General features: G+C 44.7%; 3 protein-coding genes and 2 pseudogenes across 6 annotated transcripts in view; 3 read left to right on the forward strand and 2 right to left on the reverse strand.

Annotated features, from left to right (window-relative positions):
- Nucleotides 1-3,676, forward strand: part of UCMA (upper zone of growth plate and cartilage matrix associated) — a 13,565-nt gene extending 9,889 nt beyond the window's left edge. Inside the window, exon 5 of the mRNA XM_033208693.1 lies at nucleotides 3,242-3,676. Within this exon, the coding sequence (XP_033064584.1) occupies nucleotides 3,242-3,339 (98 nt within the window). The 3' untranslated portion in view covers nucleotides 3,340-3,676. The remainder of the gene's footprint in view (nucleotides 1-3,241) is intronic.
- Nucleotides 3,677-13,066: 9,390 nt separating this feature from the next.
- MCM10 (minichromosome maintenance 10 replication initiation factor) lies at nucleotides 13,067-67,020 on the reverse strand. Of its 2 annotated transcripts, none has more exons than XM_033208312.1 (20): nucleotides 66,972-67,020; nucleotides 63,457-63,541; nucleotides 56,469-56,810; nucleotides 54,937-55,041; nucleotides 54,337-54,477; nucleotides 51,431-51,602; nucleotides 45,993-46,158; nucleotides 43,481-43,648; nucleotides 40,218-40,334; nucleotides 37,107-37,306; nucleotides 34,479-34,579; nucleotides 33,526-33,636; nucleotides 33,321-33,438; nucleotides 30,337-30,565; nucleotides 27,765-27,909; nucleotides 26,709-26,827; nucleotides 23,552-23,665; nucleotides 20,696-20,841; nucleotides 15,049-15,091; nucleotides 13,067-14,955 (listed from the first exon to the last, which is right to left on the reverse strand). In XM_033208312.1, exons 2-20 carry the CDS (start codon nucleotides 63,461-63,463, stop codon nucleotides 14,872-14,874), a joined length of 2,628 nt encoding a protein of 875 aa, XP_033064203.1. In that variant the 5' UTR covers nucleotides 63,464-63,541; nucleotides 66,972-67,020; the 3' UTR covers nucleotides 13,067-14,871. The 2 variants fall into 2 exon arrangements, with proteins under 2 accessions (XP_033064203.1, XP_033064204.1); XM_033208313.1 differs by having other exon boundaries at nucleotides 14,284-14,955; nucleotides 54,337-54,474.
- A 2,900-nt stretch (nucleotides 67,021-69,920) lies between these two features.
- Nucleotides 69,921-73,671, forward strand: LOC117082795 (annotated as a pseudogene).
- A 912-nt stretch (nucleotides 73,672-74,583) lies between these two features.
- On the reverse strand, nucleotides 74,584-112,620 carry OPTN (optineurin). Of its 3 annotated transcripts, none has more exons than XM_033208315.1 (15): nucleotides 112,389-112,620; nucleotides 104,682-104,833; nucleotides 104,022-104,198; nucleotides 102,838-103,040; nucleotides 100,690-100,872; nucleotides 97,805-97,878; nucleotides 95,455-95,589; nucleotides 91,625-91,727; nucleotides 89,706-89,821; nucleotides 87,940-88,089; nucleotides 87,470-87,563; nucleotides 85,866-86,024; nucleotides 81,326-81,456; nucleotides 79,932-80,011; nucleotides 74,584-76,136 (listed from the first exon to the last, which is right to left on the reverse strand). In XM_033208315.1, the coding sequence occupies exons 3-15, from the start codon at nucleotides 104,185-104,187 to the stop codon at nucleotides 76,015-76,017; spliced, it is 1,716 nt and encodes a 571-aa protein (XP_033064206.1). In that variant the 5' UTR covers nucleotides 104,188-104,198; nucleotides 104,682-104,833; nucleotides 112,389-112,620; the 3' UTR covers nucleotides 74,584-76,014. The 3 variants fall into 3 exon arrangements, with proteins under 3 accessions (XP_033064206.1, XP_033064207.1, XP_033064205.1); XM_033208316.1 differs by lacking the exon at nucleotides 112,389-112,620 and adding an exon at nucleotides 110,769-110,872; XM_033208314.1 differs by lacking the exon at nucleotides 104,682-104,833 and having other exon boundaries at nucleotides 112,389-112,619.
- On the forward strand, nucleotides 107,940-108,134 carry LOC117081966 (annotated as a pseudogene).
- Nucleotides 112,621-143,830: the final 31,210 nt, after the last annotated feature.

Below are 143,830 nucleotides of genomic sequence, written 5' to 3' on the forward strand. Positions count from 1 at the left end.
CCTGCTCACTGGGCCCGGCACCCAACTGGGCCAAGATGAGACTAGGCCTGAGCACGCGGCTCTCACGGTGCTAAAGACCAAAGCAACATTCTCATTCCTCATAAGGACTTCCCATCCTTCCAACATCTTTGACAAATGCATTTTAAAAATGTGGTAAAGGCCGGGCGCGGTGGCTCAAGCCTGTAATCCCAGCACTTTGGGAGGCCGAGACGGGCAGATCACGAGGTCAGGAGATCGAGACCATCCTGGCGAACACGGTGAAACCCCGTCTCTACTAAAAATACAAAAACTAGCCAGGCGAGGTGGCGGGCGCCTGTAGTCCCAGCTACTCGGGAGGCTGAGGCAGGAGAATGGTGTAAACCCGGGAGGCAGAGCTTGCAGTGAGCTGAGATCCGGCCACTGCACTCCAGTCCGGGCGACAGAGCGAGACTCCGCCTCAAAAAAAATAAAAAATAAAAAAAAATGTGGTAAAACACACATAACATAAAACTTGCCATTTAAACTCTTTCTCTTTCTTTCTTTCTCTCTCTCTTTCCTTCCTTCCTTCTCTTTCCTTCCTTCCTTCCTTCTCTTTCTTTCTTTCTCTCTTTCTTTTCTTTCCTCTCTTTCTTTTCTTTCCTCTCTTTCTTCCCTTCCTTCCTTCCTCTCTTTCTTCCCTTCCTTCCTTCCTCCCTCTTTCTCCCTTCCTCCCTCTTTCTCTCCCTCCCTTCTTTCCTTTCTTTTTTAGATGTGTTTTGCTCTTTTGCCCAGGTTGGAGTGCAGTGGCGTGATCATAGCTCACTGCAGCCTCAACCTCCTGGGGTCAAGCGATCCTCTCACATCAGCCTCCCAAGTAGCTGGGACTATAGGCATGCGCCATCACACCTGGTTATTTTTTTTTATTTTTTGTAGAGACAATGTCTTGCTACACTGCTCAGGCTGGTCTCAAACTCCTGGCTTCAAGCGGTCCTACCAGCTTGGCCTCCCAAAGTGCTGGGATTACAGGTGTGAGCCACCACGCTGAGCATAAACTATTTTTAAGCATATGATTCAGCAGCATTTAGTACATTCACTGTGCAACAATCATTGCTATTTCCAAACCTTTGCATGGCCTCAAACAGAAACTCTGCATCCATTAAGCAATAACTTGCCATTCCTCCCTCCTGGCAGCCTCTGGTAACCTCTCTCTCTCTCTCTTTTTTTTTCCTGTTTCTGTAAATTTGCCCAATCTAGGCCAGGTGCAGTGGCTTATGCCTGTAATCCCAGCACTTTAGGAGGCCAAGGCAGGTGTATCACTTGAGGTCAGAAGTTTGAGACCAGCCTGGCCATCAGGGTGAAACCCCGGCTCTACTAAAAATACGAAAATTAGCCGGGCATGGTGGCATGTGCCTGTAATCCCAGCTACTCGAGGTTGAGGCAGGAGAATCACTTGGAACCCAGGAGGCGGAGGTTGCAGTGAGCCGAGACCATGCCACTGCACTCCAGCCTGGGCGACAGAGCTAGAGTCAAAACAAAAGCAAAAACAAAAACTTGCCCATTCTAGATATGTCATCTAAGTGGAATCACAATATTCATCTGCTTGCATCGGGGCTTATTTCACTTAACAGATTTTTTTTTTTTTTTTTTTGAGACAGAGTCTCAACTCTGTTGCCCAGGCTGGAGTGCAGTGGCCATATCTCCGCTTACTGCAAGCTCTGCCTCCCGGGTTCACGCCATTCTCCTGCCTCAGCCTCCTGAGTAACTGGGACTACAGGCACCCGCCACCACACCCAGCTAGTTTTTTGTATTTTTTTAGTAGAGACGGGGTTTCACCGTGTTAGCCAGGATGGTCTCGATCTCCTGACCTCGAAATCCGCCCGTCTCGGCCTCCCAAAGTGCTCGGATTACAGGCTTGAGCCACCGCGCCCGGCCAACAGAATATTTTTAAGGTTTGTCCATGTTGTAGCATGTGCCAGAACTTCATTCCTTTTACACACACACATTTTGTTTCTCCATTTCTTTGTTGATGGACACTGGGGCTTTTTCCACCTCTTGGCTATTGCGAGTAGTGCTGCTATGAACATTCACGTACAAGTATCCGTTTGTGTCCCTGTTTTCAATTCTTTTGGGCATATTCTTTTTTCTTTTTTTTCTTTTCTTTCCCTCCCTCCCTCCCTCCTTCCCTCCCTTCCTTCCTCCCTTCCTCCCTCCTTCCTTCCTTCTTCCCTTCCCTTCCCTCTTTTTCTTTTTTTGAGACAGGATCTCACTGTCACCCAGGTTGAAGTGCAGTGGCATGATCTCACCTCACTGCATCCTCCACCTCCCAGGTTCAAGTGATTCTCATACTTCAGCCTCCCGAGTAGCTGGGATTACAGGTGTGTGTCACCACACCTGGCTAATTTTTGTATTTTTTAGTAGAGACGGGGTTTCACCATGTTTGCCAGGTTAGTCTTGAATTCCCGACCTCAGGTTATCCGCCGGCCTCGGCCTCGCAAAGTGCTGGGATTACAGGTATGAGCCACCCCACCCAGCCACTCCCAGCACTTTGGGAGGCTCAGGCAGGAGGGTTGCTTGAGACTAGGAGTTGGAGACCAGCCTGGACAACACAGTGAAATTCCATCTCTACAAAAAAATTAAAAAATTAGCCAGGCATGGTGGCACAGGAGGCTGAAGTGGGGATCGCCTGAGCCCTGGGAGGTTGAGGCCGTGGTGAGTCATGATCATGCCACTGCACTCCAGCCTGGGTGACAGACTGAGACGCTATCTCCAAACAAAACAAGAAAGAAAGAAAAAAAAGAAAATTAATTCAGAACAGCGTGGAGGAAAAAACTCCAAGTCGACAATGATTTCCTTCATGTTTTCAAAATGGTTTGTAGTCCCTTATTTTTCTTACATGCCCTTCCAGTAGTCCATTCCTGCTACTGTGCTGTTAATTTTTCATCCTGTGTCTTGGTTGTTACGTCTTTGAAACAGGGTTGCATACGCCTCTGCCCTCCTATACTGGCTGTGCAGGCAGAAGAGCCTGAGGTGCCCAGCCCTGGTCTCCACCTGCCTGTGACCTTTGCCCACCTGCGCCTGACCTCTATACAGGGCCCTGACCTCTATACAGGGCCTCTATACAGGCCATGCTCTGGATCCCACCAGCCCTGGCCTTCTCTCACCAGGCTCACCAGCACTCTCAGTGCAGGTCACCACAGGACAGGGGTTTGGCTGACGGCTGCTGGGCTCAGTGGCGGGTCAGAGTCCTCCTGTCCTAACAGGTGGCTTTGTCTTTCCTCCCCAGAGCAGGAAGAGAGGAGCCGGGAGGCTGTGGAGCAGTGGCGCCAGTGGCACTATGACGGCCTGCACCCATCCTATCTCTACAGTCGCCACCACATCTGATCCCATCGTGAAGCCAGCCAAGATGAAGCTTGTAGCACACATTGGCATCCCCGTGTTCCAGCAATCTTTCCCACGCAAACTGGCCCGTCAGAGGGTCTTGGCCTGGGGTCTGCAGTGGCCGGCAGCCCTGGAAAAGACACATGCCTTTCCTTCCAGTGTATGAAAGTGCTCTGATTTTCACCTCTTTGCAGACCATCTTCTGAGGTGAGCAACTGCCTGCAGGGCCTCCTAGCACCAAACCTACAGTGGCTTCCCCTGGCTTCGTTCACAAGCAAAAGAATCACAGTCAAGAATCACATATTTGCTTACGGCTTACAAATAAAAATGCTGAATCAACCGTGTGTATCATCATCTCAAATCTCCAGCCGAGGAGGGTCATGCTGTCTCCCCGAGCGACGATGTGATTCTCGCTGAACTGGGTGTTTGAAAGCTTGAACTTGAGCAGCATTGCTCACTCTTCTCAATATGTCTCATATGCCACTGAATATGCTAGAGTTGACTCACCCAGTCCTCTATCAGTGTCATCGATTTCTGGACATGAAATGCTGGGTTATAATTTTTTTTTTTTTTTGAGACAGGGTCTCACTCTGTCACCCAGGCTGCAGTGCAGTGGCAAGATCATGGCTCACTGCAGCCCCGACCTTCCAGGCTTAGGTAATCCTCCCACTTCATTCTCCCAAGTATCTGGGACTACAGGCACGTACCACCATGCCCAGCTAGTTTTTGTATTTTCAGGAGAGACGGGGTTTTGCCATGTTGTCCAGGCTGATCTTGAACACTTGAGCTCAAGCAATCCACTCACCTTGGCCTTCCAAAGTGCTGGATTACAGGCGAGCCACTGCACCCAGCCGACTTCTACCTATTTTAAACTGGCTAAATCGAATTTCTCTTTGAAGAGGTTGTGTGCTTCCTATCACTGGGCATCTTTGTCGATCCTTTCTGAAAGCAAATAAATTAAGACCAGAAAAGTCCTGGGTAGGGGACGGGGGGGCGGGGATATTTGAAATATACACTATTCATGGTGTCTTTTCAGACGGCAAATCTCGCCTCCAGCTCCATTACATTTAACCAAGTTAGACTTAACCAGGTGCCTAGTGCAGACCCTAGCTATGTGATCATGTACTCCCCACCCACCCCAATGCCTTCGGGCTTGGCTAAACAGAAAGGCTGTTTAGGAACCTGCAGCTCTCCACAAACCTCCTTGAAAGTGTCACGCAGCTTTCAGTAAAGCAATGTTCTAGCAGTGGAAGAGACAGGTATAACAGAAAAACTTTAAGGCCAGGTATGGTGGGTCATACCTGTAATCCCGGTGCTTTGGGAAGCTGAGGCAGGAGGATTGCTTGAGGCCAGGAGTTTGAGGGTGCAGTGAGCTATGACCAGGCCACTGCACTCCAGCCTGTTGGACAGTGACACCTTATCTAAAAAAAAAAGAAAAAATGAAATTTGATAACAACATGTGTCTATCTCTAGATTAGTTACCAAGTGGATGGTGAGCCTGCTAACTGGGGTTGGTAGTGTGGCAGCAGTGCAAGCTTAACCACTGCTAGCTCAGATCCTGAGTCAGGTGTGCAGGCTGTTCAGCCAGCGATACTGGGGAGGTTGCACTGTATTTGTACATAACTGACCTTCTGGTTGGATGCCAAGTTGGGCCCTGTAGTAGGTAGCCTCTGCTTACAAGGTTTTTTTTTTTTTTTTTAATTAATGACTTAAAAAAATACTCGGTGCACAACAGAAAAAAAGGCAAAGTGTTGCTCTGTCACTTCCATGGAGAAACGAGGAGCCCCAGTCTGGTTCATATTGGTCAGGAAAACACACCCCAATGCTTTCTGGCAAGAGGGCAGTTCCCCTTTGCTGCATGGTAGTGATTAGGTGGATGTCAACCGATAAACTGACTCACAGCCACACCATGCACTATCTGCCTGTCGTGCGTCCACAGAAAGGAATGCAGGCGTTTTCAGATGTCAAAAACCAAGAATGACTTGCTTCAAAAAAGCAAAACAGCCTGTCCTGGCCTCTTCCTTGGTCATGCTTAGCATGGTGGCTCTAGATACTGAACTCTGGCAGAAAGGAGCTGAATAAGAATTCCATTACCTTGTTCTACCCCCATCCTTAACAAGGGCTCCATTATACTTCAGGGTTTTCAAATTCGGTCCAGAATTCCTTCACCAAGTGCCAGCTGCGGTCACTTCCTTGGGCGGGAGAAGCGTAACAGCGGTAACACGACCTGGGATCTGGACAGCCACAGTTCACAGGAAATGAGGAACAGGGCGGTTTGCATTTCTGGAGACTGGCCTTGTCAAAAGTGTGGCCTTTGGGGCTTCTTTTGCTTGGGCTTCTCTGTTCTTTCATTACTTTCCCGTAGTTCTTAGTGGGTTCCAGCTAAGTGGTTGAAAACAAATTTGTCAAAGGATAAATCTGTCATTCATTTTTATTCACCAATTTTGCATATGTTGGAATTTCATTTTCCTGGTGCATGCTAAAGGTACAAGGAAAAAACAATGTTTTTGTGTGTTCCAGGAGAGATTTTACAATTTATTATAATGTGTCTTTGTTTATTTAGATTTTTTAGAAGGAGCTGGTAAGTTTTGTGAGCCACAGAATGAGTAAAACTTTTTTTAACTTATTATGTGGTTTTTATCAGTTATATTGAGTTGGGTTATTTTATTTCTAATTCATTTTCTGCCAATTATGTTCTAATTCTCTGGGAAGTTTTTCATAATTTAAAAGTTCAGGCTGGGCGTGGTGAGCCACACCTGTAATCCCAGTACTTTGGGAGGCCGAGGTGGGAGTGTTGCTTGAGTCCAGGAGTTTGAGACCGGCCTGGGCAATGTAGTGAGATCTCATCTCTACAAAAAAAAATTAAAAATTAGTCGGGCATGGTGGCACATGCCTGTAGTTCCAGCTACTCGGGAGACTGAGGTGAGAGGATTGCTTGAGCCCAGCAGGTTAAGGGTATAGTGAGCTATATGACAACACTGCACTTCAGACTGGGCAAGAGAGTAACACTCTGTCTCTAAAAAAATGTCTCTAGCCTTTAAGGGATTTCTCTAAAAACAAATTGGTTAAATATAAATGTTCTAGTCTACAACTGAGAATTCTGATATACTCTGTGATCTTATAATGTTTAGAATTATAAATGTTTAAAAATGTTTTCTTCACTTTTCACATTATCTTGGCTTTTTAAAATTAAAAACAGTCTAACAGGTAATGCACACCCATGGTTTAACATTTTTAAAGAACAGAAAGGAATACAGTAGAAAGGTAGTCCCTCCTGTGTCTTCAGAAAGAAACCATCATCACCATTGTCTTGAGTTTCCTTCGCGTGATCCGTACACATCTAAGTATATAAACTTTTTTCCATTTGTATTATTTATTTATTTTTCTGGCAGGAACATTGTGCTGACCATTTTTATTTTTTTTATTATCCTTGAAGTTCTAGGGTCCTTATTTTTGACCAGTGATATGTTTTTGGGCAGGAGTGCAAGCTCAGCCTGCTGCTAGCTCAGATCCTGAGTCAACCCTGAAGGCTGTTCAGCCAGTGACGCCGGGGAGGTTGCACTGTATTCACACAAAACCAAAACTGTCCTGGTTGGAAGCCATGCCCGGTTTAATGCCACTTGGTTTACCTATTTTTTTTTTTTTTTTTTGAGATGGAGTCTTGCTCTGTTGCCCAGGCTGGGGTGCAGTGGCACAATCTTGGCTCACCACAAGCTCCCCCTCCCGGGTTCACACCATTCTCCTGCCTCAGCCTCCCGAGTAGCTGGGACTACGGGCGTCCACCACCTCGCCCGGCTAATTTTTTTGTATTTTTAGTAGAGACGAGGTTTCACCGTGTTAGCCAGGATGGTCTCGATCACCTGACCTTGTGATCTGCCCGCCTTGCCCTCCCAAAGTGCTGGGATTACAGGCATGAGCCACTGCGCCCGGCCTGGTTTACCTATTAAACCAACTTTCTACCACGAATAAAAACCTGTATAGTTAATTTATAGTTAAGCAGTTTTTGAAAAGCTTTCCAAAAAAGAAAAAGAAAAAAAAGAAAAAAAACCCTTCCTATAGGAATGGCAATGGAAATGTTTGAAGGGGACGTGTCTGAAAAGAACCCTGATTTCACACGCAAACAAAGGTGAACATTTTTCTAGATGTCTCATTAGTTTAGACGCTAATAATACTTTCGAGTCTCAAATAACACACTAGTGAGTCTGGATCATTTAGTGTGTAAACCCCCAAGTTAAAGACTTGCAGAAATAAAAATGATAATCCCATTCCTCCGAGGCACTGAGGTCTGGAGTACTAGCTTACGATTTTATTAGCTCATGTTCTAAATTATAATTTTTCATGCACTCAGTAGAGAATGGAAGGGCACTGAGGGACAAGATATTCTATATTTATATTTTGTATTGTATTCCTCTGTCCTTTAAACATTTTAAACCATGTGTATTCAAACTATTTTTAATTACAAAAGTCAAGATAATATGGAAAGTGGCAAAACTTTTTAAAAAAGTGTTAGTACATTGTAAGATGACAGAGTATATCAAAGTCATCAGTTGTAGACTAGGGCATTCATATTTAATAAATTTCCTTATGGACAAATCCCTTAACTGCTAGAGACAGAACTTTTAAACTAAAGTGATTTACACAATTAGAATGGTATCCTGAAATCATTATTGAAAAAAATAGTACAGCATGTCCTTTAGAAAGTCACTGCAGATGTGGCCGGGGTGTGGTGGCTCACACCTGTAATCCCAACACTCTGGGAGGCCGAGGCAGGTGGATCACTTGAGGTCAGGAGTTCCAGACCAGTCTGGCTAACATGGTGAAATACAGTCTCCACTAAAAACACAAAAATTAGCCGGGAGTGTCAGTAGGTGTCTGTAATCCCAGCTACTTGGGAGGCTGAGGCAGGAGAATCACTTGAACCTGGGAGGCAGAGGTTGCAGTGAGCCAAAGTCACACCACTGCACTCCATCCTGGGTGACAGAACAAGACTCCATCAAAAAGAAAAAGAAAAGAAAAAAATAAGTAATAAAAATAAGACCTGAAAGTCGAAATGACTTCTCGATCCATGGGTTGCAGAATGGAGGCTGTGTTAGCAGGCATGAAAACATTCATCTCTTTGTACGTCTCTGTCAGAGCTCTTCGATGACCAGGTGTATGTCAACAAGCTGTGATATTTTGAAAGGAATCTTTTTCTGAGCAAGAGGTCTCTACAGTGGGCTTAATGTATTCCATAAACCAGATGTGCTCCAATCCGGGCTTTACTTTTCCATTTATAGAGCACAGAGTAGATTTAGCATAAATCTTCTTACGGGTTCTAGGATTTGGGGAATAGTAAATGAGCATTGACTTCAATTTATAGTCACCAGTGGTCTTAGTCTCTAACAGGAGAGTCAGCCTGTCCTTTGAAAACAGGCATTGGCTTCTTTTTAGCTATCAAAGTCCTAGATGGCATCTTCTTCGAACAGAAGGCTGTTTTGTATACATTAAAAATCTGTTTAGTGGGCCGGGCGTGGTGGCTCACACCTGTAATCCGAGCACTTTGGGAGGCCGAGGCAGGCGGAACACCTGAGGTCAGGAGTTTGAGACCAGCCTGGCCAACATGGTGAAACTCTATCTCTACTAAAAACACAAAAGATTAGCTGGGCATGGTGGTGTGCACCTGTAGTCCCAGCCACTTGGGAGGCTGAGGCAGGAGAATCGCTTGAGCCTGGGAGGCAGGGGTTGCAGTGAGCTGAGATTGCACCACTCAGCGTTCTAGCCTGGGTGACAGAACAAGACTCAGTCTCAAAAAAAAAAAAAAAGTTTACTTAGTCACCGTGATCAATAATCTTAGATAGATCTTCGGAATAATTTGCTGCAGCTTCCACATTGCACTTGCTGTTCACCTTGCACTTTTATATTATGGAGACAGCATCTTCATCAAATCTCATGAACCAGCCTCTGCGAGCTTCCAACTTTTCTTCTGCAGCTTCTTCACCTCTCAGCCTTCACAGAATTGAAGAAAGTTAGGGCCTTATCTTCCACTCCAATCACTAATAAAACTTTCTCCATATTAGCAATAAGACTTTTTCACGTTCTGATCATTTGTGTGTTCACTAGAGTAGCACTTTAAATTTCCTTTAAGAACTCTTCCTTTGCACACACACCTTGGCTAACTGGTGCAAGAGGTGTGTCTTTAAGGCTATCTCAGCTTTCAACATGCCTTCCTGACCAAGCCTAATCACTTTCAGATTTTGATTTAAAGTGAGAGATGCAGGACTCTTTCATTTGAACACCTAGAGGCCATTGTAGGGTTACTAATTGGACTAATTTCAATATTGTTGTGTCTCAGGCAATAGGGAGACTTGACGAGGGGAGAGAAATGGGGGAATGGTTGGTCGATGGAACAGTCAGCACATACATTTATCGATTCAGTTTGCCACTTACATGGGCACAGTTCCTGGCACCCCAAAACAATTACAATAGTAACATCAAAGATCATTGATCACAGATCACCATAACAGATATAATAATAATGAAAAAGTTTGAAACATTGTGACAATTACCAATATGTGACAGCTACACAATGAGAGCACATGTTGCTGGGAAAATGGTGCCAATAGGCTTGCTTGATGCAGGTTAAAAATCGCAGTACCTGCACAGTCCAAGAAAAGGAGATATTCCTATTCCCAAAATACAGAAAAACCTGTTAGTTTACCAAAAAAGATATCAAATGGTCAATAGCACATGAAAAGATACTCGATACTATTAGTCATCAGGGAAATGCAAATCAAAATCATGAGATTCTACTACACATCTATCTGTAGGACATCGGTCAGAGTTGTGACAGAAACTACAGGGAAAGAAACAGGCTTTCCGAAAGGTCAGAAGGCTCTGCAAAGCTTCAGGGGAGAATAGCTGAAGGCAACTGTTCTCTAACCCTGAGGCAGAGGGCAAGGAGTAGGTACAAGGGAGTGTAGGGGAATTTATCTTAAACAGGCTTGTTTACTTATGTTGACGACCTTTGATCAGGGGCACAACGTTCCTTGAAAGGGGAACAGTAAATGTTAATTACCTGCAGACTGTGTTTGCTCCAGGCTTTCTGCATTATGTCTGCACTGAATAAAGGCAAACAGGTCCAGCTTCTCACTGCTGCACTTTGGCCCCTAGAGCCTGGCAGCCCTCTAGCTGCTTTTACACTGCATACCTGTGTCTGAGTACTCCTTTCATCTGTCGCTCGGCCAGGGACTGTGGGACAGACCCAGCATCAGAATGGCTAAAATGAAAAAGGTATTGGTGGGGAAGTTAGGTAAATGGAACTCTCGTATATTACTAGTTAGTGTGGAAAATGGTACAATCATGCTGGAAAATAGCTTGGCAGTTTCTTACAAAGCTAAGATATACTGAACACATAACCTAGAAATTCCATTCCTAGATATTTACCCAAGAGAAACAAAAACATATCCACGGAAAGATTTACACCTGAATATTTATAGCAGCTTTATTCAGGACACCCCCAAACTGGAAATCCAACCCAAATACTAAGAGGTGAATAAATTCTGGGGCATATGCATACAATACAATAAACCATGGATCCATGCAACATGAATTGCAAATACTATGCTCAGTGAAAGAAGACAAAGTGTGTCCTGTATGACTCTGTGTATATGAAACTCTTGGAAAGACAAATCTACACGATAGTGATAGAAAATAGATGAGCGATTGGCTGGGGCTTGGGCTGGGAAGAGGCAGAGACCTTTTGGAATGATGACAATGTCTTGTATCTTGTGGTGTGGCCATGCAGATGTACACATTTGTCTAAGTGTAGCCAACTGCACGCCTAAGATATGTGCCTTTTACTGTATGAAATTTATACTTTGGTACAGTCGATTTTAAAAATACCACTATACACGTCTGTAATCCCAGCTACTAGCGGGGATGAGGCAGGAGGACTGCTTGAACCTGGGAGGCAGAGGTTGCAAGTGAACCGAGACTGTGCCACTGCACTCCAGCCCGGGTAACACAGCAAGGCTCTGAAAAAAACAAAAAACAAAAACAAAACAAAACAAAAACCCACTATAGAAGTCTTGGTCAAGCAACGTTCCCACAGACTTGGTTCCAATTCTGTTTCAGGTCTTATTTCCAAATTACTTAACCAACTTACAGGTGTGCACCACCACGCCCGGCTAATTTTTGTATGTTTAGTAGAGACGGGGCTTCACCACGTTGGTCAGGCTGGTCTCCAATTCCTGACCTCAGGTGATCCACCTGCCTCGACCTCCTACAATGCTGGGATTACAGGCGTGAGCCACTGCGCCCGGCCAGATTTCACCCACCGTTCTTGAGAGCTGTGTTAGTTCCAGATCTCTAGCCATGGGATCAGAGAAACCTATTTTACACCTAATGGATTGCTACTAGAGATATACTTATGCAAACAGATTTGTGCTCCAGATTTTCTAAAATGTCCTTAGGTATAATTTCACCTGCTACAAACCTCAAGCTTTACTTCTGTCTTGGTCAGCTTTTACACAGAAACCCACTCCATGCAATCTCTTCCTGTCAACTTTGTTACCCACCAGTCCCCTGAAGCTTTGAATGTCAAAGTTCCCTTTGGGGAAAATTCCACACCCATTACTCAGAAGTTCCTCATTTGCTATTCAGGATGGTTGGTATCTGAAATCCTTCAGATTTCCTTTTGATGTTTGGAAAGGGAAAATTTATTTTAACAAAACTCAAGACAAAGATGATTTTCTTTAAAAAGCCATTTATTTCCTCTAAAGAGAAAAAGGCACAGTAAAAAGAAAAAAAAAATCTATTGTGAAGATTATAAAATTTAGATCAATGAGGTTCTCCTCGAAGGACACGGCTGCTTTTGTTTGCCAGTTCAGATCACTGTGTACTTACCTGCTCCAGCGGCTTGTGATTACACATTTAACCCCTATGTTACCAAGGACAGGTTAAGAAAAATAAAACACATGTTGGATTTGCATGAAAGCATTTCACAAAGGTTGATAAGGAAGGTAGGATTAGACCGGGCACAGTGGCTCATGCCTATAATCCCAGCACTTTGGGAGACCGAGGCAGGTGGATGACTTAAGGCCAGGAGTTTAAGACCAGCCTGGGCAACATGGTGAAAACGCTTCTCTATTAAAAATACAAAAATTGGTCAGGCACGGTGGCTCATACCTGTAATCCCAGCACTTTGGGAGACTGAGGCGGGTGGATCACTGAGGTCAGGAGTTCAAGACCAGCCTGACCAACATGGAGAAACCCTGTCTCTACTAAAAATACAAAATTAGCTGGGGTGGTGGCACGTGCCTGCAATCCCAGCTACTTGGGAGGCTGAGGCAGGAGAATTGCTTGAACCCGGGAGGTGGAGGTTGCGGTGAGCCAAGATTGTACCATTGCACTCCAGCCTGGGCAAAAAGAGCAAAACTGTGTCTCAAAAAAAAAAAAAAAAAAAATTAGCCAGGCGTGGTGGTGCACACCTGTGGTCCCATCTACTTGGCAGGCTGAAGTGGGAGGATTGCTTGAGCCCGCGCGGTGGAGGTTGCAGTGAGCCAAGATTGCGTCACTGCACTCCAGCCTGGGTGATAGAGCAAGACTCTGTCTCAAAAATATAAGTAAAATAAAATAACAAGTTTCTCTACTCTATCCTACCAACCGCTTCTCATCCCCGAATATGTTAAGAAAGCACATGCACAGAGTACCTCAAAGCAAAGTCCCCCAAGATTGAGCAAAACTAAGAAGTGACAATTATATTTTAAATTTATTTTAAAAGTTAAAATCAAATTGTAAAAAGGCATCCAGATACTGCTCACCCTCAGCCTTTACAAGCACATTATACAACTTATAAAACAATATACAAGTGAATACTGACTGCAGTGATACCCTCTGTTCAAACAAGACCATAGTTTTTCCCATAAGAACGGGATTGCTCAGACATCAACCTGGTGTTCAAGTTCTGTGTAGTTGTGACCTATTTCATACACACAGCTGTTTTAAGTTAATGAGATAAATAAATCTACCCTAAATGAGTCATTAAAAACATCAGTTTCAAGTGCTTTCTGGTTCTTATTAATAAATACTTTATTCTTTTCTTTGTTAGAAAAAATTACAAAGAAAAGCAACCTTCTATAAAGCAGAAGTCTACTCCTAAAAGAACAGTTATTAGGACGTACCCTTAGGAGGAACACGAGTTAGATACAGCACCTTCCACCCAATCAGAGCAGAGTTTTATGAAATCTAAGGCATGTAAATTTTATTTCTGGCTTTTGAAAACCCAAATCAACCATCTCCCACAACAACCTCCCAAAAGCGTTATGTCCCTAACATAATAACATCTTAGGGGAAACCTAAATTACTTTTAGCTAGAACTCAAGCTTCAATAAAATAATTCAACCAATTTACCCAATCTCTAGCTGGTGTCAACATTCACTTAGGTCAGATGATATTTGGAAAAACAGGTTGCCCAGACCGAAGAATCTCCTGAATGAAACCTTTGCTGTGGTAATTTGCACAGGGTTTTTCACCTTTCATTCTCTTTTTTTTTTTGAAACAGAGGTGGGCGGATTGCTAGTGCTCAGGAGTTTGAGACCAGCCTGAGCAACATGGCAAAACTCCATCTCTACAAAAAATACAAAAATTAGCTGGGCTTAGTCACGCCCGCCCGCCTGTAGTCCTAGCTATTTGGGAGACTGAGGTGGGAGGATCACTTGAGCCCAGGGAAGCCAAGGCTGCAGTGAGCCGTGATCGCACTACTGCCCTCCAACCTGGGTGACAGAGCGAGACCCTGTCTTAAATAAAAAAATTTTAAAAAGTAAAATGAGATTTTACATATTTCTATTACAGGGCTCCACAATAATGCAAGAGCAGAGAGCTTTCTGTCTCTCTCTGTATGTAAATTGAAATGCAACTTGGTTCACTGACTTGATCAATTTCAAGGAGTAAAACAGAGATAACAGAATGGAATGAAGAAATCTGGCTTTTAATCTGTACATCAAGACTATATTAAAGGCAGTGACCATAATTATCTAGATGGGGAAAAGTTTTATTATTTGTAGAAATCCAGTGCTAAAAAATACATTTCAGGATCACTTAGTCCAATCTTCCTGATTTTACAGATGAGAAAACTGAAGCCCAGAATTTAAGCAACTTACCTGGAGTGAGAGTTAAGCTACATTAATTCTTTTGCCTCTGGGTGTTCATATAAACACTAGAATTTTATTATGACAAAGAAGTGAACACTCTATAATCAAAAGATACAGAAGCACAGCTCTCTGTTTACCTTCCAGATTTGGGGCATGAAGTAATGCAATCATCCACGCTGAGCTTAGAAAAGACAATGATATCTTGGTTTTCCACTTAAATGTCAACGTTAAATGTGGTGTCACACCAACCCAATGGCAGAAAGTAAGGAGGCAAAGCTTACGGGCTTAACAAGCATTTGTTTTTGACGGCGTCAGTCAGGAACCAATGGACGATACAGAGCCAATCCTTTGCTTTCCAGAGTCACAGGAGGCCAGGAAGGCTGTGGGAAAATGTCTGAAGTTCGGGTTACTTAAGGCTATTCAGAAATTTGGCATGTTCCTCTCCTCTTGGTAACAGAGTTTCTCCTCCTATCTTTGGACCAGTCTTTTCCTAGAAAAATGAAAATATTTTAATAGGAGATGGTTCAACATTATTAGCATGGGTCACTAAAAGGAGTCAAAAATTAGTAGGCAAATGGCATACCTTTAGCATTCCGTCCCGTTCCCATTTGTAGAGGCCACAGTTACTGAAACAGACAAGATGGCTTGACTCAGCAGGGTGGTGTAGGCCCACACACGTAAAGACGACGATGCTCACTGCACCTGGGGAGAGGGGCCCCCCATTCAAGGAGAAGCTGTTCGAGGTGACATTTGTATTGTATGCCAAATGTGACTAAAACTAAACTTGCAATGACTTGGGAAGTGGTCTGTAGGTCCTTACAAAGCTAGAGCCTTCAGAGATGGAGTTTCAAATGATGGTACCACAGAGATCCATGCGCTGCAGGTAATGAACGCACCCTTGGTTTTTACAGCTGATGGGGGTTGGGATGAGACTCAGATTTACGGAGCTGGCCCTCTGGTGCAGGATAATCTATGTTTGGCCCCTTCCTCCTCTTTTTTTGAAGCAGAAAGGTTGAGCTAAGAAAGGAAAAGTCTTCTTTCTAGTCTGGATCATCCTTCTCCCTTTCTCTTTGTAACCCAAAAGCCTTTACTCACTGTCTTTTCTTTTCTTTTTTTGTAGATGGGGTTTTGCCACGTTGCCCATGCTGGCCTCAAACTCCTGGGCACAAGTGATCTGCCTGTCTCAGCCTCCCAAAGTGCTGCAATTACAGGTGTGGCCACCACGCCCAGCCTCTTTACTTTCTTTTTATTCAAAGGGCCCAGGGACTGTTGTTTTGTTTTTATTTTTTTTAGAGACAGGGTTCACTCTGTGGCCCAGGCTGGAGTGCAGTAGTACGATCACAGCACACTGCAGCAGCCTTGATCTTCAGGGATCACGTGATCCTCCTGCCTCAGCCTATTGAGTAGCTGGGACCAAAGGTGTGCACCACCATGCCCAGCTAATTTTTAAATTTCTGTAGAGATGGGGAGTCTCACTATGTTGCCCAGGCTGGTCTCGAACTCCTGGGCTCAAGTGTTCCATCTGCCTCAGCCTCCCAAAGTGCTGGGATTACAGGCATGAGCCACCAAGTCCAGCCCTTCTTGCTCTTATTTTTTTTTTTTTTTGAGACGGAGTCTCGCTCTGTCGCCCAGGCTGGAGTGCAGTGGCCGGATCTCAGCTCACTGCAAGCTCCGCCTCCCGGGTTTACGCCCTTCTCCTGCCTCAGCCTCCCGAGTAGCTGGGACTACAGGCGCCCACCACCTCGCCCGGCTAGTTTTTTGTATTTTTTAGTAAAGACAGGGTTTCACCATGTGAGCCAGGATGGTCTCGATCTCCTGACCTCGTGATCCGCCCGTCTCGGCGTCCCAAAGTGCTGGGATTACAGGTTTGAGCCACGGTGCCCGGCCTTGCTCTTATTTTTAACATGGTGGGTGACTTCCACCCTGAGAAGGGATGTGAACACTATGGTGAAAACTTATTTCCTACGAAGTTTACTCTGGGGAGAAGAGAGAGAAAGAGAGAAGACATATAATAAAGCCAAGGAAGTATGTCTGCCAGCTCCCTTGGATTTTAGAGGGTTGGGGTGGGGTGCGGATGCTCTGCCTGTCTCCCCTTCCCCTTACCTAGCTTAAGAGTCTACTCGTATCAGTCTGTTCTCATGCTGCTAATAAAGACATACCCAAGACTGGGTAATTTATAAAGAAAAGAAGTTTAATGGACTCACTTCCACGTGGCTGGGGAGGCCTCACAATCATGGTGGAAGACGAAGGAAGAGCAAAGGCATGTCTTACATGGCAGCAGGCAAGACAGCGTGCGCAGGGGAACTCTCCTTTATAAAACCATCCTATCTCATGAGACTTATTTGTTGTCATGAGAACAGCCCGGGAAAGACCTGCCCCATGATTCAATTACCTCCCACTGAGTCCCTCTCACAACTTGTGGGAATTATGGGAGCTACAATTCAAGATGAGATTTGGGGTGGGGACACAACCAAACCATATCACAATTCCTGCCCTGAAAGGTGGCATGTCAGTGGCCATAGCCCTTACAGCCTCCCAACCATCACCTTCCACCTCCAGAGACTGGTTCAGTATCAATGGAGAGAACTCCGGTACTCTATCAGTAGATCAATGATAAAATTGTGAGAAAAAAAAAAATCACTATTCTAGTCAGGAGTCAGCAAACTACAATCCCAATCCAGCACATCGCTAGTTTTTATAAATAAAGTTTTATTTGAACACAGCGGTGCCCAGTTGCCTGTGTATTATCTATGGATGCTTTCAGGCTACACCAGCAGAGCTGTGTGGCCGACAAAGCCTAATATGTTCACCACTGACATTTTATAGGCAATGTGTGCTGACTTCTGTTCTAGATCAAGAACTAGCCAAGCATGGTGGCTCATGCCTGTAATCCTAGCACTTTGGGCAGCTGAGCCCACCAGAGCCCAGGAGTTCGAAACCAGCCTGGACAACAGAGTGAGACACTGTCTCTATAAAAAAAGTAAATTAAAAAAATTAGCTGGGTGTGGTGGTGCACACCTGTAGTCCCAGCTACTCAGGAGTCAAAAGCAGGAGGATCGCTTGAGCCCATGAGTTCAAGGCTGCAATGGGCTATGATCATGGCACTGCACTCCAGTCCACATGACACAGTGAGACCCTGTCTCAAAAAAAGAAGAGAAAAAAAAAAAAAAAAAAAGCAACTGACAAAAAGTCCAGAAAAAGCGTAGTTCTTACAATCACAGTGCCATCTGGAGGCTGAAAGGCATCGTGCCCTTCCATTTGTGCCTTGTACTTAATGAACAGACTTTTTTTGATTTTTCTAATGTTTTCCGTAAGCGCTTACTATAATGACATTTTTAGTCATCTATTTTGGAAAGAAGTCAAGTATCAACATATAAATAACTACTTAAAAATTATAATCTAGATTGTGAAAAATTGGCAAGCCACCTCCTGGTAAAGTGATGAACTGGCCCGGGTTCCTGGCTCCCTCCCTAGGATCTCTGGATCGACCCGGGAGAACCTGAAGTGAGAGTGAAGTATGAACTCCAGGAAGTAAACAACAAATGAAAATAAGCAAGCACACAAAAAGGCAGTGATACTATCCCAGTGAGAGCTCTTGACAGGAATAAGAACTCACTGAGGTGAAAGCACTGAGGTGGTGAGGCCAGGGGACACGTGTGGGGAGGGCCTAGGGTGCCCGCGGGTGAAATGTGATGGGTGTTGCCATGGGCACGGTCATCAGTTAGGAACAGCAGACGCGATGAACACAGACACATCCTACAAACACAGAGCCGAGTGAGAAACGAAATCCAATGAGACATATAATTCTGTACCACCTATGTGAAATAAATACGGCTGCATAGCAAGCAGTACACGTTCACAAGAAAACTAACAAGAGGATCACAGCAACCATCTGAAAATGGCTGAGGATGGTGTGAAGGGATGGGATGGAGGGAGAAGGGGTAAGAAGAGAACATGAATGAGCCGGGGAGGGCACTGGATGGACCCGCGATGGCGGCGTGCCGCACCAGGGAGGGTTTCTTAACCCAGCTCCGGAGGTGCCACCGTCATATTCTACGTGAATGATGTCCCTTGACTGTCAAACACGGCAGCTCTGCCTCTGTATCTGACGTTGTCCCAAAAAGTAAAAAGAGAAACAAAAGATCCTTACAACACACACAGTCAGCCCTCCACACCTGTGGGTTCAACCACCGCATCTGTGGGTCAAAAGTATTCGGAAAAACACTCATCCTCAGAGATATCATCTTACACCAGTCAGAATGGCTATTATTAAAAAGGCAAAAAATAACCGAATGCTGGCGTGGATGTGGTGAAAAGGGAGCGCTCACACTGGTGGGAATACAAATTAGCACAACCTCGTACAGAAAACATATGAAGAGTTCTCAAAAAACTAAAAATAAAACTACCATTCAGTCCAGCAATTCCACTACTGGGTATCTACCCAAAGGAAAAGAAATTGGTATACTGATTTCTGCTCATGTATGTTTATCACAGCGCTAGTCACAACAGCAAAGACATGGAATCAACCGAAATGTCATCAAGAGATGACTGGATAAAGAAAATGTGGTACATATACACCATGGAATACTGCTCAGCCATAACAAAGAATGAAGTCATGTTTTTTACAGCAACATGGATGCTGGAGCATGTTGGCAACATTTTTCACTTAGGATAATGTTGCCATTATCCTAAGTGAAAAAACTCAGAAACAGAAAGTCAAATACTGCATGTACCCACTTACAAATGGGAGCTAACATGTGTATGCAAAGACACAGAAGGTGGAAAAATAGACACTGAAGGGTGGAGGGGGTGAGGGAGGAGAAATTACCTAACGGGTACAATGTACATTATTTCAGGGATGGCTACACTAAAAGCCCCGACTTTACCACTACACAAACTATCCAGGTAACAAAATTGCACCTGTGCCCCTTAAATTTATACAAGTTGAAAAACAAAATAGGCCGGGCGCGGTGGCTCAAGCCTGTAATCCCAGCACTTGGGAGGCCGAGACGGGCGGATCATGAGGTCAGGAGATCGAGACCCTCCTGGCTAATACAGTGAAACCCCGTCTCTACTAAAAAAAATACAAAAACTAGCCGGCGAGGTGGCGGGCGCCTGTAGTCCCAGCTACTCGGGAGGCTGAGGCAGGAGAATGGCGTAAACCCGGGAGGCGGAGCTTGCAGTGAGCTGAGATCCGGCCACTGCACTCCAGCCTGGGCGACAGAGCGAGACTCCGCCTCAAAAAAAAAAAAAAAAAAAAAAAAAAAAAAAAAAAAAAAAAGAAAAACAAAATATACATATATATGAAGCACAATAAAAAATAATACAATAAAAAAATATAACAACTATTTGCCGCATTACATTGTATTAGGTAATTTTTTTTTTTTTTTTTTTTGAGACAGAGTCTCACTCTATTGCTCAGGCTGGAGTGCAGTGGAGGGATCTGTGCTCACTGCAAGCTCTGCCTCCCAGGTTCATGCCATTCTCCTGCCTCAGCCTCCCGAGTAGCTGCGACTACAGGTGCCCACCACTAGGCCTGGCTAATTTTTTTTGTATTTTCAGTAGAGACAGGGTTTCACCGTGTCAGCCAGGATAGTCTCGATCTCCTGACCTTGTGAGCTGCCCACCTCAACCTCCCAGTGCTGGGATTACAGGCGTGAGCCACCGCACGTGGCTGTGTTAGGTATTATAAGTAATCTAGAGATGATTTAAAGTATATGAAAAGATATGTGCACATTATATGCAAATACAACACTATTTTATATCAGAGACTTGAGCATCCACAGATTTTGGTATCCTGCGGGGAGAGTGCTGTCCTGGGACCAATGCCCCTTGGATACTGAAGAACAGCAGCCCTCACAAGCTAAAGACATATAAAATGATCAAATAACTCTTTGGAGAGAGGAAAAAAATGTTATGTGCATCCTAGCCCCCAAGACACACATACATGTTCACCACCCCCCCTATGATTCTTCACTTATTTATTCAGCAAACACTTCTGAGGACCCCCTATGGGCCAGGCACTACATTAGGTGTTGGGGACAGCAGTGAAAGGGCAGGGTCCCTTCCTTCCAGGGATTTCAGTTAACAACTTGAGTCCCAAGGGTAGCCTGGAGCTATAGGAAGGCATGGAATGATTATCCAGTGTTCCAAGGGAACAGAATCACAGACTCTGGAAAAAGAGATGAAAATCCCCAAGTGGGACAAAGAGCTCCAGGTGATTCTCATACCTGCAGTGCTTGTTCGGGAGTCTGTCCAGGGAGATGCTTCTGTTTCCACAGGGACACTTGAAAAACCTCTTCACGCCGTCATGCCAGTGGTATTCATGCTGCTCACTGACGCAGGTCTCCAGCAGCTTGAAGTGGGTGTAGGCGCACTGCACAGAGCAACAAAAAACCCACACCGCTGGTGAAGAGCTTTTGAGGACAAATGCTCAGCTGCAGTCAGGGCAATCTGCTCCATGATCACCTGGTCTCTCATCACCACCTGGGCCCTTGCTAGGGGACTGGGCCACCTTCGCCTCTTGCTACAGGGACCCGTGTGATTGCCTGACTCCCTCACACTGATACCACTGTTTCTCATATTTGGCCCAATTTCTGATCAGGCACAAAGTACACAATAACTTTCTGTTATTGCGTAACATGTTCCATGATGACAATAGCAAGGGCAGGAGAGGAAAAGTACTGCAAACCCCTAAATAGCTTCGGTCAGTCTGTGCTAGAGTCATTACGGCCCTTTGCTTATACAGGATGCAGAGGCTTGGGATCTATTTAGAAAGACTAATCAGCAGCTCTTTCATTTTCTTCTATGATCTATAAAAAGGATATAGGCTTATTCTTACTCCCTATTTCATTAACAGCAAAGCCAAGACAGAGAGATTAAGGAATTCCCTTTTAATTTCGATCCTCAAAAGGACCGACGAGAATGAGAAATGGTGGGTGAGCAGCAAACCATGTGCGGGAGAGAGCGATGTAACTTCTGGGAATTACACTGAGTTTGATCAGTAACTCGAGACTTGGGCAAGCTCAGAAAGTGCAGAGCAGAGTGGTGAGCCCGAGGCTGGCATGACAATGGCCCCCTAAAGATATGCACAGCCTACTCCCCAAAACTGTGAGTGTGTGCTGGTCCAGGGTGAAGGGGAATCAAGGCTGCAGGTGAAATTCAGGCTGCTAATGGATAGGGAGATTGTCCTGGATGATCTGGGTGGGCCCAATGGAATCACAAGGACCCTTAAACATGGAAGAGGTGCTCAGGGCTGGAATGTGAGAGCTCAACCCACTGCTGCTGGCTGTGCTGAGGAAGTGAGGACAGGCGAGGATGCAGCAACTCAGAAGCTGGGCAAGATGATTCTCCCTTACAGCAGCCCCATCTGCAGGAAACCCGGCCCTGGCTACACCCTGATTTTAGACCAGCAAGACCCACACAGACTTCTGACCCACACAAGAGATAATAAATGTGCACTGTGAGGCCAGGCACGGTGGCTCATGCTGGTAATCCCAGCACTTTGGGAGGCCGAGGCAGGCAGATCATCTGAGGTCAGGAGTTCCAGACCAGCCTGTCCAACATGGTGAAACCCCATTTCTACTAAAAATACAAAAATTAGCCGGGTAGTGTTGTGTGTGCCCATAACCCCAGCAACTCGGAAGGCTGACACACGAGAATCGCTTGAACGAGAGGCAGAGGTTGCAGTGAGCCGAGATTGTGCCACTGCACTCCAAGCTGGGTGACAGAGTAAAACTATCTCAAAATAAATAAATAAATACATAAATAAATAAATAATAAAATAACAAAAAATATGCATTGTGTTAGGCCACCTCATCTGTGATCATCTGTTACGGCGGCAACGGGAGACAACCCACCAGCTCTGCTGCAGGTCCACCGCTGTGTCGCAGTAAGAGCTGCCATCTGAGGTGAAATGCAATGGTGGGTGTGTGCTTCCTGTCTTCTCAAAACTATGTTTAAAAGAATCATCTTTACTTATGCTCCAAGAGAGAAACTTTCTCAAGGAAGTCCTACTTTTGGTGGTAGCTGATTTGGAGCTGACCCTCAAATACACAGGAGAGCTACACTGTTAAAAGGAGTAAGACAGAGAAAAGTGCACTTGGTAAGTTACGCCCCTGCCACCTCTTCTGCAGGTTTATTAAGTAGGCCGATGTGCCATGCAGGGATCGTGGGAACAAATGGTAATGGAAGGAACAGTGTTCACCAAGAGCTTTCTTCTTTCTTTTTGAGATAGGATCTCGCTCTGTTGCCCAGGCTAGGGTGCAGTGGTGTGATCACAGCTCACTGCAGCTTTGAATTCCTGGGCTCAAGTGATCTTCCTGCCTCAGCCTCCCAAATAGCTGGAGTCACAGGTGTGTACCACCACACCTGGCTAATTTTTTATTTTTTGTTGAGATGGGGTCTCACAATGTTGCCCAGGTTGGTCTCAAACTCCTGGCCTCAAGTGGGATCTGGGGCCCTATCTCATGATGTGTCAGTTAATTAGGCTGGAAAGCAAAGGGAGCAGGTGGCCCAGGACCGGGCTTGGCCTCCCAAAGTGCTGCGATTCCAGGCGTGAGCCATCGCACCCAACCCTTTCTTCCCATTTTAAATCAATGTTGAGGAATAGAGGACTTAGAATTTTCTAACAGATTTATGATAAAAATTCTGCAAACATTGATGATGATATAATCCACACTCTGGCTTGAGACTCAACAGAGCAGGTTCAGCCAGGAGTAGGAAAGCAGTGGTGGATCATAACATGAGAGGCCAAGGGGTTCAACCATGGTCCCAAGGCCTGAGAATGCTGAGTGAGGATATGCCAGAACCTGAGAAACAGCAGTCAGAGCCACGTGGACCCAGTGGTCCAGGGGAAGAGATGGGGGCTCTGGTCAAATGAGAGAAGAATTCCCTTTGCAGAGCACAGCAGCCAGGTCAGGCACGAAGCCCGGTCCTGGGCCACCTGCGCCCTTTGCTTTCCAGCCTAATTAACTGACACATCACGAGATATAGGGCCCCAGATCCCACAGGTTCTCCATGTGCTGCTGAGTCACAACAGCACCACACAGGGCCCATGGCTTGCTGCAGCCCCCGCCTTCACCCACCGTCTTGCATGTCACAACACGGCATTTCACTTCTCTGATGTTTCTCATCTTTTCTTCCATTTGTTCTTTTTTCACCAGTGGCTCAAAGTAGCGCTCCTGCAGCTCAGCCTCGGCCTGGAATGACAGGGCATACGGAAGACCTGGCATTAAATCCAGTATGTGCTCAGGCAGCGCAGTAAGAGTAACTTCATGATTATTCAAATGACACAACTGATAATAATCAAAACAGAACAGAACCGAAGAGGCAGGCTAAGTGTGAGAGGGCTCTGGACAGTGCCTCAATGAGCTGCAAAGCAAAAGATGACGATGCATAGAAATGACCTCATAATATGCAAAAACAAAGGGACATGAGAGCATTTGGTGATTTTTATTTTTATTTTATTTTATTTTTGAGATGGAGTCTCACTGTCACCTAGGCTAGAGTGTAGTGGTGCAACCTCTACCGTACTGCAACCTCCACCTCCTGGGTTCAAGTGATTCTCTTGCACCAGCCTCCTAAGTAGCGGGGACTACAGGTGCCCACCACGATGCCCAGCTAAATTTTTGGATTTTCAGTAGAGATGGGGTTTCGCCCTGTTGGCCAGGCTGGTTTCAAACTCCTGACCTCAGGTGATCCACCTGCCTTGGCCTGCCAAAGAGCTAGGATTACAGGCGTGAGCACCTGGCCCATTTGGTGATTTTTAAAGCACCAAATACAAATAAACACTCCTAACGTGACAGTATTATTATGTCAAGTGTGTGCCCAAAGGCAGTTATTTCTACAGTTCGAATACAGACTCCACATATACAATGTACTCCAGGCCCCAACTGGTGAGTTTCCTGGGTGCACGGAACATCAGGGAACAGCCCTGAGGGCAGAGATCCTTGTGGCAGAATGTGGGTGCAGTGATGGGGTTAGCGTTGCTCCACAGGCAGGAGGGCCCGGGGCCTCGGGTGCCACAGAGGCGAGGAGCTCAACTCTGCAGGCTGCCGAGTCAGCTCTGGCATGTCTCCTGAGTGTCAAGTCCAGTGAAAAGACATGATGCAGAATTGTCTCGTTAGTTATTTGTTAATCAAAGCAAGAGCAGATCATTCGGAATAGTGATACTGAATGGGGATATTTTCAAAACTGGTGGGAGCACTTTCCTTGTTATTGCAATGATTGCTACTTCTGCGGCTAGCAGGGACCAGGGGTGCTGCACTGTCTGCAATGCATGCAACAGTCACTGACACAACCAAGGATTGCTTCTCCTCCTGCCTGGCTTCTGTGTGCTCTATGAGACATCTGTGTGGATGCGGAACCTGATTAAAACCCTAGAATTTAACAGCTTTCTACATAACCCTACAATATTCGTGCATGGTTTTAACCTATGTTGACTACTCCAAGAGTAAAACTAGCTTCCTGTGTATACTGAGGGACAATGGTACTTTGGTTTCTCAGGATTATTTACTTAAAAACACACACACACACACCATCCAGCCTGGGCAACACAGATAAACCCTGTCTGTAAAAAAAAAAATTAATTAAAAAAAATTAGCCAGTTGGCCGGGCGTGGTGGCTTACGCCCGTAATCCCAGCACTTTGGGAGGCTGAGGCGGGTGGATCACCAGGTCAAGAGATTGAGGCCATCCTGGCCAACATGGTGACACCCCGTCTCTATTAAAAATATAAAAATTAGCCGGGCGTGGTGGCGGGCGCCCGTAGTCCCAGCTACTCGGGAGGCTGAGGCAGAAGAATCGCCTGAGCCCGGGAGACAGATGTTGCAGTGAGCCGAGATCACGCCATTGCACTCCAGCCTGGTGACAGAGTGAAACGCTGTCTCAAAAAAAAAAAAAAAAAAAGAAAAAGCCAGTCATGGTGATGCACCTGTAGTACCAGCTACTTGCCAGGCTAAGGCAGGAGCATCCCTTGAGCCCAGGAGTTTGAGGCTGCAGTGAGCCCTGATAGTGCCACTGCACTCCAGCCTGGGGGACAGAACAAGACCTTGTCTCAAAAAAACAAAACCTTCCCAGCTCCCCGCCAAAAGTACCTTATCTAGTCCTAGCTATTCAGGAGGCCGAGGTATGAGAATTGCTTGAGCCCAGGAGTTTAAGACCAGACTGGGGAACATACAGAGACCCTGTCTGAACACCCGTCCAACCCCTGAAGCAAAAACCCTACATTATCAAAGAGATGGGTCCGTGCTATTGACCAAGACACAAACCTATGTGAGTCTCCATTTCTGGCTCATTTACACTGATAAGCCCAAGCCTCTGACGACTTTATTATTTCCCCTAAGCTAGTTCTGCCCCTGCATTTACGAATCCATAATGAAATCTGTATCTTTATCATAAATATTTTCATTTTTTCTTCTTTGCATTAGGATATTTATTGCTTTTTCGAAATGACTAACATAGGTAATTCATATTATCTATGAATTTCATTTCAAGATAAGGAAGCAATACAAAATACTTGTTATTAAAAAGGGTCCTTGGGCGTGATGGGGTTAACTCTTGATTTAGAGTATTTGAAATGCCAATATAAAAATACTGGAATGGGAAAACTCTCTTTGCATATTGCAAGGCAGAAAATAGCAGCAGTGTAGAGCCATTTAAACATAATTCACAGCCATAACCAAATGCAAACATTTTTACAATATTTAGATCTATTTAAGTCATGTTAAATCAAATTATATTCTTCAGTAAAGAGACAAGGACAAAGCTAAAATCTATTAGAAACTCTCCTGTTCTTCAAACAAACTGATATATACCTACCTCTAGATTTACGTAAAAAACAGATTCTTGGCTGGGCACAGGCATGGTGGCTCACACCTGTAATTCCAGCACTTTGGGAGGCCAAGGAGGGAGGATCACTTGAGGTCAGGAGTTAGAGATCAGCCTGGCCAACATGGTGAAACTCTGCCTCTACTAAAAATACAAAAATCTGCTTGGTGTGCTGGCAGGTGCCTGTAATCCCAGCTACTCGGGAGGCTGAGGCACGAGAATCACTTGAATCTGGGAGGCAGAGGTTGCAGTGAGCTGAGATGGCACCACTGCACTCCAGCCAGGGCCACAGAATGAGACTCCATCTCAGAAAAACAAAACAAAACAAACAACAGATTCTTGGTCCTACAGCTAAGCGCCTTGGCTTTGAAGGACACCGGACATCAACACTATCCTTGAGCTTTTGGGCTCTTACCCCTTTCAGGATGCCTGTGTGTTTTGATTTTGCTTTTAGGATTTTCTGAAACTCCTCAGATTCCAGGTAGGCAAGTTGTTCTCTCCTTTTTTTCCTGGCAGGCTCCATTTCATCATCAGCTGGGGCACAAGGAAACAAACATCAGCAGTGACCAAGAAATTTCACAAAGCCAGCGTGCCTCATCGACTCCACTCCCTTTCACTCCCTCTTCCTCTGCCTACCAGCCCTTCAAACTTGATCTACCCCAGCTGGTCCCAGCAGGGAAAAGTTCTCAGAGGTGCGCCAAGAAGCTAAGTAAGCCTAGAATGTGGGGTGGTGGCAGATTTGACCACTAAATTAGAATCTCTTTCACCTTCAAATAGGCAGCTGACTATGATAACAGATAACAACAACGTTAAATAATGTTGACAATTACCTTAAAATGATATTGCCAACTTCAGAATTTTAAAAATAAAGATATGGCAATTTAAACAAAGGAATTCTAGTTCTGTCAAAGCAAATTTTTATGCTAATATATATGTACAAAGATCCAATGAACAATCCTATTCCCAAGTATTCAAATTGTGCCAAATTTTATTCCAATTTAATGTGATTATAAAAGAATCAGTTCCAGCTCACGTATGTAATCCCAGCACTTTGGGAGGCCAAGGCGGGCGGATCACGAGGTCAAGAGATTGAGACCATCTTGGCCAACATGGTGAAACCCCATCTATACTAAAAATACAAAAAATTAGCTGGGCGTGGTGGCATGCGCTGATAGTCCCAGCTACTTGTGAGGCTGAGACAGGAGGATCGCTTGAACCCAGGAGGCGGAGGCTGCAGTGAGCCGAGACTGCACCACTGCACTTCAGCCTGGCAACAGAGCAAGGTTCTATCTCAAAAAAAAAAAAAAAAAAAAAAAAAAATTCAGTTCCACCCGTATAAATTCTATTTAGGTATTCTATACAGGAGGAAATGGAAGTAATTACTTGACACCTGGGTGCTGGTTTTGGTTTAGAACATATTTCCCTTAGAAACAGTTTCTCTTTCGCACTGTTAACTGTGAAACTGCAGTACCTTGAGAAGAAAACATGGTGTTTTTCTCTACACGTTCCTTCACCTCCAGGATGTCCTGAGGGTCCTTTTGCTTCTTCTTAATGCTGTTTGGGTTGGTTTTTGTAAGAATCTGGCCTTTTGCCCTTAATTTGGTGATAGCAGCTAACTAGAAAAAAAGAGATGAGAGAGAGGTAAAGATCTGAAAGATGACAGAGGCACTTAGAGACCTGGACCCCTGTTTTGTTATTAACCAGTGAATTCTGGCTGTTCTGACAGAAATTGGCAGAACATATCTTAATGTTACTTAGTATTATTAACAGAATTACTAGAATATGATAGCATGGGAGACAGGTCTATATGTTGACGAATAAAGTCTTAGTTTATTTAAATATAACAAGTTTGACATCAGCGAGACTGCAGGCTTCCAGATCCATAAAGGAACCACATCACCATTTTGGAAGTTTTCGAATCAGAATTAAGATAAAATTCCATCCAGCTCTGCCATGGACTACCTTGTAACCCAATGAAAATTACTTAACTTCTCATGTATAAAGTGGAAATGGGGCTTGGCATGGTGGCCTATTGTAAACCCAGCACTTCGGGAGGCTGAGGCAGGTGGATTTCTTGAGACCAGCCTGTGCAACATACTGAGACTTCACCTCTACAAGAAATACAAAAATTAGCTGGGCATGGTAGTGCATGCCTGTAGTCCCAGATACTCAGGGGACTGAGGTGGGAGGATCACCTGAGCCTGGGGAGGTGGAAGTTTCAGTGAGCTGGGACTACACCTCTGTACACCGGCCTGGGAAACACAGTGAGACCCTGTCTCAAAACAAACACACACAAAAAAGAGAAGGAAATGATGATATAGCATTGACCTACCTTTGAAGGTCATAGTTGTATGGATGAAATAAGATAATATCTGTAAAGTATGAATCTTTACACAGTAAATACATTCCTGGCCAGGTGCAGTGGCTCATGCCTGTAATTTCAGCACTTTGGGAGACTAAGCCTAAGGCAGGTGGATCATTCGAGGTCAGGAGTTCGAAACCAGCCTGGCCAACATGGTGAAACCCTGTCTCTGCTAAAAATACAAAAATTAGTTGGGTGTGGTGTGGTGGTGGGCACCTGTAATCCCAGCTATTCAGGAGGCTGAGGCAGGAGAATTGATTGAACCCAGGAGGTGGAGGCTGCAAGTGAGGCAAGACCGCACCACTGCACCCCAGCCTGGGTGACAGAGCAAGACTCCGTCTCAAATAAATAAATAAATAAATAAACAAATAAATCAACGGCACACACATATCACAGGTGCGGAGTAATAGAGACTTGTGCCATGGTTATTATAGGTGACAGAGCAAGACTCCGTCTCAAATAAATAAATAAATAAATAAACAAGTAAATATACGGCACACACATATCACAGGTGCGGAGTAATAGAGACTTGGGCCATGGTTATTATAGGTATTCCTGCTATTATTATAGGTAAGGTTTTGGCATACAGCTAGCCTTTGTCCCTCATTTGGCTGCAGCTGCTAACTACAGGGAAGAGAGAAGCTTGATCAGGGTACTCAGGAAACAGGCACTTGGGGCTCTGGGTGCCTTACCCCTACTTCAGCCACAGCAGCTCAGCTTTCACCTGTCATGGGACTGGACTTTTATGTAAGATTTCTTTTAAAGAAGGATTCTTGATGCCTGTAGTCCCAGCACTTTGGGAAGCTGAGGTGGGATTGCTTGAGTCCAGGAGTATAAGACCAGCCTGGGCAACAAAGGGATGCCCCTATCTCTACAAAAAATACAAATATTAGCCAAGGCTTGGTGGCATGTGCCTGCAGTCCCAGCTACTACTTGGGAGGCTGAGGCAGGTGGAGCAATCGATCCTGGGAGGTTGAGGCTGCAGTGAACCATGATTGTTCCACTGCACTCCAGCCTGGGTGACAGGGGGAGACCGTGTCTCAAAAAAATAAATAAATAAAATGGCCAGGCATGGTGGCTCACACCTATAATCCTAGCACTTTGGGAGGTCGAGGCAAGTGGATCCTTTGAGGTCAGGAGTTCGAGACCAGCCTGGCCAACATGGTGAAACCATGTCTCTACTAAAAATACAAAAAGTAGCCGGGCATGGTCATAGGCGCCTGTAATACCAGCTACTCAGAAGGCTGAGGCAGGAGAATCACTTGAATCTAGGAGGCAGAGGTCAGTGAGCCAAGATCATGCCACTGCACTCCAGCCTAGGCGACAGAATGAGACTCCATCCAATAAATAAACAAATAAATAAATAAAACATAAAAAATGGATTCCTTAAACCACCATTTTACAGTCTCGCCTCAACAATTCCAAGAATTTTTTTCCTCCCGTCAGTGCCTCTGGTTATAAAACACTATCTTCCTCTAGGTTACCTCTTGTAGCCTGACGAGAAAAAGTGTTGAGATAACAGATCTAACTTTCTTTTAATATTATATTGACACTACCATGTTTTCAAATTATGCTGACTCTAATGATCACGATCAACAAACAGCTATTAGGTGTCTGTCTTCCTCCAGCTCTGCCCTAAAGAATGCAAACTCAAGTGTTAAAGGGAAGAGATGCCAGTTACCTTTTTGGCTTCTGCTAAAGCACTCAGTTTTGGTCTTGGTGGTGGTGACTCATCATAAAAGAGAACATCATCTCCTTCCAAGAGGCCTCGCCCCAGCTTGGGCGTCATTGTGGGCGGGGCTCCCTCCAGCCTGGGGAACTCGGATCCTGTCTGTGGAGGCTGAGCAGGGGTTTGTCTTGATGAGGATGGCACAGCTGGGCTCTTGACTTCACTTGAGCTCTGCAGAAATCTTTAAAGAACATACAGTCAAAATATGCAAACAGGGTTTACGAAAATAAAAACTCTGGAACTTCAGGTGGACTGGGAGGTGGCAGGCAGGCCACCAGCTGGGAGCTAGTTGTTAGCAAAATAATGTCCCCTTCTTGGCTGGTAATTCAAATTTGCACACAATAAGAACAATATTAGCTTTACTAACTCCGCCATTATTTGTTTTCTTTGAATAAGCTGTAATTGTCCTAACACTTTAGAACTGATTAGTGTATTTATCAATCGGTTGTCCAGGGGATGCCATCCACAGTGCACATAGCTGAAGATGCGGTGTGAACTATATTCCCACCCCTACCGTCAGCTCTAGGGCCTGTAAGAACTCATTGCATCTCCCTGCATCTTCGTTTATGCTACTGGGAAGAGACAATACACGTGAGACATTTGGAAGTCATTAACGAAAAGCACTGTAACTTAGAGATTATTTTACAGCCCTTTTTTTTTTTTTTTTTTTTTGAGACAGAGTCTCGCTCTGTTGCCCAGGCTGGAGTGCAGTGGCATGATCTTGGCTCACTGCAACCTCTGCCTCCCGAGTTCAAGTGATTCTCGTGCCTCAGCCTACCAAGTGTTGGGATTACAGGCGTGAGCCATCACGCCTGGCAACAAATAGTTTTAAGAGCTATTTTACTTTTATTTTTGGAGACAGGGTCTTGCTCTGTCATCCAGACTGGAGTGAACTGGCATGATGGCGGCTCGCTGCCTCTCTGCTTCCCAGGCTCAGGTGATCCTCCCACCTCAGCCTCCCGAGTATCGGGGACCACAGTGTGCACCACCCTGCCCAGGTAATTTTTGTATTTTTTGTAGAGACAGGATTTCACCATGTTGCTCAGATTGGTCTTGAACTCCTGGGCTCAGGCAATCTGCCTGCCTCAGCCTCCCAAAGTGCTAGGATTATAGATATGAGCCACTGAGTCAGCCTTGTAAGAGATATTTAAAAACAAACAACAAACCTCAGAAATCATCTAGTCCAAACTTATCATCTGATCAATGAAGAAACTGACGCCTAGGATCACATTACTCACAAGGGCCAGACTCAAGACGGGAGCCAGCCCATCCCAGAGCAGTACTCTTCCCAACCTGACACCCACTCTTGCAAGCTCCAGGCTGTGTTTGCAAACTGCCTATCAAATCCTGTGCAAAGATTAGGTTTCCTTGGCCAACAAAACTCTGAAAATTTTCATTATGCAATGCTTCAAACTGATGGGCACTCTCTATTTCCCACGAGGCCCCCAACTCTGTACGTATTTCTATGCCCACGTATATCATTTATGTCACCTGTAGGCGCACGATGAGTAGCTCTATAGATATCCCACCAGCACCTCAAACTAATCTGCCTGAGAACAAACCCATTCTCTTACTTTCCCAGAATTCCTTCTTGTCTTATCATTGACTCCCTTTCGTGGATGTTGCCTTTCAGCAGCCCCGATTCGGGATGGCAAAAGGTTCAGCACCAGAGCACATGTGTGAGCCCAAAACTCGGCCCCAGCATAAAGTAGCTCTCTGACCTCCAGGCACACTATTAGTAAAACAAGGCTGAGAAGCCCCTGGAGGCTCAGATGCTGTGTTTATGGAGTACGTATGAAGTGCCTGTGAACCGCAGCTCTCATCAGTATTCAGATGACCTGAGTTCAGGAATCATTCATTTGTTCACCTACCATATGCATTTCCACTTGATTTTCTTTTTTATTATTGGCTGAAGCCAAGTAACACATTTGCACTTGCTTTTGCCTCTAAAATGACTCTCTATTTTTAGTGCTTCATTTTTATCATGTATCCAAAGAACTGTACTCTACTCACTGGCTCTGCCTGTCATAAAAAACTGAATTGTGGCAAAAGCCAGAAATGGCAGCCAGGCAAATCACTTGCATCCAGGAGTCTGAGACCAGCCTGGGCAAAATGGCAAAACCCAGTCTCTAGAAAAAAACACGAAAATTAGCCAGGCATAGTGGCACATGCCTGTAGTCCCAACTACTTGTGAGGCCAAGGCAGGAGGATCATTGGAGCCTGGGACATGGAGGTTGCAATGAGTCGGGACTGCAGCATTGCACTTCAGCTTCGGTGACAGAGTGAAAACCTGTCTCAAAGAAAGAGAGAGAGAAAATGACAGCCAGCAGGTGAACCTACGCTCTCCCCCTTCACAAAAACCCTCTTTACGTACATGTCACCTCTTTCCCTTTTCCATGGTGATAACGACTCTAACCTGTACCATTTGGTGTTGGGAGTCACCAATGTAAGAAATAACACAGCCTTAAATGCTATTCAGGCCGGGCGCGGTGGCTCAAGCCTGTAATCCCAGCACTTTGGGAGGCCAAGGCGGGCGGATCACGAGGTCAGGAGATCGAGACCATCCTGGCTAACATGGTAAAACCCCGTCTCTACTAAAAAATACAAAAAACTAGCCGGGCGAGGTGGCGGGCGCCTGTAGTCCCAGCTACTTGCGAGGCTGAGGCAGGAGAATGGCGTGAACCCAGGAGGCAGAGCTTGCAGTGAGCTGAGATCCGGGCCACTGCACTCCAGCCCGGGCCACAGAGCGAGACTCCGTCTCAAAAAAAAAAAAAAAAAAAAAAGCTATTCAGGTTATGGGAAAACTATTTTAAACTTTCAGAGTTAAAACACAGCCAACCGAAACCTGAAGTCACATTCTAGAAACCGATGAAGATGTTCTGAGGACGCCTGAGATGGATGACCCAAACAGGGAATATTAAATCTGCTCCTCTTACCGCTTCTGTATTTCTTCTGATTTCCTTCTCCTCATCTCCAGCATACGCTGCTTCTGTTGCTTCAAGAGTGCTGAGGCCGAGATGGACTGGATGGCAGGTTTCGGGATCCCCATGATGCCTGGAACAGAAGCCCACAGACTGAGGGGGTGCCCTGGGCAGCTGAGGGAACACAGGGACACACGTGCGGCCGCGCAGCTGATGGTACCTGAAGCCGTGGTTTTGGCTAAATGCTGTTTTAAGTTCCTGGCTCCACACGTCGGCAGGTCCATCAGTTCCTTGAACTCCTCAGAGCAAGACAGGCTCCTCTGGGGTATTCCTGTGCCAGGTCAACACCAGCTTTAGAGGATTCACATTCAGATAGTTTGAGGTCATATGACATACCACTTTCTAAACTCTGCACTCGTAATTTTAGTCACATGTAAACGAAGAAGACAGAATACCAAGAGGAAAGAAAAGAATCCTTAACCTCCATCACTGGACTCATAGGATGGCAGGTATCCTCAGTATATTTTATTTCTAGTAATGATTAGAATACTAAGCCCTTAAAACCGGGGGTGATACCCTGTTTCTGGAATACGCACTAAGGATAAGGGTCCCTGACCACGGTTTATGACCATAAGCCCAGGGTGGGGGCTGCATTCTCTGATCAAGACTTGTTTTTATTTTTATTTTATTAAAAATTGTTTTGTTTTTATGACCAAGACCCATTTTAACAAAAGATACCCAGTAAGTTTGGCCAGGAAGGTAATGCTGCTGATTCTAATGCTGGATGTAAAGAGGTGGACCCAGACACACCAAGAAATTCTAAAAAGCATACCGAGGTAAGACACAGCTAAAACCAATGTGCTGTTTTTTGCCTTAAGGTCCTGCAAACCAGGCTTGATTTCTTTAGGTTAGACCACACAACTCACTACGTACAGGTGATGAGCGGATTCTTCTTACTTAAGAGTATCAGCTGTATCCATTTTCAACCCTAAAGACTGCTTGCTTGCTTATTTATTTATTTACGTGCATGAATAAGTTCTTAGTGGTGATTTCTGAGATTCTGGTGCACCCATCACTGGAGCAGTGTACGCTGTACCCAACGTGTGGTCTCTTATCCCTAAGACTGCATAACTAAACTGGAGAAAGAAATTTCTTATGGAAAAACAAAATTACCGAGTTTTTGCTGTGTTTCCTGGATGATCAGGTTTGTGCCCTTAACGACCAGATGACTCAGAGTGGTTTGAATCTTCTTCTTAGGGGCCACAGCTGCTGCACTGCAATGACAAGTCACCCCAAAAGGAGAATCACTAAAGCCCTAACGCTCTGATGAGGTAAAGAAGGCATCGATATCATCGTTTATGACACACACTGTCAACATTTCTCAAAACACCATCTAAGAAGGCTTTCTTTTTCTTTTTTTTTTCTTTTGAGATGGAGTCTCGCTCTGCCACCCAGGCTGGAGTGCAGTGGCCGGATCTCGGCTCACTGCAAGCTCTGCCTCCCAGGTTTACGCCATTCTCCTGCCTCAGCCTCCCAAGTAGCTGGGACTCCAGGCGCCCGCCACCATACTTGGCTAATTTTTTGTATTTTTTAGTAGACACGGGGTTTCGCCGTGTTACCTAGGATGGTCTCGATCTCCTGACCTCGTGATCCACCCGTCTTGGCCTCCCAAAGTGCTGGGATTACAGGCTTGAGCCACCGCACCCGGCCTAAGAAGGCTTTCTTAATGTCCCGGCCCAAGAGCATAACCGGTTTATGCACTGTGTCACAGACAAAAAGCTAGAGGCCCTCTGCTTGAGGTCATTCTGGAACGAAATTTGGCAAAAGAAATAAAAAACAAAACAAAACAAAAAAAACCCCAATGCTTTGATCTAGCAGTCTGGATATTTATCTTTAAATAATTAAGGATTATGCAAAAATGTAGAATATGAACAACAGGTTTGTTTATAATGTGAAACATTGGAAACACCATTAGTGTTCACCCATAGGGAACTGTTTAAATGAATTAAGGCAGAGTATGTAAAAGAACACTATGTAGCCACTAAAAATACATAAGACAAGAAAAACATTAATTATTTTACGCTGGAAAAAAAGTGGATACAAAGAATAGGGACAATATGATCTCATTTTATATTACTAAAAATTTATACATATGAAAAAACAAAACACAACACCTAGGACTATATATACCAAGGAACTAACAATTTGGGGTCTTTTTCGAGACAAGATCTCACTCTGTTGTCTAGCCTGGAGTGCAGTGGAGCAATCATGACTCACTGCAGCCTCAACTTCCCCAGGCCCAAGCAATTCTCCCATCTCAGCCTCCCAAACAGCTGGGACTACAGGCATGTGCCACCATGCCCAGCTAATTTTTTTTGCATTTTGTGGAGATGGGGTTTTGTCATGTTGCTCAGGCTGGTCTCAAATTCCTGGGCTTAAGCAATCCTGCCTTGGCCTCCCAGAGTGCTGGGATTACAGATGTAAGCAACTGTGTCTGACCTAGAACTAACAGTTTTTCAGGTGGTAGGATTATAGTTGGTTTTTATTTTCTCCATTGGTTGAATTGTATGTTCTTTTAAAAGACTAATATACATGTATTGCTTTTAGCAGATTGGAAAAATTCAGAAATCATTTTAAATCTCAAAAACATGCTTACTGTTAAAAAAGAAACAGGAAGTGAGTCCTCTTGCCCCATTCCTGTTGGATTGGGACCAAAAATCTATGTTTTATTCTTGGATCAACTGTAGCTGCCTCGTGCCAAGTCCTCAGATATGCTTTATATAATGTGGTGACGAGGCCACTGATTACAAGCTTGTCCAAACCATAGCCCGCGGGCCACACGCAGCCCAGGATGGCTTTGAATGTGGCCCAACACACATTCATAAACTTTCTTAAAACATTAAGAGACTTTTCTTTTTTTTTTAGCTTATCAGCTATCATTAGTATATTTTATGTGTAGTCCAAGATAATTCTTCTTCTAAAGGGGCCCAGGGAAGCCAAAAGATTGGACACCCTTGGATTACAGCATCAGGGACTCTAGGGACTCTGACTCCCCAGGCAAGGGGCCATGGATGCCTGCCCAGCATCGCCCCACTCCCCGTGTGGGGCTTCATAGTATATTCACTCACTGAATGAAATCTGGGTTCCACAAGGTCTGTAGCCTCAAACGGTCGCAGGAGAAATAATTAGAAGGGTGTGAACACTGTAATTAACACATTTTTAATGGCCCTGACAAAGGTGCCCTATTCACATTAGAAGTCAAAGAGGGGCTGGGAGCAGTAGCTCACGCCTGTAATCCCACCACTTTGGGAGGCCAAGGCAGGCAGATCACCTGAGGTCAGGATTTCGAGACCAGCCTGGCCAACGTGGTGAAACCCTGTCTGTACTAAAAATGCAAAAATTAGCTGGGCGTGGTGGCACGCGCCTGTAGTCCCAGTTACTCAGGAGGCTGAGGCAGAAGAATCACCTGAACCTGGGAGATGGAGGTTGCAGTGAGCTGAGACTGCACCACTGCACTCCAGCCTGGGTGATAGAGTAAGATTCCATCTCAAAAAAAAAAAAAAAAGTTGAACAGAAGAGTGGGCTCTCTTAAAGTTCAACACAACATAAGTCAATCTCTCTCTCTCCTGGAAGTTTTTATCTCTACCTGGGAATAAAAGCGGTCTTTAACCAACTTGTTTCAGGCAATGAGTTATGAAAGATAAAAAGTATCCTATGACGGTTACAGGAAGGTACAACCAGTAGGTTTAGTCTTTGATAAGCAAAATCCTCTGCCCAAAAGAAGCCCCGAGAACATCTTACATTGAAGCTGCATATGAGGCAGAAGAAACTCCTCCATAGTAAAAGCCATCTTGGCACAGCCGTTCTTTGAGGCTGGTGCCTCTGCGGGCAAACTTCTTTGGAATTCGTCCTCCAGAGAAGGTGGACTGCAAGTCAGCACGCTTTGCGCTGAGCTTCTTGTACTGAGCCTGGACATGGTACTGACAGTACTCGCAGTCGCGCTGCAAAAGGCAGAGCAGTGGCATCAGGATAAGGGTGACAGGCCAGGAAACAGCAGTGAGCAGACACAGTTCCTTCTCCCCACTTCCCGGAACATGACGCATGCAGTCCTCCCTGCCGACCTCCACGACCATTCCCAACGTGGAAGGGGTGCTCAGTCCCCGAGGGGAAGAAGTTCTTCCCTTCGAGTCCCCTGAAAGCACTGTTCTGATGAAATTCCCCTTGCCCTCTTTCTACAAAGGAAATCAGCTTCTAGGATCAACCTCGAAAACAAGTTAGGTGAAAGAAGTCAGATACACAAGGTCCCATGTTGTAGAAGTCCTTTTACAGAAGAGGCAAATCCACAGGGACAGAAAGCAGAGCAGACATCACCAGGAGATGGAGAGAGTGGGGATGGCAGTGATGACTTTAGGGTGCCAGTGTTTTCACAGGGTGATGGAATTCTGAAAGCAGGGAGCTGGTGGTTACACAACTAAATACCATTGAATTATATACATTTTTAAAATGGTTAACTGTATATTGTTAATTTTGCCCCAGTAAAAAATAATTTAAAAACAAAATCAGCTCTCAGCGAGGTTTTTCTAGCTGTTTCTCTGGTTGATCCTCGGAAAAGTGCTATCCTTTCAGTGAGAGAAACAAAGAGAGATGGTGCAGCATTGTTCTACTGAGTGAACAGTAGTTATGGTGACAATGGAATTTTTTTTTTTTTTTTTTTGAGACAGGGTCTCGCTCTGTCACCCAGACTGGAGTGCAGTGGCGTGATCTTGGCTCACTGCAACCTCTGCCTCCCGGGTTCAAGTAATTCTTGTGCCTCAGCCTCCCAAGTAGCTGAGATTACAGGCATGCACCACCACGCCCAGCTAAGTTTTGTATTTTTACTAGAGACGGGGTTTTACCATGTTGGCCAGGCTGGTCTTGAACTCCTGGCCTCAAGTGATCTGCCCACTTCGGCCACCCAAAGTGCCAGGATTACAGGCATGAGCCACTGCCCCTGTCCAGACAATGGATTTTTAAGAATCTAGTTCTCAAGGGGAGATTCGTTAGGTACTTCACTCTGAAACCGCGTTTTCCAATCGTCTCCCACCTTCTTCTTTCCTGCCTACCAATTCATTTAATAGGAAGGAATAAGTGAATAAAAAAAGCTGAAACCAAAACCTGTCATGTAATCCTTTCAAAGAACTCTAAGTACCTCTTCACATCTACTACAATGGCTATAACAAAAAAGAAATACAGTAACAGTTGCTGATGAGGACCGGGAGGAACTGGAAAGTTCATCCATTGCTGGTGGGAATGTAAAACCGTGGGGCCACTTGGGAAACCAGTCTGGCAGTTCCTCCAAAATCTAGACAGTTACCATACTGACCCAGCAATCCCACTCCCAGGTATATGCCCGAGGGAGTGGAAAACATACATCCACATAAAGACTTGTATGTGAGTGTGTTAGCAGCGTTATTCGTAATAGCTAAATGTGGCAACAACCCAAGTGTCCATCAACCAATGAAAGAATAAAACAACGTGGTATATCCACACAATGGAATATTATTTACCCACAAAAAGGAATAAAGTGTCGATAAATGCTACGGCATAGATCAATTGTGAGAAAAATTATGCTAAGCAAAAGAAGCCAGACAGAAAAGGCCACATATTGTGATTCCATTATATGAAATGTCTAGAAGAGGCAAATCCGGCCGGGCGCGGTGGCTCAAGCCTGTAATCCCAGCACTTTGGGAGGCCGAGGCGGGCGGATCACGAGGTCAGGAGATCGAGATCGAGACCATCCTGGCTAACACGGTGAAACCCCGTCTCTACTAAAAAATACAAAAAACTAGCCGGGCGAGGTGGCGGGCGCCTGTAGTCCCAGCTACTCCGGAGGCTGAGGCAGGAGAATGGCGGGAACCCGGGAGGCGGAGCTTGCAGTGAGCTGAGATGCGGCCACTGCACTCCAGCCCGGGCGACAGAGCGAGACTCCGTCTCAAAAAAAAAAAAAAAAAAAAAGAAGAGGCAAATCCATAGAGACAGCAAGTAGGTTAGTGCTTACCAGGGGCTGGGGGAGAGGAGACTGGGAGTGATTGCTAGTGGGTACTGGGTTTCTTTCCGGGGCAATGAAAGGGTTCTGAAATTACACAGTGGTGATGGTTGCACAACTGTGTGAATGTATTAGAAATTACTGAATTGTTTACTTTATTTATATTCTTTTTTGGAGACAGAATCTCACTCTATCACCCAGGGCTGAAGTATAATGGTGCGATCTCGGCTCACTGAAACCTCTGCCTCCTGGGTTCAAGTGATTCTCTTGCCTCAGCCTCCCAAGTAGCTGGGACTACAGGCACCCACCACCAAGCCCGGCTAATTTTTGTATTTTCAGTAGAGATGGGGTTTCTCCATGTTGGCCAGGCTGGTCTCGAACTCCCGACCTCAGATGATCTGTCCACCTCTGCCTCCCAAAGTGCCTAGATTACAGGCCTGAGCCACCGCACCTGGCCTGAATTGCTTACTTTAAAAGGGTGAATTGTATGGTATGTGAATTATACCTAAATGAAGCTATTATTTTCTTTAAAAGCCCTAAGAAAAGGTATAATGGAGTTAAAATATAGGCTAAAATATAATTTTCATTGTATTTCATCATGTTTGCTCTGTGGAACTATAAGAACTGAAGGCAAACAAAAATTCTGTCTTAAACCTCTTGGTCAGATAGAAGATCACTTTCCTAAGAGGTGAAATCTCCCCACCCTTCCCCTGTCCTCACTTTTTTAAACTGGCAATTATTAACCACACATTAAATTTTCTCATTTTGACTCTTCCTTTAAGTGGGACACTCAGTTCCAAACTGGTCATCACAGCTAAAGTACCTACAGTTTATTCCTAACCGTTCTTTTCTTTAGCAGAAACCATCCTAACAAGGCTGAAACCAACCAAATTCACGGTCTGCGTGCACGGCTCTCCGTTCTTCTTCTTGGCTTTACAGGTTCCCAGGTCAAGAGCTTCACCCATAATTAAGACCTTCTGAGGATGATCGATAGACAAACACACCTGTAAGAAAAAGGTGGGGCAGGAGTTAAAGGCAGACAAAATTATGGCCTTTTATTAGCAGGAACAGAAAAAAGAATGGGTGGTGCTGATTTAAGAAGGTTACTGCGGGGTGCAGTGGCTCATGCCTACAATTCTAGCACTCTGGGAGGCCGAGGAGGGTGGATCGCTTGAGGCTAAGAGTTTGAGACTAGCCTAGGCAATGTGGCAAAGCCCTGTCTCCACAAAAAAACACAAAAATTAGCCAGGCGTGGTGGTGCGTGCGTGTAGTCCCAGTTACTTGGGGGGCTGAAGTGGGAGGATCACTACAGCCTGGGAAGTTGAGGCTGCAGTGAGCTGTGATCGCACCACTGCACTCCAGCCTGGGCAACAGAGTGAGTCCCTGTCTCAAAAAGGAGAGAGGTTTTACTGGTCCAAAGGAATCTGAAGCCAGTGCTCTATCACTGTTTTAGGAACAAGGAGAGAGGTTTTACTAGTCTAAAGGAATCTGAAGTCAGTGCTCTATCACTGTTTTAGGAACGGGGTGCAGAAGGCACCTTCAGTTCTCTTCCCATTTTCCATCCTTTCTTTCATCTTTGCGAATGGAATCCTGATTTTGTCTGGGCTGGCCGAGTTCTCAGCCTCAGGTAATAGATCCTGTTTCCTGTTTTCCCAGCACTCCTTAGAGCTAGCATTAGCTATGTGATGAGTTCCAGATGCTCAGACGTAAACAGGAGTTGGTAGGGAAGCTTTTGCCTTCCTGAAAAAATGAGTTAGGAGGCTGGCTCCTCCTTCCTCCTCACTTCTCGCCTTGAATGGAGATGACTGGAGGGAGACAAGTTCCTGAAGGGCCTCACTGAACTCAGCTCTTTCCCTTCTTGTTTGCAATTCTCTTCTTGGAGAGATTGTACCAAGCGGGACTGTCCCAAATAGCTCGGGCTTTGTCCTCACCCCTCCTAGGACAAGATCTCCTACAACACTTGAGCTCAATAAGCCAAGTGGCCTCCAGGTTATAAAACCTGGATCAGGGTGCTTTCACAATCCCTCCACTGCAGGGTGAAGAGCGCTATGAGCAGACAGGACTCTGCCTGCCTGGGGTGCCTTTCCTGAGCCTTGGTGGACTGGCTCAGCCTAGATCCTAGGCTTCTGTGGACTCCTGCTGCCTAATGTGCTTCACCCAACTTGTATACGTGTTTTGTCTCCCGGGTGCATACTCCCGCAGGTGGGCTTGTGCAAAGCTGCGGGTAGCTTGGTTTGTGCTGAACCACTGGCAGCTGGGTTTGTACAAAGCTTCCAGCCAGACCTGGGAACCCCAGATCTAGAAATAGTAGAAATTGGGAAGGTGTTTAGAGCTCTCCCATGGGATTGGTAAACAGTGCACGGTGTTCCTCTCCAAGAAACTGGTACCCCTTCACGGTATGCCACTTCACAGTAATGGCTAGAGTTTCAAAGGCATCTTGTGACCAGGAGAGAAAGGCTGAGATTCACAGAGATGTCACTCTTAAATCACTATAGTGTCTACATCTGGATTTTTTTTTAATATATGTAAGAAAAATAAGTCCCACTGTTTATTGTTGAAAAGAAACTGTACTTAAGTTTGTTTGTTATTTGCAGCCAAACACATTCCTAACTAATAGAGGAAGATTTGTTGCCATTCTCTGGTGAAAGCAAGCAATGAGATAACATTTTTCTCACTTCTCTTGAAAATAATAATCTGACTACAATAGAGAAAAGCTCCGTGCTGGGTCAGAGTAGAGAACTGCCAGCTGCTATTCACACTGTGTCTAGATTTGAGATTTCCTAGAGAAGCAGTGGATGGTGCCAAAACTCTAGTATTTGAGAAGATGAAAATTCACTTTGATTTTAAACTGCAGCTATGGTTGTCATAGTCAATGAAGCAAAATTCCCTCAATTATAAAACACTGCTTTCTTGATGCCACCATAAAAATTTATATAAGGAGTCATGCTGGGCATGGCGGCTCACACTTGTAATCCTAGCAGTTTGGGAGGCCGAGGCAGGTGGATCACTTGGGTCCAGGGGTTCGAGACAAGCCTGGGCAACATACTGACACCCTGTCCCTAAAAAAAAACACAAAAATAGGCTGGGCATGGTGGCTCATGGATGTAATCCCAGCACTTTGGGAGGCCAAGGTGGGTGGCTCATCTGAGGTCAGGAGTTCGAAACCAGCCTGGCCAACATGGTAAACCCTCGTCTCTACTAAAATTACAAAAAAATTAGCTGGGCATGGTGGTGCATGCCTGTAATCCCGCTACTTGGGAGGCTGAGGGAGAAGAATCACTTGAACCTGGGAGGCAGAGGTTGAAGTGAGCCAAGATTGTTCCATTGCACTCCAGCCTGGGCAACAAGAGTGAAACTCCATCACACACACAAACACACACAAACCCCACAAAAATTAGCAGAGCATGGTGGTGCACACCTGTAGTTCCAGCTACCCAGGAGGCAGAGGTGGAAGTATCACTCACGCCCAGGAGATGGAGGTTGCAGTGAGTCAAGAATATATCACCGTACTCCGGCCTGGGCAACAGAGCAAGACTCACTCTCAAAAAAAAAAAAAAAAAAAAAAAAGTATGAATCTAAGGAAACCTGAGTATAATAGTTAAAAAAACCTCCAGGAACTTTGTAACTAGTTTGAAAAGACAGAATAAAGGTAATTGTTACAAATACTTTAAAATAGGTGGAAATTCAGAATACTGGTGGGTAATGAATGAACAAAAAATGAAAAGCCAGATTCACAGAGACACAATCACATAAAAGCATGACTTATTTTCTGGAGGTAGACTAATACAAACTTTTTTCTTTTCTTTTTTTTTTGAGATGGGGTCTTACTTTGTTACCTAGATTGGCATGCAGTGGCACAATTAGGGCTCACCACAGCCTCAACATCCCACTGCAGCCTCCTGAATAGCTGGAACTACAGTTGTGCGCCCCCACTCACAGTTAACTTTTACATGTTTTGTGGAGATGGGGGGTCTCACGTGTTGCCTAGGCTGGTCTTGAACTCCTGGGCTCAAGTGATCCTCCCGTTTTGGCCTCCCGAAGTGTTAGGATTACAGGTGTGAGCCACTGTGTGCAGCCTCAAACGTCTTTGATAAAACTCAGTTAACTTGTGAAGACAATCATCGCCCAAATCCCAGAAACAGGCCCTTACCTCCTCTGAACCATCCTTGGGCTTCATGGGGTTGGCATTGAGGATCCCTATGACAGTCCCCTGCTCCGTCTTCCAGAGCGCTTTGTGAACTTCTCCAAATAAGAACAAGGACACGCATTGTGTCAGGTCACGAAGATCATTCAGTTTCCAGATGCTGAAGGTTTTTCCCTGGAACAAAGAGTCATTTTTATTTTTTTTATAATTTTTGACCTGTAGGTTATGCTCATTTATGGTTCAAGAATTTTACAATGGAAAACTATATGCATATAATCCATTAAATCCAAGTTTTGTTGTTACTCGAATACGTACCGTCGGCATGTGTGATAACTAAAAATTAACCCATCCTCTAGGCTTTCGCATTCTATTACCCTTCTCATGTTAGAGATACAGGTGAAAGAAAGCAAGCCGGTGGCAAACTTGTTAGCAGAGTCTCTAATTATCTTGGGTCTAAGCAGAGGGAGTGGGATAGCACTGCCTTTCTAATGATGCAGAGATATATGCGCACATCATTAAAAGGACAGTGGAAGGTATGACACTACCATTTAATAACTTACTGATATGAATCAATATTATGTAAATTGAGTAAATCTATTCTATATCATTGATTAATTATATGATGATGATTAGTTTTAGAGACAGGGTCTTGTTCTGTCACCCAGGCTGGAGGGCAGTGGTGCAATCATGTCCCGTTGCTCACTCCAACTCCTGGGCTCAGAGGGATCCTCCACCCTCAGCCTCCTCGGCAGCTGGGACTACAGGCACGTGCTACCAGCCCCAGCTAATTTTTCGTTTGTTTTTTTCTTTTCATAGGGATGAGGTCTCACTATGTTGCCCAGGCTTGTCATGAATTCCTGGGCTCAAGTAATCCTCCCACCCCATCCTCTCAAAGCGTTGGGGTTACAGATGTGAGCCACCAAGCCTGGCCTAAGTCTGTTATTAATATAATAAAGAAGTTTCCTCTCTAGGCTATTAAATCTTTGCTTAGCTTACCAGAAAAACAAAAGCATCATTTCATGAAAACTGGTTGAGTTTAACCTTAACGTTTCAGAAGTATTACTAAGTATCTGAAGAAATACAACTCAAAATGCTGACTGATTATAACGTGAAAAACCTCCACTTTTTCAGATGTTTTTAAAACCAGAATACTTTGAATAATCTTGACTTGCACTATCTCACAGAGGCATCTGGGCTGGATATGGTTATGGGCTACAGTATGGAATCTCCTGCCCAGACTCTGAGCACTAGAATCCATCTTCCATGGATTTGTGCAATGCCTGTCTCGGAATAGTTCAGATAAATTCTCGTGTCTATTATTATCAGGTAATTACAGCCACTTATGAAGTAACTAATAATTTAATCAAAGGGAAACCAGACCTGTCCACATTTACCTTAATAGTAATAGGGCTAGTGTAGGACCGGGTAATCTTTAATTTTTTTAAATTTTTTTAAGTTTCAGGGTACATGTGCAGGATGTGCAGGTTTGTTACATAGGTCAATGTGTGTCATGGTGGTTTGCTGCACCTGTCAACCCACCACCTAGGTATGAAGCCCGGCATGCATTAGCTCTTTTCCGTAATGCTCTCCCCTGCCCTGCCCTCCCCCAGTAGGCCCCAGTGTTGTTCCCCTCCTTGTGTCCGTGTGATCTCATTGTTCAGCTCCCACTTATAAGTGAGAACATGCAGTGTTTGGTTTTCTGTTCCTCCGTTAGTGTGCTGAGGATAATGGCTTAGGACCAGGTACTCTTAAAATTCAACTCCATGTCAGCTCTCACAAAAACCAAAGATTGGCCAAGATCTAAATTAGAGAATCACATCATGATTGAGCATGAGCAATCACAGTATTTTAGAGACAGGAGAGATTTTCAATCTAATCAAAGCCAATTCCTTCATTTTTATAGATAAGGAGATGGAAGCCGCCAAAGAAAAATTAACGGCCAACCTAAGGTAATGCCACTAGTTAAGGGCACAGGCTTAGAAGCCAGGCTATCTGACCTGCCAGGTCACAGAATAACTTTCCCATTTATGACTCAGTCAAAAGTGATTTTGAAACTTGTTAGATCTTTGGTGATAACGATCAAATTAAATAGATCATACAACACCGACACAGGCCAGCATTTTCAGCACTTCTGTGGTTGACGTCTTACATCTAAAGGGACCTCCAAAGAATCTGTGAACTCAACCTCTCTGGTTACTTGTCCCTCTCCTCCATGGGAGAGATTACAGTGTCCCAGGGACAACCACATGTGTCACCAAAAACAATGACAGGTGAAATGCAGTGAGAATGATTTGGACAATGGAAAGCCCAAGAAACCTGTACCAGCAGGTCTTATGTAAATAGAGCATCCTTTGCATATACCCGCCGGATACCAGCTCCATGATGTGTGGCGGTTCTGGAACTTACTATACTTATTTCTAAATGAAACACCAACAGATTCCAGTTAACAAATTCAGGACATCAAGTTCCCACTGTTAGTTTGCAGTAAAACAGCTAAGAAATCAATACAATGGCTCACACTGTTCCCACTCTGTGGCGTAACCTTCTTTAATATAACCCCAAATGTCACCCAGTCTATTTCTTCCAGCTTCTCTCTGGCCATCTTTTCCTTGATCTGAGACAGTCTGATCAGTTTTCGGCCGGTCATTTTCTTGTTCATTTCTGTGGAGGATACTCGAGGTCGCCTGCGTTAAGAAACTAATGATTAGTAATTATGATTCTAATAAATTATCTGGCATCTTAGCAGGTGGTAAGGGAGTGTGATGGTCAGAAACCTCTACAGTTCCTGTTCTCGGGAAGCTTAGTAATATAGTAGGACCCAGGTATCCATTTTTTCAGCAAATATATATATATTTTTTCAGGCACCCGCCATCACACCCGGCTAATGTTTGTATTTTTAGTAGAGATGGGGTTTTGTCATGTTGGCCAGGCTGGTCTCAAACTCCTGGCCTCAAGCGATCTGCTCGCCTTGGTCTCCCAAAGTGTGGGGATTACAGGTGTAAGCCACCGCGCCTAGCCTCTAAGATAATTTTTAAAGCTAGGTTTGCCTTTCTTTGGATATAGATCTAGGACTTATATAGAATACAAGAAAGATAACAAATCCTTTAAGCTCTTAAATTATGTAAATTTTAATATTCTTCTGAAAACAATCCTTTTTTACTTTATTATAAAACCATGAATTGATATTCATAAATAAGACACTTAAATTTCATCAATTATGCAAGAATTTCACAGGTTCTACTATTCTAATTAAATTTTTTTAAAAGACAACATTTTGACATATAGTAAAGGCTTTTGAATGTAGCTTCAATTAATATATTCTTGTTCCTAGTGACTGGTCAAAAAACTTAGGGTTATTCACATTTGTTTCGTCTTTGATTGCATTACCTATTTGCAGATGAGAAAAGACACTCAGAGAAAAACATGCTTCTTCACTATTTCATGAGTCTTCTGGAACAGAAAGTCCCAGAGCTAAGTTTGAACAATGAAGAATATTCAGGAAGCAAAACATTGACTTCAGTGGAAAAATTCTTTCCTTTGTCTGATTTCTGTGATTGTGGTGTGATAAGTTCCCCCCTCACCCCAAGTTACTTAAGGGTGTTATGTCAGCTGCCTGAACCCTGAAGGCCAGGTAGTGGGCCACAGCCATGGTGCCCAGCCGAAGAGCAGATGTCCCTGAGAACCCAACCATTCTGGAGCACATCTGGGAACACACCAAGAAAAGAGTCTCATCACACATACACCGTAGGCAAACAGCTTACAGGAGTCCTAACTAGAGCAATTCGATGAGAAAGAAAGAAAGGGCATCCGAACGAGAAAAGAAGTCAAATTATCCCTGTTTGCAGATGATAGGATCTTATATTTGGAAAAACCTAAAGACTCCACCAAAAAACTATTAGCACTGATAAACAAATTCAATAAAGTTGCAGGATACAAAATCGATATTCAAAACTCAGTAGCATCTCTATATGCCAACAACCAACAATCTGAAAAAGAAATCAAGAAAGTAATCCCATTTACACCTGCTCCAAATGAAACACCTAGGAACACACTTAACCAAAGAAGTGAAAGATCTCTACAATAAAAACTAAAAAACGTTGATGCAAGAAATTAAAGAGGATCCAAATATGGATCCAAATATGGAATATGGAATCCTTAAAGAGGATCCAAATATGGAAAAATAGCCCATGTTCACAGATTGAAAGAATCAAGGTTGTTCAAATGTACATACTATCCAAAGCAATCTAGAGCGTCAATGCAATCCCCATCAAAGTTCCAATGACAGTCTTCATAGAAATAGAAAAAACAGTCCTAAAGGTATACAGAACCACAAAAGACCCCAAATAGCCAAAGCAATCCCGAGCAAAAAGAACAAAACTGGAGGAATCACATTACCTGACTTCAAATTATACTAAAGCTATAGTAACCAAAACAGCATGGTACTGGCATAGAGAACCCAGAAATGAATCCATAAACCTGCAATGAACTCATTTTCAACAAAGGTGCAAAGAACATACACTGGGGAAAGGACAGTCTCTTCAACAAATGGTGCGGTGAAAACTGGATATCCGTATGCAGGAGAATGAAACTAGACTTCTATCTCTCGCCATCTACAAAAATCAAATCAAAATGTACTCAAGAGGCTGGGCACGGTGGCTCATGCCTGTAATCCCAGCACTTTGGGAGGCCGAGGCAGGTGGATCACCTGAGGTCAGGAGTTTGAGACCAGGCTGGCTAGCATGGCAGTTTCTACTAAAAATACAAAAATTAGCCAGGCATTGTGGTGTGTGCTTGTAGTCTGAGCTACTCAGGAGGCTGAGGCAGGAGAATCACTTGAACCCAGGAGGCAGAGGTTGCAGTGAGCTGAGGTCACGACACCGTACTCCAGCCAGGGCAACAGAGCAAGACTGTCTCAAAAAAAAAAAATTAAAGACTTAAATCTAAGTCTTGAAACTATGAGATTACTAAAATAAAACATTGGGGAAACTCTCTAGGACATTGGTCTTGGCTAAGATTTGTTGAATAGTAACTCACAAGCACAGGTAACCAAAGCAAAAATAGACAAACGAGCAGATCTCCCAAACAATCTTGCTGCCATCCAGGAGTGCCTTACATGTACGTCTGAGTCATTCTTTCACTTTGGATCCTTCCCAGTTTTGAGGAAACCCTTTTGTTTTTTTTTTTTTTGAGATAGCGTCTTGCTCTGTTGTCCAGGATGGAACGCAGTGGCACAATCTTGGCCCATTGCAGCCTGGACCTCCCCACTCAGCCTCCTAAGCAGCTGGAACTAGAGGCGCATGTCACCACACCAGGCTAAATTTTGTTTCTGTAGAGATGGGGTTTTGCCCTGTTGCCCAGGCTGGTTTCAAGCTCCTGAGCTCAAGCACTCTACCCCCCTCAGCCTCCCAAAGTGCTGGGAATACAGGTGTGAGTCACCATGCCCAGCTAGGGAAAGATTCTTCTATACAGCCCAGGGTTTCTTCCATAACAACGAGTTAATAGATTATTAAGGGAAAAAAAAAAGGCTCCAAAATCTAAAACTTTCTAAGCACAAACATGACACTCAAAGGAAACACTGTAGCATTTCGGATTTTGGATTTTAGATTTGGGATTCTTAACCAGCAATTGTATATAATGTAAATATTCCAGAATCCAAAATCCAAAACAGTTCTGGTCCCAAGCATTTTGGATAAGGGATCCTCAACCTGTGTCAGAGAATGTCTATGAATATGTCCTTTAGAGTATTTTTAGGGCCTGAGGTTCATGTACAACAATGACAAAGAGACTCAAACAATTCTGTAATCCCTTAAATTTAAAAGCCACTCAGAAGCTTTTGCTGAGTAGTTTAAGTCTCTTTTATCTCACTTTTGATTCACATGTGCAATAAACGCCCACCAGCAGCAACATGGTTCAATACCCATACGGAGCTTCAAGTGGGCCATGGCTGGGGCAGGCAGTAGCATCTCAGGAAGGGGAAATTCTCTACCTTAAGAAGGAACCCTGCTGCCCCCTCAATGACAACCACAGCTTCTACTGCTGTATTCCATTTCTCAGACTTGAGTCTCAGATGTAATTAAGATATAAATACATTCTTCAGTTTTGGAGAATACCAAGTCTTTACAAGACACTTCTTTTTTGTTTGTAGAAACAGGGTCTTGCTCTGTTGCCCAGGCTGCAGTGCAGTGGTATGATCATAGCTCACTGCAGTCTTGCAGTCTTGAACTCCTGGGCTCACGTGATCTTCCTGCCTCAGCACTCCCCCTACCCCACAAGTAGCTAGGACTACAGGTGCATGCCACTGCGTCCAGCTAATTTACTTTTTGCAGAGATGAAGTTTCACTGTGTTGCACCAGCTAGTCTCGAGCTTCTGACTTCCACCAATCCTCCTGCCTTGGCCTCCCAAAGTGCTAGGATTGCAGGTGTCAGCTACCACACCCAGCCTTATAATACACTTTTATTGTATGTTGGCAACACTCGTTCTTCTCTGCCTAATAATATATACTTTAAGAGCTTAGCAGTTTTAGTTGTTGGCTGATGTTTAGACTGACAAGGTTTAAGAGTTTTAGAGGGTTTCATTTGGTTCCTCAAATGGACTGTGCTAAAAGCAATCCAGTCTCACTGTAAGGACTACTGTTGTGCTCTGGGATTATCCAGATGTAATGATGGAGATGCAATGGAGTAGTGATACAGAGTACAGATAATTAAAACAATAAAAATAAAGTAAAAAAACATAAAAGTCCAGGATTTGAATATAGCTTTTAATTTTTTTTTTTTTTTTTTTGAGACGGAGTCTCGCTGTGTCACCCAGGCTAGAGTGCAGTGGCCGGATCTCAGCACAATGCAAGCTCCACCTCCTGGGTTCACGCCATTCTCCTGCCTCAGCCTCCCCAGTAGCTGGGACTACAGGCGCCCGCCACTTCACCCAGCTAGTTTTTTTGCATTTTTTAGTAGAGACGGGGTTTCACTGTGTTAGCCAGGATGGTCTCGATCTCCTGACCTCGTGATCCGCCCATCTCGGCCTCCCAAAGTGCTGGGATTACAGGCTTGAGCCACCGCGCCCGGCCTATAGCTTTTAATTGAATTGAGCTTGGAATATATTCCTATTTTAACAGGCTATCTTAAATTTCTCCCCATAGGGCCGGGCGCGGTGGCTCAAGCCTGTAATCCCAGCACTTTGGGAGGCTGAGGCAGGTGGATCTCCTGAGGTCAGGAGTTCTAGACCAGCCTGGTCAACATGGCGAAACCCCATCTCAACTAAAAATACAAAAAAAAAATTAACCAGGCATGGTGGCAGGCGCCTGTAATCCCAGTTACTTGGGGGGCCAAGGCAGGAGAATTGCTTGAACCGGGGAGGCGGAGGTTGCAGTGAGCTGAGATCGCGCTACTGCACTCCAGCCTGGGGGACAAAAGCGAGACTTTGTCTCAAAAAAAAAAGTTAAAAAAGAAAAACAGCATAGCTATTTTTCTTAACATCAATTATAAGAATCAATAGAAACAGAAAAAATGATCCTAAAATTTATACGGAACCACAAAAGACCCAGAGGAGCCAAAGCAATCCAGTAATTGCTCAATTGCATAAATATTATCCTGGTTAAACTCTCTGTGTAGTTAAAAATAGTCTAAATTATACCCAAAAGAGATGGAGAAAAATTTTAAAAGTCTGTTTCCATCTGTCAGTGTCTGATTAAATATACTACCATTTGTCCATTTCTTTTTATAGATACATATTCTTTGTTGATTATATACACAAGAAAAAGTCTTTCTTAAACATTTTATATGCAACTGTACTTAAGTCAAACCCAGGGCTACTGCTAGTCTTACGGTGGTGTTTTGTATAGTTCAAAAGCTGCCGGTGTTTTGTGGATCCTGATGTACAAACACAGTACTTCTAAAAGACACCGAGAGGCACAAAAAGCTATGCAGTGGCACATATGAATAGATGGTACAGCTACTGACCTGAGCCGCAGGCCGGAGAAGGCTTCCACACAGACGGGTTGAGCTGCTTCCCCAGAGCTTCCTGGGGTCCCCACCATTTGACCTCTAGTTATCCCACTAGGATGGTTCCGAGAAATAGTCTGGAGTGGTTGGGAGGGGGCACTTGCCATCCTTGAAGATGAGCTTTTGGGCTCTAGAAAATTAACACAAATGAAAAGGCAACCACACAGATAATTACAAAATTTATTTGTACAGATTTGTTCCTTTGAGACAGGCACTCACTGTGTCACCCAGTGCAGTGGCGTGATCTGGGATCACTGCAACCTTCATCTCCTGGATTTAAGCGATTTCTGAGTAGCTGGGACCACAGGTATGTACCACCATGTCCGGCTAGTTTTTGTATTTTTTGTAGAGACGGGTTTTACAATGTTGCTCAGGCTGGTCTTGAACTCCCGAGCCCAAGCAATCTACCTAGGCCTCCCAAAGTGCCAGGATTATAAGCGTGAGCCACTGCACATAAGCACAGGCTGAATTGTTCTTTTTTTTTGAGATGGAGTTTCACTCTTGTTGCCCAGGCTGGAATGCAGTGGCACGATCTCGGCTCACCACAACCTCCGCCTCCCGGGTTTAAGCGATTCTCCTGCCTCAGCCTCCCAAGTAGCTGGGATTACAGGCATGCGCCACCATGCCCAGCTAATTCTGTATTTTTAGTAGCGACAGGGTTTCTCCTTGTTGGTCATGCTGGTCTCGAATTCCCGACCTCAGGTGATCCTCCCACCTCGGCCTCACAAAGTGCTGGGATTACAGGCGTGAGTCATTGCACCTGGCCAGGATTGTTCCTTTTTTAAAGCAACACATGCGATAATCAAATCCTGAGAGCAAAGCATGCCCACAATACCATTTCTCAGCCTTACAGTCAACAGCACTTTCTCTGATAACAACGTTCTACATTGGTGCTGTCCAATACAGTGGTAGCTACCAGACGTAGGTGGCCATCAGTCACTTAAATGTGACCCCGTGCTTTTAAGGAAATACATTTCTCATTAAATTTAATCTAATTTAAACTTAAATGTCCACATATGGCTAGTGGCTACTGTCCTACACAGTGCCACTCTAAAATACTGTTTCTCTATGCAGTGATGTTTACTGAGTATTCATCAAAATACAGAGCACTGGGGCAGATTCTCAAAGGGAGGAAAAGACCTCCTTCCGAATGAATAATTAGTGGAGATCCGTGTACAGTTCAAATTCTACTTTAAGAAAATCCAGGCCAGACGTGATGGCTCACACCTGTAATCCCAGCACTTTGGGAAGCTAAGGAGGGCAGATCACTTCAGGTCAAGAGTTCAAGACCAGCCTGGCCATCATGATGAAACCCTGTCTCTACTAAAAATACAAAATTAGCTGGGTGTGGTGGCGTGTGCTACTCGGGAGGCTGAGGCAGGAGAATTGCTTGAATCCAGGAGGCGGAGGTTGTAGTGAGCCCAGATTATGCCACTGCACTCCAACCTGGGTGACAACATGAGACTCTGTCTCAAAAATAAAAAAAAAATAAATAAATAATAAAAAATCCAAAGCTAGCTCCCCTTTTCTTCTTTCTTGTTTCATTTCATTCCATTCCATTTTATTTGTGGGGCCAAGGTGAGTTAGGGGTCTGGTATTCTATTCACTATTGCTTCATTAAATATCCCTGATGGAGTTACTGTTCATATTTTAGAAGTGTTTGATCATTCTCCAGAAGGTCAGACACTTGGGTATTTTCCTTAATACAATATCTCTCTTTCGTAAGATTGTTGTTTGCCCTCAAAGGGACTTTGGACCCCTGCTCTCCCACTAGGGGCCAGGGTGAACCTAGGACTTTAGAACCTAGAAGCCAGGCCCATTCCCCACCCCTCAAAACCAAACTTTGGACATTACGTCATGCAACACCTTAGTAATGCCAAAGGTCCTGAGGGGATGGATGCTACTCCTGAATGGATATCTGAATATATAACTTGCTGTCAGATTAATATGAACACTCAGGCAAAAGTCGTTCTCTACTACTGTGGCACAGACCCGTGCTACTCAAAGGGGCCTTTCCAAACACATGCAGCCAATGAAACGCTGTGTCCTCCAACCCAGGTTCTATCAGGACCACCCTGTCTTATGTCTCCTGGCAATACAAGAAAACCAATACATAGGGCAGAAATCCTTTTCATTGTTGCTTTGTGCATATACATGTGTGTGCTGAAATAGGACGGTATTTGAACACCATCCTATACTCCTGGCAAAGAAGTCGTTTCTAAAAAACAGCCCTTTTGGTTTAATACAACCTGGCTTCAAATAAAACTTGACCATTTTCTAAGGAAATAACTTCACAAGCCTAAAGAATGAGAACCTGACCAGTGGTTTTCCTTATGACAATCCTGGCAAAACTATGAGACTACAGAGTTAACAAAAAAATTCAACCTGTTAAGTACTTAGTAAATAGCTACTCTGTACCTAAGGATTTTCTTTTTTCTCACACAGGGTCTTACTCTGTGGAAGAGGATGGAGTGCAGTGGCGTGATGACAGCTCACTCTAGCCTCAAACTCCTGGGCTCAAATGATCCCCCCACCTCAGCCTCTCAGGTAGCTGAGACTACAGGCAAGCACCACACCTGGCTAATTTTTTTATTTACTGTAGAGATAGGGTCTTGCTATACAACCCAGGCTGGTCTCAGACTCCTAGGATCAAGCAATCCTCCCGCCTCGTGCCTTGGCCCTAAGGATTTTCTAGGCACTTTGAGATCTAGAGGAAGAACACAAAACAGATCATGTGGCTCCCATTCCCAAGAAACTGACTTTCTTTCTCAACGGGGAGATAAGACAGACCAAAAGACACAAACACCCACACACACACAAACACATACAACAGTGCCAAGATATTGAGGCCTCAAGTACCACACCTGGAGGTGAAGCCTTTGGTGTCCGGGCCACTCGCTTGGTTCTTGGTAGCGCAGGGACATCAAGCTCCGCAGAAAAGCATGTTGACTCCTGAATTCTCTGAACCCTCTTCTCCTTAAGAGGCGGCCGTGGAGACTTCTCTACTTCATTAAAAGTAAAGTAAGTGAGTAAAAACCCATTCAGAAAGAGGTTCAAAGGGCTGTTTGAACCGGAGTTGGATGCAGAAACAATGTGATAATTTCTTTTTTTTTTTTTTTTTTTGAGACAGAGTCTCCCTCTGTCGCCCAGGCTGGGGTGCAGTGGCCGGATCTCAGCTCACTGCAAGCTCTGCCTCCCGGGTTCCCGCCATTCTCCTGCCTTAGCCTCCCGAGTAGCTGGGACTACAGGCGCCCGCCACCTCACCCGGCTAGTTTTTTGTATTTTTTAGTAGAGACGGGGTTTCACCGTGTTAGCCAGGATGGTCTCGATCTCCTGACCTCGTGATCCGCCCGTCTCGGCCTCCCAAAGTGCTAGGATTACAGGTTTGAACCACCCCGCCCGGCCACGTGATAATTTCTTAATAACAGAAATGCACATGATTGCCAGAATGACAGTCTTCTTACCAGGAGATTTTTGCAGACGTGCTGGGCTTGCTGTCTGTTTAATTGTTGTTACTTTTAGCTGTTCTTGTAAGGACTTCATTTGCTCTTGCAAATTCCTTAATTCCTCTAGGAAATGAAAATATGCTAATTTAAGACCCAGGCATGAGAAAACATTCTACACGACAAAAATGCTGGCAATATTTTTGTTGTCCACTCCCTGCCCCAACACCTTGAGACCCACGATATAATCACATACCCAAAGCTCATGATTAACTTTTGTACTTCAAAGAGGTCCCTTAGAGAAATACATATTTTATTTAAAGTAATGAAGCACCCAATAGTAAAACTAGTTATAAATCTATACTATTAAGAGATGTCAGATATAAATCCACAGTTAACAAGTTTTTAGGACTTGAGAAATAATTATAGGCCAGGCATGGTGGCTCGTGCCTGTAAGCACAGCATTTTGGGAGGCTGAGGCAGGAGGATTGCGTGAGCCCAGGAGTTTGAGACCAGCATGGGCAACATAGGGAGATCCTGTATGTACAAAAACTGAAAAACTAAACAAACAAACAAAAATTAGCTGGGCATGGTGGTGCACGCCTATGGTCCCAGTTACTAGGGAGGCTGTGGCAGGAAGATCACTTGAGCCTGGGAGATGGAGGCTACAGTGAGCCAAGATTGCACCATTGCACTCCAGCCTGGGTGACAGAGCAAGATTCTGTCTAAAAAAAAAAAAAAATTCTATTTATTTCATAAATTGGATATCATAATTAATATGATAAATGCTGGCTTCTGTATTAGAAGAAACAGCCAACCACTGAATTTTATTATAGCTTAAAGATGTATGAGATGCCAGGAATAAGAAAAGAACATGTGTCGTCGGCCGGGCGCGGTGGCTCAAGCCTGTAATCCCAGCACTTTGGGAGGCCGAGGCGGGCGGATCACGAGGTCAGGAGATCGAGACCATCCTGGCTAACACGGTGAAACCCCGTCTCTACTAAAACATAAAAAAAACTAGCCGGGCGAGGTGGCGGGTGCCTGTCGTCCCAGCTACTTGGGAGGCTGAGGCAGGAGAATGGCGTGAACCCAGGAGACGGAGCTTGCAGTGAGCCAGGATCCAGCTACTACACTCCAGCCTGGGCGACAGAGCGAGACTCCGTCTCAAAAAAAAAAAAAAGAAAAGAACATGTGTCAAAGCTTCTGTTCAGGAATGCTCTGCTCAAATAGATACGTGGCAGCTTTACAGCCCTGTCTCTGGCTCCACATTCCACATAAATACCAAAGTACTACTATTCCATAAGAAACATGAAAAGTTTCAGAGGCATTCCGTACAGGATCCATTGCAGCTGGCTGACACTGACAGAGTCTGTAGTTTGTGCTGAAATGCTGGCCTTAAACATTTCATCTATCAACTGGTATAATTTTCTTTCTTTTTTGACAGTCATTTATCTCTACCCTGGAATCAGCAGCTATTTTGATGACAACTATCAGATTGGTGGTCTTCATCCAACTTATCCGAAAGAAATAAGGAAGGCAAGTAGTTAGAGCACCTTGCAACTCTTCATTTGTTTTCTCTCGACTGGGGGCAGGAGCAGGGAGGACCCTGTGTTCAGCTGACTGTGATGCAGGAATTTCTTCTTCATCTGTGAAGTCCTCCATATCTCCAAAGACAGTGGCCAAATTTTCCTTTTCATCTTTGGTCTTTCCTGTTTCTCCATCATCAGCTTCTTCTGTATAAGATTCACCGTCGCCGTCGGCATCAAAGAGCTCATCAAATGCGTCCGGCTCACCATTTTCCTGGGTCAAGAAGTTACTTTCTTCTGAATTACAATCCAAGGCTGACTCATTTTCCTCCAGCAATGCGGTCAGCAGAGACAGATTGTCTTCCTCGTCTAGGGGAAAAGAAGAGAAAGGACAGAGAATAAGCACAGCTGATTCCAAACATTCAACTTTAACAAGACAATTTAAATAACCCCACAGGAGGTAAGAGAAACTACCTAATGGGTACAATGCTCATTATCTGGGTGATGGGTTCAATCGTACGCCAAACTTCGCATCACACTATACACCTCTGTATCAAACCTGAATCTAAAATGAAAGCTGAAACTGGAAAAAACAAACAAAACAACAACAAACCCTACAGATGCACCATTTTGCCTAGTCCTTGTTCTTGTCTCTATCTTTCCTGTCCCCAGGTGCTTCTTAGGGGACACTGGGCTAAGAAGGGGCCAAAACTGCTGAGTAGAGTGGGCCAGCCACAGGGCTAAATGTCCTTATGCATTCTACTTCAATCAATGAGACAACTTCCCACACACCAACTTCCATGAAATTCAACCAAGGGAATAATTTTAAAACACCAAACATAGATTTAGGCTTTAGATGTATATAATTCCTGACCTTTAAGTTATTTGAGATTAAAAAAAAGATACAAACTATATAAAAAATACTAAGATCCCATCACTCAGAATTAGCCATCATTAACATTTTGTTGTTTGCTTCTTGCCTTTAACATTAAATAACACCTTCTAGATGAAGTCTGTCATGCCAAATCTTATCCCAACCCCTGACCACTGCCCCAGTTCCCATTGTAATCACTTTCATAATTTCCAGGCATCATTCCAGTCCATTTTTATGCTTTTACATAAATATATAGGCAGTCACAGTCAATATATATTACATGGTTTAAAAAATATTTACATAAATATTCCACACTGCATTACTCTGCATTCTGGGTTCATTCAACCTTGCTTGTAAGATTAACCCAAATCAAAACATATAGTTCTAGCCAGGCGCGGTGGCTCATGCCTGTAATCCCAGCACTTTGGGAGGCCAAGGCAGGAGGATCACCTGAGATCAGGAGCTCAAGACCAGCCTGGCCAAGAAAGTGAAACCCCGTCTCTACTAATAATACAAAAATTAGCCAGGCTTGGTGGCCCATGCCTGTAATCCGAGCTGTTCAGGAGGCTGAGGCAGGAGAACTGATGGAACCTGGGAGGTGGAGGTTGCAGTGAGCTGAGATCATGCCACTGCACTCCAGCCTGGGTATAGGGCGAGCCCATCTGAAAAACAAACAAAAACCCCCATATAGTTCTAGTTTATTTCTTTTCGTTGCTCTATTGTATCGTATAGTAAGACTGTGTTACACCTTATTCCATTTTCCAAAAAAGGACAATATGGGCTATTTCTAAATTTCCCCCACTACTAAATACGCTGTAATTGTGTATCCGTCTTCTTGCACATGTGTTTCTTGGGAATATCTATCAGAAATGGAATTGCTGCATTGCTGGGTACCCGCGTTTTCCAATTTTGCTAGATGGTGCCAGGTTGTTTTCAAAGTGGATGCACTCTTGAAATGTCATCATTCATCTGGGGTAATACCAGAGGTTCGTTGCCTCACGCAGAGGAAATCATGGATGCTGACACCCAAGAAGTGAGGTTAAGTGCAGAGGTTTAAAAGGCAAAAGAAAGAGAAGCGTTCTCAGCAGCAGAGAGGAGTCCCAGAAAAATTGGTTGCCCCTTCCATGGCGAAAGGCATGGGGTTTCATAGATGGGCTTGAGGATGCAGGGTCGGATTTACAGAGGACATGAAAGATTGGCTGGACTAGGTATGCATAGGGTGGAAAACCCGGCCACCCCACCCTAATCTTCTATTATGCAGGTGGTTCTCTACCTGGCCAGCGCCATGTTGCCTGTTTCTTTACCGTCCACGTGGTTGACAAAGGGACCACCATGTTGAACATGCCTGGCCCCCGGGAGCCTTTTCCTATTGGCACAGCTGCGGGTATTCACCCGTGCAAATTACTAGCTTGCTTTCCTATGTCTGCAGTTTGATTTTTCAGGCTGCCCTTTGTTAGAAATTACTTGGGGGCTGCTTTTTGTTAAAAGGGAAATTCTGCTGAGGACTCTGTTGCCCTTACTATCTCCCTAAATAATTGCTGTCTCCCGTATCACTCTCACTAGTGCTGTACACAAGGGCCTCTTCTCCCCACCACCTCATCAATATCTGATGTGTCATTTAAATTTTTTTTGCCAGTCTGATGGACGATGTAAAAAGACATCTCACTGTTTTGATTTGCATTTCTTGGATTACTACTGGTGAGGTTAAGAATTGCTTACGTTTATTTGCCAATCAGATTTCTTCTTTCTTGATTTGTCTATTTTCTTTGCTCTTCCCCCCCACCCCCAAATTGGGCACTAGTTGTTTATAAAATCAGAGGTATTTAATGGAAAAATATTCAGGGTATCTGACCTACTCTCCTTGTCTGAAATTCAGGGGCTAGAGTCTGAGAGGGTGAGGGCTTGTTCAGGATCACACGGAGAAACAGATCAGTGCAGGAGCTGGGTCAATAAGGAATCTTTAGATCAACAAACCAATGTCCTTTCCACCACTCTACAATCCTTTACCAGAAGGAAAGAGCCAGTAGCCCAACTTCAGGCCTAGAATCTGATGACAGGGCCTAATGCTCAGAGTAAGAGGTTGTATAAGGATTAGCTTGAGTTGCTTAGTCCACAAATACTCCAAGACTGCACAGTGCAAGAGAGAAGAGATCACCCTGTGCTCTAGGTGAGAGTGCCACACGCCTCCAAGGAAGCAAAGAGGCCTCCATCATCTCTTGTTCCCATCTGCCAAAGAGGGCACACCCCAAGAAGAGGCTCTGGCTCACCCCACTGGGGGGCACAGGTGGAAAATGCTGCCTGGGGACCCCATACCTTTCACTTTGAACCCATCTTCTTTCACAAGAGAACCAGGGCTAATCCCATGGTGACTCACAACCCCGTTTACCTGTCACCATCAAAAATCATGTCTTCCCTGTATTACGCTGACTCAATCTCCCAGCCTCTTTGTTCTCAAACCCCTGGGACGTGAAATCTACTACCAGCACGTTTCCCGGATCCCCGGTGGCTCTTACAACAGAAATCTGGCTACCCCTGGAACCCTCTTGAATGGAAAGCGTTTAATAGTTCACACCTCACATGGCAATGTCTAGAATAGTGTTCGGCACGTATTAGGCATGCAGTAATTATTTGTTGATCAACTTCAGGGTCCTGATGTCTTCTTTATCACTGTCACTTTGGAACGATTCACTCTTCTTCCAGATCACAGCTCTCTGAAGTTCATGACACCAGATTCTGGCATCAAGAACCCCTCACGGCACTGTCATGCGCTGATCATCGTGTGTGTATCATGCAATGCCCCCCGGTCCTCCCTCCATCTCTACTGCTCTCCCCCTCCTGGAGCACTTCAACCTCCACAAGAATGGTCCAGCCCACATCTTGGTCGCTGGGTTTCTCATCCACCGCCCATCTTAGCTACCCACTCCCATAGTGACTCCAACTCATCACAGCAAAGCACAACTGACCTCTGAGCGTCCCTCTGCGATCCCACTTCCCATCCTTTCAGCCTGCTCACTCTAGTATTCACACCCAGCAGCTCTTCAGCTTCATCCACATGTCTAATCCATCAGCCTATCTACAATGTGTTTCCTGTCCATCACCCCCTGCCCCTGATGCCCTCCCTGTGGATCCATGTTCAACACCATCATCACTGCCTTCTAAAGACTCAATTCCCTGGCTGGTGAATGGTTCTGGTGAAAGACTCGCTACCAGGCTGACTGGTCTTTTTTGTTTATTTATTATTTTTTCAAGACAAGGTCACCCAGGCTGGAGTGCAGTGTCACAATCTTAGCTCACTGTAGCTTCAAATTCCTGGGCTCAAGCGATCCTCTTGCCTTAGCCTCCCAAGCAGCAGGGACTAGAGGTGCACACCACCATGCCCAGCTTATTAAATTTTTTTTCTGGAGAGATGGGGGTCTTGCCATGTTGCCCAGGCTGGTCTTGAACTCCTGGCCTCAAGTGATGCTCCTGCCTCAGCCTCCTAAAGTGCTGGGACTACAGGCGTGATCAACAAGACCCTGAGCTAACTTTAAATTTTTGCACACCCATAACAAACAGGCGTTCAGCACTGCTTAAAGATTCCCACACTTCCCCAATCCATTCGCTTTCCCAGGCTCTGATCACTTCACACTGTCTCTCCTCAAACCTCCTATGCCCACTCCCCACTCTTTACTCTTAGCTGATGATCTTGTTCAGAGTAGATAATCAAATAACCTTTTTATTTTTATTTTTTTTTGAGACAGAGTTTTGCTCTTGTTGCCCAGGCTGTAGTGCAATGGCGTGATCTCGGCTCACTGCAATCTCCACTTCCTGGGTTCAAGTGATTCTCCTGCCTCAGCCTCCCGAGTAGCTGGGATTACAGGCATGCGCCAACACGCCTGGCTAATTTTGTATTTTTAGTAAAGACAGAGGTTTCTCCATGTTAATCAGGCCGGTCTCGAACTCCCGACCTCAGGCGATCCACCTGCCTTGGCCTCTCAAAGTGCTGGGATTATAGGCGTGAGCCACAGAGCCCAGCCCTTGGCTCTATTTTACAGAAAAAATAGATGCAATCAGACTTCCTCATCCTTCACTCCCAACTCTGAAGAAGTTATCTTCTCTGCTTTCCCTCCTAGGACTAAGTATCTCGTGCTATTCAGCCAATTATTCCACTTCCACTCTTACACCGGGTCCCACTCCTCAGCTTCTCAAAGACTTCATTCTACAATTACCACCTGTCTGGCTCCTGCATCCCCAATTTCTCCCTCTCCTTGGAAGCACTCCTGTCAGCATACAAAGACATTGCAGTGTCTCCCATCTACTAACTACCCGTTTATTGTTTTGTTATCTTGCTCCCTCCACTAAAATATAAGCAGGAACATTGTTCAACAGTATATCCCAAGTACCATACACTTTCCGATTTCTTCTACACCGGCCAAATTGTGAAGCCATGCCAATCAAATGAGATGTTCTTACTAAATATTATGATTTCTTTTTCCTCTTTTTTTTTTGGAGACGGGGTCCTGCTCTGTCATCCAGGCTGGAGGTGCAGTGGTAGGATCTCGACTCAATGCAACCTCTGCCTCCCAGATTCAAGCGATCCTCCAGCCTCGGCCTCCTGAGTAGCAGGGATTACAGGCACATGCCACCACACCAGGTTAATTTCTGTAGTTTTAGTAGAAATGGGATTTCACTATGCTAGCCAGGCTGGTCTCGAACTCCTGACCTCAGGTAATCCACTCACCTTGGCCTCGCAAAGTGCTGGGATTACAGGCATGAGCCACCACTCCCGGCCTAAACATTATGATTTTTTTTTTCTTGACCTATACTGTTTCCAGATAGAGACTATGATTTCTTAGAGAACATGTATCCATTCACCTCTTATTTTCATGTCAATCTCATAGCAGAAAATGATGCTTTGTATTATATAACCTGCCCTGTAGGCAATTTGCCAATTTTAAGAAACAGGAAACTACCACGATAGCATCGGGCAATGAGTTTCACATAAGGAATAACCCTTATCCGAGGGTTTATTTTCTGTGGTTTTGATTTTCCACGGTCACTGTGGTTGAGGACAGTACAATGGGTATTTTGAGAGTGCAAAAGATACTTTAGAGAGAGACCAGATTCACATAACTTTTATTACAGTATATTGTCATAATGGTTCCATTTGAGTATTGTTATTGTTATGGCCTAATTCATAAGCTATACTTTATCACAGGTATGTATGTAGGGGAGAAAACGCAGCATGCCTAGGGGTTCGTACCATCCTCGGTTGCAGGCATCCGCTGGGAGTGTTGAAACACACCTCTCGGGGGGATGACGGGGGCCACTGTGCATCACAGTGTGAGGAGTTTCAAGTTTTTTTTAAAAGGGCAAAGTGTCATACGTTTGAATTTTAAAAAATCCAGTTTCAGATTATGAGTTCGATTATGCAACTAGATCTCTTCACAACCAGCACAATCATTTTAATTTTTTAAAAATAGAAATGAGGTCTCACTCTATTGCCCAGGCTGGTCTTGAACTCCTGGGGCTCAAGCAATCCTCCCGCCCCGGCCTCCCAAAGTGCTGAGATGATAAGCGTGAGCCACTGCACCCAGCCCAGCACAATCATTTTAGATGATTGCTAATTAGTGCAACACCTCTTTTCTAGGTAAACATTTTGTATACACCCCTTGCAAAATGAACAAAATTAGAAAGGATTATATTAATAAAAACTTAAGTCAGAGCTACACTAAAATCACTTCAACAGATTTCATTATCAAATGTAAATTCTGAAGTCAGACCACCTGGTTTAAAGCCTTGCTCTGCCAGCTTGAACTGTGACAAGTTACTAAACATCCCTGTTTTCCTGCCTATAAAATATGTTTGCCTGAGGACTGAATCAGTTCATTTCCATAAGAATCTTGGAGCAGTGCCTGGCCCAATGTACACCTACCAGCTATTGTAATTATGAAAGACAATCACTGTTGCCAGAAGAAATCTCATCTGATAAAGTAACATTCAGTGACCTCTGTGAGACAGGAGATTGCTTCAGAACCTCTAAGACAACACCTGAGGGCTGGGGAGCATTTTCACCATTACACAAGTAGAATAAATAACAAGTCCATGGACAAAAGGGTAGTTTTCCTTGAAACAGAGAAACAGAAAATTGCCAGGCCTTACCATCCATGCTGTCAAGAGGACAGTTACGACAGGAAACTTCAACGGAGGCTCAGGTGCCCAGGAGATGAGCAATGTAGAATCTTGGCTGTGTGAAATCAACATTAGAAACGTCACTTTCAATTCTTCTGTTTCGCTCACAACGCACACCTCCACCAAACCCAGAATCCTACCACTCCTCTGGGCTCTAACCTCAGAAATCATCCAGAATCTGACCACTTCTCGCCTCCTCTCTCCACACCGCCAATGCCATCTCCCTCGCTGGATGTAACCAGCTCACTTTTACTTGTCTTTAAACTAAGGTTACAGAAATTCATTGAGATGCAGAGCAGTTTGTATCACACTGGATTACATGGATGAGATAAATTATGAGGAAGAACTATTGGGGTTGGCTGGGCATGGTGGCTCAACGCCTGTAATACCAGCCCTTTGGGAAGCTAAGATGGGCGCATCACTTGAGGCCAGAAGTTTGAGACCTGCCTGGTCACATAGCAAGACCTGGTCTCTTTTTAAAAAATGACACACACACACGAATTATTGGGGTCGATCTAAATCAGGCTATTCTCTCATTTTATTCACTGTAACACACCTGACATCTGCATTATCCACGGCAGCTTACTGTGTGATTCTGCTTAGTTGCAGCCTTATTGACAATCATGATTTTGATTCAATACTGTCAGCAAAGCACAGAGAAACAGCATAGCTAATTAAGACAGAGTTGTTATCACTGTGTGCACTTCTCTTTTCATTTAAGATGATTTTTTAAACTGCAAGAAAAAAAGTATAAAATTTTCTAGGCTCTTATTTAACTTAAATGTGCTCTTTGGCAAGTTCAATGTCAAAGAACTAATTACAGTGATTACAGTGCTTTCTTTTCTTTTTTTTAGACAGGATCTTGCTGTCACTGGGGCTGGAGTGCAGTGGTGCCATCGGCTCACTACAACCTCCGCCTTTGAGGCTCCAGCGATTCTCCTGCCTCAGCCTCCCAAGTTGCTGGGATTATAAGTGTGTGCTACCACACCCGGCTAATTTTTGAGTTTTTTGTAGAGACAGGGTTTTGCCATGTTGCCCAGGCTGGTCTTGAACCCCTGACGTCAAGTGATTCGACTGCCTTTACCTCCCAAAGGCGCTTTTTTTTTTTTTTTGAGACAGAGTCTCTGTCACCCAGGCTGGAGGGCAATAGCGCAATCTCGGCTCACTGCAAACTCCGCCTCCCGGGTTCACGCCATTCCCCTGCCTCAGCCTCCCGAGTAGCCAGGACTACAGGCGCCAGCCACCAGGCCAGGCTCATTTTTTCTATTTTTAGTAGAGACGGGGTTTCACCGTTTAAGCCAGGATAATCTCGATCTCCTGACCTTGTGATCCGCCCGCCTCGGCCTCCCAAAGTGCTAGGATAACAGGCGTGAGCCACCGCCCCCGGCCTTTTTTTTTCTTTTTTTTTTTTTTTTTGAGGCAGAGTCTCGCTCTGCCGCCCAGGCTGGAGTGCAGTGGCCGGATCTCAGCTCACTGCAAGCTCTGCCTCCTGGGTTTACGCCATTCTCCTGCCTCAGCCTCCCGAGTAGCTGGGACTACAGGCGCCCGCCACTTCACCCGGCTAGTTTTTTGTATTGTTTAATAGAGACGGGGTTTCACCGTATTAGCCAGGATGGTCTCGATCTCCTGACCTCGTGATCCGCCCGTCTCGGCCTCCCAAAGTGCTGGGATTACAGGCTTGAGCCACCGCGCCCGGCCTTTTTTTTTCTTTTTTTTTTTTTTTTTGAGGCAGAGTCTCGCTCTGCCGCCCAGGCTGGAGTGCAGTGGCCGGATCTCAGCTCACTGCAAGCTCTGCCTCCTGGGTTTACGCCATTCTCCTGCCTCAGCCTCCGAGTAGCTGGGACTACAGGCGCCCGCCACTTCACCCGGCTAGTTTTTTGTATTGTTTAATAGAGACGGGGTTTCACCGTATTAGCCAGGATGGTCTCGATCTCCTGACCTCGTGATCCGCCCGTCTCGGCCTCCCAAAGTGCTGGGATTACAGGCTTGAGCCACCGCGCCCGGCCTTTTTCTTTTTTCTTTTTTTGAGATGTTGTCTCATGCTGTCGCCCAGGCTGGAGTGCAGTGGCGCGATCTCGGCTCACTGCAAGCTCCGCCTCCAGAGTTCAAGTGATTCTCCTGCCTCAGCCTCCCGGGTAGCTGGGATTACAGGCGCCAGCCAGTACATCCAGCTAATTTTTTGTATTTTTAGTAGAGACATGGTTTCACCGTCTTGGCCAGACTAGTCTCAGTGATTCGCCCGCCTGGGCCTCCCAAAGTGCTGAGATGACAGGCGTGAGCCACCACGGCTGGTCGCTTTTAAAAAATTCATTCAACAAACATTTCCACGGCCCCCTCATGTGCCACACACTGGGCTATCTACTGGGGAATCTATTGGACAGTAAGCTTCCTGAGGGTTAGGAGCAAACTGTCTTGTTCAAGTCTATAACCTGCCTCGCCTTTCCCCAAAATGAAACTGTGCACCCTCCCTCGCCCTCAAATCCAGGGCCACTGACAAGTACTGTGGTTCCATCTCCAAAACACTGCTCAAATCTACCACTTCTCTCCAACTTCACTGCCAGAACCATAGGCCAAGCTACCATCAAGCTTTCACCCGATGACTGTGTTAGCTTTCTATGCTGGTCTCTTTGTACCCCTGCAATCTAGTCTCCATACAACAGCCACAGTAACCTTCCCTTTCCTTAGTAACCTTTTAGGAACATAAATCAGTTCATGGGGATCCCTTCGTTGAAATTCTTTAATGATTTTCCATTGCCCTTAGAACAAAATCTGCAAAGCCCGCGAGGCAATGATTCATATTCTCTCTCCCTTTCCAAGCTTTCTACTCCCTCACCTTTTCCACAATCCACCACGTCCAACTCTACCTACCCAGACACCCAAAACAATGCTCCAGCCGGGCCAGCCCGCTTCCACTTTCTGGAACACACTAAGTTGCTTTGAGGTCTCAGGCTTTGTTGGAAGAAAGCTCCCCCCAGGCCCTTCTCGCCCTTCGGTCTCCACTTATTCATCTTTCTGAGACCTTCTGGACGACCCTGAGTCGTCCACTGTCGTGCATTTGTTTATTGCCTGCTCGTCCCTTTAAACTGTAAGCGCCGTGAAGGCAGAGGAAATGTGATCCCAGTCCTGCACACCATCCGCGTTCAACAATCATTAGCAAATCATGAATACGAGAAATCAATGAATGAATGAATGAATGAATAAAAGAAAGCCCAGGCGGCAAGCACTTGGCAAGCACTTAAAAGGTTGCTTTTAAAAAGAAGAACCCGGTTCCTTAGTAGACGGCCGGCAACTCCCAGCCCCCGGCCCGGCCATGCCAGCCCCGCGCGGTCCCGCGCTGCCGCCAAATCCAGATCGCGCCCACCCGAGCTCCCAAGACCCCGCGCCTCTCGCCCTCAGATCCCTTGCAACCCGCGCACAGACGTGCGAGGCGGCCCCGGCCCCGCCGCCCAAGGATCACCCGCATGCCTGGGGCCGGCGCTCCTCACCCGGTACCGGGAGGCCTTCTTGGTACACAGACTAACCCGCCAAAATTCCAACCGGATTCCGCCCCTGCCTTGACGTCACACGCACGCGGCTGTGGGGCCGCACTGATTGGCTACGTCAGCGAACCCCGGGCCCTCGCGCAGAGCAATCGGATTGGTTTACGTCATTAGGCGCCCTCTTTGTTGGGGGCAAGGGAACTTCCTGTCGGTAGAAGCCAGACTCCTTTAGGTAAAATAGAGTATCTGGCGCCCCCTGGTGCCTGGAAGTTTAAGTCGTCCCACCCAGTATTTTTCCTGTGGTCCACAGGTCCCACTCCTGACGCTCTGGGACCGACTGTTCCTTTGTCAGCCTTGTGTCCATTCGAAATGTTTGGGCTCAGGACCAAACAGATCCGGTCCACTTTTACCCTGTCTGACCTTGGGGAAGTGACTTATCTCTCTCAGTTTCCCCTTCACCATCTGTGCAGTGAGGGAAAGGGTAGATGACATCTTTTACACTGAAACCACCATTTCCCGAGTATTTCCTGGTCCATAGATTTTTGGGACTTCTAAGGGGCGTCAGGGCTGAAGAGAACTTATCAGCAGACCATATCTTTCACAGACTTTTTTGCAGTAAAATTCAGATCTCTTTATGTATTTACATTCTAAAAAATAGTGTTTGTATATAATAATAAGAACATAGTTTCTAAATGCAGAATAACATTTAGCTTTTACATAATTTCAAGGGATTGATAGCAGAAGAGACTTTGACGGACCAAATGACCACTTTGAGTCTTCCCACCTCCCGTTTTCCTCCTTGCAGACACTATTCAGGCACTGCAGTTCCCCCACTAATAATCCTTTTGGTGTAAGATCGTATCTCTATCCACTATCTACTTTCATTGTCAGAACAATTAAAATCGACTTTAGGAAGACTGAAGATAAACAGTCCTGATGCCATCTACTTTGACTTTTTTCCTGTGTCCTCATGGAGTATTACTGCTCCATTTATGAGCGCAGCCCTATTATTTATGCCTATATTATTTAAGCCTATATTGGCTCAGGAATAGGAATAAAACCATTTCTGAGAGCTGCTAGTGTTAAAAATTCATAGTAATAGAGGAACTCTAGCAATCAAGTTGAAAAAGTGTGTTTAAATGCATCACTACATCTAGTTATTTTTAAAAAGCTTCGTCATAGATTTATTCTTAGCCATTATGCAGAAATTCCTTGACCAGTTCTGATCAGTACTCCGAAGTTCTTTTCTTCACCTTGACTTTCCAGGTCCTCTTTGCATCCAGTTCCATGCAAGGAGTCAGAAACAGAATCAATCTAAACCCGCAAACCTTCCTTAAATGAGGAATCAAGCACTTCTTATTGGAATTAGTATAGTGGTGACATTGAGAAACGAAGTGGAGGTAATTTTGAGAAACAATTATGCAAAGAGATTTTTAAAAATCCATTGAATGTGGCTTTTCCACGCCAATAGCGCTCACACAAACATTATGAACCCGCTGGACTTTCTCTAAGAAGTGTGGCAAGCACCAACCCCACAAAGTGACACAGTTCACGAAGGACAAGGATTCTCTGTATGCCCAGGGAAAGCGGTGTTATGACAGGAAGCAGAGTGGCCATCGTGGGCTAACTAACAGTGGCCATCGTGGGCTAACTACAGAAGATTGTGCTAAGGCTTGAGTGCGTTGAGCCCAGCTGCAGCTCTAAGAGAATGCTGGCTATTAAAAGATGCAAGCATTTTGAACTGGGAGGAAATAAGAAGAGAAATGGCCAAGTGATCCAGTTCTAAGTATCATGTTTTCTTTTATTATGAAGACAATAAAATCTTGAGTTTATATTTTAAAAACATCTATTGAATGTGGAGATATTAGTGAGAAGGGAGCAGAGAGGGAATGGGGAGACAGGTTTAGGATGACTGTTTCTGATTTATACAATAGGGTACTTTTTGAGGTTGTGCACTGAAGTAGGAGACAGGAAGAATGGAACAGGTTTAGGGAGAAGATAGATTTAGTTTTCTATTTCAGAATGAGAAAGGCACGGTAGCGAACCCCCAGCTTGATCTCCAGATCTGGGGTTCTAAGGAGAGGTCTGTACTCTCCTTAGAATACAAACGAAGGCCAAAAAAGAACAGCTCTGACAGGCATCAACATCTACCTAAAATGAAATCTAAAGAAAAGAGCCCATATTGCAGTGGTCCTTAACCTTTTTTTGGGCGGTAGAGGGTGTTTATCATAGAGCCCTCTAATATAGTAAAAGTGGGCCGGACACGGTGGCTCATGTCTGTAATCCCAGAACTTTGGGAGGCCGAAGCGGGCAGATTACCTGAGATCAGGAGTTTGAGACCAGCCTGGCCAACATGGTGAAAACCCATCTCTACTAAAAAATACAAAAATGAGCCAGACGTAGTGGCGCATGCCTGTGATCCCAGCTACTCGGGAGGCTGAGGCAGAAGAATCGCTTGAACCCGGGGTGGGAGGTTGCAGTGAGCCGAGATTGGCCATTGCACTCCAGCCTGGGCAACAAGAGCAAAACTCTCTCAAAAAAACAAAAAACAATAACAACAAAAAAGAGACCAAGCCGAGTCCCTCCTGCTCCCTCTAGGAGTCAGAATAGCGGCGAGGGAAACCTGGAGCAGTCCCGGAGCCTGAGCTACTGACAGGAGAGGAGAGGGCGGCGGCGGCGGTGGGAGGAGGATGGCGCCAGGTGCTGGCGCGGAGGCTGCGGAGGCGACGCCAGCGGTCCCTGCGGCGGCAGCAGCAGCAGCGGCGGCGGCGGAAGGAGCCTCCGGGTTGGTTGAACTATGGTTGCGGAACCCACGGAACACGAAGGGCAGACTGTCTAATAAACCCTTTAGGATCCTTGCTGTGTAGTTCTTACAGAATGTACAGTCCGTGTGTCCGGCTGCCCACGGTCTTTCCCACTTCCAGTGGCAGGCACTGAAGTCAGGTCTAATGGCTCTGTTCTCATAGAAATGAATGAAAAGAGGCACCTGGATCCAGGGTTGAAGCTTCCTAACGGCCTCTGGGATTATACTCTGGGGAACCCGCAGACCCAATGTCCGAGTGACTGAGGAAAATGGGTGCTAATGCATCTCATTATCTTCATTCACGTTCCCCGAGGGTAGGGGGAAATTCACAGGCCCAATAGACTTTGATAGGGACGTCATCCTTTTCTCAGCAAGGCTGTGGTTGCAAACCAAAATTGTATAGCCTTGACTGTGGCAAAGAGAAACCACAAGATAAAAAAAAAAAAAAAAAAAAAAAAAAAAAAGAGGACTTCTGGCCCTGCCACTTTAATTAAGCGTCGAAAATCTGATACGTCTGCCGATCATGCCAAGCAGATGCAAGAACTCCTCTCTGAGTGGGATGTTAGAGATGTCAATGCTTTAATGGAGGAATATGAGGGAACGCCAGCATTAAAGGAGCTTTCTCTACAAGCCAGTTTGGCTAGGCCGGAAACCCAGACATTGCAGAAAGATATGAATGATCTTTAGGAGTGTAAGTATCATACTGATGTAGATTTCATATTTCAAGAAATTTGTTATCCTGTTCATTGTGCCATTTTGGCAGCAAGGTGTCCATTTTTTAAAATGCTGCTTTCTTCCTCACCTGAGTATGGGGCAGAGATAATAATGGACATCAATACAGCTGGTATTGATATGCCCATGTTTTCTGCTTTGTTATACTACCTTTATACGGGAGAGTTTGGAATGGAGGACTCAGGGTTTCAAAATGTTGATATCCTTGTTCAGCTTAGTGAAGAATTCCCTTGATGTAGATATGCATGGACTCTTTGATTACATGTGTTCTTATGATGTCGTCCTTAGTTTTTCTTCAGACTCTGAACTGGTTGAAGCTTTTGGTGGAAATCAGAACTGTTTAGATGAAGAGCTCAAAGCCCACAAGGCTGTTATTTCTGCATGGTCCCCATTTTTTCAAAATTTATTACAAAGGAGAATACGAACTGTTGAAGAAATCACAGACAGAACTTTGAGGACTCCCACAAGAATTATATTAGATGAGTCCATTATACCAAAAAAAATACGCAAAAGTGGTATTACACTGTATGTATACCGACATGGTGGACCTCTCTGTTTTGCACTGTAGCCCCTCTGTGGGGAGTCTCAGTGAAGTTCAGGCTCTTGTTGCAGAGAAGTCAAACATGACCAGGGCAGAAGAAGCCATGGAGCTTTACCACATAGCACCATTCTTGGAATTTAACATGCTTGCACAAGGTATGAAGTTCTGGTTTTTCATTTTGATTTCTAGAATTACATATTTATCTTCCAAACTGAAAGCACAACTAGAACAGTCTATGATTTCAGTGTTTGGGATGTTACAGGGTCAGTTTTTTGAACCTTCAGGTATGACATCTGAGACAGATTGAGCATCAGTATCAATGTGGTTCTTTATTTACTATTAAAATCAAGCATTCAATACTACAAAAAAAATACATATATATAAAATGAAAGTGATGAGGGTTTTTTCCTCCTAGAAAAATGCACATGCATACACTCAAGTTTATGTACGCCCTTTCAAGGGATACGGGTGTTCTCCTGAAGCCCATCTACAGACTCCTCTCCAAATTAAGAACTTCTGGTGCAAAACGCCAGAACCCTGGGGAGCACAAACATTTGAGGGTTAAGCAGCTGAGGCAAAGAAGAGAAGCCAAAGACAGGAACCCAGTGGGAGCAGTCAGGGTAGATCAGAAAGCAGAATTGGCCCTAGCCTGAGGCAAGAGGGCACCCTGGCCCGGGCCTGCCCTTCGCAGGGCCCAGCTCTCCTCCTCTTCCAGCTGCACCCCTCCCCTCGGGATGACCAGTCCCAGGGTCAAGGGGATGTATCCATCTGAAACCTGGGCAGCTCCATGTGGTCAAAGCTCTAGGTCCTGGGACCCTGGGATGTTTTACCCAGACAGCCCTAAGCCGGCTTCAGAGACCTGTGTGGGCCTCTCTCTCTGGTTGTCATTCCAAGAAGTGGCCATTCTGTGTGGTTGGAGGGTTGAGTGAGGGAAGGGAGCTTGGACAGCAGTCTGGGGTATCCCTACAATTGGGAGAGAGGCCAGCAAAGGCCGCACAGAACTCAGTCTTGGTGTTACAGGAAAGGGGTCCCGATCCAGACCCCAACAAATGGTTCTTGGATCTTACAAAAGAAATAATTCAGGGTGAGTCCTCAGAGTAAAGTGAAAGCAAGTTTATTAAGAAAACAAAGGAATAGGCAGGGCGCTGTGGCTCATGCCTGTAATCCCAGCACTTTGGGAGTCCAAGGCGGGTGGATCACGAGGTTAGAAGTTCAAGAACAGCCTTGCCAAGGTGGTGAAACCCCATCTCTACTAAAAATACAAAAATTAGCCAGGTGCGGTGGCGGGTGCCTATAATCCCAGCTACTCAGGAGGCTGAGGCAGGAGAATCGCTTGAACCCAGTAGGCAGAGGTTCCAGTGAGCCAAGATCGCGCCACTGCACTCTAGCCAGGGCGACAGAGCAAGACTCTGTCTCAAAAATGAAAAGAATCGATATTCCATAGACAGAGCAGCCCCGAAGGCTGCTGATTGCTGATTTTTATGGTTATTTATTGATGATATGCTAAATAAGGACTGGACAATTCCTGTCTCCCCTTTTTAGACCATATAGGATAACTTCCTGATGTTGCCACGGCATTTGTAAAGTGTCCTGGTGCTGGTGGTACTGTAGCAGTGAGGACGACCAGAGGTCACTCTCGTTGCCATCTTGGTTTTGGTGGGTTTTGGCCGGCTTCTTTACTGCAACCTGTTTTATCCGTAAGGTCTTTATGACCTGTATCTTGTGCTGACCTCCCATCTCACCCTGTGACTTAGAATGCTTTCACCATCTGGGAATGCAGCCCACTAGGTCTCAGCCTTATTGTACCCAGCTCCCATTCAAGATGGAGTTGCTCTGGTTCACACACCTTTGACACTGGTAGGAAGAGACATCCACACTGAGTCATTTCAAAATCAAAAAGCAACTTGTCACGAACAAGGGATCCTTCATAAAACAGTGGATTTCATAGCAGAAACCTTGCCAGATGGCCAGAAGGGAGTGAGATAATATATTCACAGTGCAGAAGGAGACAAACTGCCAAGTAACACATACTATGTCCAGTCAAACTGTCCTTCAAAAATGAAAGAGAAATAAAGACCTTCCTAGGCAAATAAAGCTCAGGGAGTTCATCACCGCTTGATTTATCTTCAAGGGGAGAAAGGGATTCCTCTCACACCAATAATCCTAGCACTTTGGGAGGCTGAGGCGGGAGGACTGCTTGAGCCTAGAAATTTGAGACCAGCTTGAGAAGCATTGTGAGACCCCACTTCTACAAAAAAAATTCTTTTAAAAAATAGCCTGTGGTGCCCGCTACTCAGGAGGCTGACGGTTTATAAGAAATCCATTATTGTAGCAGCAAATAGCCCGGCCACTGGGCTAGGGGCACCCATGCTGCCTCTCTGTGATGTGGATTGGGTTAATGAAGACGCTTGGTTTCAAATACCTTATACCACCCTCGAGCAGAGTCCCCATGGCTCTTCTACCTTATGTTTCCCAGGCTAACACAAGAGTGTCGGCAAATGGAACGGTGCTCAGCAGGTGGAGGCACAGGACCAGGGGCCTGGGGGGGCAGCAAGGGGAAAACGAGTGGTAAAGGCCTGGTTTCCCAGGTGCTTTTGCCTGAAACCTTCATCCAGGAAGTTATGCTTTGAATGAGGGAGCTATGTTAAATGAAATAAGTCAGTTACAGAAGAAAAATACTATGTAATTCCACTTATAGGAGGTATGTAAAGTAGTGAAACTCATAGAAGCAGAAAGGAGAGTGGTGGTTGCCAGGGATTGGGGAGGGGAGAATGGGGGCTGCAGTTCAATGGGTGGAGAGTTTCATTCATGCAGGATGAAAAAGTTCTAGAGATCTGCTGAACAACAACGTGCACACAGTTAACAATACCATCCAGGATAGTCATAAACTTGTTAAGAGTGTAATCTTCAACTATGTATTTTTACCACACACAGACACAAAATTCCGAGGAGGTATAGTTAACTGGTCACATGGAACAGAGGCTTTGAAGGGATAGCAGACTAAATAAATGAGATAAGATGTGCACAGAGTTTATAAGCCATTTACCAAGCTGGAAACAACAGCCTTAATTTAAACTGTCTACATGAAATTGCCTTCATTTGTAATTCTTCCAACTATTAAACAAACGATTTGGTCACAAGCTTAGTAAGTCCATTCATTTTAGTATTTCAGAGCTGGATTGGCTGGATATTTTGACTTGAACAAAGTAAAAGGATTATGTCCAACAACTTTAAATGTGAAACCATTTGGTTTCCTTCTCTATTTAGGAGACTATAGAAATATATTTCCTCCAGTATAATATGATAAGGGAAAAAATTTACATTAGAAACCAATACAAAGAAAAGTAAAAATGTCAGAGTTACTTTAGAAATGTCTTTAACAAATATTCTCCCTGAGGTGTGATAGGGGACTCGTTTAATTGAAATTGCTGTTGAATTTGTATCATGTGTTCTCTTGGCATGAAGATATAATGAACTATTTTGATTCTTATTGATGTGTGTGTGTGTAGTCAAGTTTGTCTAGGAGAGATTCTTAGGACAAATTTAAACAAAAGAGATCTTTTAATTTTCTCTTAAATGCTTTAGTATCTCAATGCATAAATACACTGTTTACTTTTACAGCCGGTCCAGTGTTATTCACTCTTGGCATACTGTAGACTTACAAAACAAGGCAAATCCCTACCTATTCACCTTCTCAGCAAGGATGACTTCTAATTCAAACAGCACATAATGGGCTCTAGTAAAGGGATTTGCTCATATTCATAGAACTAACGAAAGATACGTGACTAAGTATTCAGCTTAAATGAAGCCAAATGAGTTTAATACAGAAAATATACATATGATGATATTAATCATATATAAACAATGTAAAAGATTCATAAACAAAATTTTATTTTGCAATCACTAATTCTTGTGATTATGAAGATATAACCTAACCTAGGAAGAAAATAGGCAGCTGTTCTTTTTAGAAATTAATTATCTACTGTACAAGCCCATACGCCTGCAGGTACAATGAAAGAATGAAGGTAACTTCTTTACACTGTGAATGGGTAAAGAGATCCAGTGAGGCCAATGTTATCTATTTCATCGATGCCAATATTTTTTCACTTATTGTGATATTAAGTAAAGGCTCACAGTGCCTATGTGAAAACTTCGGTACAATTATTATGGCTGCAATAAAACTACAACATACACACATAACCTCCAATAGATCCATTTTAAATGAAGAAACATAACAATATAGTTCATTTTTAAAAATGCTTCAAAAACATTTTTCTTGATGTAATCTGTGGTCACCTTCATTGTTCCTGCATCCCTAAAAGGTTCTTAAAATTAATCAGTGAGGTTTCTTCCATCTAACTACATGAACTTTGTCGCATGATGTCACATGCTAGCTAACTGCATGAGCAGTGCAGCTGCTGGCATCAACCAAACATAAAAAATGCTAAAGTTATTAGCAGAAGAGTGGTGGTAGGTAAGGATTTCACTTTGCAAGTTGATGGAACTCCACCAAAGGTGTTCTATGTAGAACAGGTACGTTTTCTTTTTTTTTTTCTTTGAGATGGAGTCGCGCTCTGTCACCCAGGCTGGTGTGCAGTGTCGTCGTCTCAGCTCACTGCAACCTCCACCTCCTGGGTTCAAGCGATTCTCCTGCCTCAACCTCCCGAGTAGCTGGGACTACAGGCGTGCACCACCACGCTCGGCTAATTTTTGTAATTTTGGCAGAGACAGAGTTTCACCATGTTGGCCAGGCTGGTCTCAAACTCCTGACCCCAAGTGATCTACCCCATCTCGGTCTCCCAAAGTGCTGGGATTAAAGGCATGAGCCAGCGCACCCGGACTGTTTTCTTTCTTTTAAAACAATAATAATGAGGTAAAATATTTGAGTGAAAAACAAGTAACACAGAAGGACAACTCTTCGAGGAAAAAATCTGACGTTTACCAACAGTTTTGGGGAGGTGACACATCAACACCTAAATGATGCAGTCCATCACATGAATCTGTAGCGTGTCTATGTCAGGCAGAACCTCTCCACACTTGGGGCAGGAATGAATCGGAATATTCCGCTGCTGCTGCCAGTCCCTGTCCTCAGCTCCTGTGAGTAAGCAGGAAATGAAATATCATTCCATTAGTTCCATTTTGCAGGCAGTTTTGTTTGTTTCACTTGAAGAACAGACGGTGAGTTTTAATATCAGTTCAACTTTGTATTCAATATGTAGTGGGACATGAGCCCAGGTGTTTGGTCTCTAACTGAAGTCATCATGATGCATATAGAGAGAAAAATCTCTCCAAATGATACCTGCTTCCCTATTATTTTAGGATTTCTTTTTTTTTTTTCTTCAAGACAAGAGTCTTGCTGTCATCCAGGCTGGAGTGCAGTGGCATGATCTTGGCTCACTGCAATCTCTGCCTCCCAGGTTCAAGTGATCCTCCTGCCTTGGCCTCCTGAGTAGCCGGAATTACAGGTGTGCGCCACCATGCCCAGCTAATGTTTGTATTTTTAGTAGAGATGGGGTTTTGCCATGTTGGCCAGACTGGTCTTGAACTCCTGACCTCATGATCCGCCCACCTCGGCCTCCCAAAGTGCTAGGATTACTGGCGTGAGCCACTGTGCCTGGCCTGTTTTAGGATTTTTTTTCTTTTCTTTTCTTTTCTTTTTTTTCTTGACAGATGGAGTCTTACTCTGTCTCCCAGGCTAGAGTGCAGTGGCACAATCATAGCTCACTGCAACCTCTAACTCCTGGGATCCAGTGACCCTCCTGCCTCAGCTTCCTGAATAGCTGGGACTACAGGCACATGCCACCACAGCAGGCTAGTTTTTAAAATTTTTGTAGGGATGGGATCTTACTATGTTGCCCAGGCTGGTTCTGAACTCCTGGCCTCAACTGATCCTCCCATCTCAGTCTCCCATGTACCAGGATTACAGGTGTATTGGTGCATTCTTTTAGGATTTAAACTGCATTCCAGTTTCAAGGTATGTGAAAATACATGGTTTCAGTTCTAGGTACAGGACAATGCATGTTCTAGTAAATACTAGGATATCTGAAAGAAGAAAAGGGATAAATGAGGATATAAGCAAAAGAGGGAGGGAGGCCGGGCGCGGTGGCTCAAGCCTGTAATCCCAGCACTTTGGGAGGCCGAGACGGGCGGATCACGAGGTCAGGAGATCGAGACCATCCTGGCTAACACGGTGAAATCCCCTCTCTACTAAAAAATACAAAAAACTAGCTGGGCGAGGTGGCGGGCGCCTGTAGTCCCAGCTACATGGGAGGCTGAGGCAGGAGAATGGCGTAAACCCGGGAGGCGGAGCTTGCAGTGAGCTGAGATCCGGCCACTGCACTCCAGTCCGGGCGACAGAACAAGACTCCATCTCAAAAAAAAAAAAGAGGGAGGGAATGAGGAGAAAGAAATCCACAGAGCCCAGGAGAGGTCTCCTAGAACAGAGTGTACCTTCCCAGAAGCAGAGGCAATCATCTCATTTGTTCAGCAGACACTTTTGAGTCCTCTGGGATGTATAGAGACACTGCTGTGTGCTGGGAGACAGACGTGGTGAAGAAGCCAGGCAGCAGATGTGGCAGCAGTGGCGTGGCAAGGTGTTAGGCACGAGTGTTAGCCAGGTGAGTGTTAGGTGCAAGGGCGTCCATGGGAGAAAGGGAAGGGCCCCTAGTTTAGATCTTGGTGCAGAAAGTCCTCCTAGATGAGACCGATTAACTTGAGAGGGGCCTTGAGAATGAACAGGAGTTATCTACGTAAAGTTACAAGGAGGAGTGACGGAACAATGCACCCTGTCATTTCCCCAAGTTTTGGAGTAGTACTGAGGTTCAAGCCTCAATCAGAGCATGTCTGAAATAAGCCCTGACTCTAGCTAGGTCCTGGATCCATACAAACTGCAGGAAATTATTTCTGGTTCCCAGGCATCTCTCTGTTCTGATCTTTCTGGACCAATGCAAACCATCTTGGTTTTTTGGTTTCAGCCTGGACTTTGGTTTGACCTTCAAAATGTTTGTTTTTGGAGGCAACCTTTATTTGCTTCTAAGTACATTACTTGGATGTAGTAACATGTATGAATATTTGAGATTGTGTTCAGCAGCCTTAAGAAGCATTTCTGAAGTTATATGTATTAATCATAAAGCGTGATTTCTAAAGCAGGGAGCTTTCTAATCACCCCACTGCCACAGAAGAGGGGTCAGGATCCGGGGCTGCCTCTGCTGTCTGACTCCCAGCATAAGCAGAGCCTCTTGCACATCCCGAAGGGCTCAAAAGTGTCTGCTGAATAAATGAGACCACTGCCTCTGCTTCTGAGAAGGTAACGTTCTGTTCTAGGATACCTCTCCGGGGCGGGTGGATCACCTGAGGTCAGGAGTTTGAGACCAGCCTGGCCAACATGGCGAAACCCTGTCTCAACTGAAAATACAAAATTAGCCGGGCGTGGTGGCTCATGCCTGTAATCCCAGCACTTTGGGAGGCCGACATGGGCAGATCACCTGGGGTCAGGAGTTTGAGACCAGCCTGGCCAACATGGTGAAACCCTGTCTCTACTAAAAATACCAAAATTAGTCAGGTGTGGTGGCGTGCACCTGTAATCCCAGTTACTTGGGAGGCTGAGGCAGGAAAATCACTAGAATCCGGGAGGTGGAGGTTGCAGTGATCCATGATGATGCTGCACTCCAGCCTGGGCAAGAGAGTAGGACCCTGTCTCAAAATAAAAATAGAAATAAAAATAAAGTACTTAAATATCTACCTAGAACACAAAAACACCTATAAAACAGCAGATTGGGGCCAGGCACGGTGGCTCAAGCCTGTAGTCCCAGCACTTTGGGAGGCTGAGACGGGCGGATCACGAGGTCAGGAGATTGAGACCATCCTGGCTAACACGGTGAAACCCCGTCTCTACTAAAAAATACAAAAAACTAGCCGGGCGAGGTGGCGGGCGCCTGTAGTCCCAGCTACTCGGGAGGCTGAGGCAGGAGAATGGCATAAACCTGGGAGGCGGAGCTTGCAGTGAGCTGAGATCCGGCCACTGCACTCCAGCCTGGGCGACAGACCCAGACTCCGTCTCAAAAAAAAACAACAGCAGATTGGTACCAACATAGAGGAATAAAGTACTTTGGAAGTTCAAAATGGAAACAGTTCACGGAGATGGAGTTTGAAATAGATTTTAAAGATGGGGTAAGAAGTCACCAGAAAGAGACGGGAGGAAGACAGGAATACGCATAAGAAAAGGGTGTCTATGTGAAGGGCACTAATACAAGCAAATACAGGCTCTTGGGACACGTTCAAGGGGATGATTCAGTCTGGCTAATATCTGTAAGAGAACAGAGGGAGACACGGTTTAAAAGTGTGGCTGCAGGCCGGGCACAGCGGCTCGCGCCTGTAATCCCGGTACTTTGGGAGGCCGAGGCAGGCAGATCAGTTGAGGTCAGGAATTCGAGACCAGCCTGGCCAACACGGTGAAACCCCATCTCTATTAAAAATACAAAAATTAGCAGGGTGTGGCAGCGCACACCTGTAATTCCAGCCACTCAGGAGGCTGAGGAAGGAGAATTGCTTGAACCCAGGAAGCAGAGGTTGCAGTGAGCTGAGATCTCGCGACTGCACTCCAGCCTGGACAACACAGCGAGATTCTGTCTCAAAAAAAAAAAAAAAAAAAAAAAAAAGAAAAAGAAAAAGTGTGGCTGTGCCAGGCACCCTCTGGCAGGGTGAAGGGTCTGGTCGGGATTTGGTGGGTAATGGATGGAGACAGGAGAGCTGTGGAAATTAGACTCACGGGTGCTGTATTTTTGGTGCCTTGATTTGGAATCCATTGTAGAGAATGAAGTGGAAGTTTTCTTCGAGCATCTTTTTCATAGGATAGCTATTTCCTGGAAAGCCAGGATCACACAGGACTTACCTCTTTGAACAAGGTAAGCCTGTGGGTCGGGGTCACTTGTTCTCGCCCCATGACGACTCTGCATCTCCATCAAGGACTGCCTGCCGGGATGAAAAGCAACACGACGTGTGGTGTTCTACAACCCCGAAACATGACAATGCTGAGCAGACAGTCAACAGAAGTAGGGGAAAAAAGACTCAAACTACACTGCCAAGGTTCATAAAAACCAGACTAATTCTAGTTTTAAATGCTATTGGCACTAGGAGACTACGTTGTGGAAGTAAATAATTACGGTTAAAAATATCAGGAAATAACCCAGCTGTCATCAATAGGAAACAGATTAGAAAGAAGTGGCATACTTATGAATCAAAATACAGCAATGAAGTATAATAAATTACATCCGCACATATCAACAGAGAGCTCAAAATCACAATATTATGTAAAGTAGGTTGGAGAACAATACCTATAGTGATCATTTTGTAACTTAAACACAGAGAAATCAATATTATCTGGTTTTGAGATGAGATTTAGGGGTGTGTGTATGCGTGATATGTAAAAGTATAAAACAGATGGGGAAGCTACCCACCAAATTCCTAACAGCACAAGGTAAAGGAAGAAAGGAATATAATGATGGATGGGGAACAAAGGAGACTTCAACTCTATCTACAATTCCCTTTTTCCTTTAGTAAAAAAATACTTGGAGCAAATACAAGCAGCTGTCAATGCAGGATGGAGTACATAGTAAAGTCTGTTATTTTATTCTCTGTATTTTGCTGTGTTTTATAACTTTCTCAAAATAAATTTCTAAAAGTCAGAAGTAATTTTTGGCAGTATTTTTTAAAGTATATTCAGGAATTTAAAGTGCTATGAATATTTTATCCATGACAATGGCAAGATAAGCTCATCAGGACACTCGACATTATTGTTACAAGTGCATGATGGCACGCACTTGCAGTTCCAGCTACTCGGGAGGCTGAGGCATGAGGATCACCTGAGTCCAGGAAGCTGAGGCTGCAGTGAACCAAGATCATGCCACTGCACTCCAGCCTGGGTGACAGGAGTGAGACCCTGCCTCAAAAAACAAAACAACATTTTAAAAATCAAAATCCTTGCTTATCTAAAAGCAAGGAGCTTGATCAAGCTCCCACAAGTCTCTGTCAAGCTTTCCTGTAAGACAAACTAAGTGTTGGGAACATGGTCACATGAAGCATAAGTGAAGCAATTATTATTTATTTTTCAGACAGGGGACTCGCTCTGTCACCCAGGCTGGAGTGCAGTGGCGCGAACACAGCTCATTGCAGCCTCAACTGACGCCGAGCTATTCTTATAGTTCAAATCGGGAGTGTCTTTAGACAGGCACCCCTTCTCCAGCCATGCTGATGTGAGCTCTGGGTCCTCCTCTGTCTTTTCCTTACCTGCCTCCATCTTCGAAAGCATCATTCTCTTTCAGCAAAACTGCCAGCTGCAATGCCAGTTGCTCCTTTTCCTCATGAATTTTCTCTCTTGCTGCTCTTTCAGCATGAAAATCAGAACAGTAAACTTCCATCTGTTAGAGGAAAAAAAGATACAGAAGTTAGTACCCAGAAGAATGCAGATTCTCTATAGTGTTTATGCCATGAGGCGGTAGTGCTGTATCCTTATTGAACAATAGCGCTTGTGAATCACTGATGCATCATCCTGTGAGAAAACAGTATAATGACCATGACTTTCCAGGTACATTCCAATAGCAGATACAAACTGTGTTTGTGTGTGTGCTTTAAACAACAAAATCCCGCAACTGTACTGATATAGGTAGTTTAAATACTGTAGGTATCATTAATTCAGCAAAATTATCTGGACTTTTAGATAATAAACAACTCAGGATCAACTTAATACAATAAATGGCTTATTCATTCTGCCAGGTGTATTTATGAAGGCTGGTCTTAAGCTAAATTTAAAAGAATAATCATCACAAATAGATGCTATTTATTAAATTCCAAACATGTGTGAGGTCCTATGTTGGGTGCTTTACATTTACTCTCTTACTTTACCTTAAGAAAAATCCTGAGAATATAGAATTGCTATCCCCATTTTACAAACTTAATGGCTTTTCATCTTGGGAAAATTTGTTAAGTGGCCAAATCAGCATTTGAACCTGACAGAAGACCATTTCCCATGGACTTTTCCACATTCAATCCACGTCCCTGTGTGTCACCAGCCTCCTAAGATGGCTACAGTGATCCTTGCCTCTTGGTATTCATCACCTTGTATGTTTCCCTCTCACAGTGAATAAGGCCAACCTGTGTAACCTCTAGCATACTGCAGAAGTGATGGTGTACGGCTTCTGAGACTAGGTCACAAAAGACACTGTCACTCCTTGCTCTCTGGTGGATCACTTGCTTTGGGGGAAGCTAGCTGCCATGACATGAGGGCACCCAAGCATCCCTCTGGAGGGGACCACATGGTGAGGAACTGAGGCCTCTTGCTGACAGCCTGGGCAACATGGCAAAACCTCATCTCTACTAAAAATACAAAAAATTAGCTGGGCATGATGGCATGCACTTGTAGTTCCAGCTACTCAGGAGGCTGAGGCATGAGGATCCCCTGAGCCCAGGAAATTCAGGCTGCAGTGAAGCGCGATCATGCAACTGCACTCCAGCCTGGGTGACAGGAGTGCGACCCTGTCTCAAAACAAAACAAAACAACACATTTTAAAAATCAAATAATTATTTTAAAATCATAAATAACAAAACACTTGATAGTGTTTTAATATTTAGTGATGTCAGCTAACTGAGTGAACTGTTCCATTGGTATTGGAATTTAATACTAATTTTTAACTTTCTATGTTTAAAATTTGCTTTTCAAATTTGCTGGTTCTGAGATATAAATTATTATCCATTATTTTAAAAGTAGAATTAATAAAAATCTAAATATTCTATCAAAACTATAGTTACTTAAAAGTGTGTAATAAAGAGATCGTTTTAAGGGATTTCCTGTCAATTGTGAGTGGTTCAGCATCTCACAGTGTTGGTGACGGATCACGGGTGTTTCGGAGTATGACTTAAATTCGATTTAGTCTCACTTCTATCACTTAACTAGCTTTGAGCCAGTAAGAAAAGAGTCTTTGTTTTGTCCATTCCTATATCCCCGGCAGCAAGAACAGTGTTTGACATATTATAAGTGCTCAAAAAAGGAGTTATTGGGCCGGGCGCGGTGGCTCAGGCCTGTAATCCCAGCACTTTGGGAGGCCGAGACGGGCGGATCACGAGGTCAGGAGATCGAGATCATCCTGGCTAACACGGTGAAACCCCATCTCTACTAAAAAAAATACAAAAAATTAGCCGGGCGAGGGGGCGGGCGCCTGTAGTCCCAGCTACTTGGGAGGCTGAGGCAGGAGAATGGTGTGAACCCAGGAGGCGGAGCTTGCAGTGAGCCGAGATCGCGCCACTGCACTCCGGCCTGGGCGACTGAGCGAGACTCCATCTCAAAAAAAAAAAAAAAAGGAGTTATTGAATGAATGAGCAAGAGTATCCATCAAGAGAAAACAAATGTCTATGTCTAAAATGGGCGAAAATACAGGACTGCAGCAGAGTGGAAGAACCCCATAACGTGAGTTACCTACACAAGGAAATGCTCTGAAGAGCTGAGGCTCTATTCAAGCTGTAAGTGCCAGTCAACTGCCGGCATTCCACAGGGGTCAGCTACTCTGGGTAGTTGGTGATAATGAGTCTATACGTAGGGAATAACAAACTGCTGACATTAGTATATCAAAAACTAACATGTTCACCTTCATCAGATTGGCCAAGGTTTTTAAAATAACACAAGAATCTGAGGACATAGGAGTGCTTATCTTTTGGTGAGAGTATAACTTTGGTTAGGCATTTGTGGAAGACAGCTTGGTAATATTTATTGAACTGGAAGATGGACCTAACTTATGATCCAGCCATTCAACTTGATGCTGGCAGGGCACAGTGGTTCACGCTTGTAATCCCAGCACTTTGGGAGGCTGAGGCGGGCGGATCATGAGGTCAAGTGTTCGAGACCATCCTGGCCAACATGGTGAAACCCCGTCTCTACTAAAAATACAAAAACTAGCCGGGCGAGGTGGCGGGCGCCTGTAGTCCCAGCTACTCGGGAGGTTGAGGCAGCAGAATGGCTTGAACCTGGGAGGTGGAGGTTGCAGTGAGCCGAGATCGCGCCACTGCACTCCAGCCTGGTGACAGAGCTAGACTCTGTCTCAAAAAAAAAAAAAAAAAGTTTGATGCTTTATAATAAGACAGCATGGTACCAGAGCAAAGATATATGAGTAGAGCAATAAAAGAGAACACAATCCAGAAACAGACTCATGCACATGCTGACACAAGTTATGATGAAGAGGGCAGCAGAGCACTTAAGATGGCTTAAATGGTTCCAAGTTAACTGGATATTCATATAGGAAAAAAATAAATATTTACCCTTACCTCACTTTCTATATACAAGAGCCAATTTCAAATGGTTTGTACATCTTAATGTAAAAGGTAAAACAACGAATTTTTTAGAAGACAACAGAGGGAGTATCTTCCTGGCCTTGGGGTAATAAAAGTTTCTTAAACAGGACACAAAAAGTACTAATCATAAATGAGAAGGCTGATATACTGGACTACCTTAAAACTAAGAACTTTCGTTCCTCAAAGAACACCTTTAGGAGAGTGAAAAGGCAAAAATAACTGACAAGGGCTTATATGTGCAGTATACACAGAAGTCATTACATTTTTTTAAAAAGCCAGGCCAGGCGCAGTGGCTCATGCCTGTAATCCCAGCACTCTGGGAGGTGGAAGTGGGCAGATCACCTGAGGTCGGGAGTTTGAGACCAGCCTCGCCAACGTGGTGAAACCCCATCTCTATTAAAAATATAAAAATTAGCTAGGAATATTGGCACGTGCCTGTAGTCCCAGCTACATGGGAGGCTGAGGCAGGAAAATCGCCTGAACCCAGGAGGCAGAGGTTGCAGCGCGCCGAGATCACACCACTGCACTTCAGCCTGGGCGACAGAGCAAGACTCTGTCTCAAAAACTGAACCAAAAAAAAAAAAAAAAAAGGCAGGCTTGATCAGGCACTTCACAAAAGAGGATACTCGAAGGCCAAAAACACTTGAAAAAGGACTCATTCCCATTAGTCATCAGGGAAATGCAAATTAAATGAGATACCACTACATACCCTCTAGAGTGGTTAAAGGAAAATGACCGATAATAGAAGTGTTGGTAAGATGCAGAGCCATGAAAACTCTGTCGATGGGAGTGAAAACTGGCCCAGTCACTTTGGGAAATGGTTTGGCATTACCTGTTAAAAGTGAATGACAAGGCCGGGCACAGTGGCTCGCGTCTGTAATCCCAGCACTTTGGGAGGCCAAGGCGGGTGGATCACCTGAGGTTGGGAGTTCGAGACCAGCCTGACCAACATGGAGAAACCCCGTCTCTACTAAAAACACAAAATTAGTTGGGCCTGGTGGCACATGCCTATAATCCCAGCTACTAGGGAGGCTGAGGCAGGAGAATTGCTTGAACCTGGGAGCCGGAGGTTGCGGTGAGCCGAGATCCCACCATTGCACTCCAGCCTGGGCAACAAGAGTGAAACTCCACCTCAAAAAAAAAAAGTGAATAACATGCAGAGCCTATGATCCAGTGACTCCACTCCTAGGTGTGTAGCCAACAGAAATATAAAATATCCACATGTGAACAGAGCAACATGCACAGGAATGTCTTAGCAACATCAATCATAATGCCACAGACTGGAAAGAATCCAACTACCTACTAAATGCAGAACGGATAAGATCCACTGAACACTTTCCAAATGTTTCCATTTTAAAGTTGTAATACATTCATGGGTGAAAAAAATAAAAAATAGAAAATTACAAACATTCTAAACACCATCACTTTCCCATGCGAGAATACAGTCAGGGCTGGCCTCGCTCAGCTGGGGTTTCAGAAGGTGCCTCACCTGAGCCCTGAGGACGGTCATGGTTTCCAGGTCCTCCTCCTGCTTGGCGATAGTCTGCTTCATCTCATCCATTTGCAGCTGTTTGGAAGCCAGAGCCTTCTCTGCCAGTTCCAGTTTTTCACTCAGTTCCTTTAGCACTGCCCTGTCCACTTTTTCTGACTGAAAAAGAAACACTGATTCTAGGAATGGTTTTGAAATACTTCTGCCTATTTCAGTAAAATATTAGAAAAAGGTTTATTTTTTTAATTATCAGCTCTGGCCGGGTGTAGTGGCTTATGCCTGGAATTGAGAGGCTGGAGCGGGAGGATCTTTGAGCCCAGGAGTATGAGACAAGCCTGGGCAACATAGTAAGATCTGTCTCTACGGCGGGAAAAAAAATGTATCAGCTCTAACTAGTCTGTTAATCAGCAATGCTAACTTATTCAGAAAGTTGTACTTAAGTTGTGGTTTACAAATAATGAGTTCCTGAACCAAGAAGATAACACTAAAATCAGGGATACAGTAACAAACTCCAATCTTGATAAGGCTGTGACTTGTTGATATTGTTATTTTTCCACTTGTTACTCTTTCTGCCTGAAGTCAGTGGAAAACAAGAAACATGTTTTACATTTAAAATTATTAGGTCAAAGAGAGGAACACTACTCTATTAAATAAATAAGTGACAAACTGCTGGGCACGATGGCTCACACCTATAATTACAGCACTTTGGGAGGCTCAGGCACGTGGACTGCCTAAGCTCAGGAGTTCAAAACCATTCTGGGCAACATGGCGAAACTCCCTCTCTAAAATAAAATAAATGAAAAACAAAGAGTATATTTACAAGGCTAAAAATTCAGAGATTCCTTCTAATTCTCAAGCTTCTGTGATCTCTAAACTATCACACCATGCTGGCATTATCACTAATTTATTTATTTAATTTTTTTCTTTTTTTAGAGACAGGTTCTCACTCTGTCCCAAAGGCTGGAGGGCAGTTGCGTGATCACAGCTCACTGCAGCCTTGACCTCCCAGGCTCAAGTGATCCTCCTGCCTCGGCCTTCCAAGGAGCTGGGACCACAGGCATGAACATCACACTTGGTTAACTCTATTTTTTGTAGAGGTAGAGCCTCCCTGTTACCCAGGCTGGTCTCAGACTCCTGGGTTCAAATGATCCCCCAGCCTTGGCCTCCCAAAGTGCCAGGATAACAGGCATGAGCTACCACACCTGGCACCACTATTATGAATTTAAACTGCAGGCTGATGATTCCAGGGTCCCAAATTTACTGACAGCAGGCACGCTGGCCTTGCATAGTTCCACAAAACAGATGGCCCTTCCTACCCAGAGGAGCCCATGCTCTTAGCTCTCCTACAAACCTACCCTTAGAAACACTAAGTGCTTAATCCCTGACCATAGGACGTTAACACTGTCTTTGTACACTGTAAAGCACATTACACATAAGTGGAACATCAGAAGGTATAAACCCTAGATGCAAGAAATAATGATACACTGGAAAACAACCTTTGAAACCAGACTTAGTGAAGGATTCATGCAAGTATTTTATATACAAAATCTTTAAGAGTTTCTGTTCATTACTAGGCTATGGAAATAATTTTTTGCGGTGAATACCTCTTTTCTTGTTAGCTCCTCAATCGTTTTCAATGCATGATTATGTTCTTGAAGAAGCTTGTTGTGTGTCAACTGTAGCATGGCTAATTTGGACCTATTAAAAAAGATATTAAAAAATGGAATCCTCAGGAAAATGTCAGAGAAACGTGTAGTTTTGCCTCCCAACCTTCTGAACACTCGAGTAGAAAAATCTTCTCGCCTACCTTTATCATCCCACCACCTACTAGCATTTCTTACTCTCAAAAAAAAATATTTTCTGAAAAATCAAGACAGAGTGCAAACAATCAGCATAATTTTATTATGGCAAAACTTTTAAGCTTTATCGCCTCTGAGAAGTGTCCTAGGACTCCTTCAGATAAATGAAAAATAAATTTTTAAAAATTGATTCTCAAATCCGAATTCCAATCCGTATAAAAAGGCAATTCTCCCTCCTCTACCCCATCGCCGCCCTTCTGACTTGGCATACTCACTTTTCATCCTCCGTTTTAGCCTGTTCCATTTTGATTTCTGAGAGCATGCTTTCCACTTGTAGCTCTAACTTTTTGTTAGTATAAACAAGCTCTTGCTTTTCATTCAACTCTGATGGAGTTGCAGAATTTTTCCTTTCAAGGGCCTGACACCTAAGAAAGATCAAGGTTTCATGAGGATAAACAATGCTCCTTTCTGACTCAGTGGCTTTTAAACAAATCCCAAGGTTATGTACAATACAAGAATTTTAGGGCTGTAGGGTTTATGAATGCAAAATAAAATACATAATCCTCCTTGCTTCTTTACTAGACCTGACCATATTTCTGAACCCTTACGCCTAAACATCAAAAAGTACATACAGATCTAAGCTCACACGCAGTACTTCCTCTTTGAATAATTGTTTTAACTAGTCATACAGATACATCTTCAGTATTTACACACAGACCACAGTAGTAATTAGCTAAAGGTGCTTCTCATGTAGTGATGCATAGATATCTTTTATATATTAAAAAAAAGTTACAGGTTCTGTCCATTGCAAAGACTTTAGTTTCTGACAAAGATTCAATAACGGAAAAAGGAAGTTCCTCTAAGTCTTCTTAAAGATGAGAAAGAGAATTTCTTTTTCTTTTTTTTTTTTTTTGAGACGGAGTCTCGCTCTGTCGCCCGGGCTGGAGTGCAGTGGCCGGATCTCAGCTCACTGCAAGCTCCGCCTTCCGGGTTCACGACATTCTCCTGCCTCAGCCTCCGGAGTAGCTGGGACTATAGGCGCCCGCCACGTCGCCCGGCTAGTTTTTTGTATTTTTTAGTAGAGACGGGGTTTCACCGTATTAGCCAGGATGGTCTCGATCTCCTGACCTCGTGATCCGCCCGTCTCGGCCTCCCAAAGTGCTGGGATTACAGGCTTGAGCCACTGCGCCCGGCCGAGAATTTCAATATAATACAAATAAATGACAGCTATGCACAAAGCATTAATGCCCAGCGCATTAGACATACCATTTAACACAATGTATATAGAAGAAATTAGAACACACAATTTCCAAATGACAAGACAGGCTCAGAGAAGTGAAATAAACACCTTGCCCAACACAAATAAGTTGTAGACCCACATGTCAAATCTAGGTCTGTTTGTCCAAAGTCCTTAGTTGTAGCTGCCACGTTACCATAATACTATAGGGTGTTGGGAATTATAACCTCAAGAAAACACACACACCTCCGTATTGGGCTAGAAACATGTTTGCCAATGAATCCAATCGAACAACATCAACTTAGGTTTGCTAAGTTTTGGGTAACTTCTTACATCAAGAGAAACAAGCAAATGCCAAACTCTCAATCTACATGTTAGCCTGAAATAATTAACTGATTGAAATGATGAATTGAAATTGATGTTTTTCCAAATAAATAAATGTCACTCAAGATCTTTATGCTCTTTTCATCTTTCTTTATGCTTATTCACATCACTGTCCTCGGCTTAAGTCAAAAACAGGAAAATTAGCTCACAGCTTTGTAGAGATCTCACACAGGCTCCTACATTTAACAAATACCCCTAAGAGGTAGAATTGAAGTTCTCCAGTCCCCATCCCCTCATATTACAAGTATTTCATGCTCACACATTAACTGGAACATTAGTATTTTCTGAATTCGTATTTTAATTAGGTGTCCGTTTTTCTTTTAGTTATAACATAGTAAAAAAACCTATGTTTTTATATAGTAGTACACTTTGTAAAAATGTGTATTTCAAAGGAGGATAAAATTGCTCTTGCATTCTTACTTTTCTTGAAGTCTCTTCTTCATTAGCTCGGCTTCACTGAGTTTTGTATGAGCCTCTTGAAGCTCCTTAAACAGAGACGTCACCTGAAGGTTCAATGCTTCCACTTCGCTTCCAACCTATCATACGGGAAATCCCAAACATATGTAGACAATTATCATCAGAGATTAAACAAACCTCTTTGGGAGAAAACAGTCTGAGCCATTAGCAGCCAATTAAGCCTGGCTGGTAAACTGATTCAACTTTGACAATACCCCAAACATCGTGTAGGAAAAGAATGTTTTGGATACTTGGTACTTAGTTTGCTAAGCTTTGGGTAACTTCTGTTTCCTAACAAAGCATGACCTAATCAGTTTGGATGCACTGTGATAATGACTTTACTGCTATTAAAATGAACCCTGGCCAGGCGCGGTGGCTCACGCCTGTAATCCCAGCACTTTGGGAGGCCGAGGCGGGTGGATCACAAGGTCAGGAGATGGAGACCATCCCAGCTAACACGGTGAAACCCCATCTCTACTAAAAATACAAAAAACTAGCCGGGCGTGGTGGCGGGTGCCTGTAGTCCCAGCTACTCAGGAGGCTGAGGCAGGAGAATGGCGTGAACCTGGAAGGCGGAGCTTACAGTGAGCTGAGATCGCGCCACTGCACTCCAGCCTGGGCGACAGAGCGAGACTCCGTTTCCAAAAAAAAACCCTATTCCAGGTTCAGAGATCACAGACCACAGAGGTGTCAAAGCACAGTCCTATCTATCCAGCTAACAACTTGCCCCCATACTCCCTTCCCAGTGTATGTTTCTAGTTTACTTAACTATTTTTGTTGTGCAGCCTTTTTCCTGGAAGCTCTATAATTTTTGTAAATGAGTTTCTGATGCCTTGAAAGACCATACTTCCCTGCTACTGGCTGCTGAATTAGTTTTAGTCAAACAGAGAACTTTATTCACTGGTGGTCTCTTCATCTGTTTTCTAAATATTCTCTCTCCTTTCAACAGTAAGGTCTCAATCTCCTGGCATATGGTAGGCATTCAACGTACATATTTGTTGAATAAATTAATTACCTGAAGTGAGTATTTTATGTAAACGCCTTTCACGTGGGCCACTATGGCCATCAACCTTCACGGCTTCATTAACTTCCCTAAGCTGAAGACTCTCTGCAGACTCAAAGGCACCTCTCAATTACCAGACAATACTGAACAAGACAACACTGAACCTTTCTCTTTCAAACTACTTTATTCAAACCAGTAAAGGGATAGAACCCAAATCTTTCAATTCTCCCTCAAATTTCTGAGTCATATCCTCAAATTATCTCGTTATAAAGTGGACAAAATTCCTTTTTCATACAGTAGGCTTCTTCATTGAAGGGCTGAGGAGAAGAAATCAGTCAAGAAGAGACATAGGAAATGGTTTTGTAGAATACTGATAGAAATACATCTGGCAGTCAGGCGCAGTGGCTCACGTCTGTAATCCCAGCACTCTGGGAGGCTGAGGTGGGAGGATCACGAGGTCAAGAGATCGAGACCATCCTGGCCAACATGGTGAAACCCTGTCTCTATTAAAAATACAAAAATTAGCCGGGTATGGTGGCGGGTGCCTGTAATCCCAGCTAGTAGGGAGGCTGAGGCAGGAGAACTGCTTGGACCCGAGAGGTGGAGGTTACAGTGAGCTGAGATCGTGCCACTGCACTCCAGCCTGGTGACAGAGTGAGACTCTGTCTCAAAAAAAAAAAAAAAAAAAAAAGAAATACATCTTGCTACAATTGACACAGACCAGGACAAGGAAATATAAAAGGAATAGATAGATAATATTCAACATCAACATGATTTCTATATTTCTAAAGCAAATAACACATCATGAGATTCGAATTCAGTAGCTGAACTACTCTCGTGTGTGTGGGTGTGACAGTGGCCGTGGAATCTTAGGACTCACAGTCTCCGGGCCTTTCTCTTCTTCGTTCTCTTTCTCTGTGCTCCCCTCTGTCTGGGTTTCAATCTCAGAGCGATTACTTGCTTTCTTTTCAAAATCTGAAACTCTAGAAAATCACAGAAGGTAGAAAAGTTACTTTCTCTTTGGCTTTAAGAGAAATAGCAATTACAGAAGCACTAAAAAGAACATTGTTTACAACTGGGACAAAGGATCAGGGGTTTTCAAAATCTCTACACATTCACTATATTAGCATTAGTTTTATTTTTCATCCTAAAATTGACTAGAATTGATTCACAGATGAATACACACAGAGGTAAAAGGCAAGTGTAACTTATCTTGAACACCATCTGTTTTCATGGAACTGTACTATGCAGCAATGTTTTTGAAATTGTTTTTGTGTGTGTTTACACACGTGGATGCATGTGTTTTCCATGAACATGGTATCTCATTTATAAGAATTCAGTAGAGAAGGAAAGGCTTTTCCTTTTAGGACACAGCTAAGTTTAAAAGTCACCGAATAAACAACAACAAAAAAAGTAACACCATTCTTTTTTTTTTTTTTTTTTTTTTGAGGCAGAGTCTCGCTCTGTCGCCCGGACTGGAGTGCAGTGGCCGGATCTCAGCTCACTGCAAGCTCCGTCTCCCAGGTTTACGCCATTCTCCTGCCTCAGCCTCCCGAGTAGCTGGGACTACAGGCGCCTGCCACCTCGCCCGGCTAGTTTTTTTTGTATTTTTAGTAGAGACGGGGTTTCACCGTGTTCGCCAGGATGGTCTCGATCTCCTGACCTCGTGATCCGCCCGTCTCGGCCTCCCAAAGTGCTGGGATTACAGGCTTGAGCCACCGCGCCCGGCCTGTAACACCATTCTTAACACCAAATCATAACCACAGGAAAGCCATCCCAATCCAAACGAAACAAGAGAGACTGTGGTTAAAGATAATGGGTTAAATGTATGCATATAATTTTTTTCCCAGCCCAAACTCTACTAAAAGGACTTTCAAAAAGCCATGTGCCTACAGGACCAAAGAAAAAGGGAGAGGAAATCATAGTAGGAAAATATGGAATGGAAAGTAGGAATAGGTCTGAGTGGGGCCTTTCCAGCCCAAGAAGGCCAAGAAACAACCAGATTCACATTGTGGGAACTCCAGGACACTCAAGCACGAGTGACACCAGGAACCTCTGCAAGTGATGACAAAGGTGGGGCCTTAGCTTTCCCCCTAAGATTAGGAACAAGAAAGGATGCCTGCTCTCTCCATTTCTATTTAACACTTTTTTTTTGTTTTGACGGGATAATTAGGCAAGAAAAAGAAATAAAAGGCATTCATACTGGAAAAGAAGAAGCAAGTCTATCTCTGCAGATGACACAATCCTGAAGATGGCAATTCTCCCCAAATGATTTGGGGATACAATGCAATCCCTAGTGAGACCCCAGCTGGCTTTTTTCACAAATTAACAAGCTGATCCTAAAATTGTTATGGAACAGCAAAGAACCCAGAAGAGCCAACAGCCTTTAAAAAGAAAAACAAAGCTGGAAGGCACACACTTCCTCATATGGTTAGGCTGTGTGTCCCCACACAGATCTCATCTTGAATTGTGATCTCCATAATCCCCACGTCAAGGGAGAGACCAAGAGGAGGTAACTGAATCACAGTGGCGGGCCCCCACGCTGCTCTCGTGAGAGTGAGTGAGTTCTCACAAGACCTGAGGGTTTTATAAATGTGTGGTGGGGCCTCCTGCGTTCCTTCTCCTTCCTGCCGCCTTGTGAAGCAGGTGCCTTGCTTCCCCTTCGCCTTCTGCCAGGATTGTAAGTTTCCCAAGGCCTCCCCAGCCATGCTGAACTGGGAGTCAGTTAAACCTCTTTCTTTTATAAATTACCCAGTCTCGGGCGGTTCTTTATAGCAGTATGAAAACAGGCTAATACACTTCCTGATTTCAAAACTTACTACAAAGCCATAGTACTCAAGACATGGTGGTGCTGGCATAAGGACAGACATATAGATCAATGAAATGGAACTGACAGTCTAATGAAGTTGACTCCTATATCACAACATACATGGAAACAAACTCAAAATGGACCACAGGCTTAAATGTCAGAGATAAAACTACAACATTCTTTTCTTTTTTTGGAGACGGAGTCTAGCTCTGTCTCCCAGGCTGAAGTGCAGTGGCGCGATCTCCGCCCACTGCAAGTTCTGCCTCCCGGGTTCATGCCATTCTCCTGCCTCAGCCTCCCGAGTAGCTGGGACTACAGGCACCTGTCACCACACCCGGCTAGTTTTTTGTATTTTTTTATTAGAGACGGGGTTTCACCGTGTTAGACAGGATGGCCTTGATCTCCTGACCTTGTGATCCGCCCGCTCGGCCTCCCAGAGTGCTGGGATTACAGGCGTGAGCCACTGCGCCTGGCCAAAACTACAAAATTCTTAAGAGAAAATATAGGAGTAAATCTTTGTGACCTTGGGTTGGGCAACAGTTTCTCAGATGGGACATCAAAAGCACAGGTGACAAAAGAAAAAGGAGATAAATTGTATTACATCAAAATAAAAACAAAGGTGCTGCAAATGATAACATCAAGTGAAAAGATGATCCACAGAATGGGAGAAAATAGTTGCAGATCGTATATTTAATAAGGCACTTGTATCCAGCATGTAAAATGAACTCTTATAATTCCACATAAAAAGACAAATAACCGAATATTTAAAAATGGGCAAAGGCTCTGAATAGACTTTTCTCCAAAGCAAACAAACGGTCAACATGAAAAGATGCTCAACATCACTGTCACTAGAGAAATACAAATCAGAACTATGAGATAGCAATTCATGTCCACTAGGATGGCTGAAGTCAACGTGAAAGACAATAAGAAACAAGCGCTGGTATGGACGTGGAGAAAGTGAATGCTCATATACTGCTGGTGGGAATGTGAAATGGCACAGCTGCTTTGGAAAATGATTTGCTGGTTCCTTAGAGTATGAAATAGAGGCCGGGCGCGGTGGCTCAAGCCTGTAATCCCAGCACTTTGGGAGGCCGAGGCAGGCAGATCACGAGGTCAGGAGATCGAGACCATCCTGGCTAAGACGGTGAAACCCCGTCTCTACTAAAAAAATACAAAAAACTAGCCGGGCGAGGTGGCGGCGCCTGTAGTCCCAGCTACTCCGGAGGCTGAGGCAGGAGAATGGCGTGAACCCGGGAGGCGGAGCTTGCAGTGAGCTGAGATCCGGCCACTGCACTCCAGCCTGGGCGGCAGAGCGAGACTTCGTTTCAAAAAAAAAAAAGAGAATATGAAATAGAGGTACCATATGACCCAGCAATTCCACCCGTAACGATATACCCCAGAGAATTAAAAACACAGGTCCAAGCAAAAACCTGTACACAATGTTCACAGCAGCATTATTCATAATAGGTAAAAAGTGGCAACAACCCTAATGTTTATCAACTGATGAATGAATTAACAAAATGTTGTATATATGGACAATGGAAGGTTATTCAGCAAGGAAAAGGAAGTACTGATACATGCTACATTGAAGACGAACCTCAAAAACATTATGCTAAGTGAAACAACAGACCACAGACTGTATAATTCCATTTATATGAAATGTCCAGAATGGCCAAGTCTATAGAGACAGAAAGCACATTGCTTGGAGGAGCAAACAGTGAGTGCCGTTTGGGGGAGAAAATGTTGTAAAATTATATTGTAGTAACAGTGGTTGCACAATCCTGGGAATATTCTAAAAAACACTGAAATGTATACTTTAAATGAACTGTATGGTATCTTAATCACACGTCAGTAAAGCTGTTTTAAAAAAAACACATATTTCAAGTTAACCGATTTCATACCTTTCTTTGGCCTCCTTGAGTGCAATTTCAAGTCTCTCCACCTTCTGATTCCCTTCCCTTAGGCACAGCAGGAGCTGGCTCACAGTTAACTCCTCATGTTCCAAGTAATTCTTGGCCCCCTCTGCAGATCTGCTCCTATATTTAGACAATGCCATGGTCAGTATAAAGGTTAAAAGGTTTTCATCAGAAAAATACCAAAGCCTAAGAAGACAGTAACCCAATATAACTGGGACCAGCTTAAAGGAATTGCTTTCCAGAATATTCTCCAACTAATTCTCAACTAGTGAACAAGCACAGCTGGTCCTGGGACCCCAGTGCCAAGCTCCTCCATGCTTCCCAGGGAAGGTGTGGAGACTCAGTGAGGCTCTGGAGAGGCCAGCCTTACACTGCACACACCCACTTCCTCCAAACAGTCACTGTGTACCTAACACCAGATCACAAAACCCACGGAACAGTTCAGCAGAAGCAGCTGTGGCTGAAGGTGGCAAGCCTTCCAGAGATCTAGTCTCAAAGGGGACTGCAGTCAGACAAAAGATAAAGGCACATTGTACAGACCACTGGCCTTTCTCCAAGTTAACAGAGACCATCACAGCTTAAGTCAAGGGGAGAAAACCTTTTTCACTTGTAGTTTCAAATAATGAGAGCAGAGAAATGGAGGCGCTGTTGATATATCAAGTACTTTTCTCAATTTCAAAATCTGACTAAATCAAGAGACACATCAGTGACAAACAAAATCATGATCACTGTTACAAAACATGAGGGATGACTACGATGATGCTAACGGCGGCTACTCTTGGAGTCACCGACTCGGGTTCACATAGCTAATAAACAGCCAGAATTAAATCCCAGTTTCCAGGACTCCAAAGCTCCAACTCCAAACCTGGAAATCAATCTCAGAGTAATTACGATACTCACAAATGGTACAGAACTGTTATTTTAAAAATAGCCATGTGGCTTAAAGAGGAAGTGGTCTATGCACCTGGATATGAATGATGAGGAAGTGGCTTTGAAATTTCAACCAGGACTTTTTTATTTGCCACTACTTCCAGGAACGTCTTTGAATATTAAAAAAGCAATTTGGTGGAAACGTGAAGAATTTTTAACCAAAAAAGGGAATTACTTTCGTTTATGCCAATTACTCTGACGAAAGAATATGATCTAATACTTACTTTCTTCCTTATACAAGGGCTTAGAAACATAATGGAAGACAATTTTTTTCACATTTTGGAAGTCATTCTATATGCACATTCATCAAGTTATACAAAGAAGGTTTTAAAAATCTATCAGATGGTCAGGCGCAGTGGTTCAAGCCTGTAAATCCAGTACTTTGGGAGGTTGAGACAGGCAGATCACTTGAGGTCAGGAGTTCGAGACCAGCCTGGTCAACATGGTGAAACCCTGTCTCTATTAAAAACATAAAAAGTTAGCTGGGCATGGTGGCAGGCACCTGGAGTCCCAGCTACTCGGAAGGCTGAGGCAGAAGAACTGCTTGTACCCGGGAGGTGGACGTTGCAGTGAGTTAAGATCGCACCACTGCACTCCAGCCTGGGTGGCAGAGAGAAACTCCATCTCAAAAAACAAAACAAAACAAACAAAAAAAAACTATGAGATAAGAGATCCTCAGGGATCTTTTCAGACAATCGTCTCTTGAATAGATGATCACAGGAGTAAGCAGCTTGCAGAAGGCAAGCTAGCAGTGTCCTTGGTGAGCACTGCTTGCAAGAGTCAAGAGGTTCAGGCACTCAGTTCTAGGTCTGCCTCCCTCCCCAAGGCCCTGCCACTATTTAAGACATCTGTTTCCTCACATCTACATGGGACAGATACACTTGAGACTCCACAGATAAGAAATCTGCGTCCTTTCAGGCGACATCCACAGTGACTGAGAGTGCTATCGGTCATTGTTACAAAAGATGTTCCAGTATTGGTCATGCCAGCTTATAACTGGGGAGTAGCAGGGAAAAGAAGATGAAAATATTTCACTTATGGAAGCTGGGCAGGCTGGTCTGGGTCAAATGGCACTGGGGAACCAATGAGCAAACATGTCTCATTGGTTTGACTGAGAACCAGTTTGCTTTCACTTTTCGTCTGCTGGAGGTGAGACACCACCGGAACAGAACAGTCAGGGTGAGCCAAACGGGAACCAAACAGTTTTTAATCTCTGCCAGTTTGAGCTGCAGCATTAAATAGCATTCAAACCAAATATTCTTGAAAGGTCCTGGTATAAATCATAAAGAAGTTACTTCCTCAGGTCACTACATTTGACCTCCAGTGACAAGCACCCAGTGATAAGCTCCCAGTGACAAGCCTGCCCAGCCTGTCTGCCTGGCAGCTCGAGTCTTCCTTCACATACGTGCCAATGGAGACTGTTCTCGTGGGCCCAGGACTATGCTTGATTTCTTTTACTGACCCTTCTGCTTCTCCTTCCTGTAAAAACAGAAACGCACGGGATTTAACACAATACGTCTGCAAGACAAATTCTTTGTCAAAAGCAAAAAAAGACAAAAGATGAATTTTTGTGACATGCAACCCAAGGAACATTCAGATGTGCAGTGTTTAAACTGGGTGGCTCCAATGGAATGGAAACGTACCCTCCCCTCACCCGGCACACCCTGTTGGGATTATAAATATCCCGGCTAAGGCGTGAAGGTCAGTTTCCTCTCGCCATACACATTCTACCCGACTCCGTAAACATGAAAGCTTATCTGCTCCTCCCTTTCCTTGGCAGTTCTCTCTTTTTCAAGGTTAAGGTCATGCAGAGCTGGTGACAACTCCACATATCCTTCTCAGACAGTCCTTTAAAATGCAAAATGCTAGAACTCACTGAGGTAAAGTTAAAAAAGAGGCAGTTTCTGTGAATGAGATTCACAAAGCGCCATCTTGGCCAAGTTGGTTCCCGTTAGAAATTTGTATGCACTGCAGGTCACTTAGGGAACAAGAAGTCCAAGACCCACAGGATTTGAAAGACGTTTATATTCCAGTAAGTTCCTAGGGAAAATCTTCAAAAATGCACAAAGATGGTTCCCTATATATACGCATATAAATATATATATTTAGATACATATTTAGATATAGAAATATAGATATATTATATAAATATATGTTAAATATGTAATTATATAATTATGTATTAATTATATAATTAATATATAATATTACATATAATATATTCATTATATAATATAAATATAGATATATCTATTATAAAAAATACAGATGCATTTTTTTTTTCTCTGCTTGAGCCCATGGGGGTTCTAGATATTTTTGGTATTTCTTCCTAAATCTTGGGCAGTGTTTTACAGTTCACAGAAGAAAAGCAAGCAAAACATGTTTACACTAAAAATAACTTGTCGCTCATCTGACAGGGAGAATGAGATGCTAACCATGCACCCTGAAGGAAGAAGCTTCATTTGTAAACTTCTCATATGCTGTTGGGTTTCCTGCAGTTTATCGGTTATTGACAGAAGCGTAAGGTTCTTTGGCTAAACTTCTGTCTCAGTCATCTTCGATCACTTGCAGAAAGGGTACTCTGACAAAATATGCTTTTCAATTGACACTTTAATTCTCTTGACTTTGGCCACTAAAATGTATGAGGGGGCATGGATGGCAGGTTATTCAGAGCCGTTTCCTAACTCTAGTGCAGCAAATAAAGCAGAAGGCAAAGACAGTCACACACTCACATGTCAGATATAACCAGCAGGTGAGCTTTTTTGCAAGTTGCTCCCCACTCCTCCTCACTTACCTACAATGTACATTTTTCTCTTCCAGGGACACAATTTTTTTCTTTTCTTTATTTTTTTTAAATTTAAAGACAGAGTCTTGCTCTGTCACCCAGCCTGGAGTGCAGCGGCACAATCATGGCGCACTGCAGCCTCTCAAACTCCCGGGTTCAAGTGATCCTCCTGCCTCAGCCTCCTGAGTAGCTGGGAGTACAGGCGCATGCCAACGTGCCTAGCTAACATTTTGTAGTTTTTTTTTGTACACACAGGGTTTCGCCAGGTTGCCCAGGCTGGTCTTGAACTCCTGGGCTCAAGCGATCCTGCCTCCTCAGCCTCCCAAAGTGCTGGGATTACAGGCGTGAGCCACTACACCCGGCCAGCCCCTTTTCCTGTATCAGATATGTACTCTGACTCAGTGAAAGTGAGTACTACACTGGATTGCAGATGATTTGATCCTTGTTTATCTTTCTCCCTATCTAATCTCTGTTAGCACAATGAAGGAGAGGGCCCCACCTGGTGCATCGACCTGCTCTGCTCTTCAATAGGGCTGCCCCTGCAGCCAGGCATAGTCGTAACAAATGCTTCTCAAGAGCTTAGGGCCTCCTCACTTAGCCCACTTCATTTTGGGTTGTGGAGATATTTGATTTTGATAGCAATGGCTTCAAACTCAGTTCTCAGAGGTTCCTGAGTAGCTGTTGTGGAAAGGGAAGGAAAAGCCAGGACACTCCCTCAACCTACAACCAGAGCAGTTCTGCTCTTTCTTTTCTTCTCTTCTTTTTAATACACCAGCGTTCCTTGTACCACTTCGTTTGAAAAGAGGGTTCCGTTGGCCAGGCGCAGTGGCTCATGCCTGTCATCCCAGCACTTTGGGAGGCCAAGGCGGGTGGATCACTTGAGGCCGGGAGTTTTGAAACCAGTCTGGCCAACATGGCAAAACCCTGTCTTTTTTATTAAAAATACAAAAAATTAGCCAGGTGTGATGGCATGTGCCTGTAGTCTCAGCTACTTGGGAGGGTGAAACACCAGAATCTCTTGAACCCCGGAGGCAGAGGCTGCAGTGAGCTGAGATCACATCCCTGCACTCCAGCCTGGGGGACAGAGTGAAACTCCATCTCAAAACAAAAAAGAGGGTTCTGTTGTTAAAAAAACGTTTGCCGCTCCCTTAAGTGAACTGCGGAATACAGCTTTGAAATCTAGTTTGAAAAATGACAGAAAGTTCACGCTTGTGTGAGTTTTTTCCTTTTCAGGTCAGTCACAAAAATGTTCAATTTGCCAGGACATGATGAAAAGAAAAGACTGCATCTTTCATCATAAAAGGTAATTAATATTTTTCCATTTTAGCTATCACAACCCTTATATGCATTATGCTCTGCTTAAAAAATGAGAGCCAATTTATCTTTGCTACACTGGAATTTCCTCAATCCTTGGCTTGTGTTGACAAGAAAAAGTGGTATTTGTTTCATCTTTCCAGGTGAGGCTTTACAGTTTGCTCAAAACAAAAATAAAACCAAAAACTTACAGCCATCCTAATTTCAACAAAGGAGTCTTCTGAGGAGCCGTGGGAGTTCAGTTTGAGCTGCAGTTCAGACACAATGCCCAACAGGTCTGCCTTCTCTGCTTGTAGCCTCGCCACCTGGGTCCTGAGCTGGTCCGTTTCCTGCTCTGCTTCTGCCCTGGGAAGCCTGGAGTCATCAGTGGGGTCCTGGAGATGCCAAGGAGTAAAGTGAATGAACAGATCAATCTAAGGCCCAGCACCATGGGCTCATGCCTGTAATCCCAGAGTTTTGGGAGGCTGAAGCGGGAGGATCCCTTGAGGCCAGGATTTTGAGAACAGCCTGGACAACATAGCAAGACCTCCATCTTTACAAAAAATTTAATAATTAGCCAGGCGTGGTGGCACACACCTGTAGTCCCCATTACTTGGGAGGCTGAGGCAGGGAGACTGCCTGAGCCCAGAAGTTCAAGACTGCCAAGACCCTATCTCAAAAAAAAAAAAACAAAAGCCAGGTTGGGCACGGTGCCTCATGCCTGTAATCCCAGCACTTTGGGAGGCCGAGGCGGGCAGATCATGAAGGTCAGGAGATTGAGACCATCCTAACATGGTGAAACCCCATCTCTACTAAAAATACAAAAAAATTAGCCAGGCGTGGTGGTGGGCACCTGTAGCCCCAGTTACTCAGGCGGCTGAGGCAGGAGAATGGCATGAACCCGGGAGGCAGAGCTTGCAGTGAGCTGAGATTATGCCACTGTATTCCAGCCTGGGTGACAGAGCAAGATTCCACCTCAAAAAAAAAAAAAAAAAAGCCAAAAAACAAATACAAATCAAACTAAGGACCTGGCCACGTGACTCAATTGCTCCCACACCTACTGACAAGGAAGTTTCTCAACACCTTTATGCCCTGTGCTTTAATGTAGAAAATTCCAGCTTTTACCTGACAATTTTTTTTTTTTTTTTCCCAGACAGAGTCTCGCTCTGTCGCCCAGGTTGGAATGCAATGATGCGATCTCAGCTCACTGCATCCTCCGCCTCTCAGGTTCAAGCGATTCTCCTGCCTCAGCCTCCTGAGTAGCTGGGATTACCAGCATGCACCACCATGCCTGGCTAATTTTTGTATTTTTAATAGAGATGGGGTTTCACCATGGTGGCCAGGCTGGTCTCGAACTCCTGACTTCAGGTGATCTACCCACCTTAGCCTCCCAAAGTGCTGGGATTACAGGTGTGAGCCACTGCACCTAGCCAACAATTTATTTTGATATAACATTTAAAATGGAAATTTTTACATTATTTTATTGTATTCAAATAATCAAAATTTAAAGTAACTTTATGACAAGAAAGAAAGCCTTCCTTGCTATGCTGGAATAATTTGATATTATAGAAATAATCAACCACAGCTTGGCAATAGTGGACTCATAAACTGTTGTCTAAAATTCCAGAAAGGAAGGAAAAAAAGCTCTCATCACCCAACCTCCTGCCCTTTCCCTCCCATCAATACCCACACATACCCCTTCTCCCCACACCTGGCATGGACAGCAGAGGCCTCCTTAACAAACCACGCCTAGTGGGGACTTCAAACGTGTTCTGGGTTGTGTCATTACTAACATCTTTGACATCCACTCCCAGGTATGAGCATGTTTTTCAAGGTCCTTTGGGTCAAGAAAAATGTGTCTCTTTCTCTTTTCATCTGTGGCAACGTGATAACCTCTTACACAACAGGACATTTTCCAAAACATTTTTAAAAAGGAAAATGTAAAGTGGATAATCTCCCTTTTAGACTGACAGACAAGGTCAACAAGTAAAAATTCTGAGTAATGAGTTTTGTAAACACATTTTTAATATCAAAGACAAACTAAAAACAATGGATGGTTCTAGGTAGAGGCCCATCTGAACCATCTATAATGAATACAATACGATGATTTACAACCTTACTGTTCTTTTGCCTACAGTCAATATGGTCAAAGCTTTACAACTTTCTTTCCCCTAAAAGAGATTATCCGTGACCCTTAATAGGGCAACCAATCTTTTGAGCAAAAGCACTTCTTCCAAGACCAGGCAAAACACCAATCCAGACTGAACCATGACAGGTTTTGATCTAGGGGTCTAGACACATAAGATTCTACTGCAAATGTTATGGGAAAAAAAAAAATCACAATGGATCAGTCTGCTCACCTCAGATGACCTTTCTGATTTCCCTTTCAGTTTTCCAAGCTCTTCCTTCAATTTCTCATTCTCGTGACTCAAGGCCATTAGACGCTCTTTGGCTTCTTTGCTCTGTGTCTCAAAAAACTGGCGTTCTTCCTTCTGTTTCTCTGTCCAGGCCGAAAGCTCCTCAAATCGCCCTTTCATGGCTTGATTATTTAGCTTCATGGCTTCTGCAGGAGGTTCAGAGTGATGAGGTCACACATTAGGAAAGTGGACTTGATTTGATGAACCAAATCCCCCTCTCGTCCACTTGACCACATGGCTCTGAATCAGAAGATGCCATGCTTAGCCTCGGCCCAAGGGTCAGCAGCAAAAAGATGAAGTGGTTTTTGCTTACAGAAAAGACTAGTGGGATGAACATCATTTCTAGTCCTTAAAAGTCCCAAGAGAATAAACTTGATTTGGGTACTGCCACTACAGCACAAGTATCTAAATATCTATGGTTACCAGGAACTAAGGAAGTTCTTACTACTCCTAGATTCAAACACTGGTCCTGCCCAAAGCCATGGCTTGAGATACCAGGAGGCTTTCTCTTAATAAGGTAATATTTAGGACTAACTCTGGAACCATAGCAGCCTTTCTTCCTTTTTCCCTTTTTTTTTTTTTTTGAGTCAGGGTCTCTCTCTGTCATTCAGGCTGAAGTGCAGTGGCACGATCACGGTTCACTGCAGCTCCAACTTCCCGGGCTCAAGCAGTCCTCCAACCTCAGCCTCCCCAGTAGCTAGGATCAGAGGCATGCACCACCACACCCAACTTTTTTTTTTTTGTAATTTTTTTGTAGGGATGAGGTCTTGCCATCTTGCCCAGGTTGGTCTTGAACTCCTGGACTCAAGCAATCCTTCCGCCTCAGCCTCCCAAAGTGCTGGAATTACAGGCATGAGCCACCACACCCAGCCTCTTTTTCCTTTTGAATGGGTTAAATTTCATTATGCTAGTTACTTGAGCTACACACAATTTTTATTTTTACCCGTATCCAAAAGTAAATATCAGAACAGATTTAGCCTTGCCAAAAGCTAAATCCTGTGCTTCCCCACCCGCTACCACCTACAGAAACGGGGAGAAGGGAGCTTACCACCAAGCCTTAGTGCAAAGGGATGGCATTTCTTGAAGGCCCGGGATGAACGGGGCATGCATGGGCCAGCCCTGCTTACCTTTCAGCTGGTGGTTCTCGGTCAGGAGCTCTTTCATCTGCTGCAGCAGCTCCTCCGGGGTGAACGTGTCCAGGTTTGGGTGGGCCAGATGGGGGGGTCCATTTCCTGTGCTTTCACTGAGGCTGTCCCCCTTTTCAGTGCGGCAGCTGAGAGGTTGATGGGACATTGCAGAAGTTCCTGAGGAAAAGTCACCCGTTGAAAATAGAGCTGTCCCCCGCCCCACTAGGGATCCCCGGGAGTCCCACAAACCCATTGGCGATTGCTAATATTTACTCCCAAAGTTGCCCACTTTCTCTCCAGTTACATTTTGAACATTTTTAATTCTTCCTTTTAAACAAAAAAAAGTATATCTAGCTTCAGAAAAGTGTATGTGTGCGTGTGTGTGTGTGTGTATGGGTGTATAAAAGGGTACAATGAGGATTTGGGAAAGGGGGGAGGGAGACGAGGGTATGACATCATGATGACCAGGATATATGTAGACACGGGCAAAGTATCCTGAAAAAAATTTCCCATGCAAATCTTCATATCCAAATCTCCTTATTTTGAGTGAATTGCATGGTAAGCGAATTATATCTCAAAAAACTGTTTTTAAAACTACATTTTGTTTCTTATATTTTTGGTTAAGAAGAAAGGGAGAATTAACATTCTTTGAATGCTTACTATGTGCGGACTCAGCACACCAGGCCTGTCACTGACTAATCTTCATTAACGCTGAACCAGGCAGCTGTTTTATAGGTGAGGAAGCTGGGTTTACAGAGGCGTACAGCTCATCCAAGACCAGGAAGTGGCACCACCAGGTGTCAAAGCCACACCTTGTAAAACGAAAGTTATTATACTACTGAGTACTTAGGCCTTAATATTCTATTTTTAATGCATACTGAAAAGATAAGATATCTTTACTTATTGCATGGTCTGAAATTTTTTTACACATACCACTTTGTTTTATAGAGGGGTCCATGTGGACATAGAAATGCAAGACAAATGAGTGAATCTCCACTGTGCCTCTGTGTTACCTACCACCCGGGCAAACATCTTCAGCACAAATTTCCACCTTCACACTTGGTGAAAATGATGTATTTTCTTCAAGAGCTGATGGGGATAGATCATAAAGCAATACATAGCAAGGGCAACTCCTCCCCGCTAACGCTGTATACACGTGGCCTACACACCCATTCCACAAAGATTAAGAGTGGCCAAAGTCCAGAGAGATGCCTGAAAAAGCATATTATTACTTCCAGGATGTTTACTGTTAGAAGACTGTTTCTGTTTTTCTGAGAGAGTCTCTCTCTGTTGCCCAGGCTGGAGTGCAGTGGAGTGATCTCAGCTCACTGCAACCTCCACCTCCCGGGTTCAAGTGACTCTCCTGTCTCAGCCTCCCAAGTTGCTGGGACTACAGGGGTGAGCCACCATGCCTGGCCAATTTTTGTATTTTTAGTAGAGACGGGATTTCACCATGTTAGCCAGGGCAGTCTCGAACTCCTGACTTCAGGTGATCTGCTGGCCTCGGCCTCCAAAAGTGCTGCGATTACAAGCATAAGCCACTGTGTCTGGCCGTCAGAAAATAATTTTAAACCCATCTATCCAACAAATAGGTATCAAGCAACAATGTACACTATACAACTGTGATCAGGCAGAAAGCCACGGATGCACAAAAGGGGTGAAGAGAGAACCTGGAAGCGAGCATCCCATTTCTAACTGGGGAAAGGCATTGGTCTCTGTGAGATCCATCAGCCACTCATGACTATGGAGCCTGTGTGACCCCTGAGTTGTGGAGAATCCATTACACATGATATCAGTCCCTGGAAGACAGAGATAAGAGAACCGCCTGTTTCTGACCTGTAACTGCGTCATAATATCTATGTGTGCATTTAATAGCCATCAATTAAAATAAAACCAAATGTACCAATGTGGTGTTGCATCCTTGGCCACAGGAGGCAATACCTTGGGATTTCTGTAGATCTTCTGGAAGCAATACCTGGTAACCTCCTTTTGGTGCGAGGAACTTGTAGGTAATCAGAGACAGAGCTACCTACCACACCCTGTGACAGGGCAGCCTGTGCCACTTCTTCCTACAAGAGCTAGCCCCAAGAGGGTCATTCTCAGGTAGTCATGTAATGAGGGTGATGGCAATTTCATGAAGCAAAAAACACGGATAAACCATAGGATTCATTTTTGAACCTTCTGTATGTATGTTTCACACACCCAAATTCATTTAGAAAACAGGTACAATGCAGAAGTATTCCTTAGCTTAGCATTAGGTGACTAGAACAGACTGCTTTTCTTCTCCCCAAAATAATCTGAATAGACTATCAGTTTCTAATTTTCTGTAAAATTCATTTTTTTTTTTTTTTTTTTTTTTAACCAAGAATCATCTCATAAAATGGGGTTTTACTGAGTTAGTGTTCCTACCTATTTTGCAGAGGAATACTAAAATTCTAGGTAATAGGCCTAAAAGAGAAAATCCTTGTCATATGTATCATTTACTTGCCAACATTTAATTTTTCTTAGGTATTCAGTGATTATACTATATTTTGCAAAGGCCATGAAAATATTTAACAGATTTTTTTTTTAAAAAAAGAATCTAAGCAGATTTTTAGAAATGTGTTTGGTTTCACTTACTATATGCACAAATTTCTCCTTTATGTTTTTTTCTGAAAAGGAAAGGAAAGGAAGGGGAGGGGAGGAGAAGAGAGGGGAGAAAAGAGACATTTCTTTGAAAATTGTTAAGACGTTTTTCCTCCATGAACTTTTTTTTGTTTTTCAGACAGAGTCTCACTTCGTTGCCTAGACTGGAGTGCAGTGGCATAATCTTAGCTCACTGCAACCTCTGCCTTTCAGATGCAAGTGATTCTCCTGCCTCAGCCTCCCAAGTAGTTGGGATCACAGGCATGTGCCACCACACCCGGCTAATTTTGTATTTTTAGTAAAGACAGGGTTTTGCCACGTTGGCCAGACCAGACTGGTCTTGAACTCATGACCTCAGTTGATCCACCCATCTCGGCCTCCCAAAGTGCTGGAATTACAGGCTTGAGCCACTGTGCCCGGCCCCTCCATGACCTTTTATGCCTCCACCAAGCCTATAGACACCACCATAATAAAGTTAAAACTGGTTCTAGTTGTTACATCAGTGTTTCTGACTTCTCACGTTGCCCGGATTTTATAAGGATATGGGAAAAAAGCAGGGTCGTGCTAAGAGAGGCCACAGAAAAAAGCATTTGTACCATTAGCCAGATGTGAGGCCTTAGGAAGTCATATGACCTCTAGTAATATTTAATGATTCATCCAGCAAATGGTAATCCTTATGTTGTTGCTTTCAGCTCAACAACACTATGAAAAATATTCTTTAGTTTCTAGAAAGACCACAGTGTAAACCCCACCCTTCAATGCATGTACACCAAGTATCACCGGCAGGCCAGTCACTCTCACGAATAGCTATACCTGTCCTAATGACAGCAAATTCTGTGATATCCAGTATTGTTAGAAAAAATATTTTGTAATTCAAATGTCATCAAACATAAGAAGTTAGCATATATGGTAAATATAAGCATGTAAATACTTAATACCAAAATTTTACTGAAAGTAATTTAATTGATGCCGGGCGCAGTGGCTTATGCCCAGCACTTTGGGAAGCCATGGTGGGCAGATCACTTGAGGCCAGGAGTTTGAGATTAGCCCGGCCAATAAAGTGAAACCCCATCTCTACCAAAAATACAAAAATTAGCGGCAAAGCTCGCGCATCGGCATGGTTAATGCCAGCAGCCACTGCATCTCCTTCTGGCCGACTCGCCTCCCGGCCCTGCGGTCGGGCCCCTGGTCACGCCACACTCTCCCTCCTTCTTTCTTGAAGATCTCGAATGTCACCTTTTGTTGAACATCTCGAATAGCATCATGTTCTAGACAGATGGCTAGAGCGGACTTATGGACAAGAAGTTATCACTGAAATTAAATGGTAGCAGACGTGTCCAAGGAATATTGTGGGGATTTGATCCCTTTATGAATCTTGCGATAGATGAATGTATGGAGATGGTGACTAGTGGGCAACAGAACAATATTGGAATGGTGGTAATATGAGGAAATAGTATCATCATGTCAGAAGCCCTGGAATGGGTATAAAAAATGGCTGTTCGGCAGAGAATCCCATGTCCTCTCTCCATAGAGCCTGTTTTACTATGATGTAAAAGTTAGGTCATGTACATTTTCATATTAGACTTTTTGTTAAATAAACTTTTGTAATAGTCAAAAAAAAAAAATTGCTGGGTGTAGTGGTGCACGCCTGTAGTCCCAGCTACTTGGAAGCTGAGGCATGAGAATCGCTTGAACCTGGGAGGCAGAGGTTGCAGTGAGCTGAGATCATGCTACGGCACTCCAGCCTGGGTGACAGAGTGAGACTCTGCTTCACAAAAAAAAAAAAAAAAGTAATTTGATTTTGGATGACTCAACGGCACTTCATAATTCTTAGGTTATCTTAGGGCATCACTATGAGCTATCACTGTGCAGTGCACATATGAAATATCTGTTGGTGGAATGCCAGTTACAGAAAGCTTCATTCTCTGTTTTTAACATCACCTTGAGCTATGTTCGACTGATGAAAGACAATATCCTTGCACATGTCTTCGAAGGTTACAGAAACTGGAACTGAGCCATTTATTCTAAGATTCTATCTAATAACAGAGTTTCCCATAATCAACTGACCTAGATGTGAAGTATGTTTTTTCTAAGCAAAAGTGATATTTAATGATGGAAGGATGAATTAATTGAGCACAGGATTTGTCAGGATTCCACCAATGAGGAAGACTGAGGACTGCCTAGTAAATGGATGGTCAAAAGCAAGTTCCCTAGAATTTATTCCCATATCTGCTATCTCAATTCCTGACTCTGTGTGTGTGTGTGTGTGTACATGTATGTATATATATATTTAAATTCCAGAGATCAAGTAATTACAGTAATGACTTGACCTTGCAAACACCAGCATAAATCTGATTCCTGAGTTGGCCTTAGAGATGATCCAGACCAACATATTCAATGCAAGAATGTCTTGTCTGGTTTCGATGGCACATGATCCTATAGAGCAGGCTTGAGTGTTTCAATGACACAGCACAAGTGCAGTGACCTTAGCAGGCACTGTCTGTTCCACTGTGGGATGGCTCTAGTGGTCAGAAAGTCATTATGTGTCAAATGGTACCTGCTTTACACTGACTTCCCCACAGTGGACACCGGACACGGTATAAGGTTAGGCCCTTGCCCTGGTAAGGCCAAGTCTTCAAATTTGTTAACGAAGTATTCATAGGTTCAATCCCTACACGGGATAAATGAGTTTTAAACAGTGAAAACTTGGTTTTTGACCAGAGACAAGAGTTGGCTACTGGCAAATTCTATGAAGACTCTGGGTTCACAAGGGGGGCGAGATTCTAACATTGCATCAACTAAATCCTTCACCACCCTGGAAAAAGAACTTAGAGTATGCATCCTACTAATTGGGTAAAAGCAGCTTCATCATTACACACTAGAAGGGATACTGTGACTTTGTATTTTAGCAATATACAGAAAATGGCAACAGCTTTAACCTAGCTGCCCAAAGGAGTGAGGCTTGATTCTTCCCAGTCCCCTTTTCCCCAAGTCTAATGGGTCACCATATGCCATCACCTCTACCTCCTAAATAATTCTTTTTTTTTTTTTTTTTTTTTTTTATTAAGACTCAGTCTCACTCTGTCGCCTAGGCTAGAGTACCGTGGCACAATCTCAGCTCACTGCAACCTCTGCCTCCCTGGTTCAAGCGATTCTCCCACCTCAGTCTCCCAAGTAGCTGGGATTACAGGCGCATGCCACCATGCCCGGCTAATTTTTATATTTTTAGTAGAGACAGGGTTTCACCACTTTGGCCAGGCTGGTCTTGGAACTCCTGATCTCAAGTGATTCACCCGCCTCGGCCTCTCAAAGTACTGGGATTACAGGCATGAGCCACCACGCCTGGCCCTCCTAAGTGCTTCTAAAATCCACTGCCTCCTCTCCATCCCCACAGGCTTAGTTCAGGCCCTTATCTTGTCTGTACCACAGCCACGTTGACCTCCACAAAGGACAGGGGTTCTGCCTATTTTGTCCACTGCTGTATCCCCAGGACGGAGAACATTACTTGCCACACAGAAGGGAGGGCTCAGTATGTATCTCTTGAATACATTTTAACAGCCTCCTAAATGACTGACTTTCAGCCCTGTCAATTTCAGTCCTCTTGCCCTCATGGTTTCTTTTGCAATATAAGGTCATTCCCCTGAGTCCATCCTTCCCATACAAGACAGACTTTCAGCTTCTTAGCAAGACAAATGTGGCCTTTCAGGGCCCAGGCCCAACTGATCCACCAGAGTCACCTCCTGCCACCAAAACACTCATACCCAAGGCACGTTAAAGAGCTCGCGGTTCCCTGCATTCTTCTGTTTCTGCGTCCTTGCCTCTTTTCTGCCCTCTGCCCGAAATGTCTGGCTCCCCTTGTGTCCTGGCAAACTTCCACTGGACAGATCAATGTTCAGCTTAAATATGATGTCCTGTGTCATATGAACTGTTCCCTACCCGAGCACCCAAGAACACTCTGCATTTCCACCTCCTCCGCCCACTCTGAAATTACTGCTATCGTTTGCCCGTGTATTTTCTCTCCATGTTATTCTTACTAGAGACTGGCACATAGCAGGTTTGCAGTAAATGTTTGTTGAAATGAATTGAAAATATAGCATAATGAGGTATTTTTAAGTGTAATACCTGTAAAATGCTTCCTGCTGTGTAGATGACAAACTCAGCATGCTAGTGTTGTTAGGAGTTTCTCCACAGTTCCACAGCATTCACTTCCAGATTCTCGAAATCCACTTTTCTAACTTATTTGAAAAATTAGAAGTGCTTTTTTTCTGTCACTGCAAAGTCATCTGGGTACCACTTCATAATACAGATGCTAATAATCCTCATACACATGTCAAAGTGGTAACAACCAAAACTTTTAAAATAATTTTTTCTTTCTAAATGAAATTTTTTTTAAAGAATTTAATATTTTTCCTTTTCCTTTGGGTTTTCTATTTCATAAATTCCAAAGAACATATACCAAATATGCCAAATCTCTAAAAAACAGAAGGTGTATTTCATGGCCAGAATACTTACACGCCTCTACCTAAGGGTGGGAGTTCAGCAGGACACAATACAGTGTCCAGTTGCCTTCGAGAATAAAGTTTGGTTTTCAGAGGATGGGGAGGGGGAGGGGGAGGTTAGGTTAGTTATATTCCTAGCATAATATGCAACCTAAAGGTTAATTTATAAAAAAAGAAGCTGCTACTTTTATAATGTTGTACATAATATATAAAGAACACTCAAAATTGGCCCAGTGGAAAAACAGATAAGTCATGCCAGGACTTAAATCAATGATCGTCCTCTCTCTACAGGTCACATTTAAACTTGCCTTGTCCACTCCAGGGCAATCCCTGGCCTTGGCATCTGCCCTGGGACCTCTCCAGCCCCTGTCCCAAAACTGGGCCTGTCCTGGGAGGCAGCCTGGCCCCACTAACTCTTCTCTCCCTGGGTCAAAAGAGCAAGGTGAGTTCTTCTGTTCACACTTTGCTAACCAGCTGCACCTTGCTAACCAGCTCCAAAGGCTTCTGAGGTCCTCACATTGCCTTACTTTTCTACGCTTTCATTTTCCATTTCATCCTTACAAACAGTTCCATGGTGTACATTTCCATACAACAGTTTTCCTGGTGGTGGAGGCCAGGCCGGAACCTGGGTTTCATTTTCTTTGAGCGATGTTTACTGCCCGTAGCTTATACATTTCGATGGCAAAAACAATTCCTTTGGGGTTCTCGGCCTCATCAAATATTCTCTCTGTATAAAGTGTACACACTCTCCTAGACACAGCAGTCTATGTGGATTTCCACCCCCTTAGACAGGGGGTCACTCTGTGGTACTGACCCTGGGCACCTCATTCAGCTCGAGTAGTGGTCCCACGTCTCCCACAGGTGTGTCTGTAACCACCTCCTCCTTATGGCCAGGAACTGGCTGCGGAATCCTTCCCAGCCTGCGGGAGGACGTCACCTCCAAGCCTCTGGGTGACCTGCAGAGGGGTTACCTGTGGCCGCCAGGCCGGCCCTGGACGCTTCTTGGACCCGCCCTCTGTTCACTGCCCACCCTTTCCCGCCAGGTCAGGACCCGCCGGGGCCTGGGGATCTTCCCAGGGCAGCAGTCTCGCGGGACGGCCGCCCCACCCCTCGCCACCCTCACCCCGACAGGCTCCGGGCCGCGGGGCAGGGCGGCGGGAACCGTTTTCAGGCCGGAGAAGAGCCCATCGGGAAGGAGCCGCCGCCCCCTCGCCCACCCCTGCAGCCTCCTGCCCTGGCTCACCTGCCGCCCGGCTTGGCTTCGCTCAGGGTCACTGTTTCCTCGGCATCGTGCCGCCTGGAGAGAGCTGCCGACCGGGATGGGACGTTGACCCGGGAACCTGCCGGGGGGCGGCGGCGCCGGCGGCGGCGGCTGGGGAACCGGGGCTTGGGGAGCCTCGGGCTGATGCGCGGCCTCGCGACCCCGCCCAGCGCCGCTCAGCTGACCGCCCGCCGCTCCCTGCCCGCGCCGGGGAATTTCCCGGGCCCCGCCCATCCCCAGGCCCCGCCCATCCCAGGCCCCGCCCGACCAAGGCCCCGCCCCTTTCCTGCGTCCTTCCCCAGCTACCCACCCTCGCTGTCCGTGCGGGGTCGAGGCTGGGACCCGGGTAAAGAGGGACTACGCGAAGGCATCACTGTGACGGCGTTAATCAAAATAAATCATTAATCAAATGCAGTGTGCGGAGTTGGTCTTCCCTGTGTCTTCCCCGCAGATCCCTTAGTGGAGGCTAGAGCCGCAGGGGGGTCGCTGCCGCCCACAGAAAGAGGCGAATCCCAGGCATCCTTGGAGGGAGGCCTCTATCTGTGTTATTTTTTTTAAAAAATGCTTACATCTAGACATAGTTAACTGAGCACACATAGCTTTCCACCCGTTTTTGCTTTAAAATACACTCAAAAAGCAGAAAGCCTGCAGGATGCTTCTTGGGCTCTTGTTAACGAAAACAGGTTCCGCTAACCTCCCGGCGCTCCAGGTGTCCGGCGCCGGGATTCACGGGTGCGCGGGGATTGCACCTGGGAAGCAGCCTCGCTGGTGTGGAGGAGGGAAGCTGCCCCCAGATTAGGCAGTAGGATGACAAGGTAGGAGGGAGAGCCGCCCTGTGTGCATCCCGAGCACCCGGGCAGCGCCTCAGGGACTCGGTCACCGACACGCGCAGCGTCCGATCGCGAGGTCGAGGCCTGGGCCAGGCGGTGCTGCCGGCCCCGGGACCCTGGAGCAGGAGGAATAAACAGAAATGAGGACGGGGACCCAGGTGGCCTGTGAGAAGCCTGGGGGCAAGTTTGTGCCTCAGCCCAAGAAGGGCGTGAAATCCGGGAAGAACTTGACTTACAAATGGAGGCGCTGGCGCCGCCCAAATCCGTGAGAATAAGAGCACGTGGTTGCGCATTCACGCTGCTCACTGGTTGGAAGGAAACGCAAAGGAGAGAGGGAGAGAAAAACAAAAGCAAAAAAAACTCTAATCTGAAATAGAAAAAGACAGATGCGCCCTCTCCTGGTATCTCCGAAGGATTCCGCTTCGCTGTCTGGACTTCCTGCTGCCTGGCCAAGCCTGACCCTCAACCCTGCCCCTGAGGCTAACGGCAAGAGCAAGGCAGGGAAGCAAGCAAGTCAGGGACAGACCCGGACCCAATTCCGGGCCCTCGAGTTGGTGTGGTGTAGGAGGGGCAGATGAGGCTAGAGGCTGTTTTATAAGGAGTGAGCCTGGGGGTGGGAGTGGGGAGAAATAGAGAATTAAAAAAAATTTTTTTTTTAAATCAGTGGAGGAGGGCCGGGCGCGGTGGCTCACGCCTGTAATCCCAGCACTTTGGGAGGTCGAGGCAGGCAGATCACGAGGTCAGGAGTTCGAGACCAGCCTGGCCAATATGGTGAAAGCCTGTCTCCACTAAAAATACAAAAATTAGCCAGGCATGATGGTGCTCTCCTGTAGTCCCAGCTACTCGGGAGGCTGAGGCAGAAGAATCGCTTGCCAGGGAGGCAGAGCTTGCAGTAAGCCGAGATCGTGCCACTGCACTCCAGCCTGGATGACAGAGTGAGACTCTGTCTCAAAAAAAAAAAAAAAAAAAAAAAAAAAAAAAAATTCAGTGCAGGAAATAACTGATCATTCGTAAAAAGGGCTTGGAAAAATATATACAGAGAGAAATGGAATGACGTTCTCTAATTTTTGCTTAACTACTGGGATAATCCAGGCAGAAAAGATGGCATCACAGCTGTACCCTGGGATTGGCGGAAGAGAGTCCCTCCGGGGTCTGTAAGGGGTTCCTGGCGGTAAGTTGTACTTCACTAGGCTCCTTTTACTATTTAAAACCCTATAGGTGGGGCACGGTGGCTCACACCTGTAATCCCAGCACTTTGGGAGGTCAAGGCAGGAGGATTGCTTGAGCCCAGGAGGGAGAGGCTGCAATGAGCTGTGATTGCACCACTGCACTCCAGCTTGGGCGAGAGGGAAACTTTGTCTCGAACAAAAACAAAATGAGAACAAAACAACCCTATGAAAGGGAATTAAAAGGAGCATCAGTGAAGCTATGAGCCAAGGGAAGAAGGTCACCCACAAGCTGCCCATGGCTTTGGTGTGGGAGGCTCGAGGTGAGTTTCTCGTAGAGAAAGCAGTCAAAGTTGTTTTCTCCTAAACCCTTGCTCTCAGTGGTGGGGTGCCGGGGGGGGGGGGGTGCCCTGAGGCACTGCACACACCCATGCACACACACTTCCCCCCCAGCCACTTCTTAGCTATAGGACCTTGACCAAGTTACTTCATCTTACCCTTCCTCATTCCCTTTATCTGTAAAATGGGGAGTATAGTACGCTCCCAAATCCAGAAAGTTCTAAGGACCAAACCTTTTTTCCTGACCTGACCCAACTGATGGAAAGCTATTTACAGTCTTTATTTAGATCCCTTGATGTGATTTTTAAATTTGTTTTGTGAAGGAAAATCGATTAGTTGATAGGAGAACTGCGTCAGACCCTGTCAGGGTGTTATGTGATATAAATCCCATGCATTGAATAGCCTTTTGAAAATCCCCAGAATTCTGGACTCTAAAGCAGGGCTTGCCCCAAAGGTTTTATTTTATTTTTTGAGGTGGAGTCTTGCTCTGTTGCCCAGGCTGGAGTGAAGTGGCGTAATTTCAGCTCACTGCAACCTCCACCTCCTGGGTTCAAGCGATTCTCCTGCCTCAGCCTCCAGAGTGGCTGGGATTACAGGCGTGTGCCACCACACCCAGCTAATTTTTGCATTTTTAGTATTGATGAGGTTTTGCCATATTGACCAGTCTGGTCTTGAACTCCTGACCGCAGGTGATCCACCCGCCTCGGCCTCCCAAAGTGCTGGGATTACAGTTGTGAGCCACAGTGTACAGCCACCCAAAATTTTTAGATAAGGCATTTGGACCCACAGCCCTCACCTAAGGATGCTGAGAGGGTTAAAGAGGAAATATGTGTTCAACACCTAGAAAAATGCCTGGCTCATGGTGTTTGTTGCTGTTGCTTGTGTTAGAGCCGGTGCTGTTGCTTAGCCTGGATCGTCCTGTTTGGTGACTCCATCCTCCTGCACACTTCCATGGGTAGATGGAATCTAAATGCAGTGAAAACACTGAAATAATGGCATGCTCTTAGCTGATTTGCTGATGTGGTTTTGTGGTGGGTAAATGTAGAGCAGTGTGGGAGGGTGTTTAGTGAGATCCTAATCTGTGTTTGATGTTCCTTGTGTTCCTTTCCACCCCAATCTCCTCTGTTTGGAGTTAGCAACGAGTCCCTTTGGGCTTCCTACCTTCAGGAGTGTTGGCTGGACTCCTGGCAACAGCTCTTAGAAGTACAGCCTTTCTTCTTGTCTTTTGAGAAAGCCTGATCTCAATATATCCATGATCTACCCCAGATGTCCTGGAGGAAGAGGAGCCAGAGCTGGGTGGGATGGAGGCTTTCACAGCAGTTGGAGGCAGGAATGACTCCCCCGCCCCCAGATTGGGAGGAGGAGTGGGATGGTGGTCTTATGAGCGTCAAGGACTCAAGCCTTAGTCCCTGCAGCACCCAAACAGACAGCAAGCTCTTGGGTTGCACCTACTGGACCTCGGGAACCTTCTGCAGATTCTGCTGCCCAGGCTTGTCATTGGCAACAGCAGAACCTGTTTCCTAGAAGAACCATTTGATAATGAGGGTATCAGTGGCAAGGTTGCTGGGGTGAAAAATAAATGGCCCTTACTTCAGTGGGTAGCAAAAGCCCTCCTGGAGTTTTGCATGGCCTTAGAGAAGGAGACCTCTCCTCTCCAGAACCCAGTGGTGCCTGAAAATAGGTTTCCCTACACCCCTGTAGAACTGGGTTTAAAGAAAGTAAAGAGGCCTGGGGTGGTGGCTCACACCTGTAATCCCAGCACTGTGGGAGGATCATCTGAGGTCAGGAGTTCAAGACCAGCCTGGGTAACATGGTGAAACCCCATCTCTACTAAAAATATAAAAATTAGCCAGGCAGTAGTGGCGCGCGCCTGTAATCTCAGCTACTCAGGAGGCTGAGGCAGAAGAATTACTTGAGCCTGGGAGGCAGAGGTTGCGATGAGCCAAGATGGTGCCACTGCACTCCAGCCTGGGCCACGGAGTGAGACTCTGTCCAAAAAGAAAAAAAAAGAGAGAGAGAAGGAAGGAAGGAAGGAGGGAGAGAGGGAGGGAGGAGACGGAGAGAAAGAAAGAAGAAAGAAAGGAGAAAGAAAAAAGAAAAGATATGTAATATTTTTATATGCATCTGAGCTGGTAGACTAATATTCATACTTGCTACCCCAGATGCCAAAGACTACATATGCTATGACTCCATATGCATTAAATGTCCAGAAAAGGACAATAGAAAAAGACAGAAATCAGACCAGTAGTTGCCTGAAATTGGGGATGGCTTTGACTGCAAAGGAACTCGAGGGGATTTTTGAGGGATGATGGAAATATACTAAATCTGGATTGTAATGATGGTTTTACAACTTTTTAAGTGTAATTGACAGTCATGAATCATACACTTACAAATGGGGTGAATTTTATGGCATGTGGATTATACCTCAATAGAGCTGTACAAACAACACCAAAAAGAACACGACCTAATAATTATGTCCAATAAAGCAGGGGTCCCCAACCCCTGGGTGGTGAACCAGTACTGGTCCGTGGCCTGTTAGGAACTGGACTGAACAGCAGGAAGTGAGTGACAGGTGGATGAGCATTATGGCCTGAGCTCCACCTCTTGTCAGATCAGCAGCTGCGTTAGATTTTCACAGGAGCACGAACCCTATTGTAACTACACATGCGAGGGATCTAGGTTGTGTGCTCCTTATGAGAATCTAATGCCTGATGATCTGAGGTGGAACCATTTCACCCCAAAACCACCCCCACACCCACCACCATCCATGGAAAAATTGTCTTCCATGAAACCAGTTCCTGGTGTCAAAAAAGTTGGGGACTGCTGCAATAAAGGGTGTGCCCCTGCTCCTGTGAGGCCACTGGTGTGGTTGCTGCATGAATCATCTGCCCTGTGGTCGACCTGGGTCTGGGCTTTGTCTTCAGCTTTAGTTTGATTCAGTTCATCAACAGTTCCAAATATTCCAAGGATGAGTTCCTTGGAAAGTTCAACAGAGAGTTACGATACGACCCAGCAATTTCACTTCTGGGTGTACACTCCAAAGAACTGAAAATGGAGATGCAAACAGGTGCATCTCTATGCCTCTAATAGATTGCTTTCCTTTCCCTGAAATCCAGCATGAAAGCAGCTCCCTGTATGTTGTATGGCTGAAGATGTATGACTGAAGCCTCCATCAGAATGAGGCTCTGGGATTAGGGTCCAACCTGCAGCCTCAGCCAAGTACCCAGAGTCCCAGAGACAATGGCTCTGCTTTGAGACAAGCCAGTTCACGGTGTGTGTGCTGTGGTCCACTCCTCCTTCCTCTCCTTCATTCCATGTTTTTTGTTTGTTTGCTTTTTGAGATAGCATCTTGCTCTGTCACCCAGACTGGAGTACAGTGGCATAGTTGTGGCTCACTGCAGCCTCGAACTCCTGGGCTCAAGCAATTCTCCCACCTGAGCCTGCCAAGTAGCTGGGACTATAGGCATGCACCACCACGCTGGGCTAACTTTTATATTTTTTGTAGAGATAGGGTTTCACCATGTTGCCCAGGCTGGTCTTGAACTCCTGACTTCAAGTGATCCTTCCACCTCGGCCTCCTAAAGTGCTGGAATTACAGACATAAGTCTCTGTGCCCGGCCTGCCCCATGTTTAAAAATCTTGAAATAGGCTGGGCCCAGTGGGTCACACCTGTAATCCAGCACTTTGGGTGGCTGAGGTGGGCAGATCACGAAGTCAGGAGATTGAGACCCACCTGGTAAACATGGTGAAACCTCATCTCTACTAAAAATACAAAAATTAGCTGGGCATGGTGGCACACGCCTATAGTCCTAGCTACTAGAGGCTGGGGTAGGAGAATTGCTTGAACCCGGGAGGTGGAGGTTACAGTGAGCTGAGATCGTGCCATTGCACTCCAGCCTAGGTGAGTATAATAATAATAGTAATAATAATCTTGAAAAGTAAACTCATTGGTAAAGAGCCAGGTATTTACCCCTTAAGTTATGGTTGGCCCTCTGTAAATAATAGGTAACAATGCTGCTTATTAATTACTTCCTATGCCTTTCCCATTAGAACCTGTCTAATCCCTGCCGCCTTTTGTACCGAATCAAAGTAGAGCACAGATGAAATGTTAAGTCTTTGCTTCCTCGTTTTGCTATAAAACTGTTATGAGTTCCTGCAGCAAGATTTTCTGTTTAAGTATTAATTAGCCAGAGCTGGTGATTTGCGAAAATAATCACTGTAATGCACCACAATTCCTTGTCATGGTCTGAAAAATACTATCATTATCTTCTTTGCATGCCTGAGGAGTGAAAAATGGCCTGGCTGTCTAAGTTTAGACATAGTTTTAACTTCTTCTTTGGAATAAATAATTGATCAGTAGTAGGAAAGTACAAGTGATTTGTCTTTTTTCCATCTCACTTTTTTTTTTTTTTTTTTTCCCCAAACAAAGGTGTCTCACTTCTCTGAAAAAGTGCATAGTGGAGTAAGAGAGGACACAGAGACCTGGGTTTCAGTCTACCTGGGCCCTACCTGAGAACTCAGTTAGGGGCAACATCCCCTAGGCTGTGGCCTCTTCATCAGTGAGGGAAATCAGGGGCTAAGACAGGTGACCTCTTAGCCTCTTTCCAGCTTGAAAAAAATTAGAATTTGTTTTCATTCTTATATTTGGTATCCGATTTTAGTAGATGCCAAATTAATTTGAATTTAAGCCTCTTCCTTCTGTAGAGGCTGACTTAGTGCTTGGCTGGTGATATGGTTTGGCTGTGTGCCCACCCAAATCTCATCTTGAATTTGTAGCTTCCATAATTCCCTTGTGTTGGAGGAAGGACCCGGTGGGAGATAATTGAATCATGGGGGTGTTTTCCTCCATACTGTTCTCATGGTAGTGAATAAGTCTCACGAGATGTGATGGTTTTATAAGGGGAAACCCCTTTCAATTGGTTCTCATTCTGTCTCTTGCCTGCCGCCATATAAGATGTGCCTTTTGCCTTCCACTACGATTGTGAGGCCTCCCCAGCCACGTGGAACTGTGAGTCCATTAAAACTCTTTTTCTTTATAAATCACCCAGTATCAGGTATATCTTTATCAGCAGCATGAAAACAGACTAATACAGCTAGTTAAATTATCATAAATGATTGTGCAGTTTGAAAAGTCAGTAACTCCCTTGTTTTTGAAAAAAAAAAGGTAGATCACAATATACCTGCCTTAGCTAGATTGTCTGTGCCTTTTATACCCACAAAAAGTCAACATTTCTCTCACCAGGTTGCCTTGACCCTTTTCAGCTTTGTGGGCAGAGTTCCTGCTCCCCTGTCATAGGCCAGGAGACAGTCATTAAATTTGTAGGCACATTGCATTGTCTTCTGGAGCAGTAATACAGATTTCTGTGGGGCTGGTCTCATCAGATCTGCACAGCTGGATGCCAGCAACATTTTCCTTCTTTCTTTCCTAAGGCCCATGTTTACTTCTCTAGCTGCTATATCTTTACATTTTGCAACTGGCCACCCCTTTGTTATTCCTGACCTCATCCATTCCTTTTTCTGAATCTATTGGGAGCCAAGGGAGAAGATGACTTAGGTCACACAGGGGTTGCTCCAATGTGGGTTAGCTTTACAGAAAGCAATTCTCACCAAGTTAATTTGATCTGACCCCAGGGAGGCAGAAAGAAATCCCAGCCATGACAGACTTCTTGCAGAGACAATTGGATATTCATGGACTATTATGGCAAAGGTGGCCAAGTGTTGAAGGGTTGGCTGTGAAAACTCCTAGAGGAAGATCTATTAGTGAACTTGGAAACACTTAGGCAGTATTTCCCACTGCAACAATTTCAGATACTTCAAAAGCTGATCTTACATAAATTTAGAACTTTCCCATTCACTGTGTCTTATTATAATTCTGGGAAGTGGCTCCATTCTGTTATAGAAACAAGAGAAGAGCCTCTGTGAATCTTTTTATAAAATGTTTTCCTGTCTACCTTGGTTCCCATACTCACGAACTGTTTAATTCACCTTCAGCACAAAATTTGGTTGGCTCAAGCGAACTTTGTGTGTTGACAATGCGCCCCCCTCCACAACCTTCGCTGTTGCTATCTGCACCCTGCACTCTTTCTTCTTTGCTCTTATCTGCCACCCTCCAATTTTCCACCCTCCCCCTTCTCCCACCATCAGCCCTTTTCAGTGCAAGGCTGTATGACGCAACATTGACACTTTGGTGTTCTTTCAATTTAGGGTGGCGTCTTTCCAGAGCCTCTGGCATTTAGGATTATTTCTAATTCTGCAATAAAAGCCTTGTCTGCAAAGGAATTTCAGGGATCTGCCAGCAAGGAGGAATTTTTTTTTTTTTTTTTTTTTAGTGTTGGGCTTTTCTCAGTAAGCTTGAAATCAGACACTTAGGGAATTTCCATCTTGACTGCAAAAAAGGTTATGTATTTGACTGTGTTATTTAAAAGGGGTTACACTTGGAAGCTTTTATGCAGATGGAGTGGAGAGAACTTTAGGATGATGAGATGTAGCTGAGGAGATGAAGGGAATTGTTGAAGACAAACATTTCTGCCTTGGGCGACTGAATGGATGGTAGCAGTATTAGCTGAGATGGTGTTTTGGTCCATCCTGGCTGCTGTAACAAAATACCATAAACAGAGTGGCTTATAAATGGAAATTGATTTCTCACAGTTCTGGAGGCTGGGAAGTCCAAGATCGAGGCACTGGCAGTGTCTGGCGAGGGCCTGCCTCCTGGTTCATAGACATCATCTTCTTGCTGTGTCCTCACGTGGTGGAAGGGGTGATGTAGCTCTCTGGGGTCTCTTTCATGAAGGCACTAATCTCATTTATGAGGGCTCTCCTCTTGTGACCTAATCACCCCCCAAAAGGCTTCACCTCCTGTGATGGCTAATACTGAGTGTCAACTTGATCAGATTGAAACATGCAAAGTATTGTTTCTGGGTATGTCTGTGAGTGGGTTTAAGATTTGTGTCAGTGGACTGGGAGAGGCAGGGCCACCCTCAGTCTGGGTGGGCACCGTCCAATTGGCTGCCAGTGAAGCTAGAAAAAGCAGGCAGAAGAAGGTGGAAGAGCAGACTTACTGAGTCTTATGGCCTTCATCTTTTCTCCTGTGCTGGATGCTTTCTGCCCTTGAACGTCAGACTCCAAGTTCTATGGCCCTTGGACTCTAGGACTTACTCCAGTGGTTTGCTGGGGGCTCTCAGGCTTTTGGCCACAGACTGAAAGCTACACTGTTGACTTCCCTACTTTTGATGCTTTGGGACTTGGACTGAGCCACTACTGGCTTTCTTGCTCCTCAGCTTGCAGACAGCCTGTTGTGGGACTTCAGCCTGTGATCATGTGAGTCAATTCTCCTTAATAAACTCCCTTCAGTATATGCATCTGTCCTTTTAGTTCTGTCCCTCTAGAGAACCCTGACTAACAACACCTCCTAATATCCTCACCTGCAGGTGAGGATTTCAATCTATGGATTTTGGGAGGACACAAACATTTAGACCCTAGCAGATGAGAAACTTAGGACAGGCAACTGCCCTGGAGGAAGGAGATGAGTTCTGAGTAACTTGCGTTACTTGTGGGATAGGTGAATGAAGAGGTCCACACCTATTTGGAAAAACGGGCTTGAACCTCAGGATAGAGATTAAGCTTGGAAATATGGACGTAGGAGTCATTCTCAGAGACCTCCTCTAAAAGGGCTGAATTCTAGCACAATTTGCAATTGCAAAAACGTGGAACCAACCCAGATGCCCATCAATCAATGAGTGGATAAAGAAACAGTATGGCCGGGTGTGGTGGCTCACGCCTGTAATCCCAGCACTTTGGGAGGCCAAAGGCGGGCAAATAACGAGGTCATGAGATGAAGACCATCTGACCAATATGGTGAAACCCCGTCTCTACTACAATACAAAAAAAAAAAAAAAATTAGCTGGGCATGGTGGCACGCACCTGTAGTCCCAGCTACTTGAGAGGCTGAGGTAGGGGACTTGCTTGAACCCAGGAGGTAAAGATTGCAGTGAGCTGAGACCGCACCAGTGTGCTGCAGCCTGGCAACAGAGTAAGACTCTGTGAAAGACAGAAAGAAAGAAAAGAAAGAAGGAAAGAAAGAAGGAAGGAAGGAAGGAGAAAAAAAGAAAGAAAGAAAGATAAAGAAAGAAAGAAAAGAAAGAAAGAAAGAGTGATATATATATATATATATATATATATATATATAAATGAATACTACTCAGCCATAAAAAGGAATGAATTAAAAGTATTGGCAGCAACCTGGATGACATTAGTGACTATTATTCTAAGTGAAGTAATTCAGGCATGGAAAACCAAACATTGTATGTTCTCACTCACAGCAGTGAGGATGCAACGGTGTAAGAATGACACAATGGACTTTGGGGACTCATGGGGAAAGGGAGGGGGGTGAGGGATAAAAGGCTACAAATTGGGTTCAGTGTCCACTACTTGGGTGATGGGTGCACCAAAATCTCACATACCACCACTAACGAACTTATCTCTGTAACCAAACACCACCTGTTCCCCAATAACCTTTGGAAATAAAATAAAAATAAAAATAAAAAGCAATAACTGAATTCTAGAGAATTCCTCCAATTTAAGGGGAGCTCAAAGAAAATAAAAATTTGGAGAGGACAGAAGGGGGAGCATCCAGATAAGAGAAAGCGAAACTAGGAGAGAGCAATGTCCGCGAAGTCAAGGGAGGAAAAGTATCAGGAAGAAGAGGGCATTGAAGGTGTCCGGGGCCAGAGTACCCAGAGGAATGGGGACAGAAAAGCAAGTTTGAGAATTGAAGACTTTAATCAATCAATGGGACAATAGTCCCAGCCACTTCAAAGAATAAAACAATAGCACTAAGTTGTTTACTTTCATTCTTCATATGATTCATATAAAGAATTCATAGTAAGTGTTAAACTTATAAATAAGTGTTCACTTACAAATATTGATAAGTATTCACTTACAAATATTCATAAATAAGTGTTCATTTATAAATATTCACAAATAAGTGTTAAATAAAGTCATTGCTTTAAGACAACTCTTTCTAAAGAGTTGGCCATTATCTGTAAGCTCCAAGATATATTTTATATGGTCAGCTATGTCGTTTCTGGTAGTCTTGATACTTTTCCTCCCTTGACTTTGGGGACATTGCTCTCTCCTAGTTTCGCTTTCTCTTATCTGGATGCTCCCTCTTCTCTCCTCTCCAAATTTTTATTTTCTTTGAGCTCCCCGTAAATTGGAGGAATTCTCTAGAATTCAGTAATTGTTTTTATTTTTATTTTCATTTTATTTCCAAAGATTATTGGAGAACGGTTGGTGTTTAGTTACAGGGATAACCTACATAGCTGACCATATAAAATACTACATAGGTGTTTTATACATAGTTCTGAATCAGAACCTGGAGAATTTGAGGAGGGAATTTGTTGTAGACCTATTCTACATATATCTCAATATTCAGTTAATATTTCTTTCTTCTTTTCTTTTCTTTCTTTTTTTTTTTTGAGACAGTCTCACTCTGTCACCCAGGCTGGAGTGCAGTGGCATGATATTAGCTCACTACAACCTTTGCCTCTCAGGTTCAAGTGATTCTCCTGCCTCAGCCTTCTGAGTAGCTACAGGTGCCCGCTACCATGCCTGGCTAATTTTGGTATTTTTAGTAGAGACGGGGTTTCACTATGGTAGCCAGGCTGGTCTTGAACTCCAGACCTCAGGTGATCCTCCTGCCTCGGCCTCCCAAAGTGCTGGGATTACAGGCATGAACCACTGCACCCAGCCAATATTCAGTTAATTTTTTAAAAATGCTTTCCTCCTTTCCATCTTGTCTCCTGAATGCTACTTAACACCTCATTTGCTTCTTTTGCCCGTGCTTTTGGAGACAGGGCAGGCAGGTGAGTGACAACCTGTCTCATTCTATTCCCTCGGTAGCCTCGATTTTTTGCAGTGTGTCATCTACAGCTTAGTTTTCATCTCTAGCTCTCATATTACTTTTCAAGACCAAAAACCTATTTCTCAATATGATTCATGCTCCTTGGAGACTTGTGCTAATTATAGTTTGATAATATTGACTCTGCTGGATTTAGGGCGATGTCATTTTATTTCGTCCCTTTCTTGTGTTTATCAACACTGGTTTGCTCAATTCACGTTTCCTTTTCATTTATTCTAAGAGTTACATCTCTCCAATAGAATTAGAATCTTTCTATCTTTGGAGCAGCATGTAAATCTTTTCTATCCTTCTCAACATTATTTCTAAATTGTTGAGTCTTTTTAATGATAACTAAAACCAACACTACTTTTACGATGACTCGATGGTGAGAGTCAAACTTCTTGTATCAAGTTTGCTAACATAAACTTACTGTAGATTAGTCTTTTACTAGGATTTGACCGGGGCGGCCATGTACAGTTGTGCAGACTGTTCACTGCATCCCCAAGGGGATGAATGCAGGCTGAAGCAAGCCAAGTCATGCACTTTGGTGTGAAGCTGCATCTTCCCAGGGAAGTCTCTCCTTTCTCAAACACACACAAAGACTTTTTACCAACTAGTGGAATTCTGGATCTGGTCATTTGATACAGATCCTCAGCTTGCAATGCTATCCATGCAGTCCTTGCCAAAAGGTTCCTCATGTGAGCACATCCAAAGTCTGGAGGACCACAATTGCTAGTGCACCAACCTTGTAGATCTCTTACCTTCAGGCTGTAGATATACATTCTAGCCCATTGCAGAATGCACAGGAAAGCGGCGGCTATGGCTTCTCTATACTCCTAGCTCTCTGCTCCAGTTTCTCCACCGATCCTAGACCATACTTCTTGCCCCAATATAGCTTGCCCTTTTATAGTAGGGGGGAAAACTTCTACCCCTTAGGACCTCCTATTTTTCCCCAGACTTCCATAGCCCTTCTGTGCTTCGATCTCACCTACCCATTTCAGGGTCCTGACTTCTCTTGTGCTGGGTTTTAGCCTTCTGTCTGGTCTTGTTACCAGGTGCCCTGCTAAGAGGAGTGGACATGGAGAAGGGAGGGGGGCAAAGAGGGTGGGCCAGATATCATCAGCACTGTTCCTAGCATCTTTCTTTTTTTTTTTTTTTTTTCTGAGATGGAGTTTCGCTCTTGTTGCCCAGGCTGGAGTGCAATAGCGTGATCTCGGCTCACCGCAACCTCTACCTCCTGGTTTCAAGTGATTCTCCTGCCTCAGCCCCTCAAGTAAGTGGGATGACAGGCATGCACCACCACGCCTGCTAATTTTGTATTTTTAGTAGAGACTGGGTTTCTCCATATTAGTCAGGCTGGTCTCAAATTCCTGACCTCAGGTGATCCACCCGCCTTGGCCTCCCAAAGTGCTAGGATTACAGGCATGAGCCACTGTGCTCGGCCTTGTTCCTAGCACCTTTTATGCTCTTCTCTGTATCTTAGGCCTTAGAAGCCTGGGGACTATATTTCTGAGATGCATTTGCCAACAGGCTTTAGGATACAGCTTAGAATATGCGTCTGTGCCAGGTTAGAAAAGCTGAGGCTGCAACACGTGTGTGGGCTTCCCACAGATGAATCTGCAGCCCCTTTCATGTTTCCTTAACTGTTGTTAGCCCAGGGCTGTAGGCATCTGGGACACTGACAGTGGTTTTCTGCATTTTACTCACCTCTGGGTGGCAGGCGCAACTTCCTGACCTCCTGGACCAACCACAGCTTTGGTGGCAACTTTGAAAACTAGGATTGAATTCCTTGAAACTCATTGTAGAAACCGTTTACAGAGGCTGGACATGGGGGCTCACGCCTGTAATCCCAGCACTTTGGGAGGCAAGGCAGGCAGATCACGAGGTCAGGAGATCCAGACCATCCTGGCTAACACAGTGAAACACTGTCTCTACTAAAAATACAAAAAATTGGCCGGGCGTGGTGGCGGGTGCCTGTAGTCCCAGCTACTGGGGAGGCTGAGGCAGGAGAATCGCTTGAACCCGGGAGTTGGAGGTTGCAGTGAGCCGAGATTGTGCCACTGCACTCCAGCCTGGGTGACAGAGCAAGACTCCGTCTCAAAAAAGAAAGAAAAAAGGAAAGAAAGAGCGAAAGAGAGAAAGAAAGAAAGAAACCTTTCACAGAGAGGATTTGGAGTTTTATTAATAACTCCCAAAATATTCCAAACAATTGCCTTAAATCTTAAATATTGATGAGAATATTTACTCAATGACTTGGAATTGTCATGCTAACTTTGGAAATATCTTAAAAGAATGATTATTCATCTACTTTGCATTTGAAACTTACGAATTTTGGGTTTCGCTTCCTTTCATTTATTATTCATATAAGAAGTATTTACCAAGTAAAAGCTACTTGGTTATAAATCCCCGAAAGGACTTGCTCCATGAATTATTCTGGTTCTCATATAAGCCATCTTTCCTGCTTCCCTTGGCCTAAAAACATGTGGAAGTTTCTACCAATCTAAAAATAATAACTAAATAACAAGGCCTCTTTTGGTTCATCTTTTCCCTTTATGACCACTTTTTCTAATTAATTATCTTTTCATCCAAACTTCTTCAATATATACTTGGTCTCTTGAATTTCTTTCTTTCTTTTATTTATTTTTTTAAGAGGGAGTCTCTCTCTGTCACCCAGGCTGGAGTGCAGTTGTGCAATCTTGGCTCACTGCAACCCCCAGCTCCCGGATTCAAGTGATTCTCCTGCCTCAGCCTCCGGAGTGGCCAAGATTACAGGCATCTGCCACCACACCCGGCTTATGTTTGTGTTTTTCGTAGAGATGGGGTTTCGCTATGTTGGCCAGGCTGGTCTCAAACTCCTGACCTCAGGTGATCTGCCCACCTTGGCCTCCCAAAGTGCTGGGATTACAGGCGTGAGCCACTGCACCTGGCCTCAGGGTCCCTTGAATTTCTGATGTTTTATGGAATATTTGAAAGTTTTCTGCCTGGAAAGGAGGGAGGACTGTGGATCAAAAAGTTTGAATTAAACAAAACTTTGGAGATTCCTTTCCAGGACCTTCAATAGGCTGATACGCATGACAAAGCCCCAGAACGGGGGCAGGGATGTGGAGCACAGGTTTCAGTGCTTTCTGAACGCTTTGGACTGAAAATCTATCTGCTGTGTCCAAAATCGCTAAGGACCTCCCGTTGTTAAATTCGATGGGCATGTAGCAGGTTGTGGAATTGTTAGCAGAAGAAACTGACACGTGAAAGTTGCCCGCCATTTCTATTTCTGGCATGGGGACACTGAGTCATCTTGAAGCCGACTTCTTTGGGAAGAACCACGGGAGTGGCTCCTTTTAGTGACAGAGCCGTAAAGTTTTTGGGGTGCGCACACGACAGCACGCTCACTTAATATTCCCTTCCCTGGGACCGGGACCTGGGCTTGCTAGGCAGACCCCAGTGTCTTGATCTCAGGTTGCTGGGGTGGTGGTGGCAGTTTGCCTGGAAGCCAGAACGCTTTCTGGAAAGAAGAATATGGACCTTTCAACTCTTCTTTTTGTTATTTTGTCAGGATCTTCAGGGGGCCTAAGAAAATAGTTCTCTTCTTCCCTGCCTGGGTTCTGAACAAATGTGAAACCAGAGAAAGGCAGATGAGAAATTTAAAACTTCTTTGTATGTGGCTGACAAAGGCTTGGTTGGAGGGCGTGACTTTTCTATTGGGGAACCTCACCTGCTAATGGGGTGCTCTAGCATTTTCCAGATGTATCCACAGAAGCCTGGCCCCTGCACCTATACTGTGTTCTCCTTCCTCTCCCTAGACAACCTCACTCCTTCTCACGGCTTTGCTCACCTCCTCCCCACGTCTTCAGACCTCTGTAATCCACTGATGGCTGGCAACTTTTTGGGCACCTCAAAATCAAGATCTCACAATATTACCGGAAAGAAGTCCTGATCCAGACCCCAAGAGAGGGTTATTGGATCTCGTGCAAGAAAGAATTCAGGGTGAGTCCGCAGTGCAAAGCAAAAGCAAGTTGATTAGAAAGTAAAGTGGTGAAAGATGGCTACTCCATAGATACGGTAGGGCATTCCCGAAAGTAGGAGAAGAAACACGTCCACCCTAGGTCTAATACTCATTTATGTAGGACGAAGAAGGTCATGGGGAGATGTGCTCTGCTACAAGGGTTTGTGATAAAGGATTGATTTTCTTAATTACTGTATCTTGCCAGAATTGATAGTACTATCTTTAAAGCAAAATTAGGGATGTTTCTGTTCTCAAGATATTGGGATATCAGGATGTTATATGTAAAATGCTTATTCAGAAACAGAATGCTTGTTCCTTGGTACCATAAGGGAAAAAAATCAACATTTAGACAAAAAGTTTTCTCAGCAAGGTAATTTTACTTTCTGCAGAAAGGGTGCTCCTCAGAGATGGAAAAATGGCAAGAGCACACCTGAATAAAGGAGGGAAGCAATTTTTATCCCTTACGCAGCTTGTCTCTGCTACTGTGTCCTGTCTCCATTGGCTGGAGCCAGACCTCACAATCTAAACTGAATCCAACTGGCTAATAATTTAAAACTTTTCTAAATAGGTAAAAGCAATGGAGAAGAAAGGAAAATAGGAAGTTGCTTACAAAAAGACTTAGAAAAGTAATAACATTCCCAAATAAGGAAGCAGCATAAGCTGTGAGCTGGGACATGCCTGTGAGTACGTCCAGCACAGATATCTTGGTTAAAGTACAAGGACATGGAATGTACTATGTGCCTGTGAGCATGTTTAACAGCTACATAGCACAGGGCTTAACAAAGAGTTATTAGCACAAAGCAAGGAGGCCTGAAGGAAGTTAGTATTTAAAAGAAACTATTATTTCTAACACTTACGATTTGTTCTCTAACAAGAAGGGAAAGTTGGAAGGTGAAACTTTTTACTTTCTACAGTTGCCTCCTCTTAATTTTATAGTTTTTTCCTCTTCAAACTTTCTTAAGATGTCTTGGTCTAGGTGTTTTGCTTGAGTTTTTTAAAAGAAAAAGTTTTTCTGGTTGATGAAATGCCAGGGTAAAAGGGATAGCCAGTTGAACTAGAGCACAAGTACTGCTCTAATTATTTGGCAGAATGTCCAGTAAAGGTCCTCTTCAATACTACCATACATCCACTTGGGATGAATAAGGGTGAACTGATGGGTCAGCTCTTGGAAGTGCCTGATCTCACTGCATCCTGTTAAGTCTCCAAGGAATGACAAATTTTCCCCTTGTCGTTGGAGACACGAGGTAAAATTGGTCTTGAAAGATGGAGGCTGGATGGCCCTCGGGGGCTGACCTGCAGGGTACTGCATTTTAGGAAACAGCAGAGAGAGGCTGGCACAGTTCACTATCCCAGGCTGTAGGATTTTGAAAAAGAGCTACCATGCAGTCCACGTCTTGTCGATTAGAGGATTATCCGAGCGGAAAGGGGACAACCTGGACCTCTGGCCTACCGTGCACACAAGCGTAACAATTGCTTTTATTTAGAGTGCGGACGGAATAGTTAATCCATTTTAGCCAGGCATTGACATCCTGATACCTTGTCTCAATTGTTCTTGTTTGCCTTAGGTTTTTGCTTTTACTATGGAGACTTTGGTCTTGTCTTTTACTATGGAGACTTTGGTGTCTGGGAGGAGTGATAACTGAACAGGCATTAAAAGTAATAACTTGAGGTGAGTTAGATTTAGTTACATTAATAAGATGGGGAGTAGTTAAAGGGAAGAAAAGAAAAAGAAAAGATTAAGTTTTCTTAGCTTTAACTTGGTAGGGCTTGACTCTGGAACAGTGGCCTATGACTCTGATGGTGATGTTGCTTTCTTGACTCAGGTATGATGTGTCCATCCTTTTCTGCTGCGTGAACGGCAGCCTCAGTGGTTAGCAGCACAAGGTAAGGTCCTTCCCAGGCTGGCTCAAGTTTTTCTTCTTTCTATCCTTTGATGAGGATGTGGTTTCCAGGCTGGTGCTGGTGTACTGGAAATTCTAGGGGTGTTACCTGTGCTAAAGGACTTTTAGTTCTGAGGGAAGGGGAAGTGGAAGATAAACCTAGTATATAATTTCTGAGAAACTGATCTTTTTTAAATGAGGGGACATCAGCAGTGGAATGTAAGTAAGACAACCTACAGGTAGTTTTTTGACTGTATAGTCTCTAGTGCCTTCTTGCTGAGAAATGTTCTTTTTAAAAAAATTTTTATTTACCTTGTTTCTGAGCAACCCTTTGGGGCTCCTTATTTTGTTAGAACTTTGCATACCTTGGGGCTTGAGGCCCCACGGGTGTGGTGTGGCCCTGCCCCCTTCTCAAGGTCTCGGCCTCTCTGTGGCTCTCATTGCCCCTGTGCGTTGCGGCCTTGGGGATGAGGGGCCTTGTGACTTACCCGGCCACCCCCGGACTTTGCTCCCCCCCCCCCCCCCCCAGCCCCCACTGTCTGGCCTCTGGCCTTGGGCGGGGCTGTCCGTCTGGCCCTCTCTCCCACATAGGAAGTGTCTGTCCGTGGCTAGGTCCCCCTGCGGGCTTGTACCCCTGCCTCTCTAGGAGCCGCTGGAGGTGGAAACTTTTTGGTATTAACTCTGGGCTAGAGGACCCCTAATGGGTTCTTTGATGCAGTTGGAATAAGATTTTCTTTATCAGGGGTTGGATAATATTTCTCTTTGGTTTAGCAATATTTATTTTTCTTTTGAATTTTCTTTAGCACCTATTTTTTAACCTTTTAATGTAGGTAAAAATCCATATTCTTAGGCCTCCTTATAATCCTTTTACTAAAAGTATATTTTATTTTCCTTACATACCTTGCACATAAACTGTTTCTTTAATAGTTTTACATTCAGGAGGCCTGATTACTTTTAAATTATATAATATTTCTTGCATAAATTCTCTTTTATAACTTTTTTTTACGGCTTTCACAATCTTTGACATGCCTTAACTTTCTGACTTCCTTTTACACTATTTCTCTTCCTAGTCTTACCTTCTGTGTCTTTCTCTGATCTTTGTCTCTTCCACTCTCTCACTTATTCTCTCCCTCTATCTTTCTTTCATTTGCGCTCTCTCTCTCTGCCATGCCCTGTTTTTCTCTCCCTTACACTCAGTCTCTTGGCCTGGGTGGGATCCGCGCGGCTGTAGTCCGGGACCCGAACCACCACCACCGGCCCAGAGGCTCGGCAGATGCGCGGGTGGAGGTTGTAGGAGTCATTAACCCTGGGCCAGGGGACCCCTTGTCTTTCCTCCTTAGCTTTACATTCACAGCCCTTATAGCACTTTCTTTGACCTTCTTCTTTAAAGTACTGACCTTGCCTTCTTTCTCTTTGCATTCTTGAGTTCTCTTTCTTTTTTCTTTTTTTAACCTCGTCTAGAAAACTTTGGAACTTTGCCAAAAGACTTTTGCTTTCTGTCTCTGCCTTTCTTTTTCTCTCTCTGCTGGTCTTCCCTGCTCTGCCAGCCGCCCACACTGCTGTTCTCCCTTCTCCTTCCCCTTCCCCTAGGGCGCGGGCAGTGGGAGTGGAGCTTAGCCTCTTTCTTCCCCTGAGAAGAGGGGAAAGGGAAGTTTTGAATATCCTTTTTACCACTGGAGGTTTGTGTGATGTTTAATGTTCCCCTAATGGGGATTTGTCACCTCTTTTTAACCTCTAAGACATCCCGACTAAGGAATACTTCACTGCCGCCCCACTCCCCTCGACCCCCACCCCACTCCCCTCGACCCCCACCCCACTCCCCTCGACCCTCACCCCACTCCCCTCGACCCCCACCCCACTCCCCTCGACCCCCACCCCACTCCCCTCGCCCCCACCCCACTCCCCTCGACCCTCACCCCACTCCCCTCGACCCTCACCCCACTCCCCTCGACCCCCACCCCACTCCCCTCGACCCTCCCCCACTCCCCTCGACCCCCACCCCACTCCCCTCGACCCCCACCCCACTCCCCTCGACCCCCACCCCACTCCCCTCGACCCTCACCCCACTCCCCTCGACCCCCACCCCCACCCCGCAGCTTTTCTTCCTGGTGCTGACCTAAGGAATGCTTTTCCGCTCCTGCTGTTTCTCTTACCTTGGTATGTGTCCCAGCCAAGGAATGCTTTACGGCCTGCGGCATTTTTTCCTTTATCCTGACTAAGGAATGCTTTACTGGCTCCTCCAGTGTTTCCTTCCTTGGCTCCTGCATGAGGTCGCCTGGTCCACGTGGTATGTGAGGATCCCTTACTCCAGGTTGCCGGCCAGTTTCTTTCTGCATGGCTGAGAGTGCACGTTTATTCATCACACCAGGTGGGTCTTGATTCCTTACCCCTGAGGCCACTGCAAGGAGCGCCTCCTCATGAGAGAGGACTAGAGGCTGCCCCGGAAGGAGAATGTGTTCCCATATGTGCCACTATTTTGTTATACGTAAAATGTTTATTCAGAAACAGAATGCTTGTTCCTTGGTACCATAAGGAAAAATCAGCATTTAGACAAAACGTTTTCTCAGCAAGGTGGTTTTACTTTCTGCAGAAAGGGTGCTCTGCGAGGAGTACACCTGAATAAAGGAGGGATGCAATTTTTTTTTCAATTATTATTATACTTTAAGTTCTAGGGTACATGTGCACAACATGCAGGTTTGTTACATAGGTATACGTGTGCCATGTTGGTGTGCTGCACCCCTTAACTCATCATTTATATTAGGTATTTCTCCTAATGCTATCCCTCCCCCTTCCCTCTACCCTCAACAGGCCCCGGTGTATGATGTTCCCCACCCTGTGTCCAAGTGATCTCATTGTTCAATTCCCACCTATGAGTGAGAACATGTGGTGTTTGGTTTTCTGTTCTTGAGATAGTTTGCTGAGAATGATGGTTTCCAGCTGCATCCAGGTCCCTACAAAGGACACGAACTCATCCTTTTTTATGGCTGCATAGTATTCCATGGTGTATATGTGCCACATTTTCTTAATTCAGTCTATCACTGGTGGACATTTGGGTTGGTTCCAAGACTTTGCTATTGTGAATAGTGCCGCAATAAACATATGTGTGTATGTGTCTTTATAGCAGTATGGTTTGTAATCTTTTGGGTATATACCCAGTAATGGGATCGCTGGGTCAAATGGTATTTCTAGTTCTAGATTCTTGAGGAATCGCCACACTGTCTTCCACAATGGTTGAACTAGTTTACACTCCCAAAAACAGTGTAAAAGTGTTCTTATTTCTCCACATCCTCTCCAGCACCTGTTGTTTCCTGACTTTTTAATGATTGCCATTCTAACTGGTGTGAGATGGTATCTCATTGTGGTTTTGATTTGCATTTCTCTGATGGCCAATGATGATGAGCATTTTTTCACGTGTCTGTTGGCTGCATAAATGTCTTCTTTTGAGAAGTGTCTGTTCATATCCTTTGCCCACTTTTTGATGGGGTTGTTTGATTTTTTCTTCTAAATGTATTCAAGTTCTTTGTAGATTCTGGATATTAGCCCTTTGTCAGATGGATAGATTGCAAAAATTTTCTCCCATTCTGTTGGTTGCCTGTTTACTCTGATGGTAGTTTCTTTTGCTGTGCAGAAGCTCTTTAGTTTAATTAGATCCCATTTGTCTATTTCAGCTTTTGTTGCCATTGCTTTTGGTGTTTTAGTCATGAAGTCCTTGCCCATGCCTATGTCCTGAATGGTATTGCCTAGGTTTTCTTCTAGGGTTTGTATGGTTTCAGGTTTAAATTTAAGTCTTTAACCCATCTTGAATTAATTTTTGTACAAGGTGTAAGGAAGGGATCCAGTTTCAGCTTTCTACATATGGCTAGCCAGTTTTCCCAGCACCATTTATTAAATAGGGAATCCTTTCCCCATTTCTTCTTTTTGTCAGGTTTGTCAAAGATCAGATAGTTGTAGATGTGTGGTGTTATTTCTGAGGGTTCTGTTCTGTTCCATTGGTCTATATCTCTGTTTTGGTACCAGTACCATGCTGTTTTGGTTACTGTAGCCTTATAGTATAGTTTGAAGTCAGGTAGTGTGATGCCTCCCGGTTTGTTATTTTTGCTTAGGATTGTCTTGGCAATGCAGGCTCTTTTTTGGTTCCATATGAACTTTAAAGTAGTTTTTTCCAATTCTGTGAAGAAAGTCATTGGTAGCTTGAAGGGGATGGCATTGAATCTATAAATTACCTTGGGCAGTATGGCCATTTTCACAATATTGATTCTTCCTATCCATGAGCGTGGAATGTTCTTCCATTTGTGTCCTCTTTTATTTCGTTGAGCAGTGGTTTGTAGTTCTCCTTGAAGAGGTCCTTCACATCCCTTGTAAGTTGGATTCCTAGGTATTTTATTCTCTTTGAAGCAATTGTGAATGTGAGTTCACTCATGATTTGGCTCTGTTTGTTTGTCATTGGTGTATAGGAATGCTCATGATTTTTGCACATTGATTTTGTATCCAGAGACTTTGCTGAAGTTGCTTATCAGCTTAAGGAGATTTTGGGCTGAGATGATGGGGTTTTCTAAGTATACAATTACGTCATCTGCAAACAGGGACAATTTGACTTCCTCTTTTCCTAACTGAATACCCTTTATTTCTTTCTCCTGCCTGATTTTCCTGGCCAGAACTTCCAACACCGTGTTGAATAGGAGTGATGAGAGAGGGCATCCCTGTCTTGTGCCAGTTTTCAAAGGGAATGGGAAGCATTTTTTATCCCTTACGCAGCTTGTCCCTGCTACTGTGTCCTGTCTGCACTGACTGGAGCCAGACCTTACAATCTGAACTGCACCCAATTGACTAACAATTTAAAACTTTTCTAAATAGATGAAAGCAATGGAGAACGAGGGAGAGGAGGAAGTTGCTTACGAAAGGACTTAGAAAAGTAATAACATTCCCAAATAAGGAAGGGGCACAGGCGGCGAGCTGGGACATGCCTGTGAGCACGTCCAGCACAGATATCTTAGTTAAAGTACAAGGACATAGAATGTACTATGTGCCTGTGAGCATGTTTAACAGCTACATAGCACAGGGCTTAACAAAGAGTTATTAGCACAAAGCAAGGAGGCCTGAAGGAAGTTAGTCTTTAAAAGGAACTATTATTTCTAACACTTATGATTTTTAACATAACAAGAGGGTAACTTTGAAGAGGAAGTTTTTACTTTCTACATAGGACACTCCTAAGTCTGGGTCTATTTAGTAAACATTATCAATCTGTTCCCTTAGCCACAAACATCTAGAGGCTAGGAATACCTTTCCAACTTTCATGGAGGGCAGTGCAGCAAGTCCCAGCCTCATTTTTCCTAGTCCTCACCCAAGATGGAATCGCTCTGGTTCAAATGCCTCTGACAACAATCCTAAATGTATTACTGTTGGCTGAATTGCTTTATCCGCTCTATTATCCATTTTAATTCCAGCCATCAACATTCGCCCATTTGCTAAGTTAGACATTTGGAGGCAGCTTTGACTCTTCTGCCCATACTGAGTCAACCATCGAGACCTGCCTCCTTTGCTTCTTCAGATTTCCTGGGATTTGTGAGCACCTCCCGTTCCAGCAGTAGTGTGCCGTTAAATGGTTAACAAAGCTCTGGGGAGCAGCCCAGATTTGTAGCATTGGCCAATTTCTATGATGTAACTACTCCCAGCCATGGTGGATTTCAAGTGATCAAAGATCTAACAGCCTCCAAAATTCCTAAAAACATCACAATTGGCTTCTGCGAGGTAATAGAAGCCAGTTCCAGAATCTGCTGGCCACAGCTGTGGCTGGAGCTTTCTCTGCCTGACCCTCTTGCTCCAACCTTCTGTCTTCTTAGGGTCGTTCTCCAGCTGCCAGTAAGGCCTGTCCAAACTCAAATCTGACCATGCTGTTCCTAGATGATTCAGTCCACACCTCGTAGTGGATTACTGAATTCTGGGTGACACAATCCAGTTACCTCCCCAGTGTCATGCTCTGTCACCTCGTGGGGTTGTCCCTGTCCACACTGTGGGTGTGTCTTCCTTCTGCTGTCTGTTCCACCCACACACTCCCCACCTCATCCTCTGTTTCTGGTCCCTGCCTTTGGCTTCTTTGAGATTCAGCTCAGCTGAAACCTCTTCCCACCATTCTTTCAGTTGCGTTAGGCGGCCCATCTGTATGTTTATAACCTTAGCATGCTTTTATCATGTATTTATTGAAGCGGTGTCGTTTGTCTGAGGTGAAACCTGAGGTTTCTTGTCTCATGCCGGGGAAATCAAGGACCTGAGCACACAAGGAGTGGGGTTAAGAGTGGAGGTTTAATAGGTGAGAGAAAGAAAAAAGCTCTCTCTGCAGAGAGAGGTCTCAAGTGGATCTTCTGGTCCACAGCGAAATGCATGGTGTTTTATAGCTGAGCTTGAGGAGGTGGTGTCTGATTTTTTTTTTTTTTTTTTGAGACAGAGTCTCGCTGTGTTGCCCAGGCTGGAGTGCAGTGGCGTGATCTCGGCTCACTGCAAGCTCCGCCTCCCGGGTTCAAGCCATTCTCCCGCCTCAGCCTCCGAGTAGCTGGGACTACAGGCTCCCGCCACCACGCTTGGCTAGTTTTTTGTATTTTTAGTAGAGACGGGGTTTCACCATGTTAGCCAGGATGGTCTCGATCTCCTGACCTCGTGATCCACCCGCCTCGGCCTCCCAAAGTGCTGGGATTACAGGCTTGAGCCACCGCGCCTGGCCGGTGGTGTCTGATTAACACAGGGCATGAAAGATTGGCTGGACTAGGTATGCCATTTGCATAAGGTGCAAAAACTGGTTAGTACTAGGTGTGCCATTTGCATAGGGCTTGAATTTCTGGTAGCCCCCACCCTAATATTTTTTAAACTCTGCCTCCTGGGTTCAAGCAATTCTTCAGCCTCCCAAATAGCTGGGATTACAGGTGCCCACCACCTTGCCTGGTTAATTTTTGTATTTTCAGTAGAGACAGGGTTTCACCATGTTTGCCAGGCTGGTCTTGAACTCCTGACCTCAAGTGATCCACCTCAGCCTCCCAAAGTGCTGGGATTATAAGCGTGAGCCACCTCACCCAGCATCCACCCTAATATTTTATTCTCTACCTGGCCAACGCTATACTGCCTGTTTGCTTACTGTACATGTAGGTGAAAAAGAAAAAAGAAGATGGAGCCTCTATGTCGAACATACCTGGCCCCAGGTAGTCCTTTCCTATTGGTACAGCTGCCGGCATTCACCTGTGCAAGTTTCCAGCTTGCTTATCAATGTCTGCAGCTTGATTTTTCAGGCAGTTCTTTGTTAGAAAATAAATTATTTAGGGGCCGCTTTTGTTAAAAGCAAATTCCACCAAGGACTATTTTACCCTCACTATCTGCCTGAATAATTTCTTTCTACCTCCTGTGTCATTATGACATAGTATTTATGGGGTTTAAAAAATACTTTTCTGGCTAGGCACGGTGGCTCACACCTGTAATCCCAGCACTTTCGGAGGCTGAGGCGGGTGGATCACCTGAGGTCAAGAGTTCGAGACCATCCTGGCCAACGTGGTGAAACCCTGTCTCTATTAAAAATTCAAAAATTAGATGGACATGGTGGTGCGCACCTGAAATCCCAGCTACTTGGGAGACTGAGGCAGGAGAATCACTTGAACCCGGGAGGCGGAGATTGCGGTGAGCCAAGATCACGCCATTGCACTTCAGCCTGGGCAACAAGAGCAAAACTCCATCTCAAAATAAATAAATAAATAATAAATAAATAAATAAATAAAAATTACTTTTCTTATTAGTCTAAGTTTCTTGGGGGGAGAAATCATGGTTACTATTTTCCACCTGGGTTTATATCTACAGCGCTGAGAACAATGACTTTCTCATTGAAATAAATCAATAAATGCTTCTTAATTACACAAGAATGACTACCAAAGTTGTGTGTGTGTGTGTTTGTGTGTGTGTGTTTGTATGTGTGTGTGTTTGTGTGTGTGTGTTGTATGTGTGTGTGTGTTGTGTGTGTGTGTGTTTGTGTGTGTTTGTGTGTGTGTTTGTATGTGTGTGTGTCTGTATGTGTGTGTGTGTGTGTGTGTTTGTATGTGTATGTGTGTGTGTGTATGTGTGTGTGTATGTGTATGTGTGTGGTGTGTGTGTGTGTGTGTGTGTGTTGTGTGTGTATGTGTGTGTGTGTGTGTGTGTGTATGTGTGTGTGTGTTTGTGTGTGTGTATACATGCACTGGGGATGTGGTGGGTGTGTGACAGTTGTCTGGTCATAAAATTATGCACTGACATAATTTGGAAGGCTACAACATAGGTGAGTTTAGTTTTCATATTTCTTTTTTTTTTTTGAGACGGAGTCTCGCTCTGTTGCCCAGGCTGGAGTGCAGTGGCCGGATCTCGGCTCACTGCAAGCTCCGCCTCCTGGGTTCACGCCATTCTCCTGCCTCAGCCTCCCGAGTAGCTGGGACTACAGGCGCCCGCCACCTCGCCTGGCTAGTTTTTTCATATTTTTTAGTAGAGACGGGGTTTCACCGTGTTAGCCAGGATGGTCTCGATCTCCTGACCTCGTGATCCACCCGTCTCAGCCTCCCAAAGTGCTGGGATTACAGGCTTGAGCCACCGCGCCTGGCCTAGTTTTCATATTTCAATACCAGGCAGCAGATGGCTTTGGGCAAAAGAATAGCAAAGTCCATTTATCGTTGTATGCAGCTAAAATGGCCAGTTTCCAAAGTTCAGGCTCCTGTTCCAGAGAGTGTAAGAATTTGCTAGGGTGGTTGTAACAAAGTTATCACAAACTGGGTGGTCTAAACAATAATTTGTCATCTCATAGTTCTGGAGGCGAGAGGTTCGAGATCAAGGTGTCAGCAGGATTTGTTCCTTCTGAGAACTGTGAGGGAGAATCTACTCCGGCCTCCTCCTAGCTTCTGGGGACTTGCTGGCAATCTTTGGCATTCCTTGACTTGTAGAAGCAGCACCCTGACTTCCCCTCATCTTCACATGGTGTTCTCCCTGTGTGTTTGTTTCTGTGTCCAAATTTCCTGTTTTATTAAGGTCCTGTTGGATGAGGAGCTTGCCCTTATGACCTCATCTTGAACTAATTCCATCTGCAACAACCCTATTTCCAAATAGGATCATGCCCTGTCTCAGTCCACTAGTGTTGCCATAAAGGAATACCTCAGACTGGGTAATCGACAAAGAAAAGAGGCTTATTCAGTTCTGCGGGCTGTGTCAAAAGCATGGGCTTCTGGGAGGGCCTCAGGGAGCTTCCATTCATGGCAGAAGGGGAAGGGGAGCCACTGTGGGTAGATCACATGGCGAGAGAGGAAGCAAGAGAGAGAGGGGAGAGATGCCAGACTCTTTCAAGCAACCAGCTCTCACGTGAACTAATAGGGTGAGGACTAATAATACATATTACTGTGAGGATGGCACCATGACGTTCATGAGGCATCCACCACCAGGACCCAAACACCTCCCATGAGGCCCTCCTCCAACAATGAAGACCAAGTTTCTTTCTTTCTTTCTCTTTCTTTCCTTCCTTCTTTCTTTCTTTCTTTCCTTCTTTCTTTCTTTCTTTCTTTCTTTCCTTCCTTCTTTCTTTTCTTTTCCTCTTTCTTTCTTTCTTTTTCTTCTGTCTTTCTTTTCTTTTTCTTTTCCTTCCTTCCTTCTTTCTTTCTTTTCTTTTTTTTTTTTTTTTTGATACAGTCTTGCTCTTTCTTTTTTTTTTTTTTTGAGACGGAGTCTCGCTCTGTCGCCCAGGCTGGAGTGCAGTGGCCGGATCTCAGCTCACTGCAAGCTCCGCCTCCTGGGTTCACGCCATTCTCCTGCCTCAGCCTCCCGAGTAGCTGGGACTACAAGCGCCCGCCACCTTGCCCGGCTAGTTTTTTGTATTTTTTAGTAGAGACGGGGTTTCACCGTATTAGCCAGGATGGTCTCAATCTCCTGACCTCGTGATCCGCCCGTCTTGGCCTCCCAAAGTGCTGGGATTACAGGCTTGAGCCACCGTAGTCTTGCTCTTTCACCCAGGCTGGAGTGCAGTGGTGTCATATCAGCTCACTGCAACCTCTGCTTCCTGGGCTCAAGCGATTCTTGTGCCTCAGCCTCCCAAGTAGCTGATACTACAGGCATGAGCCACAACGCCTGGCTAATTTTGCTATTTGTAGTAGAGATGGGGTTTTACCATGTTGCCCAGGCTGGTTTCAAATTCTTGACCTCAAGTGATCTGCCCACCTCGGCCTCCCAAAGTGCTGGGATTACAGGTTTGAGCCACTATCCCCAGCCTTTTTTGTTTGTTTGTTTAAACGGAGTCTTGCTCTGTTGCCCAGGCTGGAGTGCAGTGGTGCAATCCTGACTCACTGCAACCTCCATCTCCCGGGTTCAAGCGATTCTTGTGCCTCAGCCTCCAGAGTAGCTGGGATTACAGGAGAGGATCAAATTTCAACATGAGATGTGGAGGGACAGACAGCCAAACGGTATTATATGCTGAAGTACTGGGAGTTGGGACTTTAGCGAGTGAATTCTTGAGAAGCACAGTTCAGCCTGCAATAGAGGGAAGGGAGTACAGAGGCAAGGCTGATGGAGACTGTCCATATGTGAGCCCTAGCCAGGAATGGAAGGGCCCATTTTGGCAGACAGCTTCTGGCCTTCCATGCTCATTTACTCTGAGTGATTGTTCTCTCTCTCTCTCTCTTTTTTTTTTTATGGGACAAGGTCTCATTCTGCCACCCAGGCTGGAGTGCAGTGGAGCCATCATGGCTCACTGCAGCCTCAACCTCCTGGGTTCAAGTGATCCTCCCACCTCAGCCTCCCAAGAAGCTAGAACTATAGGCATGCCCCACCATGCCTTGGCAAGTTTTTTTATTTTTTATTTTTATTTTTGTAGAGATGGGGTCTCACTATGTTGCCCAGGCTGGTCTTGAACCCTGAGCTCAAGCGATCCTGCCACCTTGGCCTCGTAAAGTACTGAGATTATAGGCATGAGCCACTGCACCTGGCTGCAATCATCTAAGTGGATTTCCTGTATCCCCCACATCCATCCCCCTTTATCACAGTCATCTATATATTTCTCCTGTTTTTGGAGGCTGCAGCCCCCCATAATGACAAGATGGTTTTGACATTTGGCTTTTTTGCTGTCAGTGACCCTTTGACTAAGTTCCAGGCTGGTCACTGCCTTGCATTTTTCCCCTCATTTACGTAGGGCTGAGAACTCTTGGCCAAGTTTCCTGGTGCTGACCATTTATCTTCCTAAAGTCACTGAAATGGTCCATTAGAAGCCAAGGAATTAAGAGAAAGCTTTGGGAGCTCTGACTAGCAGGTCTTAGGTGAAGTAAAGTAAAATATATGAATCTGGGGAAAACCCCGTGTCTGTTTTCATCCCTGTTTCCTCTAAGTCTGATTTCTGACATTTGGAAGATCATTCTTTTACTTTCCTCCGGTTTGTCACAGATAACCTGTTCGTCAGTCATTTGTAACAATCAAATACTTCTTTTTGCATACTATTTCACTCAATAGATGCTTTTGGCTGGGCGCGGTGGCTTATGCCTGTAATCCCAGCACTTTGGAAGGCCAAAGCGGGCGGATCACCTGAGGCCAGGAGTTTGAGACCAGCCTGACCAACATGTAGAAAACCTGTCTCTACTAAAAATACAAAATTAGCTGGGCGCGGTGGTGCTTGCCTGTAATCCCAGCTACTCGGGAGGCTGAGGCAGGAGAATCGCTTGAACCCAGGAGGCAGAGGTTGCAGTAAGCCGAGATCGCACCATTGTACTCCAGCCTGGGCAGCAAGAGCGAAACTCCATTTCAAATACATAAAAAATACATAAATGAATGATTTTATTAAAACCAAACCTTTTGGCAATTATTGTTTAAAAGGCCATAAAAATGATCGTTAAGGGTGTGAACCAAATGTGAAGGAAACTCAGCCAGTAGTCCGAAGATCTGGACTCACATCCTGGCTCCACTATCAACCGGTTACTTCATTCTCTGAGCATTCATGTCCTCATCTGTAAAACAGATAATAATGATACTTCCCTTGCTTGCTTTCTAAAGTCATAAGGATCATCTGGACGAATCTATACTGGAGAGATTTTTGGAATATGGTACAATGCAGTGCATCACTATGGAATCCTTCGGAGATACCAGACATGTGCGGTGAACAGCACGTGAGCACTGGACCCAGACACACCTATCTCTGAATTTGGACCGTCACTGACAAGCTTGGCTTCCATGGTGCTCATCTCTCTTGGGTTTCCTCCTCCCCAGTTCGGTGACCACTCACAGATTCCTTTGCAGGCACTCCAACTGCTGGAGTTTCTCAGGCCTTGGTTCTGGGCTCCTCTTTCTGTCTATGGAGTCTCTCTCCAGTTGATCTGATCATTTCCATGACTTTAAAGACCATCTGTCTGCTGATGACTCCAAATTCATATCTCCATATCCAGACTCCTTTGTATTTCACACTGATGTGTCTATCTGCCTTCCTTGAGATTGCCACTCGGAGACTCACAGGCAGATCAAATGCAACTGTACAAAAACAGTTCTGATTTTCTCTCTATCCAGCGAAGCCTGAGATGCCTTCCCCCTCTTTAGGACCCTCGCTCTTCATTTGGCCTCCTTCAGGTCTCAGTGAGCTTATATTTCACCTTCCCTAGGTAACCTAACGGGGGGATCCATCCACCGTTATCCTCCATAACTTCACTCTGCTCTTTTCCTTCAGAATGTCTTCCACATAACATCACATGTTGTTTTTTGTTTACTTGACTGTTATTGATGATTCTTTCTAGAATGTTAGCTCCATGAGGGGAACAATGTCTCTCATTTGCTTTCTATCCCCATGGCCTTGCAAAATGCCTGACCAGCCACAGCTGCTCAGCAAATATAAGATGAAAAAATGAATGGGTATTCTGAGCAAGTTCTATGATATTAAAAGGATTGTGTGAAACATGAGACGACAGGTGGAGGAGCTCAGTCTAGTACCTGAGGTGTTTCATCAATGTTACTTCGCTTCCCATGTGGGGATATACATAAGAACAAACTGTGCATTGAAAAGCTCTTAATCAGGCCGGGTGCAGTGGCTCATGCCTGTAATCCCAGCACTTTGGGAGGCCGGGGTGGGCGGATCACCTGAGGTCAGGAGTTCGAGACCAGCCTGGCCAGCATGGTAAAACCCAGTCTCTACCAAAAATACAAAAATTAGCCAGGCGTGGTGGTGGGCACCTGTAATCCCAGCTACTCAGGAGGCTGAGGCAGGAGAATCGCTTGAACCTGGGAGGCGGAGGTTGCAGTGAGCCAAGATTGTGCCATTGCACTCCAACCTGGATGACAAGAGCTAAACTCTGTCTCAAAAAA

The sequence above is a fragment of the Trachypithecus francoisi genome, unplaced genomic scaffold (genome assembly GCF_009764315.1).
Source record: "Trachypithecus francoisi isolate TF-2019V2 unplaced genomic scaffold, Tfra_2.0 Lachesis_group9, whole genome shotgun sequence".
NCBI classification, from domain to species: domain Eukaryota; kingdom Metazoa; phylum Chordata; class Mammalia; order Primates; family Cercopithecidae; genus Trachypithecus; species Trachypithecus francoisi.

Bases quoted from the DNA above. Each gene is read 5' to 3' on its own strand.
- MCM10 (XM_033208312.1), bottom strand. The intron at 43,649-45,992 runs GTGAGCCATTGT...TCTTTGTTCCAG, and splicing joins CGCCACAGAGTGGGAACAGT to GGAAAAACCTTCAGCATCTG. The intron at 40,335-43,480 runs GTAAGGGCCTGT...TTTTTCTTACAG, and splicing joins CCAAGGATGGTTCAGAGGAG to GTGTGTTTGTCTATCGATCA.
- OPTN (XM_033208315.1), bottom strand. From the start codon at position 104,187: ATGTCCCATCAACCTCTCAGCTGCCGCACTGAAAAGGGGGACAGCCTC. The intron at 103,041-104,021 runs GTAAGCAGGGCT...AACCTCCTGCAG, and splicing joins CGAGAACCACCAGCTGAAAG to AAGCCATGAAGCTAAATAAT. The intron at 76,137-79,931 runs GTAAGTCCTGTG...GCTTACTCACAG, and splicing joins GGCTTACCTTGTTCAAAGAG to GAGCTGAGGACAGGGACTGG.